Consider the following 144,179-nt stretch of genomic DNA (forward strand, 5'->3'; position numbering starts at 1 on the left):
TGGTGAGAGAGGGCATCCCTGTCTTGTGCCAGTTTTCAAAGGGAATGCTTCCAGTTTTTACCCATTCAGTATGATATTGGCTGTGTGTTTGTCATAAATAACTCTTATTATTTTGAGATACGGCCCATCAATACCTAGTTTATTGAGAGTTTTTAGAATGAAGCACTGTTGAATTTTGTCAAAGGCCTTTTCTGCATCTATTGAGATAATCATGTGGTTTTTGTTCTGTTTATGTGATGGATTATGTTTATTGATTTGCATATGTTGAACCAGCCTTGCATCCCAGGATGAAGCCCACTTGATCATGGTGGATAAGCTTTTTGATGTGCTGCTGGATTTGGTTTGCCAGTATTTTACTGAGGATTTTTGCATCGATGTTCATCAGGGATATTGGTCTAATTCTCTTTTTTTGTTGTGTCTCTGCCAGGCTTTGGTATCAGGATGATGCTGGCCTCATAAAATGAGTTAGGGAGGATTCCCTCTTTTTCTATTGATTGGAATAGTTTCAGAAGGAATAGTACCAGCTCCCCTTTGTACCTCTGGAAGAATTTGGCTGTGAATTGTCTGGTCCTGGACTTTTTTTGGTTGGTAGGCTATTAATTATTGCCTCAATTTCTGAGCCTGTTATTGGTCTATTCATGGATTCAACTTCTTCCTGGTTTAGTCTTGGGAGGGTGTATGTGTCCAGGAATTTATCCATTTCTTCTAGATTTTCTAGTTTATTTGCATGGAGGTGTTTATGGTATTCTCTGATGGTAGTTTGTATTTCTGTGGGATTGTTGGAGATATCTCCTTTATCATTTTTTATTGTGTCTATTTGATTCTTCTCTCTTTTCTTCTTTATTAGTCTTGCTAGCAGTCTATCTATTTTGTTGATCTTTTCAAAAAACCTGCTCCTGGATTCATTGATTTTTTGAAGGGTTTTTCGTGTCACTATCTCCTTCAGTTCTGCTCTAATCTTAGTTATTTCTTGCCTTCTGCTAGCTTTTGAATTTGTTTGATCTTGCTTCTTTAGTTCTTTTAATTATGATGTTAGGGTGTCAATTTTAGATCTTTCCTGCTTTCTCTTGTGGGCATTTAGTGCTATAAATTTCCCTCTACACAATGCTTTAAATGTGTCGCAGAGATTCTTGTATGTTGTGTCTTTGTTCTCATTGGTTTCAAAGAACATCTTTATTTCTGCCTTCATTTTGTTGTTTACCCAGTAGTGATTCAGGAGCAGGTTGTTCAGTTTCCATATAGTTGTGTGGTTTTGAGTGAGTTTCTTAATCCTGAGTTCTAATTTTATTGCACTGTGGTCTGAGAGACAGTTTGTTGTGATTTCTGTTCTTTTACATTTGCTGAGGAGTGCTTTACTTCCAACTATGTGGTCAATTTTGGAATAAGTGTGATGTGGTGCTGAGAAGAATGTATATTCTGTTGATTTGGGGTGGAGAGTTCTGTAGATGTCTATTAGGTCTGCTTGGTGCAGAGCTGAGTTTAAGTCCTGGATATTCTTGTTAACATTCTGTCGTTGATCTGTCTAATATTGACAGTGGGGTGTTAAAGTCTCCCATTATTATTGTGTGGGAGTCTAAGTCTCTTTGTAGGTCTCTAAGGATTTGCTTTACGAATCTGGGTGTTCCTGTTTTGGGTGCCTGTGTATTTAGGATAGTTAGCTCTTCTTGTTGCATTGATCCCTTTACCATTATGTAATTTCCTTCTTCGTCTTTTTTGATCTTTGTTGGTTTAAAGTCTGTTTTATCAGAGACTAGGATTGCAATCCCTGCTTTTTTTTGTTTCCCATTTGCTTGGTAGATCTTCCTCCATCCCTTTATTTTGAGTCTATGTGTGTCTCTGCACGTGAGATGGGTCTCCTGAATACAGCACACTGATGGGTCTTAACTGTTTATCCAATTTGCCAGTCTGTGTCTTTTAATTGGGGCATTTAGCCCATTTACATTTAAGGTTAATATTGTTATGAGTGAATTTGACCTTTTTTTTTTTTTGAGGTGGATTCTCACTCTGTTGCCAGGCTGGAGTGCAGTGGCACAATCTCGGCTCACTGCAACCTCCGCCTCCCAGGTTCAAGCAATTCTCCTGCCTCAGCCTCCAGAGTAGCTGGGACTACAGGCACATGACACCATGCCCAGCTAATTTTTGTATTTTTTAGTAGGGATGGGGTTTCACCATGTTGGCCAGGATGGTCTTGATCTCTTGACTTTGTGATTCACCCTCCTTGGCCTCCCAAAGTGCTGGGATTACAGGCGTGAGCCACCATGCCTGGTAGAATTTGATCTTGTCATTATGATGTTAGCTGGTTATAAATTGACTGAGACCTGGCCGGGAGTGGTGGCTCACACCTGTAATCCTAGCACGGAAATAAAAAATTGTGTACCCCAAATATCTGAAACAGGTCTCAGTCAATTTATTTATTTATTTATTTATTTTTGAGATGGAGTCTCGCTCTGTAGTGCAGGCTGGAGTGCAATGGTGTGATCTCGGCTCATTGCAACATCTGCCTCCTGAGTTCAAGTGATTCTACTACCTCAGCTTCTCGAGTAGCTGGGATTAAAGGCATGCACAACCATGCCTGGCTAATTTTTGTATTTTTAATAGAGACACGGTTTCACCATGTTGGCCAGGCTGGTCTTGAACTCCTGACCTCAAGGGATCCACCTGCCTCGGCCTCCCAAAGTGCTAGGATTACAGGTGTGAGTCACTGCGCCCAGCCAGGTCTCAGTCAATTTATAAAGTGTATTTTGCCAAGGTTAAAGACTTGCCCGTGACCCAGTCTCAGAAGGTCCTAACGACATGTGCCCAAGGTGGTGGGGGCACTGCTTGGTTTTAAACATTTTAGGGAGACATATCAATCAATATATGTAAGATGTACATTGTTTCAGTCTGGAAAGGTGGGGCAGGGGAGAGGGCTTCCAGGTCATAGGTGGATAAGAGGCAAACAGTTGCATTGTTTTTTGTTTGTTTGTTTTTTGTTTGCTTTTTTGTTTTGAGATGTAGTCTTGCTCTGTTGCCTAGGCTGGAGTGCAGTGGCGTGATTTCAGCTCACTGCAACCTCTGCCTCCTGGGCTCAAGTGATTCTCCTGCCTCAGCTTCCCGAGCAGCTGGGACTACAGGCGCGTGCCACCACGCCTGGCTAATTTTTTGTATTTTTAGTAGAGATGGGGTTCCACCGTGTTGGTCAGGATGGTCTCGATCTCCTGACCTCGTGATCCACCTGCCTTGGCCTCCCAAAGTGCTGGGATTACAGGCGTGAGCCACCACTCCTGGCCTAATTTTTGTATTTTTAGTAGAGATGGGGTTTCACCATATTGGTCAGGCTGGTCTGGAACTCCTGACCTCAGGGGATCCACCCACCTTGGCCTCCCAAAGTGCTGGGATTACAGGTCTGAGCCACCGCGCCTGGCCTAACAGTTACATTATTTTGAGTTTTTGATTAGCCTTTCACTGAATGCATGATTTATAGGAATAGTCACTAATGCCTTAGTCTGGCTTAGTGAAATAAGGCAAAGGAAGCAATCAGATATGCATTTGTCTCACAGGAGCAGAGGGATGACTTCGAATTCAGCCTGTCCTTTGTCCACAGTGAATTTCCTTGTGGGCAAATCATGAGGGAGGTATGTAGCTTTTAAAGATCTTTGTGGCTAACTTATTTAGGAATAGAACGGGATGCAGGTTTGCCCCAGGCAGTTCCCAGCTTGACTTTTCCCTTTGGCTTAGTGATTTGGAGGAGATTTATTTTCCTTTCGCAAAATCATTACTCAGGTACAATTAGAATGGAGCGTGAAAAAAGGCAAAGATGAGTGGTTTAGAAATGTAGTAGTGGTGGTGAAAGGCGGGCCAAGTAGAGGAAAACTGTTATAGATTTCTCTTTTTTTCTCTAACATCCCCATGGACACCAGGGAAGGAATAGATTTCTTTTAATGCAAATGTTCTGTGGCCTGCAGAAGAATTTTTCATCCTTGTGAGTTCTCTATTGCTAGCCCCCTCCCAATGCCTGTGACACCTTCTATCTACCAACAAGAAGCCCTCTGTGCTCCCTGATCTCAGTCCTGACACAGCTATCTGCTGTTCTGCACACTCAGATCCTCTGCCCTGAACTTACCCACTTCTTAAAATCGGACAATTTTAAGACGATTAAGACACACAGCCAGGCAACATGGCTCACTCCTGTAATCCTAGCACTTTGGGAGGCCAAGGCGGGAGGATCACTTGAGCTCAGGAGTTCAAGACCAGCCTGGGCAACATGGCAAAACCCTGTCTCTACCAAAAATACAAAAATTAGCTGGGCGTGGTGGCGCATGCCTGTAATCCCAGGTACTCAGGAGGGTGAAGCAGGAGAATTACTTGACGGGAGGTTGCAGTGAGCTGAGATCGTGCCATTGCACTCTAGCCTGGGTGACAAGAGCAAGACTCTGTCTCAAAGCAAAACAAAACAAAACAAAGAATTGAGCTCTTGTTGGTCACTTGGTTTATAATTGGCCACGGTGTCTCATCAATACAAGCTGAGGATCCCTTATCTGAAATGCTTGGGACCAGGAGTATTTTGGATTTTAGATTTTTTTAAAATTTGGAATGTTTGCATATAGATAATGAGATCATCTTGGGGGTGGGACCCAGGTCTACATACAAAATTAATTTATGTTTCATATACACCTTATATAGATAGCCTGAAGATAATTTTATAAAATATTTAAAGAATTTTGTGCATGAAACAAAGTTTGTGTTAAGCACTTATATGCGGAATTTTCCACTTGTGACACCATGTTGCTCAAAAAGTTTTGGAGGGAGCATTGTGGATTTTGGATTAGGGATGCTCTCAACCTTTATCACATAGTCTCTGGAATTCCTTTGAATTGAGAAAAGTTAAATCTACAAATTGTTTTCTAAATTAATGGCATTATTGTGACTGTGACCAGGAATACTGTTGGTGTATGTTATTCTATATAGCCATGTAATTTAAAATTTTCCTTTTACAGTTTTCATATTTTAGAGCCAATGTATATATTTTTTACAACTCTCAATTTTTTTGGGGGCCCCTAAAAATTCATAAGTCTTCATGTGTAAAAATGATTAGTTCATAATTTTACAACACTGTTGGGGCTCAGAAAATGATACCTCAAAGTCTGGGGCCTTGGCATGCTGAGTATTTTTTTTTTTTTTTTTAGACAGAGTCTCACTCTGTTGCCCAGGCTGGTATGGAGAAGCGTGTTCTTGGCTCACTGCAGCCTCTGCCTCCTGGGTTCAAATGAAAAATATCATTTACTCAGGGAAACCTTCCCTGACTTTGAGTATAGTAGGTTCTTCTATATGTGCACCTGGCAAAATTTGCTTCCCTATACGAGTATTTCCATCAATGACATATGACATAATTATTTGTATAATCATTCACTTACTATTTTTCTCCTCTGGTAGCCTATTGATTCCATAAGGGCAAGACTGTTTCTGGCAGAGCATCTGACTGAGAGCCAATAAACATTTGTTACATAAGTGAATGGATGAGAAAGTAAACCTGAATCCTATCACAGGGATTCTATTTCAGGATGAGGCCTTTATTCAGACCCTGAACACTGAAAACTAAAAAGCATTCTTTTTTTTTTTTTCCTCACTCTGTTGCCCAGGCTGGAGTGCAGTGGTGTAATCTTGGCTCACTGCACCCACCACCTTCTGGACTCAAGCTATTCTCCTGCATCAGCCTTCCGGAGTAGCTGGGATTACAGCTGCCTGCCATTACGTCCAGCTAATTTTTGTATTTTCAGTAGAGACGGGGTTTCACCATGTTGGCCAGGCTTGTCTCAAACTCCTGACCTCAAGTGATCTGCCCACCTCAGCCTCCCAAAGTGCTGGGATTACAGGCGTGAGCCACCACATCCGGCCAAAAGCATTCTTAAGATATCTCTTCCTCCTCTGTCTTTTATTGAAGACATGTGCTGTTTGTGGCATTTGTGCCTGTAGTGATAGCAGCATGGTCTTCTGCAGATACTTTCCCAGCACGGTTTGTTCTTGGCTGCTTAGCATCCAGTCTTGGCCCTTTGGAGACCCTGTGAACTACCTAATATACCTGGCAAAGTAGCGATGAGTCTTTTCACTAACCACATGGAAATAAATGTCTGTGGATATTATATTCTAATTTTAAAGATGTCTTGTATTTATTCTATTGTTTCCCCAAACATAATCTTGTTCTCTCTATGAAAAAGAACTTCTTTGCAAACTTAAAACCAGACCTTAAAAAAAAATAGTTTCAATTCATTGAGCCCCTAACCAGATGTCAGGAACTGTGTTAAACACATTCCCACATTATGTCATTTTATCCCCAAACAGTAACATTTGTTATCATCCCCAATTCATATACAAGTAAGTCAAGCTTCCAAGTAGCTGTGCAGTGTCCATAGGATTAAGTAGCAGGGTCAGGATGAGAACTGAGTCCTGGCTCCAAAGCTCAGCTTCCTCTTTCTGCTATGCTGCCTCTTACGGTCCTGAGCACTGCTGCTACCCATCTTTGGAAACCTCCCTTCTTTTTAATTTTATTTATTTATTTATTTATTTATTTATTTATTTATTTATTTTTAAGAGATGAGGGTCTTACTGTGTTGCCCTGTTGCTACCCATCTCTGGAAACCTCCCTTCTTTTTAATATTTATTTATAAATAATATTTATAAATTTATAAATAATATTATTTATTTATTTATTTTTAAGAGATAAGGGTCTTACTATGCTGCCCAGGTTGGCCTTGAACTCCTGGGCTTAAGCAATCCTTCTGCCTCTGCCTCAGCCTCTTGAGTAGCTAGGACTACAGGCATGTGCCACCACACCCAGTTAATTTTTAAAAATTGTTTTGTAGAGGTGGAGTCTCACTAGGTTGCCCAAGCTGGACTCGAACTCCTGGCCCCGAGTGATCCTTCTGCCTTGGCCTCCCGAAGTGTTGGGATTACCCCACTGTTGCTAATAGGATCTTTTGCTGCAGAGAAGTTTTAAATGTTTTTGTAGTCTTAGTATTTACACAGTCTTTTCCTTTATGGCTTCTGGGTTTTGAATTATGCTCTAAATATTTACTCATATATTATTTCGGTTTAAAATCTTTTTATTTTTATTTATTTATTTATTTAGAGATGGAGTCTCGCTCTGTCACCCAGGCTGGAGTACAGTGGCTCAATCACGGCTCACTGCAACCTCCGACTCCCTTGTTCAAGCGATTCTCCTGCCTCAGCCTCCTGACTAGCTGGGATTACAGGCATGTGCCACCATGCCCACCTAATTTTTGTAATTTTAGTAGAGACGGGGTTTCACCATGTTGGCCAGGATGGTCTTGATCTCCTGACCTCGTGATTCGCCCTCCTCAGCCTCCCAAAGTGCTGGGATTACAGGCATAAGCCACTGCGCCCGGCTCAGTTTAAAAAAAAATTTTTTTTTTGAGACAGAGTCTTGCTCTGTTGCCCTTTTTTTTTTTTTTTTTTTTAAAAAAAAAAAAACCTTTTCTATTGCTGCTGCACAAATTAAAAACATTCTTTTTAATTTAAAAATTTTTTTAGAGTTGGTGTCTCACCCTGTTGCCCAGGCTGGAGTGCAGTGATGTGATCACAGCTCACTGAAGCCTTGAACTCTTGGGCTCAAGCGATCCTTCCACCTAAGCCTCTCAAGTAGCTGAGACTCTCAAGTAGCTGAGCAGCTACATGCCACCATACATGGCTAAATTTTTTTTTTTTGAGACGGAGTTTTGCTCTTGTCACCCAGTCTGGAATGTAATGGAGTGATCTCGGCTCCCTGCAACCTCTGCCTCCTGGGTTCAGGCGATTCTCCTGTCTCAGCCTCCTGAGTAGCTGAGGCACGCGCCACCATGCCTGGCTAAGTTTTGTATTTTTAGTAGAGACGGGGTTTCACCATGTTGGCCAGGCTGGTCTCGATTTCCTGACCTCAGGTGATCTGCCTGCCTTGGCCTCCTAAAGTGCTGGGATTACAGGCGTGAGCCACTGTGCCTGGGCTTTATACTGGGCTAATTTTTAAATTTTTTGTAGAGACTGGGTCTTGCCATATTGCCTAGACTGGTCTCGAACGCCTGACCTCAAGTGATACCCCTGTCTCGGCCTCCTGAGTTGCTTGGATTACAGGTGTGAACCGTCATGTCCAGCTATTTCGTATTTTTATAGCTTTTTTTTTTCACTTAAATATTTAATTCATTTGGAGGATATTTTGGAACAAGGAGTGACCCTCATTCATTTTAACTTGGGTTCATGGAAGTAGCTCTTCACGTGAAGACGTGACGAGAAAGAGGGAAACATACATAAGAGTGTCAGGCTGCAGCTCTATGGTAAAGCTGGAAATTTTGAAAAATGGAATCCTAACTAATTAGGATTTAAAGGGCCTTAAAAAAGGAAGAAAAATCTTGAGACATATGGTTTCCTAGAAGAACAAATTCAAAAGGATGGCATGTGGTTAAGGAACTAATGGTTACAGAAAAAATATGAAATGTTAAAACCCACTTTTTGTATGTGTGGATGAAATTACAGTTCTGACCTGGGAAAGAAACAGGAAATGTAAATAAAAAGCCCAGATCTGGTGTGTTTCAATTTTATGTTAATTACTGAAATTAAAAAACATACTCTGCTTTGAGACATAAAAATCATTTTACCATATCTCTTACAATGATGTGAGTGGTTCTCTTTTTGAAACTTTAACATGTTGAAAATAACTTTTCCTGTGGATTTAGTATGTCTGTTAAGGCATAAAGAAAATTATAAGTCTGGTGTTTTGTAGGTTTTTGCATATCCAACAAAATAAATTCTTCCATTAGAAAGCCAGGAGGCCAGGCGCAGTGGCTCACGCCTGTAATCCTAACAATTTAGGAGCCCAAGGCGGAAGGATTGCTTGAGCCCAGGAGCTGGAGACCAACCTGGGCAACATAGCAGGACCCCATCTCTACAAAAAATAAGAAAATTGGCCAAGCACTGTGGCGTGCACCTGTGGTCCCAGGTACTTGGGAGGCTGATGTGGGAGGATCACTTGAATCCAGGGTGTTAAGGCTGCAGTGAACCATGACTGTGCAATTGCACTCCAACTTGGGTGCTGGGTGACAGAGGAAGACCTTGTCTAAAAAAAAAAATAGCAAGCCAGGACCCGACCCAGATGCCCATTTAGGTGGTTCTTGGCCAGCCCAAGCCAGGGACCAGGCCTCCTCATGACTCACGGACAACAATTATTAGAGGGAGGACATGACGAACCCTTGACTGAAACTTGTATAATTGATTGAAACTTTCTTCCATGCAGGCAAGTCTTCTTATTCCCCTAGCTGTTTTATTTAGTGATTCCATTTTTGATGAGAAAATAAGAATAACTCGATTTCCATTTTGTATTGGTTTTTTTCATTGATATTTTTTGCCTTAGTGCACCCTTTGGAACTTCTTTTGCAGCAATTGAGATAATGTTTTGCAGGGAAATGACTCAATAGGTAAAAGAAGTGTCAACCTAAAAATAATCAGAAGGGTCAGAAGCTAGTTGAAAGAGAGTTTATGCAAGTGCAAAGTTTGAGGATGGCTGCCCAGGAAGCACAGATTCCAAAGAATGGAAGTCAGTGTTCCGAAGTGTAGAAGTTTGGGATTGTTTATACAGGCAAAGTTTCGGGAAGCTTAACAGAATTTCAGCATCTTTTTATATAAGGCTTGATGCATAGTTACAAGTTACAATGATCTGATTAGTTGAGGTAGTCTTTTTCTTTCAGGAGACACTGAGGATGTAATATTCACACTGAAGCTGTAAAAGTCACAGGGTCTTTTGTGCATTCTGGTCTGAGATAGATACAGGACAATGTAGGAGGCAGTTAATGTATAACAAATATCAGTGATTGGAAGCGAAGGATGTCTGGTCCCTGCTCTCTCTTAGTCACTCACTTAATAGAACAAGAACTATTTAAGAGAGTAAATCTACAATCTAAGCAGCAGAAGTTGCAAACATGCTATGTGACTCAGTCTCCAAGGCTTACTTTCCCCTTGGCATAATAAATTTAGGGGTCTTGAAAATTTATTTTTTTTTTCAGAAGTGAAAAAAAAAGCATTCTTGACCTTGCATGGTGGCTCATACCTGCAATCTCAGTACTTTGGGACGCGAGATGGGTGGATCACTTGAGCCCAGGAGTTTGAGGCCAGCCTTGGCAACATGGTGAAACCCTGTCTCTACTAAAAATACAAAAATTAGCCGGGCGCGGTGGCACATGCCTGTAGTCCCATAGTCCCAGCTACTTGAGGGGCTGAGGTGGGAGGATCACTTCAGGCTGGGAGGTCGAGGCTGTGAGCCATGTTCACACCACTGCGCTCTGGCCTTTAAAAAAAAAAGGCATTCTTATATTACTAGAACTGATTTTCCTTTGAAGTGGCTGTCTAGATATAGCAACAATAACAACTAAAGTGACAGATGCTGCATTTGTGCAATTATGAAATAGATACGCGACCATCCCTATTTTACAGATAAAGTAAATCTCAAAGAAAGAGGTTAAGCAACTTGTCCAAGATCTCACATCAAAGACAAGGACAGCTGGTCTACCATCACCTCGGAAGGATGTTCTTAGATGATGATCTCCTTTTTCATTTGTTCCTATGTCTCTTTTTCCTATTTCCCAAATGTGAGCTTTCCTTCACTCTTTTTCTTTTACTGTTACAGAATGACCAATCACATTATCCTTGAATTTCTCCCTAATCAATCAACCGTATTGGCAGTCTCACTCTGTGGCCTGATGATTTGTGAGGGAACTGGAAGTAGACATGAAAAGGGTGTTGATATATAGACAGTTTTAGCATTGATATATAGAGTTTGGTAGCAGTCAGGTAGCTTAATCAGTACTTTGCATTATCTATTGGATTCTCTCTCTAGCTTGAATGATTCCTAATTAAATGCTTGGAACAGAGAAGAACAAAGGAGAGATACTCTGTTGAGTTGGAGCATCTAAGTACTTCTCAATAATCAGGGGACTTGGAATCAAGCCACATTCTGAGTTCTAGTTTCCCCACTTCAAATCTATGCATCATTAGTGATGTAGTTAAACTTTCTGGGTCTGTTTCCTCATCTGTGAACTGGGATAAAGTCAACCTTAGCTGACTGTTTCGAGGATGTAACAGCATGTGCAAAAGCTCATGACCTCGTGTCTGGTAAATAGTAGACACTCAATAGTTTGTCTCCTTCCTTTCTTTAGGACTTGACTTTTTTTTTTTTGAGGTGGAGTCTTGCTCTGTTGCCAGGCTGGAGTGCAGTGGCATGATCTTGGCTCACTGCAACCTCCGCCTCCTGGGTTCAAACGATTCTCCTGCCTCAGCCTCCTGACTAGCTGGGACTACAGGCGTGTGCCACCACGTCCAGCTAATTTTTGTATTTTTAGTAGAGATGGGGTTTCACCATGTTGGCCAGGATGGTCTTGATTTCTTGACCTCATGATCTGCCTGCCTCGTCCTCCCAAAGTGCTGGGATTACAGGCGTGAGCCACTGCGCTGGGCCTTGACATCTTTTTATTCTGCAAATTTTACAGGATTTAGTACAAATATTTTATAACATATTTATTTATTTATTATTTTTTTGAGATGGAGTCTCTCTCTGTGGCCCAGGCTGGAGTGCAGTGGTGTGATCTCGGCTCACTGCAACCTCCACCTCCCAGTTTCAAGCGATTCCCCTGCCTCAGCCTCCTGAGTAGCTAGGACTACAGGCGCATGCCACCACACCCGGCTAATTTTTTGTATTTTTAGTAGAGACGGAGTTTCACCTTGCTAGCCAGGATGGTCTCGATCTCTTGATTTCGTGATCCTCCCACCTCGGCCTCCCAAAGTGCTGGGATTATAGGCATGAGCCACCACACCTGGCCTATTTATTTTTTATTTTACTTTACGTTACATGTGCAGAACGTGCAGGTTTGTTACATAGGCATACATGTGCCATGGTGGGTTTGCTGCACTTATCAATCAACCCATCATCTAGGTTTTAAGTCCCACATGTATTAGGTATTTGTCCTAATGCTTTCCCTCCTCCTGCCCCCACCCCCTGACAGGATCTAGTGTGTGATGTTCCCCTCCCTGTGTCCATGTGTTCTCATTGTTCAACTCCCACTTATGAGTGAGAATATGGCGGTGTTTGGTTTTCTGTTCCTGTGTTAGTTTGTTGAGGATGATGATTTCCAGCTTCATCCTTTTTCCTGCAAAGGACATGAACTCATTCTTTTTTTATGGCTGCAAGCATTTTTAACATCCTTAACGGTCCTTCTAACATGGTGTAATAAACAGCATCCTTAACCAAATTGGTGAAGATAAGCCTTATCTAGCTATGATACCATGTGTCTGTCCCTAAATGAGACCCAGGACCAAGACCTTCTAGGTCATGAGTTTGCTTTTTCTTGAAAACAAATCTGATTGAAGGTCATTATTTGTAGTAAATATGTTGATATGGTTTGCATCTGTGTCTCTGCCCAAATCTCATGTTGAATTGTAATTCCCAATGTTGGAGGTGGGGCCGGGTGGGAGGTAATTGATCACGGGGGAGGTTTCTAACGGTTTGGCATCATCCCTTGGTGCTGTTTTCATGACAGTGAGTGAGTGAATTAGCATGAGATGTGGTTGGTTTTTTTTTTTTTTTTTTGAAACAGAGTCTCACTCTGTCGCCTGGGCTGGAATGCAGTGGTGCGATCTTGGCTCACTGCAACCTCCGGCTCCTGGGTTCAAGCGATTCTCCTGCCTCAGCCTTCCGAGTAGCTGGGACTACAGGCGCCCACCATGCCTAGCTAATTTTTGTATTTTTAGTAGGGATAGGGTTTCACCATATTGGCCAGGCTGGTCTCGAACTCCTGACCTTGTGATCCGCCTGCCTCAGCCTCCCAAAGTGTTGGGATTACAGGTGTGAGCCAGCGCACCTGGCCGAGGTGTGGTTGTTTTGAAAGTGTGTAGCACCACCCCACCTGCTCCTGCTCCAGCCATGTAAGAGGTGCCTACTTCCCCTTTGCCATCTGCCGTAATTGAAAGTTTCCTGACACTTCTCCAGAAGCTAAGCAGATGCCAGCCCATACTTCTTGTATAGCCTGCAGAACCATGAGCTAATTAAGCCCCCTTTCTTTATGAATTACCTAGTCTCAGGTATTTCTTTATACCAATGCAAAAACAGACGAATACACATGTGTCACGTTTTCTGGCTGACTGGTGACTTTTAAATATGTGTGCCATGTTTGGGGAATCTTGAGCCTGATGAGTTCTGCTTACCCAGAACTCAAAATACTCATTCTGCATATTCTGCATTCTGCAGGACGAGAATACTCCCAAGCTAGAGCTCGGGCTCCCTCATGCAATACTCAGGTCCACAAGTGAGGCATGAGAGGAAGAAAGCTGCACGAAAGACAGCCATTTTGCTGGCCAGGATGGCAGCAGAAACATTTGAGTTTTGAGTGTTGGGAGTGTGTGGTCCTGCAAAGGAGCTGCAGTTTTAGACTGAACAGCTGGATTCCTGGTAGCTGTGCTTGGTGCAACCAACAAGCTTGTTCTCTTGCGTAGGTGTGCACATTGTTCCTGGAAGCTTAGCACTGAGCTTGGTTATCTAGCTCTTCCAACAATTCTGTGAATTCCTCAATAAATATTTTTTAAATTAAGGTATAATTTACGTAGAGCAAAATATACCTATCTTAAGTGTACAGAGTTCAATGAGTTTTGGCAATTGTATATACCAGTGTTCACTTTCAACCAAATAGATAGGACATTTCTATCACCCCAGAAAGTTCCCCTGAGTGCCTTTGCAGTCAACCAGCTCCCACCCCCAACCCCCACACCCACAAGCAGTCACTATTCTGATTTCCATCACTATTGTTTTACTTTCCCAAATCTGTAAATTTATGTCCCTTATCAAATTTGGGAAGTTTTTAGCCATTAGTTCTTCAAGTGCTTTCTCCAGTCCTTCCACCATAACTCTGACGGTATGAATATTAGATCTTCTTTTGTTAACTTCTAATAGTGCAAGGTCCTGAGGGTCTGTTGGGTTTTATTTATTTATTTATTTATTTATTTATTTATTTATTTATTTATTTATTTTTTGAGACGGAGTTTTGCTCTTGTTGCCCAGGCTGGAGTGCAGTGGCACAATCTTGGCTAACTGCAACGTCCGCCTCCTGGGTTCAAGCGATTCTCCTGCCTCAGCCTCCCAAGTAGCTGGGATTACAGGCATGCGCCACTACGCCTGGCTAATTTTGTATTTTTAGTAGAGAAGGGGTTTCTCCATGTTGGTCAGGCTGGTCTCAAACTCCTGACCTCAGGTGATCCGCCCACCTTGACCTCCCAAAGTGCCGGGATAACAAGCATGAGCCACCACGCCTGGCCCAATTGGTTGGTTTTTTTGGAAGCAGCCTATTTGTTCTTTGTTGTACAGATTGGGTGATTTCTATATTGTTCTATCTTCTAGTTCATAGATTTCTTTTGTCCCCTCCATTCTGCTGTTGAACTCATCCACTGAGATTTTTATTTTGGTTATTGTATTTTTCAGTTCTAAAATTTCCACTTGGTTCTTCTATTTATCTGCTGAGGTTTTCTATCTTTTAATTTGTTTCATAATTATTTATTGAAGCATTTTTATCATAGGTGCTTTAAAATTTTTTAAAGATAATTCTAACATCTCTGCCATCTCAGTCGGTGTTGGCATCTCTTTATTGTCTTTATTCATTTAGTTTGGCATCTTCCTGGTTCTTGGCATGAGTAATTTTCTATTGAAACCTGGGCATTTGCATATTACTTATGAGACTCTGGGTCTTATTTATGCCTTCTGTGTTACTTGGCTTTTTCTGACTCCACTACAGCAGGGGAATGGGGCCTACTGCCTAGTTACTACCAAGTGGGGGTGGAAGACCCATCTTCTCACTCAACGTCTGCTGACAGTCTTCCCACTCAACATCTCCCTTAGGGAAAAGGAGGAAGATTCCTCCCTACTATAGGCAGAAGTGGGCATGCTAGCTCTCTATCATCTCCATTGACACCTCAGTGGTAGTGGCAATAGTGAAAGTCCTGACTCTCCATTAAGCCTCCTTTGACATCACCCCTGTGGAGAGAAGAGGGGTACTTCATTACTCGGGTGGGGGTGAAAGTTCAACCTCCCTGCATGATCTCCACTGACACTGTGGCATGAGGGTTAGGGGCTTGCTACTGTCTAGCAAGAATGAAAGTCCCAGCTCCTTACTCATCCCTCTCTGTTACCATCTTGGTGGGGTGTTAGGGCCCCTTGTTATAGTCTCCTGAGGGTGGAACACTAGGCTCCCCACTTGGCTTTTGCTGGTATAGGTGGGGATCGGCCACAGGTTCTTCTGTGGTATTTGGCTGGAGTAGAGTGTTTATTGTCTAAATATTTGCTCTTACTAGGCTTTTGCTGGAGATTTTTGGTCTGGAACATTGGTATTTCCAAGTTGCTGGCTTCTTCATCTCCAAGTCTGAGATAAATGAGGCAAAAATAACACCAAGGAACTGACCACTGGTCTTCTTATGTTTATTTTACATACAATGTTCAGGGTTTTTAGTTATAGATCACGGGAGGAATCTATTCCATCTTTCTAGAAGCAGAGGTCTGTATATTTTCTTATGTGAAGTGTCTATTTAAGCCTTTTGCCAATTTATAATTAGGCGCCATGTCTTTTTATGATTTTATAGGAGTCGTTTCTATATTTGTGATATGAATCCTCTGTCATATATGCTTTGCAAATATAGTCTCCCAGTCTGTGGCCTGCTGTTTCTTAAATTAGGAGTGTTGATTAACAGAAATTTAATTTTTTTTTTTTTGAGACAGAGTCTCACTCTGTCGCCCAGGCTGGAGTGCAGTGGGGGCAATCTCAGCTCACTGCAACCTCTGTCTCCCGGATTCAAGCAATTCTCTCACCTCAGCCTCCTGAGTAGCTGAGACTACAGGCTCATGCCACCATGTCCGGCTAATTTTTGCATTTTTAATAGAGATGGGGCTGGGCGCAGTGGCTCACGCCTGTAATCCCAGCATTTTGGGAGGCCGAGGCGGGCGGATCATGAAGTCAGGAGATTGAGAACATCCTGGCTGACATGGTGAAACCCCGTCTCTACCGAAAATACAAAAAAAATTAGCCAGGCGTGGTGGCGCATGCCTGTAGTCTCAGCTACTTGGGAGGCTGAGGCAGGAGAATGGCCTGAACCCGGGAGGCAGAGGTTGCAGTGAGCCGAGATTGCACCACTGCACTCCAGCCTGGGAGACAGAGTGCAACTCCATCTCAAAAAAAAAAAAAAAAAAAAAAAAATGCAGATGGGGTTTTGCAATATTGGCCACTGGTCTCGAACTCCTGGCCTCAAGTGATCCACCCGCCTTGGCCTCCCAAAGTGCTGGGATTACAGGCATGAGCCACTGTGCCTGGCCAGAAATTTAAAATTTTGATGAAGTCCAGTTCCGGATATTTTTTTGGAGGTGGGTGTGTGGTAGGACAGGGTCTCACTGTGTTGCCCAGGCTGGAGTGCAGTGGTGCAGTCTTGGCTCCCTGCAACTTCCACCTCCTGGGCTCAAGTGATTCTCCCACCTCAGCCTCCTGAGTAGCTGGGATCATAGGCACCAGCCACCATGCCCAGCTAATTTTTGTATTCTTTGTAGAACAAAAGTCTGGAACTCCTGGCCTCAAGTGATCCGTCCTCCTCAGCCTTCCTTCAGCTGAGATTACAGGTGTGAGTGACTGTGCCTGGCCTCCAGATATCTTTTGAAATAAACTCCTTTATTGGGCTGGGTTCCGTGGTTCATGCCTGTAATCCCAGCACTTTGGGAGGCCAAGGCGGGAGGGAATGCTTGAGCCCAGGAGTTCAAGACCAGCCTGGGCAACATGGTGAAACCCTGTCTCTATAAAAAACGCAAAAATTACCCGGGTGTGGTGGCACCTGTAGTCCCAGCTACTTGGGAGGCTGAGGTAGGAGGACTGCTTGAGCTCAGGATGATTGAGGCTGCAATGAGCTATGATAACACCACTGCACTCCAACCTGGATGACAGAGTGAGACTGTTTCAAAAAAACAAAAAATAACAAAAACCAAAAACCCACAAAAAACCAAAACAACAAAAAACTCCTTTATTGCTAAATAAGCCAAGTTAAGTTCTGTTGCTTACAGGTAACAATGTGGCTTACATAAGCCTTCAAAAACTCACCTTGGCTGGGCGTGGTGGCCCACGCTTGTAATCCCAGCACTTTGGGAGGTCGAGGTGGGTGGATCACTTGAGGCCAGGAGTTCAAGACCAGCCTGGCCAACATGGTGAAACCTTACTTGACTAAAAATAGAAAAATTAGCTGGGTGTGGTGGTGTGCACCTGTAGTCCCAGCTACTCGGGAGGCTGAGGTGGGAGAATTTCGCTTGAACCCAGGAGGCAGAGGCTGCAGTGAGCCGAGATCACGCCACTGCACTCCAGCCTGGGCAACAGAGTGTGACTCTGTCTCAAACAAACAAACAAAAACAAACAAACAAAAAACTCACCTTGATACTTATACATTTATCTTACACATAAATGTTCCATTTATTCCCTCTATTGATTTAATTACTTGGTACTTTTACATACAATAATTTGAACGCTCAAAACATGTTTAGAACCCATTTCTTTTGCAGTCGTCTTCACCAAAACTTTATGAACCTCACCAAAACTGAGGCTCATCATTTTACAGTTTTGCCTAATTTTCTGCCTCGAACACCATCTCAGAACTTAAACATCTGACAGACCTGGTTCTGCAAACTTTGCACTATTGCACAAATAAAATTCATTCTCAAGGGATGATAGATTACCAGCAAATGTTATTTAAATTGATGTGTTACAAGTTCTGATGAGTAACATTTAGCTAGTTTTTCTATGTATCCACTAGTACATTTTTATATAATGTGTGCTTAGTTATATACTATCCCCACTGTTGGCAATTTCCCTTCATTTGATTCTCTATCTGAATTTACACTTTCCATACAGTACTACTCTGGGGCTCTGAAGAGTTAAGAGAAAGAAATCCTCTTTAGCCATATGGGGACGGAAAGGGCCACAGTCCTTCCGGCAAAGAAGGAATGGTGGTGAGGAATCAATAACAGGCAAGGGTGGGAAAACGGGCCAGCTCCTCCCGCACTCCAGAATGAAAGAAATGAAAATGCATCTGTTACATTTATATTCAAATATATAAACACCTGCACCTGATAACACCAATGATTTGGAGATAGTTGTGATTTGAATAGACTGTAGCTCTGTCTCCTGCTTCTTCTCATCCTAAAAGCCCTAGAATCTCTCAAAGAGGGTGACCTTTCCTTTTCTCTTTTACTGAAATGAATTGTAGTGACACTGATAGAGCTGATTTCCCTGGTGATTAGGTAGGTGTTAAATGTGTCCATGAAAGATAACAAGGTGATATACAATCCAAAGGGGATGGAATTAACACTTGGTTATTGAAAACAAAGATGAAAATGCCATAGATACTACACCAAGGGGAATGGCAGATCTTCACCCGACATCTGGGATCTTGATACCTTTCATTATAACTTACAGGTTTTAAAAATTCACATGCCAGAGCCCCTAAGGAAATCTGTAGTGTTATAAAAAGAACTGAATATACAACTGGCAGATAATAAAATTAGACATATTTAACTCCTTAGGCATAGAGAGCTCAGGTTTTGTTCCTTTTTTTAAAAAGAATAGGCTCAGAGCTATTTACACATATTTAAAATGCTCTAGAACAACTTGGCCATAAATTATTCACTATCATACAAATTCATCACATAACTTAAGGGTAATTGTTGGAGCAAATGCTTCTAAAACAAGTTTTGAGGATATGACAGACTAGTAAGTTTATTTTAATAAAAGTTATTTTAATAAGAAGAAATAACTCAGATTAAAAATAAAGTGAGAGGGGAGGGGAAAAAAATAAACTGAGAAAGTATGCTTACACAAATTTTTTAAAAAAGCAATTGCTTGGCTGGGTACAGTGGCTCACACCTGTAATCCCAGCACATTGGAAGGCCAAGCTGGGTAGATTGCTTGAGGCCAGGAGTTCGAGACCAGCCTGGCCAACACGGTGAAACCCCATCTCTACTAAAATTACAAAAATTAGCCAGGCATGGTGGTGCAGGCCTGTAATCCCTGCTACTCAGGAGGCTGAGGCAGGAGAGTCACTTGAACCTGGGAGGCGGAGGTTGCAGTGAGCTGAGATTGCAGCCTGGGCAATAGAGTGAGACTCTGTCTCAAAAAAAAAAAAAAGTTATTGCTATATTTCTGAGCTTTTTCTTAGTCAAATATAAATTTCTATTTCTGTTTTTAATTTACTACTTCCAATCCCCTATATATATGGACTGAATGATAAAGAAGTCTCTACCTCTTGTAGACCCTGGCATTGGGAAAAATGGATCTTTCTGATTTGTTCTTTGTGCTTCCTAACTTCATTACATTTTGTGGACTCCGGAAGGAGTGATTGTTTCTACCAAAAATCCACTAACTCTTGATTATGGAACTCAAGTCCAACTAAAAGTCAAAACAAAAACCATTTCTGCAAATATTGTTGACAGCTATTGCTATAGAATAAGACTGAGCAGAACATTCTTAAATTCCTTTATACTGTACTTCTGGATAATAAAAGTGGAATAATTCCTGTTAATTTTATCAGCAATTAATGGAGATTGACTTAGTTTAGATACACTATATAACTGATAACATGTAATACATACCTATTATATGTATAAAACACACTATATGAGGGCCAGGCATGGTGGCTCACGCCTGTAATCCCAGCACTTTGGGAGGACGAGGCAGGCAGATCACGAGGTCAAGAGATTCAGACCATCCTGGCCAACGTGGTGAAACCCCATCTCTACTAAAAATACAAAAATTAGCTGGGCGTGGTGGCTTACACTGCCTGTAGTTCCAGCTAATCTGGAGGCTGAGGCAGGAGAATCACTTGAACCCAGGAGGTGGAGGTTGCAGTGAGCTGAGACTGTGTCACTGCATTCCAGCCTGGGTGACAGAGTGAGACTCCATCTCAAAAAAAGCCACAAAAAACCCCAAAACCAAACATATTATATGAATATTTGTGTTCAATAAAATAATAACCCAATAAAAATGATATTTTATTATTAAAATGATCTTACAATGTCAACATCAATGTTAATAAAAATATATAATAGGCTGAATTCATCAATGATAGAGTAAGTTGTAATTCACTTGAAGGTTCCATCTTTCAAAGTAAGCCTTTCATAGATAAACGAAAATCCTCTATTTTGTAGAATTTTAAAGATTGTTAAAGACTGGGTCAAGGCAAAGCCACCTCTATTAGAAGGGGAAAGAAAAGCAAGATGAAACAAAATAGGTTATCATACATATCGCGTGTGCTATGAGCATCTTTCTACTCCTGCTGGATTGAAAATTCTAGATTTCAACACTCTTCAGGATTTAACAAGTCAAAATAAAAGCAGAATTCAAATCTAGACAGATGTAAAAGACTTCAGTTTCAACTTGAAGTTGATGTTTTTCCTCTTCATAGTATTTGGACTTTAAAATAAAAAAAATTAAATCTTACTCTCTACTAAGGTATTTATGTATTGAGATTATGGGTTCTTTTCATATTGAATTTTAAGAGATGCTGCTTTGCTGTCTGCATTTTTAGGCTTTTAGGAGCAACAACATATATGGGCAATTAATCAGTACAGGGTTGGTGACATGACCCTTTAAAGCAAAGACATATAAAAAAGATTTTTTCAAAAAATATTTTAACACATAGAGGCTTGCTTTGTATATACATGCTATAGTTAAAGACAAAATGTGGATTAATTGTTATATTTGGGAAATAGATATTTATTTTCACTAATTAGCTGTGTGTGTGTATGAGAGAGAGAGAAAAAAAAGAAAGAGAAAGAGAGGTTATTTTTCAGCTTAAATAAGACCGTAACTTCCTGAGAACTCTCTCTAATTAGGTAAAATACTGATTGAGATATTCAGTCTCCTTACCAGGAATTGTAAGAAAGTCTACTTTGTACATTCATGAGAAGCTGAAATAGATTATTGTGTAATAACCGAATGGAACATCTGTTTAACCAGATGTTTTAGTTGAGAGAAGTGTAAACATGATTCTAAATGTATAAATATGTTGGTTATTCTTCCTTGTCTGGGAGGTTGTGCCAAAGTTTACATAGATTAGAGGAAAGGCTGAGTCTGGAAAAATTCAAAAATATTACATAAATGCAGCGAAAGTAATACAATAAAGTCAGTTGGCAATGATTTTAACAATTATTTACAGGGCCTTCCTTTGCTTCACCTCATGGCTCACATACAAGTGACCTGAGTCACGCCATCTTCCTGATCAAACTGTCCGTCGTCTAATTCCCGGAGGACGCTGTCACTGCTGCTGAACCCAGAGAAGCTGTTGTGCTGTGCCAGCCTTCCCTCTTTTGTCCAGCATTCCCGGGAGGGAGAAAGGCGGCACTCCTCAGGCGGGTGTCTGCTCTCTGCAGGTTGTGGCGTGGTTGTGTCTAATCCGATGCTCCTACTAGTGGCTTTGTTCTTGTCTTCACCTTTTATGCGGCGGCTGGCTTTCTTCTGAAACACAAGACATTGGCGACCAGGAGAGTTAAAAAGATGGGTGTTTCCTGTCCCTCTGGTCTAGCACATGCTGCCTTTCTGCCTCCAGGAATGTCTTTTTCCCCAGCTCTTCAAAATCCTGCTCATCTTCAACCACCAGCTCAGAGCCACCTCCACATTCCCCTCTCCACCCAAATACAAATGAACTCCCTTCTCCCTGTTTTGTAACTTTTTGTAGGTTCCTGGCAACATCATTCTTATTGGTGGGTATGTTATGTACACATCTCGGCGCTCAATGACATCTCTAAGGAAGGAAATTTGTTGAAATCATACTTTGGGAGAACAAAGCAAGGTATAAATACTAATATATTTTTCTTCTTAGTGTTAGTTGGGATCTATAGAGCAGAAAAGGTGCTTTGATGGCCACCTTACACCCATGTCATGTAGGCACAGGCTGCACAGAAGAGTCACAGTGATATGGTTTGGCTGTGTCCCCACCTAAATCTCATCTTGAATTGTAACTCCCATATTTCCCATGTGTTGTGGGAGGGGCCCGGTGGGAGGTAGTCAAATCATGGGGGTGGGTCTTATCCTATGAATAAGTATCATGAGATCTGATGGTTTTATAAAGGGGAGTTCCCTTGCACATGGTCTCTCTTGCCTGCCAGCATGTGAGACATGACTTTGCTCCTCATTTGCCTTCTGCCATGATTGTGAGGCCTCTTCACGTGGAACTGTGAGTCAATTAAACCTCTTTCCTTTGTAAACTACACAGTCTTGGGTATGTCTTTATTAGCAGGATGAGAACAGACTAATACAGTAAATTGGTACTAGTAGAGTGGCGGGGGGTGCTATAAAAATACCCAAAAATGTAGAAGCGACTTTGTAACTGGGTAACATGCAGAGGTTGGAACAGTTTGAAGCACTCAGAAGAGGACAGGAAAATGTGGGAAAGTTTGGGACTTCCTAGAGACTTGTTGAATGGCTTTGACCAAAATGCTTATAGTGATATGGACAATGAAGTCCAGGTTGAGATGATTTCAGATGGAGATGAGGAAATTGTTGGGAACTGGAGCAAAGGTGTCTCTTGCTATGTTTTAGCAAAGAGACTGGTGGCATTTTGCCCTTGCCCTCAAGATTTGTGGAACTTTGAACTTGAGAGAGATGATTTAGGGCACCTGGCAGAAAACATTTCTAAGCAGCAAAGCATTAAATAGGTGATTTGCGTACTGTTAAAAACATTCAGTTTTATGTATTCACAAAGATATGGTTCGGAATTGGAACTTATGTTTAAATTTGCAGACTGATGATACCATAGAAAAGAAAAACCAATTTTCTGAGAAGAAATTTAAGCTGGCTGCAGAAATTTGCATAAATAACAAGGAGCCAAAAGTTAATTGCCAAGACAATGGAGAAAATGTCTCCAGGGCATTTCACGGCAGCCCCTCCCATCACAAGCCTGGAGGCGTAGGAGGAAAAAGTGTTTTTGTGGGCCAGACCTAGGGCCTTGCTGCTTTGTGCAATCTCGGGACTTGGTGCCCTGCGTCCCAGCCATGGCTATATGGGGCCAATGTAGAGCTCAGGCTGTTTATTCAGAGGGTGCAAGCCCCAAGCCTTGGTGGCTCACATGTTATTTTGGGCCTGTGGGTACACAGATGTCAGGAAATGGGGTTTGGGAACCTCTGCTTAGATTTCAGAGGATGTATGGAAACACCTGGATGTCCAGGTAGAGGTGTGCTGCAGGGATGGAGCCCTAATGGAGAACCTTGCTAGGGCAGTGTGGAAGGGAATTGTGGGGTGGAAACTCCCACATGGAGTCCCTACTGGGACACTGCCTAGAGGAGCTGTGAGAAGAGGGCCACCGTCTTCCAGACCCCAGAATGGTAGATCCACTGACAGCTTGCACTGTGCACCTGGAAAAGCTGCAGACACTCAATGCCAGCCTATGAAAGCAGCCAGGAGGGGGGCTGTACCCTGCAAAGCCACAGAGGCAGAGCTACCCAAGGCCATGGGAACCCATCTCTTGCATCAGTGTGACCTGGATGTTAGACAGGGAGTCAAAGGAGATAATTTTAGAGCTTTAAGATTTGATTGCCCCGCTTGATTTTGGACTTGCATGGGGCAAGTCCAAAACCCATCATTTTGGCCAATTTCTCCCATTTGGAATGGATGTATTTACCCAATGCCTGTACCCCCATTGTATCTAGGAAGTAACTAACCTGCTTTTGATTTTACAGGGTCATAGGCAGAAGGGTCTTGCCTTGTCTCAGATGAGATGTTGGACTGTGGACTTTTGAATTAATGCTGAAATTAGTTAAGACTTTTGGCCAGGTGCAGTGGGTTACACCTGTAATCCCAGCACTTTGGGAGGCTGAGATGGGAGGAACACTTGAGGTCAGGAGTTTGAGACCAGCCTGACCAACATGGTGAAACCTCATCTCTACTAAAAATATGAAAATTAGCTGAGTGTGGTGGCACACGCCTGTAATCCCAGCTACTTGGGAGGCTGAAGCAGGAGAATCACTTGAATCTGGGAGGTGGAGGTTGAAGTGAGCCAGGATCACACCATTGTACTCTAGCCTGGGCAACAAGAGAAAGACTCCATCTCAAAAACAAACAAGCAAACAAACAAACAAAAAACAACTTTGGGGAACTGTTGGGTAAGCATGATTGGTTTTGAAATGAGAGGACATGAGATTTGGGAGGAGCTGGGGCGGAATGATATGGTTTGGCTGTGTCCTCACCCAAATCTCATCTTGAATTGTAGCTCCCATAATTCCCAAGTGTTGTTGGAGGGACTCAGTGGGAGGTAATTGAATCATGGGGGTGGGTCTTTCCCATGCTGTTCTTGTAATAGTGAATAAGTCTTATTAGATCTGATGGTTTTATAAAGGGGTGTTCCCCTGCACATGCTGTCTTGCCTGCTGCCATGTAAAACGTGACTTTACTCCTCATTCACCTTCCACCATGGTTATGAGGCCTCCCTAACCATGTGGAACTGTGAGTCAATTAAACATCTTTCCTTTAAAAATTACCCAGTCTTGGGTATCTCTTTATTAGCAGTGTGAGAACAGACTAATATACACGGATAATTCAGACTGAGTTTATTTTGAGCAAGTGTCTAGAATGTCTTCAAGGGTGAAGTGGACCCTTTCCTTGTCCTGCTGCAAACTGCTTCTGCCTGACACAGTATAAATGCTCAACAATTCAATCCAGCTCATTCAGACTCTCCAATCAACTGTGGATGTTTTTGCTAATGAATATTTACTGAGGGCAGAGAATATTCTTGGTTCAGTCCAGAATAAAGGGGACGTGGTCTCTGCCCAGGCAACTTAAGTCAAAATAAGGTATCTAGCTGGGCAAAGTGGCATGAGCCTGTAGTCCCAGCTACTCAGGAGGCTGAAATGGGAGGATTACTTGGGCCTGGGAGTTCGAGGCCAGCTTAGGCAACATGGCGAGACCTCAGGTCATATATATACATATATTTTTTATATATATATGTATACACACATATATTTTTATATATATACACACATATATGTATACACATATATTTTATATAAACGCATATATTATATATATGCATATATTATATATACATATATTATATATATTTTATATATACACATATATTTTATATATACATATATTTACATATACATATATTTTATATATACATATATTTTATAAATATATTTTATATATAATATAAAAAATAAGATAGCTAAGTCAAAAAAGGGAAAACACAACAAGGAGAATTAGCTGCTTAACTTGTGATGTTCAGACTCCTGATGAGATTTCATTATAAGAGCCTTTTGTTGTTGTTGTTGAGACAGAGTCTTGCTCTGTTGCCCAGGCTGGAGTGCAGTGGTGCAATCTCAGCACACTGTAGCTTCTGCCTCCTGGGTTCCAGCAATTCTCCCACCTCAGCCTCCTGAGTAGCTGGGACTCCAGGCATGCGCCACCTTGCCAGCTAATTTTGTATTATTAGGAGAGATGGGGTTTCAACATGTTGGCCAGGCTGGTCTTGAACTCATGACCTCAGCATTTTGCCCACCTCTGCCTCCCAAAGTGCTGGGATTACTGGTGTGAGCCACTGTGTCTGGACCTTAGGAGCTTATTTAATACTGATAACATGGCAGATATTAGAGAATATGATCATATCCTCCTAGGCACATAAAACTGAATATAGATTTAAAGATACATTTAAAAATCACAGTAATTTCCCAGTTTACAAAGAGCTCATTTACTGAAAATTCACTTATATGTTATTTGGGAACTAGGGTTGCATTTTTCCTAAATGTAAGAGGTAAAATTATAAAATTCTTAGAAAAACTGTAGAAATCAGATACCCAGGCTGATCTTACAGAAGTTTGTTAATGATTCATCTGTTGAAATGCAGTGCATAAAATACCCAGGTATTTTCTACTGGTTTTTACAGCAAATATACAAAGCAAACAAACAGCTTTATTAAAGGGGATTTTGTGAGCTACTCTGGAATGTAATACCGTTTAGGACACTGTTTGTACAGGAAGATACAGCCCCAGTGGGTTGCATAGAAAGGAGTTTATTGGCAGCTCAGAGGCAGCTCTTCTTTTTCTTGGCCAAGTTACCGGAGTTGGGGAAGTTTAAGGGAAAAAGTTGTGAAAGGAAAATAACCCCTGGGGCCCCAAAATCACCAAGCTAAAAGCAAAAGTCATGCTGAGAATGGCTTCGGGCAAACCTGCCTTCCATTCTATTCAAATTCACCCCTCTGCTCACTGAGATAAATGGATATCTGATTGCCTCTTTTGGAGAAGCTAATGGAAACTCAAAATAATGCAGCCACTTTTCTCTTATCTACCCCTCCCCGTTTGGAGTTTCCCGCCTTTCTGGATGGAACCAAAGTTCATCTTACATATGTTGATTGATGTCTCATGTCTCCCTAAAATGTATAAAACCAAACTGTGCTCTGACAACCTTGGGCACATGTCATCAGGACCTCCTGAGGCTGTGTCATGGGAGTGTGTCCTTAACATTGGCAAAATAAACTTTCTAAATTAACTGAGACCTATCTCATATATTCGGGGTTCACAAAGTCTACAGTAGGTCCTTCCTCAACAAAGGCCCACCTTCGTGGCCCCAAGTTAGACACAGATTGGTGGTTGTCACATTTTCCACTGGCACCCTTGCATTCATCAAATGCAAATATCAGCTCTTCAGTTCTTTTCCTGTTTATTCCTATTCACCAAATTTATTGAAATTAATATATGAGGTGGAACCTGACAGATTTACTCTCAGAAAAGGTACAAAATTTGAGAACGGCACCTTCTTCCCTGCACTGGGGCATTGGTCAGCAAGGATACAGTCTTTTGGCTTCAGATACGGCTGCTGAACACTGCCAGACTGCGCTCCTTTCTCAAGCCTGGCCAGTGGCTCTCTTTCCCACATGCATAACGAATGCATTCACTCTTTTTTTTGAGACAGAGTTTCTCTCTGTCACCCAGGCTGGAGTGCAGTAGCACAATCTCCACTCACTGCACTGACCACCTCTCGACTTTTCAGAGTCATTACTATTTACAATTGCTTGACTACCACCTGAGCTCAAGCAATTCTCCTGCCTCAGCCTCCAGAGTAGCTGGGATTACAAGCGTGCACCACCACGCCTGGGTAATTTTTCTATTTTTTATAGAGATGGGATTTTGCCATGTTGGCCAGGCTGGTGTTGAACTCCTGGACTTAAGTGATCTGCCTGCCTCAGCCTCCCAAAGTGCTGGGGTTACAGGCGTGAGCCACCGTGCCCAGCCGGAATGCATTCACTCTTGAATGATGCTCTCAATGCTCTCAACACTGACAGAATCAAAATGGGAAGGTGGGGGTCCCTGGGGGCTTCCTGGGTCTTGCCTTCCTCACCAGCGCTAGAGCCAAAGGTAAATTTGGCAATAAATTCCTCATTATATATCAGCTAATAGAGGCCAATTCTCACATACTTAACAAGAAATTTCTTAATAAAAATGGGATGCTATTCAGAATAATAAGATATTCATAGTAATTCACTTTAAAATAAGCATTAATAGGTAAACAGCCACGAAATGTAAATTTCAAATGTTAAAAGATGGCAAAATACTTAGCACTGCACCTCTAAAAAGACTTCTGTACCAACACACACTTTTTTTCTTTTTTTTACCACATGACTGTTATGTCAGGTCTCTGAGCCCAAGCCAGCACGTATACATCCAGATGGCCTGAAGTAACTGAAGAATCACAAAAGAAGTGAAAATGGCCATTTCCTGCCTTAACTGATGACATTACCTTGTGAAACTCCTTCTGCTGGCTCAGAAATTCCCCTACCTTGTGACCCCCACTCCTGCCCGCCAGAGAACTACCCCCTTTGACTGTAATTTTCCACTACCTACCCAAATCCTATAAAACAGCCCCACCCATATCTCCCTTCGCTGACTCTCTTTTCGGACTCAGCCCGCCTGCACCCAGGTGATTAAAAAGCTTTATTGCTCACACAAAGCCTGTTTGGTGGTCTCTTCACATGGATGCGCATGACATTTGGTGCCGTGACTCGGATTGGGGGACCTCCCTTGGCAGATCAATCCCCTGTCCTCCTGCTCTTTGCTCCGTGAGAAAGATCCACCTACAACCTTGGGTCCTCAGACCAACCAGCCCAAGGAACATCTCACCAGTTTTAAATCAGGTAAGCTGCCTCTTTTACTCTCTTCTCCAACCTCTCTCACTATCCCTCAACCTCTTTCTCCTTTCAATCTTGGTGCCACCCTTCAATCTCTCCCTTCTCTTAATGTCAGTCCCTTTCCTTTTCTGGTAGAGATAGAGGAGACACATTTTATGCGTGAACCCAAAACTCTGGCGCCATCACAGACTCGGGAAGACACGCTTCCCTTGGTGTTTAATCACTGCAGGGACGCCTGTCTGATTATTCACCCATGTTTCAGAGGTGTCTGATCACTGCAGGGATGCCTGCCTTGATCCTTCACCTTAGTGGCAAGTACCAATTTCCCTGGGTGGTAAGCACCACCTTGCCTGGGGGGCAATTGCCCCCCACCCCTTCTCTCCATGTCTCTACCCTTTCTTTTCTCTGGGCTTGCCTCCTTCACTATGGGCAACCTTCCATCCTCCATTCCTCTTTCTTCTCCCTTAGCCTGTGTTCTCAAGAACTTAAAACCTCTTCAACTCACACCTGACCTAAAACCTAAATGCGTTATTTTCTTCTCCAATGCCACTTGACCGCAATGCAAACTCGACAATTGTTCCAAATAGCCAGAAAATGGCACTTTCAATTTTTCCATCCTACAAGATCTAGATAATTCTTGTCGTGAAATAGGCAAACGGTCTGAGGTGCCTGACGTCCAGGCATTCTTTTACACATCGGTCCCTCCCTAGCCTCTGTTCCCAATGTGACTTGTCCCAAATCCTCCTTCTTTCCCTCCTACCTGTCCCCTCAGTCCCAACCCCAAGCATCACTGAGTCTTTTCAATCTTCCTCTTCTAGCGACCCATCTGACCTCTCCCCTCCTCCCCAGACTGCTCCTCCTCAGGTTGCTCCCTGCCAGGCTGAATCAGGCTCCAATTCTTCCTCAGCCTCCACTCCCCAACCCTATAATCCTTCTATCACTGCCCCTCCTCACACCTGGTCTGGCTTACAGTTTTGTTCCACGACTAGCCCTCCCCCACCTGCCCAACAATTTCCTCTTAAAGAGGTGGCTGGAGCTAAAGGCATAGTCAAGGTTAATGCTCCTTTTTCTTTATCCAACCTCTCCCAAATCAGTTAGCATTTAGGCTCTCTTTCATCAAATATAAAAAACCCAGCCCAGTTCATGGCCCATTTGGAAGCAGCCCTTAGCTGATTTACTGCCCTAGGCACAGAGGGGGCAAAAAGCCATATTATTCTCAATATGCATTTTATTACCCAATCTGCTCCCGACATTTAAAAAAAGCCCCCAAAATAAAATTCTAGTCCTCAAACCCCACAACAGGACTTAATTAACCTCGCCTTCAAGGTGCACAATAATAGAGAAGAGTTGCAATTACTTGCCTCTGCTGTGAGAGAAACCCCAGCCACATCTCCAGCACATAAGAACCTCCAAATGCCTAAGCCACAGTGGTCAGGCATTCCTTCAAGACCTCTTCCCCCAGGATCTTGCTTCAAGTGCCGGCTAATCTGGCCACTGGGCCAAGGAATGCCTGCAACCTGGGATTCCTCCTAAGCCATGTCCCATCTGTGTAGGACCCCACTGGAAATCGGACTGTCCAATTCACCCGGCAGCCACTCCAAGAGCCCCTGGAACTCTGGCCCAAGGCTCTCTGACTGACTCCTCTCCAGATCTTCTCAGCTTAAAGGCTGAAGACTGATGCTGCCCGATCACCTCAGAAGCCTCCTGGACCATCACAGATGCTTTGGGTAACAGATGCTTTCCCAGGACTGGAAAATTGACTTTACTCACATGCCCTGAGTCAGGAAACTAAAATACCTCTTGGTCTGGGTAGACACTTGAACTGGATGGATAGAGGCCTTTCCCACAGGGTCTGAGAAGGCCACTGCAGTCATTTCTTCCCTTCTGTCAGACGTAATTCCTCAGTTTGGCCTTTCCACCTTTATACATTCCGATAATGGACTGGCCTTTACTAGTCAAATCACCCCAGCAGTTTCTCAGGCTCTTGGTATTCAGTGGAACCTTCATACCCTTTACCATCCTCAGTCTTCAGGAAAGGTAGAATGGACTAAAGACCTCACCAAGCTCAGCCTCCAACTGAAAAAGGACTGGACAGTACTTCTTCTTCTTTTTTTTTTAAATTATACTTTAAGTTCTAGGGTACATGTGCACAATGTGCAGGTTTGTTACATATGTATACATGTGCCATGTTAGTGTGCTGTACCTGTTAACTCATCATTTACATTAGGTATATCTCCTAATGCTATCCCTCCCCACTCCCCCCACCCCACGACAGGCCCCGGTGTGTGATGTTCCCCTTCCTGTGTCCAAGTGTTCTCATTGTTCAATTCCCACCTATGAGTGAGAACATGCGCTGTTTGGTTTTCTGTCCTTGCAATAGTTTACTGAGAATGATGGTTTCCAGCTTCATCCATGTCCCTACAAAGGACATGAAATCATCCTTTTTTATGGCTGCATAGTATTCCATGGTGTATATGTGCCACATTTTCTTAATCCAGTCTATCATAGTTGGACATTTGGGTTGGTTCCAAGTCTTTGCTATTGTGAATAGTGCCTCAATAAACATACGTCTGCATGTGTCTTTATGGCAGCATGATTTATAATCCTTTGGGTATATACCCAGTAATGGGATGGCTGGGTCAAATGGTATTTCTAGTTCTAGATCACCACACTGTCTTCCACAATGGTTGAACCAGTTTACAGTCCCACCAACAGTGTAAAAGTGTTCCTATTTCTCCACATCCTCTCCAGCACCTGTTGTTTCCTGACTTTTTAATGATTGCCATTCTAACTGGTGTGAGATGGTATCTCATTGTGGTTTTGATTTGCATTTCTCTGATGGCCAGTGATAATGAGCATTTTTTCATGTGTTTTTTGGCTGCATAAATGTCTTCTTTTGAGAAGTGTCTGTTCATATCCTTTGCCCACTTTTTGATGGTGTTGTTTGTTTTTTCTTGTAAATTTGTTTGAGTTCTTTGTAGATTCTGGATATTAGCCCTTTGTCAGATGAGTAGATTGCAAAAATTTTCTCTCATTCTGTAGGTTGCCTGTTCACTCTGATGGTAGTTTCTTTTGCTGTGCAGAAGCTCTTTAGTTTAATTAGATCCCATTTGTCAATTTTGGCTTTTGTTGCCATTGCTTTTTGTGTTTTAGACATGAGGACTGGACAGTACTTCCACCTCTTGCCCTTCTCAGGATTAGAACCTGTCCTCGAGATGCTACAGGGTACAGCCCATTGAACTTTTACATGGACGCACTTTCTTGCTTGGCCCCAACCTCATCCCAGACACCAGCCCTCTAGGTGGATATCTTCCAGTCCTCTAGCAGGCTAGATAGGAAATTCACCAGGCTGCTTATCTTCTCTTGCCTACTCCAGATTACAAGCCATATGAAGACACCCTAGCTGGACGATCAGTTCTTGTTAAGAATCTGACCCCCCTACAACCTTGATGGACTGGACCCTACTTAGTCACCTATAGTAACCCAACTGCCGTCCACGTGCAGGATCCTCCCCACTGGGTTCACCATTCCAGAATAAAGCTGTGTCCATTGGACAGCCAGCCTAATCCCTCCTCTTCCTCCTGGAAGTCGCAAGTACTCTCTCCTACTTCGCTTAAACTCACTCACATTTCTGAAGAACAGTAATAACCCTCATGAGCCTAATACATCCCTTCATTCTATTAAGTCTATTCATCCTTACCCTACTTTTTGCAACAGGGCTTTACGCAGTCACCCTCACTACTTGGACTGTGCCCCAAAAACTTGTCATCCCTACTATCTTCTGTCTAGTCATACTCCTATTCACCATTCTCAACTACTTGTAAATGCCCTGCCCTTGTTTACACTGCTGGTTTACAGTTTTCCTTCAAATCATCATGACTGATATCTCCTGGTTTTACCTCAAACTGCCACTTATAAGTCTCTCTTAAAGTGAATAGATGATCTTTGCTGACAGGGCACACTCCAATACTTTCACCCTGATGAAGTTCTATTCTTTACTTTTATACTCACTCTTATTCTCATTCCCATTCTTATGCCACCTCTACCTCTCCCCAGCTATCTCCACCACACTATCAATCTCACTCACTCTCTCCTAGCCATTTCTAATCCCTCCTTAGCGAACAATTGCTGGCTTTGCATTTCCCTTTCTTCCTGTGCCTACACAGCTGTCCCCGCCTTACATACAGACTGGGCAACATCTTCTGTCTCCCTACACCTCCGAACTTCCTTTAACAACCCTCACCTTTACCCGCCTGAAGAACTTCTTTACTTTCTAGACAGGTCCAGCAAGACCTCCCCAGACATTTGACATTAGCAAGCTGCCGCCCTCCTCCGCACTTACTTAAAAAAACCTTTCTCCTTATATCAACTCTACTCCCCACATATTCGGACCCCTCACAACACAAACTACTATTCCTGTGGCTGCTTCTTTTTGTATCTCTTGGCAAAGACTCACTGGAATTCCCCTGGGTAACCTTTCACCTTCCTGATGTTCCTTCACTCTTCATCTCCAAAGCCCAACTACACACACCACTGAAACAATTAGAGCCTCCCAGCTCCGTATTACAGATAAGCCCTCTATCAATACTGGCAAACTTAAAAACATTAGCAGTAATTATTGCTTAAGAAGGCACTCACCCTGTATTTCACTCCATCCTTGGCTACCTTCCCCTTGCTCGTCAGACTCTCCTCCCAGGCCCTCTTCTTGTTTACTTATACCCAGCCCCGTAAATAACAGTGAAAAGTTGCTCGTAGATACTCAACATTTTCTCACACACCATGAAAATCGAACCTCCCCCTCTACGCAGTTACCCCATCAGTCCCCATTACAAGCTCTGACAGCTGCCGCCCTAGCTGGATCCCTAGGAGTCTGGGTACAAGACACTTCTTTTAGTATTCCTTCTCATCTTTTTACTTTGCATTTCTAGTTTTGCTTTGCACAAGGTCTCTTCTTCCTCTGTGGATCCTCTACCTACATGTGTCTACCTGCTAATTGGACAGGCACATGCACATTAGTTTTCCTTACTCCCAAAATTCAATTTGCAAATGGCACCAAAGGGCTTCCTGTTCCCCCCATGACACAGACATGACAAAAAAGAGTTATTCCACTAATTCCCTTGGTTGTCAGTTTAGGACTTTCTGCCTCCACTAATGCTCTCGGTACTGGAATAGCAGGCATTTCAACCTCTGTCATGACCTTTCGTAGCCTCTCTAATGACTTCTCTGCTAGCATCACAGACGTATCACAAACTTTATCAGTCCTTCAGGCCCAAGTTGACTCTCTAGCTGCAGTTGTCCTCCAAAACTGCCGAGGCCTTGACTTACTCACTGCTGAAAAATGAGGACTCTGTATATTTTTAAATGAAGAGTGTTGTTTTTACCTAAATCAATCTGGCCTGGTGTATGACAACATAAAAAAACTCAAGGATAGAGCACCAAAACTCTCCATCCAAGCAAGTAATTATGCTGAACTCCCTTGGGCACTCTCTAATTGGATGTCCTGAGTCCTCCCAATTCTTAGTTCTTTAATACCTGTTTTTCTCCTCTTATTCGGACCTTGTGTCTTCCGTTTAGTTTCTCAATTCATACAAAACTGCATCCAGGCCATCACCAATCATTCTATATGACAAATACTCCTTCTAACAACCCCACAATATCACCCCTTACCACAAAATCCTACTTCAACTTGATCTCTCCCACTCTAGGTTCCCACCCCACCCCTAATCCTGCTTGAAGCAGCCCTGAGAAATATCGCCCATTCTCTCTCCATACCACCCCCAAAAATTTTCGCCACCCCAACACTTTACCACTATTTCATTTTATTTTTCTTATTAATATAAGAAGACAGGAATGTCAGGCCTCTGAGCCCAAGCCTGCACGTATACATCCAGATGGCCTGAAGTAACTCAAGAATCACAAAAGAAGTGAAAATGGCCGGTTCCTGCCTTAACTGATGACATTACCTTGTGAAATTCCTTCTCCTGGCTCAGAAGTTCCCCCACTGAGCACCTTGTGACCCCCCACCCCTGCCCGCCACAGAACTACCCCCTTTGACTGTAATTTTCCACTACCTACCCCAATCCTATAGAACCGCCCTACCCCTGTCTCCCTTCACTGACTCTCTTTTCGGACTCAGCCCACCTGCACCCGGGTGATTAAAAAGCTTTATTGCTCACACAAAGCCTGTTTCGTGGTCTCTTCATACAGACACGCGTGACATGTTAAGTTTCATAAATACATCTTCAGCAATCGTATCACCTCTCCTACCCCCCCCATTTCACATTAAATAATAACATTTCCAACAAACCAAACTGTGATGTTCTCATAACTTAGACTGTAGACGTCTGAAGCCCAACTAGTTCTTGGAAATTATCTGCTTCAGTCCCCTTATTCTACAGAGGTGGGACCCAGACCCAGAGAGAAAACAGGATTTGTCCAAGGTCATGGAATAGCTGGCCCAGAACTGTAGCCCGAGTCTCTTACTTTATTCTTTTCACACTGTCTTACCCACATGTGCAAAAATATGAGTAGATTTGCTGTAAAAGATTTGTGTGTTTCTTAAATAAAAATTTCCTTCAATCATAAAAATAACACACATTTAATATAGAAAACGTGACAAAAACAAAGAAAAAAACAAAACCCACCTATAATTCCATCTCCTAGAAATACAACTGTTAAAACCTCAGCATATTTTCCTATTTTTTCTCTAAATATATATATATGTTTGCATGCACACAAACGATGTATAGAAACAGTACATAAAACGTTTTTTTTGAGATGCAGTTTCACTCTGTCACCCAGGCTGGAGTGCACCGGCACGATCTCGGCTCACTGCAACCTCCGCCTCCTGGGTTCAAGCGATTCTCCTGCCTCAGCCTCCCGAGTAGCTGGGACTACAGGCACTTGCCACCAAGACCGGCTAATTTTGCATTTTTAGTAGAGACGGGGTTTCATCATATTGGCCAGGCTGGTCTTGAACTCCTGACCTTGTGATCTGCCTGCCTTGGCCTCCCAAAGTACTGGGATTATAGGCGTGAGCCATCGCGCCCAGCTGTTCTTTTTTTTTTTTAAATGTTGTGAGCTATGCCAGTATAGCCTTCCCACCTAGAAACCAATAAATTCCCTTATATACATAGGCTAGTCTGAACTGAGTTTATGTCCCTTACAACCCAAAGAACACCAATAAGGAATATAGAAACAAGCTTGGGTGGCCAGAAGAGTGCTGCTCTCCCACCCTAAATCTGCCCTTATGGCAGCAGGGATCACTCTTCCTACTCAGCATAGCTATCATTTCCTCGAATCCATTTAGAGGCCTCTCCCCAAAATAAAGAAAAATAAAAATAGATAAAAGGAACAGCAAGATAAAAAGACCCTGGCCTTTTGGCATCACACAGAGAAAAGAGAAGTTAGCAACTTCACTAAGCTTCATAAACATTCCATGACCCAAGGACAGTCTTTACTGAAGGACAAAGGCATAGAAAATGTAGTCTATGTAATTTGTAGAGCAAATGATCTTTGACATTTTATTTTTTAAATGAACATACAGTAAAAGTGACTTTGGGGTGTACAATTCTATGAATTTTAATACGTGTATAGATTTAACCACATCTGGGACACAAAACAGTTCCACCACCCTAAAACACTCCTCTATATATCCCTCTATCACACCCTTCCACCACCCCAATCCTTGGAAACCACTGATCTGTTCTCCACACTATAGTTTTGTCTTTTTGAGAATGTCATTTAAATAGAATTACACAGTCTGTAATCTTTTGAGGCTGGCTCTTTTATTCATTAAAATGCCTTTGAGATTAATCCAAGTTATGTGTATCAGTAAGTTCTTTCCTATTTATTTTTATTTTTTATTTGTAGAGACAGAATTTATCTTATTTTACTTTTTTATGAGATGGGGTCCCAGGTTGCCCCAGTTGGTCTCAAACTCCTGGCCTCAAGGCCAGCCACCTGCCTTGGCCTCCCAGAGTGCTGGGATTACAGATGTGAGCCACCATGCCCAGACCTTTTTATTTCTGAGTATTTAATTGTATGGATGCACCACTGTTGTTTATTCATTCAATTGTTGAAGACATTTGGGTTATTTCCAGTTTGAGGTGATTACGAATAGAGCTGCTACAAATATTTGTGTGTAGGTTTCTGTGTGAACATAAGTTTTTATTTCTCTAGGTTAAACACCCAAGACAGGGACTGCTGGGTCATATGGTAAATGTCTGTTTAACTTCCTAAGAAGCTGCGAAACTGTTTTCCAGGGTGGATGATATGGTTTGGTTCTGTGTCCTCAACCAAATGTTATCTTGTAGCTCCCATAACTTCCATGTGTTGTGGGAGGGACCTGATGGGAGGTAATTGAATCACAGAGATGGGTCTCTTCCATGCTGTTCTCATCATAGTGAATAAATCTCATGAGATCTGATGGTTTTAAAAATGGGGCCAGGCACAGTGGCTCACGCCTGTAATCCCAGCATTTTGGGAGGCCAAGGCAGGCGGATCACGAGGTCAGGAGTTCGAACCAGCCTGGCCAACATAGTGAAACCCCATCTCTACTAAAAATACAAAAATTAGCCAGGTGTGGTGCTACGCGCTTGTAATCCCAGCTACTCAGGAGGCTGAGGCAGGCAGAAGAATTGCTTGAACCAGAGAGGCGGTGGTTGCAGTGAGCTGAGACCATGCTATTGCACCCCAGCCTGGGTGACACAGTGAGACTCTGTCTCAAAAAAAAAAAAAAAAAAAAAAAGGAGTTCCCCTGCACAAGCCCTTTCTTTGCCTGCTGCCATCCACCATCCACGTAAGATGTGACTTGCTCTTCCTTGCCTTCTGCCATGATTGTGAGGCCTCCTCAGCCACGAGCAACTGTGAGTCCAGTTAAATCTCTATCTTTGGTAAATTACCCAGTCTCAGGTACGTCTTTATCAGCTGCGTGAAAACGGACTAATACAGTGGATATACCTCTTCGCATCCCCAGCAGCTGTGTATGAGGGTTCTGATTGCTCCTCATTCTCCCCAGTTCTTGGTATCGTCAGTATTTTTTATTTTAACAGGTGTATGATACCTCATTATGAGTTTTCATTTGCACTTCCCTAATGGCTAGTGATTTAAGCATCTTTTCATGTATTTACTTCTCATTTACATATCCTCATTGGTGAGGTGTTCCAGTCTTTTAACTATTTTTTAACTGGGTTCTTTTCTTACTCTTGAATTGTGAGAGTCCTTGATACCCTTTGGGTAAAATCGTTTGTCATGTATATGATTTCTGAGTTTTTCTCTCCCAGTTTGTGGCTTATCTTTTCCTTCTGTTAACAGTATCATTCACAAAAGTTTTACATTTTGATGAAGTATATTTTTTCAATTTTTAAATAGATTGTGCTTTTGGTCTTATGTCTAAAAACTCTTTTTTTTTTTTTGAGACAAGGTCTCACTATGTTGCTCAGGCTGGAGTACAGTGGCGGCCCAGGTTCCAGCGATCCCCTCTCCTCACTCCCTGAAGTAGCTGGGATTACCCGTGTGCACCACCATGCCCAGCTGATTTTTGTATTTTTTGTAGACAGGGTTTTGCTGTGCTGACCAGCTGGTCTCAAACTCCTGGACTCAAGTGATCCTCCTGCCTCAGGCTCCCAGAATGCTGAAATTACAGGTGTGAGCCACCGCACCTGGCCCCTAAAAACTCTTTGCCTAACTCCACTTTATGAAGATTTTCTCCTATGCTTTTTCCTAATAGTTTTCTAGTTTCACTAAAATGAATTATCTTTTAATAGCTTAGAGAAAACTGAGGCAGTAAATGAGAGTTCTAAATATTTTGAAATGACATTTTTCATGTTTAAAAACAGTCACAAGTATCTAGAATATTGCAGAAGATGTATCTGTGAAATATAAAACAAATTCCAAAAGTAAAGGTCTCCATAACTTCTGAAGAAAAAAATCCAATGATATGCTGTCTTCATTGTGCAATCCTCAATTTCCTCCCCCACAACAGGGGCATGAAATGGATTTGTTGAACATAATGTGTCTAGAATTGGTGGATTCTTGATCTCACTGACTTCCAGAATGAAGCCACAGACCCTTGCGGTGAGTGTTACAGTTCTTCAAAGCGGTGTGTCCGGAGTTTGTTCCTTCTGATGTTGGGATGTGTTCGGAGTTTCTTCCTTCTGGTGGGTTCGTGGTCTGGCTGGCTCAGGAGTGAAGCTGCAGACCTTCGCGGTGAGTGTTACAGCTCTTAACGTGGCGTGTCTGGAGTTGTTCGTTCCTCCTGGTGGGTTTGTGGTCTCATTGGCTTCAGGAGTGAAGCTGCGGAACTTTGCCATAAGTGTTACAGCTCATAAAGGCAGTGTGGACCCAAAGAGTGAGCAGCAGCAAAAGTTACTGCAAAGAGTGAAAGAACAAAGCTTCCATAGTGTGGAAGAGGACCCCAGCAGGTTGCCACACTGGCTAGGCAGCCTGCTTTTATTCCCTTATCTGGCCCCACCCACATCCTGCTGATTGGTCCATTTTATGGAGAGCCAGTTGGTCTGTTTTACAGAGAGCTGATTGGTCCGTTTTGACAGGGTGCTGACTGGTGAGTTTACAATCCCTGACCTAGACACAAAAGTTCTCCACCTTCCCCACTACATTAGCTAGATACAGAGTGCTGATTGGTGCATTTACAAACCCTGAGCTAGACACAGAGTGCTGATTGGTGCATTTACACACCTTGAGTTAGACACAGAGTGCTGATTGGTGTATTCACAATCCCTTAGCTAGACATAAAGATTCTCCAAGTCTCCACCAGATTAGCTAGATACAGAGTGCCCATTGGTGCATCCACAAACCCTGAGCTAGACACAGGGTGCTGATTGGTGTGTTTACAAACCTTGAGCTAGATACAGAGTGCTGATAGGTGTATTTACAACCCCTTAGCCAGACATAAAGGTTCTCCAAGTCCCCACTACACTCAGGAACCCAGCTGGCTTCACCCAGTGGATGGATCCCAGGCCAGGCCACAGGTGGAGCTGCCTGCCAGTCCTGCGCAGTGCACCCACACTCCTCAGCCCTTGGGTGGTTGATGGGACTGGGCACCGTGGAGCAGGGGGCGGCGCTTGTCAGGGAGGCTGGGGCTGCACAGGAGCCCAGGGAGGTGGAGGAGGGGAGGCTCAGGCATGGCGGGCTGCAGGTCTGGAGCCCTGCTCCATGGGGAGGCAGCTAAGGCCCAGTGAGAAATTGAGTGCAGTGCCGGAGGGCTGGCACCTCTGGGGGACCTGGTGCACCCTCCGCAGCTGCTGGCCCGGGGACTAAGCCCCTCAATACCTGGGGCCGGCTGGCCACTCCGAGTGTGGGGCCCTCCGAGCCCACGCCCACTCGGAACTCGCGCTGGCTCGCAAGCGCTGCACGCAGCCCGGGTTCCTGCCTGTGTCTCTCCCTCCACACCTCCCCACAAGCCCAGGGAGCCGGCTCTGGCCTCGGCCAGCCCAGAGAAGGGTTCCCACGGTGCAGCGGCGGGCTGAAGGGCTCCTCAAGTGTGGCCAGAGTGGGCGCCGAGGCCGAGGAGGCGCGGAGAATGAGTGAGGGCTGCGAGGGCTGCCAGCACTCTGTCACCTCTCGGTAACAGTACTGTTCTGTGCTCAGTGAAATTGGATAGGAAAAGTCTTGACATTAGTCTTAGTAAAACAAACAAGAAATTTTTTTTTTTTTGAGATGGCGTTTCGCTCTTGTTGTGCAGGCTGGAGTGCAATGGCACGATCTCAGCTGAGCGCAACCTCTGCTTCCTGGGTTCAAGTAAATCTCCTGCCTCACCCTCCCGAGTAGCTGGGCTTACAGGCATGTGCCACCACGCCCAGCTAATTTTGTATTTTTAGTAGAGAAGGGGTTTTTCCATGTTGGTCAGGCCGGTCTTGAACTCCCGACCTCAGATGATCGCCCGCCTCGGCCTTCCAAAGTGCTGGGATTATAGGCGTGAGCCACTGCGCCCGGCTGAGAAATTTTTTTCAAAGGTCAGACTCTAGGTTAATTTTTATCAGCCCATGAAATTTATTGTCTAATGAAAACGCATTGACAATCCTAGGACAACATTTGTAATATCTGAAATATCTACCAACTGTTTTTAAAACTAAACATCTTTGAAAAAATTCTTTGAAAGACTTTATAAACAAAGCAATCTCCCCATCAACCCCTTCCAAACAATAACTGATTTCATGGTATTAACAAAGAATAGTGCTATTATGGATCTGTGACTGCATAAATTTTTTCAAGGCATATTGTAAATACAGCTTTCACAAAATATATATGAGATAGCTAAATTAACATTTTGGTAATAAATTAACTCTATATTGATATTAATAGTTTACTTTCCCGAAAGTATTACTACCATTTTGAGATAAAGTAAGAAATTGTTTCCTTAAGTAAAAACTGAAAGAATTTGCAAATCAGCTTTCGGTTATAGCTGTTAGACACTTTGACTCCTACCTACAAGTTCTGCCCTGAAATAATCTCAAGATCCTGCGGTTTCTTGCTAGAAAAATTAAACATTTGGCAAATGAAGAAATGGTAAATCCGTTTAGAAGAATTGTAAGTTATAAAATATATTATTATTAGATTTGTCATTGATACAAGCCAACTATATATACTTCCCATTATATAAATGAACCAGTAATTTTACATTACAGTGAAATATAAAGATTACCCAAAGAAAAGCTATGACTAGAGACTACTGGATAGTATCTAAAGCTAAACAAAAAAGGGCTGGGTACAGTGGTGAGCACCTGTAACCCTAACTACTTCGGAGGCTAAGGTGGGAGGATTGTTTGAATTCAGGAGTTTGAGACTAGACTGGGCAACACAGGGAGATCCTGTCTCATAAAAAAGTAAAACATGATAAACAAAAAGGGCCTAAATATTTTCAGGGAATTAAAAACCTTATATATAATATTAAGTAAAAGAGACTCTGAGGTAGCTGGATTTGGGTCTTACATCTTCACAAACACAACTTCATGGCCCTCAGTAAATCAAAACCCCATGAGGCTGCGAATTCTGATGATTTTTTCCTAAAAATAATGGGCATTTGTAGAATGTTAAAAAGAAAGAAAGAGGCCGGGTGTGGTGGCTGACACCTGCAATCCCAGCACTGTGGGAGGCTGAAGTGGGTGGATCTCGAGGTCAGGAGATCAAGACCATCCTGGCCAACAAGGTGAAACACCGTCTCTACCAAAAATACAATTAGCTGGGCATGGTGGCGTGTGCCTGTAGTCCCAGCTACTCGGGAGGCTGAGGCAGGAGAATCACTTAACCAGGGAGTAGGAGGCTGCAGTGAGCCAAGATGGCGCCACTGCACTCCAGCCTGGCGACAGAGTGAGACTCCATCTCAAAAAAAAAAAAAGAATAAGAAGGTTGTGACAGGATGAGAAGTTTGCTTTGGGGGAAGAAGAAAGGACAACTTTTTCTGGCCATTCTCTACATATACTTACCTTTGCTTCTTTTAGGCAGAATATTTCTTTCTTTTTTTTTTTTTTTGAGACAGAGTCTCACCCTGTCGCCAGGCTGCAGTGCAGTGGTGTGATCTCAGCTCACTGCAACCTCCACCTCCTGGGTTCAAGCGATTCTCCTGCCTCAGGCTCCCAAGTAGCTGGTACGACAGGCACATGCCATCACGCCTGGCTAATTTTTGTACTTTTAGTAGAGACAGGGATTCACCATGTTGGCCAGGATGGTCTTGATCTCTTGACCTCATGATCCACCCACCTCCGCCTCCCAAAGTGCTAGGATTACAGGCCTGAGCCACCACGCCAGGCCAGAATATTTCTTTTATTTAATTAATTTTTTTTGAGACAGGGTCTCACTCTGTCACCCAGGCTGGAATACAGTGACATGATCACAGCTCACTGCAGCATTGAACTCCTGGGCTCAAGTGATCCTCCCACTTCAACATCCCAAGTAGCTGGGACAACAGGCATGTGCCACCATGCCTGCCTAATTTATTTTTTAATTTTTTGTAGAGACAAGGTCTGTCAATGTTTCCCAGGCTGGTCTCAAACTCCTGGGTTCAAGCAGTTCTCGCACTTCAGCCTCCCAAAGTGTTGGGATTACAGGTATGAGCCCCTGTGCATGGCCTAGACAGAATATTTTTTAATAAACTCATGAACTTGAGTCATCCTCATTGTTGTGGAGGGTTGCAGTGCTCACTTGTGGGCTTTAATGTGGTTTCTAATTCTGTGTACTTGGTCGTTCTATTCTCCTGCCTCTCGGTCTTCCCAACAACCTCTCTAACTCTCTACCGATTTACCTACTGACCCAGCCAGCCTCTTTCCAAAATTAATGTGAGACGATTTAGCATGGCTGTATTATACACACAGTCGATCTAGCTCTTTGGTAGTTCAGATAACTTTAAAATTTACTAAACAATGTTTTCTTTTTTCAAATCTCTGCAGCTTTGCCCGAAAACATAAAACAATGTTTTCTTGATTTAGATACAGAAAAAGAATCACTTTAAATAGCTTTCTGGTCCATTTTCAAATTTCTTGTTTTGCAAGTTATGCTTTATTAATGCACAGATTGCCTCATTCAATCATTGTATTCTAGCTGTGCATCCAGTAAGATCAAGGTGACTTGAGGCTCAGAATAGCCCTTCAGCAAAGTGCTGAAAAAATATAAACCTGAGTAGATAATATAAAAGAAAAGTGTTGCCAAAGGTCAACATAGCCAAGGTTGCATGGATGCGTTGCAAGATCAGGCACACTCATTCACAAGATTTAGAACTGTAAGGGCAGAAAAAACTGTTCCTCTATCCTTTTAGGTTCAGTAACTGAGAACTACAAGTTAAACTGACAAAAGACAGATTAATAGGAGAAAAGGTTTATTTTCAATGCACACAGTCTCTTCAGAGAAAAGTAGCAAAAACCCAAAGAGGCAGTTTGGTGTAGAAGACCTGGGAGTTTATATACCATTTTAACAAAGGGTGATAAGTTGTGGACAGGTGACTAGATGACGGAAAAGGAGTTTGGGCGTCTGGGGAAGTAAATTGTGAGAAGGCAAATACATGGGGTAAACGAATGGAAGATCAAGCTTATTTTAGTAAGGTTTGTTTTTGCAGACTCTTTAGTGTGAATTGTCTCTGGTGATTAGACACCTTTACAAATGGAAATTTATGTCACCTTTATAAAGTGAAATGTATGCCCCTGTTTTTCAGCAGAAAGGTGGAGGACAGAGAGTTCTTCCTGTGTCTGGTGTTTTTTAATTGCTTTCAGCTCAAAGTAATCCTCATGCCAAAGTGGCATATTTTGTGATGGCATATTATAATCCCCTTTGGAACTATTTCATGTTGCCTGATTCCTAGCACATTTCCCTCATAGGTTGGTTCAGAGGACTGTTTCCATACCATGTCCATGCTTTCTTATTTAGAATTACAATGAGAGTTTAAGGATTAAATGCTTCAATATAACATTCAGTTAATAAAGCATCAGTTTTACTCACATCTGGTGTTTGAGCAGCTGAATTCCACATAACTGGCCTCTGAAGGAATATGATCTGCTTTGTAGCCAAATTCCCTTCACTGCAAATTAAAACAATAGTATTAGTATTTGTGAATTAGTAATTCTCTATATTTCATAATTGGCTAGAACATTCCATATGTAGTTTTTTAAAATAATCTTCTGACCAAAAATAATGATAAAACATATATCTTTTTTTTCTTCCAGTGATGGAAAAAATGTAAAATATAATTCTATAAAAACCACATCTGGAAAAACAAGAAAAACCCCTAAAAACTGAATATGGTCACTATAAAAGGAAATAATTTTAATGTTTAAAGACACTTGTAATCTCACCAAGCTAACATCAATATTTTCATTTCTTTGTTTCCCCCTTAGTCTTTATTAGCTTGTGTAATTTGCATGTCTGTGATCACTGCACATTTATATTTTGTTTCTGTGCCCTTCACTGAACGCTCTTTTCCTTGTTTGTACACTGTAATCATATTTTTAATGGTTGCATAATAACTCAAAGAATTAAGATACCAAAATGTACTAAGCCTTTCTTTTATTATTGGAAAATAAGGTTGCTTCCAGTTTCTTGCCAGTTATACATAAATGATGCTATTATAAAAAATATGTATCGTATTCCTCTTATGAATTATTTTCTTGAAATGAATACTTAGGAGTGGGATTATTAGGTCAAACCTTATGATTTAAGCTTCTTGGTATGCATTGTCAAACTTGCCTTATAAACAGAAGAGACCAATTTAGGCTGCCACATGTGAGAAAATTTACATCCATTTTCAATTGAGGGACCTCAACTATAGCTAGATTTATTTTCAGATGCTTCTTTGTAGTCAGCTACTCAGTATTCTCCTTATTTAACTATCATCATGGCAAATTACCCCTTGCCAAAGACTACTTGGGGTTTGTATTCCTCTGAAATGCTTTTCACAGAGTCTCCATGGATTTATGGGGAGGAGTGTCTGTAGCTAATGTTGCTCAGTTACGACTTTTATCATGCAAAAAACCCCAACAAAACCTTACTATTAGCTGCATTTTATGCTGAGCCCTTTTTCTGGAAAATGAATGCAACACTGAAACTCTGGCTTTAGAGTTATATGTCAACTGCATACCATTTGAAAATCCCAGCCTTACTGATACCACTGAATTTTGAGAAATATCAAATCTTCCTCAAAGTGATAACAGGAGACTGCTTCTTTTTTATTTTTGAAAGGCTCTTTCTAGTCTAATCTCATTCCATTTTGACCTTATCTTTGATTGGAACAAAAAACTTTTATAAAATATGTAGTAACTTTGGGAACAAATCATCATGAGGCTTTGGTACACGGGCGGGATTAGCATGTGTACAGAAAAGGCTGGTCACATGTTTTGGGAGCGTGAAATATACTGGAAAAAGCCATGGCTTTGGAACCAGACAGTTCCTGGATTCAAATCCAAACTCTGTCATAGTACCTAATAGCTGACCCTTGTAATCATTTAATCTGTAAATTCTCTGTTTTCTTTTCTTTTTTTTTTTTTTTGAGATGGAGTTTTGCTTTTGTTGCCCAGTCTGGAGTGCAATGGCATGATCTCGGCTCACCGCAACATCACCTCCCGGGTTCAAGTGATTCTCCTGCCTCAGCCTCCCGAGTAGCTGGGATCACAGGCATGTGCCACCACACTTGTCTAATTTTGTATTTTTAGTAAAGATGGGGTTTCTCCATGTTGGTCAGGCTGGTCTCGAACTCCCGACCTCAGGTGATCCGCCTGCCTTGGCCTCCCAAAATGCTGGGATGACAGGTGTGAGCCACTGCGCCCAGCCTCTCTGATTTTTTTCTATCAGGGACCTCAATAAATGATAAGTGAAGAATCAGCGTGCATGAAGAGGCTCCCATTGTGCTTGCCACGAGAAGGAGCACAACTGTGATTTCCTTCCACTTTTCCATTCATGTAGTGAAATATAGGGTGCAGTTAAGGGAAGGGGAGAAAAGTTTCGGAATCAAGAATATCTTCCAGAGAGCAAATTCAAGGGACAGCAGGACATGGTGGTTCATGCCTGTAATCCTAGCACTTTGTGAAGCTGATGGAGGAGGAACCCTTGAGCCCAGGAGTTTGAGACTAGTCTGGGAAACATACTGAGACTCTTGTATCTACAAAATCATTAAAAAAAGATTATCCAAGTGTGGTGGCACATGCCTGTGGTCCCAGCTACTTGGGAGGCTGAGGTAGGAGGATCACTTGAGCCTGGAGGTTGAGGGTGCAGTGAACTATTGATCACGCCGCTGAACTCTAGCATGGGTGAGAGAAAGAGAACCTATCTTAAAAGAAAGAAAAGTAAAGAAAAAAGAAAAACAAATTCAAGGGACAAGGTATGTGAGAATGCAGAAGAGACCTTCTGGGTAACGTTCCAGGTGTGTGATCCAGGTGGAGAATGACGTGAAAGAACGAGGTCTGGAACGATCCAAAGATGGGAAGCAAAGATCAGGCTAGAATTCTTCTTCTTGAAGAGAAAGCAGGAACGCATCGGGGTAGGGATTGTTGGAGACCTTATAGGGAGTTTTTTCACACTAACTGTGGATGGGGCAATTCTGAACGCACTAGGATCTAATGTTTGGCCTAAGGCAGGCTTTACAAACTTTACCGTGCCTTCCAAACATTGAGGTGCCTGTTGATTCCAGGGTCCACTCCAGTCTTTTGGAATCTCCATTTCACCAGGCTGCCCAGATGGCCCTGATGCACAGTAAATTTGGGAACCATCACCAGAAGAGACAGACTTGGAAGTGTGGATTTCTCAGGCCCTGGGGATTACTTGGTGATACTTGCTACTATCAAAGGCATTCACTGTTTTCCTTGAATAATAAAACCCACCAACAGTTCCTCTTGGTATGGAGTGTGGAAACAAAAAGGGCTTATTTTCTGGAAGCATCCTTGATGTCTATTTTACCATATTCTTCTTCTTTTTTTTTTTTTTTGACGGAGTCTTGCTGTGTCGCCCAGGCTGGAGTGCAGTGGCCTGACCTCGGCTCACTGCAAGCTCCGCCTCCTGGGTTCACGCCATTTTCCTGCCTCTGCCTCCCGAGTAGCTGGGACTACAGGCGCCCGCCACCACACCCGGCTAATTTTTTGTATTTTTAGTAGAGACAGGGTTTCACCGTGGACTCGATCTCCTGACCTTGTGATCCGCTCGCCTCAGCCTCCCAAAGTGCTGGGATTACAAGTGTGAGCCACCGCGCCCGGCCTTACCATATTCTTCTAATGTGACTTGTGTCCTTAAATGTTTTGGACAATTTTAGCCGGATAGGCTGTCTAGAGCCATGCTGAGGACACATATTTTTCACCATCTTTAGTTTACCAATTTATTCCTGACCTGACTTGTCTAAAATATAAACGAATTTGGAATGTGGGTGAGGAGTTACTCCCTCTGCAGTCTGACACAATTTCTGGCAGCAACCCCAAATTATGAAAGAGTATCTCTACCAGCGGATCCCGAGGCAGTGTGAGAAGGAGAAAGAGGAAGGAGGTGGCTTATCAAAGGCTCGGTGGGTTGGAGGTGGAGGTAGGTGGGTTAGGGGTGTATGTCAAGGGAAAAAGTCCTCAGATGGTGTGAAGTACACTGCTCGATCCTGGGTTGAGAATCATTGCCTGTATGTTTGAAATAGGATTCTCTCTGCCAGCGTTCTGCTTGATATTTAACACAGTATGCAGAGAGGTGAGACACGTGGCACAGGGTAGGGCTAACCCTCCACAGCTACTTCAGTGAGGCAAGAGCACTGTCAAACCTATCCCTCCTGTGGTGTGAAGGGGAATTGCCTCTGAAAGGGCGAAGCTTTTTAAGCACGAGCTTTATTTTATTTTATATTTTATTTTTTTTGAGGCGGAGTCTCCACTCTATTGCCTAGGCTGGAGTGCAGTGGTATGATCTGGGCTCACTGCAACCTCTGCCTTTCGGGTTCAAGGGATTCTCCTGCCTCAGCGTCCCAAGTAGCTGGGATTACAAGCACACACCACCACATCTGGCTAATTTTTTGTATTTTTAGTAGAGACGGGGTTTCATCGTGTTGGCCAGGCTGGTCTTGAACTCCTGACGTCAGGTGATCCACCCGCCTCGGCCTCCCAAAGTGCCAGGATTACAGGCGTGAGCCACCTCGCCTGGCCTAAGCACGAGCTTTAAAACTGTTCGGTTGAAACTGACGAGTAATGCCTTCCAGTGGCCCTATAAGGAGTGCTGTTTGGGGAGTCTAATGAGATAAAACAGCAAACATGGAGATGGTTTGTCAAAGGCTGACAACTTTAGACAGCATCCGAATGCTCAAATAAGACTTTGGAAGGTCAGCATCTGCCTACCTCTTGGGGACGTCCTCATAGTCAGATCCTTAATTTGAGATATGTCGGAAACTTCTATGTCCCTGGTTTTCTGAGGGCCATTTTGATTTAAAAGAGGTCCTGCTGTTTTCAGACCAGCTGTGAGACCATGTGGAACTTGTTTTGGTTTTGAGACTCTAATCACGGTAGACCTAAGGGAAAGAGGTCTGAAGCCTTATAGAGAGACACCTATTTGGTGAAGCAAGTAAGTCCCTTATGGTTCTCAGTGGTTCCTGAGATAATTCTATTTACAGAGTTGGGATAGAATATTTTTCCCTTAGCAAACTGGTGGTCATTATGGGACCTGAGAGGATGTTTCAAATGCCCTGGATGGTTTCAGAGGACAGAGCCCACATCTCTTATTCCCTACAAAAATGTTCATCTAAAAGGTGCTGTTAGTTAACTGAGTGACTTAGTATCTTCCTGAGAGGGATTTAAGAATCTTCTGGTTCTGTTTTAGACTTTAATGGACAGTCATGCTTTGATGTATTAGAAAACAAAGACAACTTTGGAAAATATGCTTGATTTAGAGATAGTAATTTAAATTCTGAAAAAGTTCTAGTACAAACTGTTTTGGTGACAAGTATAGAGAACAGTCTACAGGGAAGTGATGAGAACATTGACTAGTCCCTTCATCTCTGAGGGCAGCAGATGATCCCTGGTGCTGTGGTCAGCACGAGGGCACAGGCTGCATGAAGGACAGGTCAGCCAGGGCAGGCTGAGTTCTCTGCAGGCAGAGGTGGTTGAACATTGTCAATGAGATAGTGGATGTAAAGTTCCTATACCCTGGATATGGACCCTGGAGCATAGGAGATGCTCAGAAATGTTTCCTTTTCTCTTCCCTGCCTTCTTCTATGCATTTCATGAGAAAGCACAAAGAAGATTCTATGTGAATGTCATTTGAGGGAGAGGGATTTGCTGTGACAACAGCATGACTATCAAGAAGACTGGGTCTTCCCACTAACAGAAGATCTCTTGGACTAAACTAATAAAAACAACTTTGACTCCTGTAGTGCTCTCTGCGTTCCAAGTCCTTTCTGTGTACATTAACATGCTTGTTTCTTATGATAATCCTTTAAGGTGTGCAGAGCAGACATTTTCTCTATTTTATGGATAGGGAAATTGAGACTCAGCTTTTAAGATCTTTGTCTTGGGTCTCCTCTAGTTCCCACTCTTTCTACAACACTGCATTAGCTCTATAAGCAAATGTAGAGTGACTACACTTGCTTGTAGAGCTCACTGAAGCCCTGACTACAGGAAGATGTGGCTTAGTTTAATTCTATTCTGACTAGAAAACTTTATAATTAGTGGATAAGTCTAAGGTTATTTTGCCAAATTCCAGATTTTTATTTAGCATCCTAAATTAAGTATTCCAGCTTATAATGTTCAGAAGTTATAGTGGAGAATAATGAAGAAAATAAACACAAATGTTCATTTTTCTTGGGCCAATTAGACTACTTAAGCAAACCACACAGGTCCTGATGTTAGTGTGGCAAATGGAAGAAGAGACAGGAGCAAGTTCATGATCCGTGGTATTAAAGTGTGACATAAAAGATTAATCATTGAAAGCTTTGCCTTAAAATTCCCCCAGATGAATTCAGTTTTGTGCAACAGTGACTAGTACTAGTTGTAAAAACAAACAAGCAACAAAAATGAAACTAAAAAAAAGTTCTATTTATAGTTTGGCACTATCTTTTTTTTATTATTATTATTTTTTTGAGACAGAGTCTTGCTCTGTCGCCCAGGCTGGAGTGCAGTGGCATGATCTTGGCTCACTGCAACCTTCACCTTGTGGGTTCACGTGATTCTCCTGCCTCAGCCTCCTGAGTAGCTGGGACTACAGGTGTGCGCCATTATGCCTGGCTAATTTTTTTTTTTTTCTTTTTTGTGTATTTTTAGTAGAGACGGGGTTTCACCGTGTTGGCCAGGCTGGTCTTAAACTCCTTACCTCAGGTGATCTGTCTGCCTTGGCCTCCCAAAGTGCTGGGATTACTGGTGTGAGCCACTGCCCCGCCAATAATTAAATTAAAACATTTTTTTTGTGGGAAGTTACAAGGACAACTTGAACTTCTTCTTGGTTCAATATGTGCCCATAATTTCAAGCATCTTTGAGAGCTATAGTACTTAGAATTTATGGATGGGTGGGAGAAAGTTGTTCTACATTCTTTAAGATATAAAAGCCAAGATTTTTTTTTTTTTTTTTTTGAAATGGAGTCTTGCTCTGTTGCCAGGCTAGAGTGCAGTGACGCGATCTTGGCTCACTGCAACCTCCGTCTCCCAGGTTCAAGTGATCCTCCTGCCTTAGCCTCCTGAGTAGCTGGGACTACAGGTGCATGCCACCACCATTTGACCCAGCCATCCTATTACTGGTTATATATCCAAAGGATTATAAATCATGGTGCTATAAAGACACATGCACATGTATGTTTATCATGGCACTATTCACAATAGCAAAGACTTGGAACCAACCCAAATGTCCAACAATGATAGACTGGATTAAGAAAATGTGGCACATATACACCATGGAATACTATGCAGCCATAAAAAAGGATGATTTCATGTCCTTTGTAGGGACATGGATGAAGCTGGAAACTGTCATTCTGAGCAAACTATCACAAGGACAAAAAACCAAACACCGCATGTTCTCACTCATAGGTGGGAACTGAACAACAAGAACACATGGACATAGGAAGGGGAACATCACACAGTGGGGACTGTTGTGGGGTGGGGGGAAGGGGGAGGGATAGTATTAGGAGATATACCTAATGCTAAATGATGAGTTAGTGGGTGCAGCACACCAACATGGCACATGTATACATGCACGTTGTGCACATGTACCCTAAAACTTAAAGTATAATAATAAAAAAAGTCTCATATTTTAAAATAATTCACTCTTTCCTTTCTACACTAACTTCAATGAAGGGAGAGATTTCTTAAACAATATACTAAAAAGGGTAAAGATTGTACATTTGTTGATTTTAAAATTAAAACCTTTTGTTAATTAAAGACATCATAGAGTGAAAAGACAAGCCACAGTATTAGTGAAGATAATTGCAGCATGCATAATAAATAAAGGACTCTTTATCTGTTATATTTAAGTGAGTTATAGGTAGAGATTTTTTAAATTTAAATTTAAATTTTTTATAGAGATGGGGGTCTCGCTATGTTGCCCAGGCTGGTCTTGAATTCCTGGGCCCAAGCTATTCTCCCAGCTTAGTCTCCCAAAGGGCTGAGATTACAGGTGTGAGCCACTGTGCCTGGCCTTATGAATAGAACTTTAGGCCGGGCGTGGTGGCTCATGCCTGTAATCCCAGCACTTTGGGAGGTGAGGCAGGCGGATCTCCTGAGGTCAGGAGTTCGAGACCAGCCTGGCTAACATGGTGAAACTCCATCTCTACTAAAAAAACTACGGAGAAAAACAAAATTAGCCAGGCATGGTGGTGGGTGCCTGTAATCCCAGCTACTTGGGAGACTGAGGCAGAAGAATCGCTTGAACCCGGGAGGTAGAGGTTGCAGTGAGCCAAGATCACGCCCCTGCACTCCAGTCTGGGCTACAGAGTGAGACTCTGTCTCGAAAAAGCAAAAACAAAAAACAAAAAAACATAGAATTTTAAATGTGGGCAAAAATACTTAAACAGGTACTTTATGAAAGAAAAATCCAAGTGGCCAATAAACATATGTAAATGTGCTCAATCTCAGCAAGTAATTAGGAAACTACAAATGAAAGTCATACTGAGATCACACTATATACTCTCGATCAAAATGGCGAAATTTAAAAGTATGATAATATTTTGTGTTGAGACAATGGTGACTCTGACACTCTGCTAGTAGGAGTGTACGTGGAAACAATCTATTTGAAAAGAATCTGGTATTTATCTAACAAAGCTAAAGACGTGCCCTATGACCCAGCAATTCTGCTTCTAGAAACTCACACATGTGTGCACCAAGATCTCTGCTCATACTCAGAACAGCATTGTTTGTCATAGCCAACAACTGGAGACAGCAAACCACCCGCAGCTGAATGGACACATACATGGTAGAATGAATAAATAAACTGCTACACACGACATGGGTAAAACTTACAATGTTAAGTGAGAGCAGCAACACATAAAAGAATATATATGATATGATTCCATTCATATAAAGTTAAAAAACAGGCAAAACTAAACTGTATTGTTTAGGGATTCATACATAAGTGGTAAAACTATTAGGCAAAGCAAGGATATGACCATCCTAAAAGGGGGGATAATGTTATCTCTGTGTGGAGGAAGTGAATGTGATGGGGAGACACATGCGGTGCTTCTAGGGTGTGGGTGATATTCTATTCTTTTGGCCAGCTGTGATGACACAGGTCTTTGTGCATAATTATGCACATTTGTGTTTTATGCACGTTCTATTTATTTATTTATTTATTTATTTGTTTATTTATTTGTTTTGAGACAGAGCCTCACTCTGTTGCCCAGGCTGGAGTGCAGTGGTGCAATCCTGGCTTACTGCAACCTCTGCCTCCTGGGCTCAAGCGATTCTCATGCCTCAGCCTCCCAAGTAGGTGTGACCACAGGCATGTGACACCATGCCCGGCTAATTTTTGTATTTTTAGTACAGACAGGGTTTCGCCATGTTGGCCAGGCTGGTCTTGAACTCCTGACCTCAGGTGATTCACCCACCTGGGCCTCCCAAACTGCTGGGATTATAGATGTGAGCCACCACACCCAGCGTGTGTTTTATGCACTTTCTATATGAGTGTTTTATATCACAAAACTTGTTTTAAAATAGTATATTTAAGGGTGAAATGTAGAAGAATAGTTGTAGATTTATACATGATAAAAAGCTCCCTCCCCTTTGCATTTATTCTTTTGGAAACGTCAGTCTTGAATTTGTTGGGTTTTTTTTTTTTTTTTGAGATGGAGTCTGGCTCTTTCGCCCAGGCTAGAGTGCACGCAATCTCGGCTCATTGCCAGCTCCGCCTCCCGGATTCACGCCATTCTCTTGCCTCAGCTTCCCAAGTAGCTGGGACTACAGGCACCTGCCACCACGCCCGGCTAATTTTTTGTATTTTTAGTAGAAACGGGGTTTCACCGTGTTAGCCAGGATGATCTCGATCTCCTGACCTCGTGATCCACCCGCCTTGGCCTCCCAAAGTGCTGGGATTACAGGCGTGAGCCACCGCGCCCGGCCGAATTTGTTGGGTTTTAAATGAGAAGTTTTTAGGAATTCATTCACCCAAATTCACTCTTCTTTAAATATATCCTGCACTTTTCTGACATTGCTTTGCTTAAGGTTGCCAGAGAAAGCAAATAATCTGTGGTATTCATACTGCAACATCCGCTCCCATGCACATAGTAGACATCACTAATTGAATGCCACATTCTTTTTTGCTGAGCTGGTTCTAGTCTCAGAATCCTTATTGCAGCGTTCCAGGCAGCCACTACCAACAGATTAGTGCTGGTATGTTAGAGGAAAACCATTTACTATTCCAAGTTAGCCCTATCTGCCACAAGGAATACTTTTCCTCTCTAAAACTGCTTTTGGAAGCAGTATTTTTTCATCACGGTGCCCCCTCAGACATCATGAGCTTCACAGACCTGCCCTCCTTCTTTATCGATTCCTCTACCATATTCACCTGCCTTATAGTCAACTCTTTTTTCATTATTGCTTCCCTGAGGAGCAATATTCAGATATTTTCCGCCAATATCTCCCCATTAAATTTTAATACCAAAGATATGCTGTGTATCTGTGTATGTACTGTGTGGCCTTTTGGAGGTTCACAAACCATTGTAATAGCTGAGATTTTTTTCACCCCCTCGCACTCTCAATAACCAATTTTCATCATCTTGGGGACATATCACTCCCGTTGAGAATACATGCTCTAGACCTTCATGGCAGGACCTGTCATGAACTGGGTTGTTTCTCAAAGCAGAGTATGAGTTTCTGTATATCTGCCCCTAGAGTGGGTAAAATATTGTCTTGCACATATTAGGCACTCAAGAAATATTTGAGTTGAACAGAAAGAACATTCTTATTAAAATAAATGCATGAATCTGTATCAGTTTCAATACAACTAAGCCAGTTTCAAAAGAGTGGGTTTATCCGTAACTGCTCAGTCACTTGTGAAATATACTCTTATAAAAAGCTTTCATTTATAGTTCCAAAATTCACTGGACTAGAAGAAATAGAACTGTTAATTTGTATTTTATGTTAACTTTTGCTTCGTCTTACACATTAATTAATTGTCGTGGCTTAACATTTGCAACTCAAAAGTAAATGAGTTAATTCTTGCTTTTGAAAACTGAAATAAAATTTTGCTTTTTAAAAGGAAAATTATAAAATTAAATTTTGGCTTCCAACTTTGCAGCTATGTGCTTAGTCACAAAGTTCCTTTTCCTAGGATCCTAAATTTGTTTCTCAGGTATCAGTATGTGTTAAAAACAAATAAAAGGGCACTGCTACAGTTTAGTTGTCCCAACTCCTCCCCACCCCACAAAATGTTTAACATTTATGTTCAGATGAGAAAGAGTGATGGTAACTGGAAGTATATATAATAGACAAAATTGATTATTTTAAGAATGTGGCCTTATCAAAATGCTGCTCACAGCAAGATTACTATGAGTTTAACTCATGATGGAATTACAATGACACTGTTTCTGCAGAATTTAAATTAGTAAGAGCAGAGAACTGCATTAGAATGGACCAAATCCTAACCTCTCCCTCAACTGCATGTATATAAATGTGCAACATCTGCTTTGGCTGCCACATGAAGACTGAGATTGAGATTGGGACTCCACAGACTTCCAGTGCTTCTGAGCTGTGATGCCCACGAGGCTGTTGGGCCTGTTCTACAGGGGCTGCAGAAAATGGAAGAGGGGAGCAGAGCTCAGCATCACAGTGAGACCAATTTGTCTTGTTATTCACATCTTGTCGTTAGGGACCAGACTTTTTTTTTTTTTTGAGACAGAGTCTCACTCTGTTATCCAGGCTGGTGTGCAGTGGCATGATGTTGGCTCACTGCAACCCCTGCCTCCCTGGTTCAAGTGATTCTCGTGCCTCAGCCTCCTGGGTAGCTGGAACTACAGGTGCACACCACCACGCCCAGATGATTTTTTTTGTATTTTTAGTAGAGGCGGGGTTTCACCATGTTGGCTAGGCTGGTCTCAAACTCTTGACCTCAAGTGATCTGCCTTCTTTGGCCTCCCAAAGTGATGGGATTACAGGCATGAGCCACTGTGCCTGACCGGGACCAGACTTTTTTTTTTTTTTTTTTTTTTTTATACTTTAAGTTCTGGGGTACATGTGCACAACGTGCAGGTTTGTTACATAGGTATATGTGTGCCATGTTGGTTTGCTGCACCCATCAAATCATCATTTACATTAGGCATTTCTCCTAATGCTATCCCTCCCCCAGCTCCCCACCCCACAACAGACCCCAGTGTGTGATGTTCCCCTCCCTGTGTCCATGTGTTCTCATTGTTCAACTCCCACTTATGAGTGAGAACATGCGGTGTTTGGTTTTCTCTTCTTGTGTTACTTTACTGAGAATGATGGTTTCCAGTTTCATCCATGTCCCTGCAAAGGACATGAACTCATCCTTTTTTTAATGGCTGCATAGCATTCCATGGTGTTTATGTGTCACATCTTCTTTATCCAGTCTATCATTGATGGGCATTTGGGTTGGTACCAAGACTTTGCTATTGTGAACAGTGCTGCAATAAACATATGTGTGCATGTGTCTTTATGGTAGTATGATTTAGAATCCTTTGGGTATATACCCAGTAACGGGATCACTGGGTCAAATGGTATTTCTAATTCTAGATCCCTGAGGAATCGCCACACTGTCTTCCACATAATTGAACTAATTTACACTCCCACCAACAGTGTAAAAGCGTCCCTATTTCTCCACATCTTCTCCAGCATCTGTTGTTTCCTGACTTTTTAATGATCGCCATTCTAACTGGCATGAGATGGTATCTCATTGTGCTTTTGATTTGCATTTCTATAATGACCAGTGACGATGAGCATTTTTTCCTAAGTTTGTTGGCTGCGTAAATGTCTTCTTTTGAGAAGTGTCTGTTCATATCCTTCACCCATTTTTTGATGGGGTTGTTTGTTTTTTCCTTGTAAATTTGTTTAAGTTCTTTGTAGATTCTGGATATTAGCCCTTTGTCAGATGGATAGATTGCAAAAATTTTCTCCTAATCTGTAGGTTGCCTGTTCGCTCTGCTGATAGTTTCTTTTGCTGTGCAGAAGCTCTTTAGTTTAATTAGATCCTATTTGTCTATTTTGGCTTTTGGTGTTTTAGTCATGAAGTCTTTGCCCATGCCTATGTCCTGAATGGTATTGCCTAGGTTTTCTTCTAGGGTTTTTATGGTTTTAGGTCTTACATTTAAGTGTTTAATCCATCTTGAGTTAATTTTTGTATAAGATGTAGGGAAGGGATCCAGTTTCAGCTTTCTGCATATGGCTAGCCAGTTTTCCCAGCATCATTTATTAAATAGGGAATCCTTTCCCCATTGCTTGTTTTTGTCAGGTTTGTCAAATATCAGATGGTTGTAGATGTGTGGTGTTATTTCTAAGGCCTCTGTTCTGTTCCATTGGTCTATATATCTGTTTTGGTACCAGTACCATGCTGTTTTGGTTACTGTAGCCTTGTAGTATAGTTTGAAGTCAGGTAGCGTGATGCCTCAGCTTTGTTCTTTTGGCTTAGGATTGTCTTGGCAATGCGGGCTCTTTTTTGGTTCCATGTGAACTTTAAAGTAGTTTTTTCCAATTCTGTGAAGAAAGTCATTGGTAGCTTGATGGGGATGGCATTGAATCTATAAATTACTTGGGCAGTATGGCCGTTTTCACGATATTGATTCTTCCTATCCATGAGCATGGAATGTTCTTCCATTTGTTTGTGTCCTCTTTTATTTCCTTGAGCAGTGATTTGTAGATCTCCTTGAAGAGGTCCTTCACATCCCTTGCAAGTTGGATTCCTAGGTATTTGATTCTCTTTGTAGCAATTGTGAATGGGAGTTCACTCACGATTTGGCTCTCTGTCTGTTATTGGTGTATAGGAATGCTTGTGATTTTTGCACATTGATTTTTTATCCTGAGACTTTGCTGAAGTTGCTTATCAGCTTAAGGAGATTTTGGGCTGAGACGATGGGGTTTTCTAAAAATGCAATCATGTCTTCTGCAAACAGAGACAATTTGACCTCCTCATTTCCTAACTGAATACCCTTTATTTCTTTCTCTTGCCTGATTGCCCTGGCCAGAACTTCCAATACTATGTTGAATAGGAGTGGTGAGAGAGGGCATCCTTGTCTTGTGCTAGTTTTCAAAGGGAATGCTTCCAGTTTTTGCCCATTCAGTGTGATATTGGCTGTGGGTTTGTCACAAATAGCTCTTATTATTTTGAGATATGTTCCATCAATACCTAGTTTATTGAGAGGTTTTAGCATGAAGGGCTGTTGAATGTTGTCAAAGGCCTTTTCTACATCTATTGAGATAATCATGTGGTTTTTGTCATTGGTTCTGTTTATGTGATGGATTATATTTATTGATTTGTGTATGTTGAACCAGACTTGCATCCCAGGGATGAAGCTGACTTGATTGTGGTGGATAAGCTTTTTGATGTGCTGCTGGATTCGGTTTGCCACTATTTTATTGATGATCTTCATTGTTCATCAGGGATATTGGCCTAAAATATTCTTTTTTTGTTGTGTCTCTGCCAGGTTTTGGTATCAGGATGATGCTGGCCTCAAAAATGAGTTATGGGGGAATCCCTCTTTTTCTATTGATTGAGATAATTTCAGAAGGAATTGTACCAGCTCTTCTTTGTACCTCTGGTAGAATTTGGCTGTGAATCCGTCTGGTCCTGGACTTTTTTTGGTTGGTACGCTAGTAATTATTGCCTCAATTTCAGAACCTGTTATTGGTCTATTCAGAGATTCAACTTCTTCCTGGTTTAGTCTTGGGAGGGTATATGTGTTGAGGAATTTATCCATTTCTTCTAGATTTTCTAGTTTATTTGCATAGAGGCGTTTATAGTATTCTCTGATGGTAGTTTGTATTTCTGTGGGATCGGTAGTGATATCCCCTTTATCATTTTTATTGAGTCTATTTGATTCTTCTCTCTTTTCTTCTTTATTAGTCTGGCTAGCAGTCTATGTATTTTGTCAGTCTTTTCAAAAAACCAGCTTCTGGATTCATTGATTTTTTGAAGGGTTTTTTGTGTCTCTATCTCCTTCATTTCTGCTCTGATCTTAGTTATTTCCTGTCTTCTGCTAGCTTTTGAGAATGTGTTTGCTCTTGCTTCTTTATAGTTCTTTTAATTGTGATGTTAGAGTGCCGATTTTAGATCATTCCTGCTTTCTCTTGTGGGCATTTAGTGCTATAAATTTCCCTCTACACATTGCTTTAAATGTGTCCCATATATTCTGGTATGTTGTGTCTTTGTTCTCATTGGTTTCAAAGAACATCTTTATTTCTGCCTTCATTTTGTTATTTACCCAACAGTCAATAAGGAGCAGGGTGTTCAGTTTCCATGCAGTTGTGTGGTTTTGAGTGAGTTTCTTAATCTTGAGTTCTAATTTGATTGCACTGTGGTCTGAGAGACAGTTTGTTGTGATTTCTGTTCTTTTACATTTGCTGAGAAGTGTTTTACTTCCAATTATGTGGTCAATTTTAGAATAAGTGTGATGTGGTGCTGAGAAGAATATATATTCTGTAGATTTGGGGTGGAGAGTTCTGTAGATGTCTATTAGGTTCACTTGAGGATCAGGTTTTTTAATGTTGTTGGTATAGTACAACTTGATTCAGCTGGACCAAAAGTCCCCTGCCTTTAAATTCTGCCTTCTAGATATAAATGAGTGCATGTCTTTCTTCTATCCTGTGTTCTAAAGTTCTCTCTCTCTCTCTTGCCCCCTCCCTTATCCTTCTCGCTTTCTCTCTCTCAATGTAAGGTTAGAATTCAGTGTTTCTGAAAGTGCATAAAAATTGCTTTGAGATTCCTGTAGAATGCACATTCCTGCCCACACTCGAGAATTGGAGAGGGAAGCCATGCTGCTGTTTTGAGGTAGCCAAACAGAGGGAATTTTGGCTCCTACTTCTCCTTTATTTTGGTTGTTTAACAATATTAACTGCTAGCTCAGCTAGTTTGGTCCTCCACCAAATTTGCTCTGAAGAGTTTAATGTCAACTTTCACCTTGAACTCTTGAAAGAAAAAGGATTGAGCCCATTGGTATTATTAATAGTGATAACAATTAAGAAGGGATTCTGGCATGTTTTCAGGACCAACAACAATAACTCTGGAATAATGTGGTGATATAAGATTACAGCATCATGACGTTTCCGTAGTAATGCAGCTTTAAACCCTAGTGATGTGATATTGCCTAGGGTAATTGAAGCAACAACTTTAACCTAGGGACATACTGTATCTATGTAATCCAATAATAGGATATATTTGAGTGAGGGAAAAACAGCTTATATATAGACCATTCAAGTATGGCTTAGGTGATAGAAGAGTAGGGAAAATGTTGAAATTACTTAAGACTCTGTTATTGCATATAAGACAAACACATGTAAGGAAGAATGTTTTCACTGACAGTAGTTTTAAGTTATGTTTTCGACATGTGGGCCGCAAAAAGAAGATGATGATAGGCATTTGTTTTTCTGGGTGTGAGAATATGTGTAAGCAGATATCTTAATAATGTCATTATGTATTTCTGTTGCTTTTATTATCTTGTCATCTTCAGTGCTGATTTTGTATATAGTGAACTACAGTATTTACATTTTCTGAAACATCCTGATTCAGGACAGGCCAAGCTATCATCCCTGAACATTGGTTTCAGCTTGTCAGAAATTTTGGCTCTGCTAAGGATTAAGTCCCAAAACATTAGCCCTAATTCATTACCTTAATATGCCCAGGCCCTGTACAGGTACTTTGCATGTATTATCTTAGTCATAGTGATAATCCACTAAAGTTGATATTATTGTCCCATTTTTCAGATAAGGAAATTTATCTTAAAAAGTTTAGATGACTTGCCCAAATCATACAGCTAAACAATGATGAAGCTATAATTAAAACAAGATCTGCTTAGCTCCAAAGCCTGGGCGGCTCGTAACCATTCCTCTAGTTTCAGAGACTAAAAACTTCGGGCTCTATCCTCTACTTTGACCAAGGTCAACTGTATATAACACTTTTCTTTATTTGTAAAGATGACATCATTGACCATGATTACTATCATTGTGTGTACTGAAGCAGCTAAGAACAGCACGTGACTTGTCACAGGGACAGTATATTTGCATAAGAATAAAAAGGCAGAGGATAAACAAGTTTTACCAACAATCCTTGTTACCAAATGACCTTCATCCTATGTTTCATGTGTTGCAGGCACTTGGCAGGACTCAGATTACAAAATGGAAAGGAACAAAATAAACACCAATATTGCACAATGCTCTTTGGCATACAAAAGAAGAGTAGACATTGTGTTTTGTAGTGAGCCTTGTTGCATAATGGCAATTACTGTTAAAATTATGTTTTTCTGCTATCTTCTATACAGAGTTAGTAGCATCTTCCTAAATGGAAATCTGCTAAACAGTGATGATGCTGCCCTCTAATCTCTTTAGTATTTGATGATCCCATCCAACTTTGACAGTTTAAAATGTCTCTTCTTTTTAATATTCCTATGAACCTATAGACTAAGACACCTCATCTAGCCCTTGATTAGTTACTGTATTATATTACACAATACATAAGCTTGATCTGCCCTGACCAGAATCCCTTGTTTTGTATGTATGAAACGTAAGCTTAACCAGCTCACAAGATCCTTCAGGGCCAGAAACCATGTACAGCTTCCACATATTTTTATTTTCCACATATTTATTGATTGATTGACTTTTCGCCTTTTAAATTTGATTTTTCAAATTTAAAATTCAGAATGGTTTGGCAAAGATAAGAGAAGAAGCATCTGAATGCTGAGAAGAGTTTGGCTGGAGATGGTTGGAGAGGAGATCGGCTGCTGGACGGTCAAACTCTGGAAGATGATCATCTTCCCACTGCATCCCACCTCCACCCTCAATAAAACCTGCACAATCACCATCCTCAATTCCCTGTGCAACTTGGTTCTTCCTGGACGCTGGACAAGGACCTAGGTACTGAGAGGACACTGAGCTGGTTAACACTTAAGCCGTCTGCAGATGGCAAAACTAAAAGAGCACTGTAACACATGCCTACTTGGGCTTTGGGAGTCGCAGGCACCCACCCCTAGACGCTACCATGGGGCCGGAGCCCCAGAGCACTCACCCCAGCTCCTGCACCTGCCCATCTGTTTGCTTCCCCTCCTGTAAGTGGTTTGAGCATGCACAGGGTGAACAGACAAGCCACACCACTGTCACACGTCCTGCAAGGTTGAGGGCGGGGGTGTCATGGTATTCTCCCGTTTCATGAAGACTGAATCTTGAGAATTACTACTGTTCTGCTATTTGACAGGTATGTCACAGAGTACAAAAGGCTGGGAAATCATGCTTCAAGGAGTCATCACTCAATTTGAGAACAGTTACTACAGAGCTCTGGGAAGAAAAGTAGATTAATTGCTTTGCTTACTTCAAACATTCCTTTTTTGTTCTTTAAACTTGAGTATGTTTACTTTATATCCACCTTAATTCCTTTCCCTACCTGAAGAAGGTGTGGCTTTTCAGATAAAGCCATGCCAATCAAAAGTTTTTAAATGTTGTGGGATACTGGGATACTGGACAGGGCTAAGTTGCTAAACCGGGAAGGCCAGAAAAGGTGAGTGAAGGGGGTTAGACTAAGGAAGGGGAAGTTGCCTTCCTTAGTCACACCTGCCAATCACTCAGAATGTTGAACCGTAATTGACTCTGCTGAAAGGGAAGGCCTAGTTGGTATTGTGCTGTCCTCTGCAGGTAGTCACCTGCCCAGGCAGGACAGCCTTGGCAGTCAGTCATTTCCTGGATGCCAAAGCGGGCAGAGGACACATCTCTGGGTCCAAGGAATAGCAAAGCATTTTACGTAATGACTTACTTGGTCTCTGTTTCCCTCTCTCAAAAAGTAAGATTCAATTTTTCCTTTCCAAGAACGTTAGTAAAAGGAGAAAAGGAAAAGGAAAGTTAGTACTTACAAAATATTGGCATTTGGTTCTAATGTAGGTATTTATTTTAATGGAAACAGCTACCAAGTCCATGTGCCAAGGGGAACTAACTCACCACACTGGAGGGAAGGTGGCAGAAGCGCTCCTCCATCCTGCTCACTCCGGAACCCTACTGTGTCCTGAACCTGGCTGTGGGCTGGGGTGAGAACAGTTTTCGATATGTGCTGCAGAGCCTAACAGCTTATACATCTGTAATGCCAAGGACTAGATTTACTAAACTCTAAGTTCCATAAAATCAAATTAGAAGCTCAGTGTAATGTTTTTTGTAGGCATTAAACAAATATTTGTTGAACTGAACTATCTAACAAATGAAGTTATATATTAGAATTAAATGATAGTATGTAAGGATGCTTTGCCTTACCTGTCATGTCTTAATACAGGTGTGGGCAACACGCTTGTCAGAAGCCATCCGAATTCAGCCAGAGTGTGCAGCAGAGGGCCATAATCTGTTTTGATTTCACATCCCTGCATGAATAAGTATAAGAGCTCATAGTCTAATGGCAAAGACAACCAACTACACATTTACAACAAAGGGTGATGCATGTTAGGATGAGGGGAGTTCACTTTCATCCGCTGCAGCCTTCCTGAGCTTCATGTTCTGCTCTGCTTCCTTCTGAGAATTGAACCAAGTTAGAAACATTGGTAATGGAGAGAGGTTTCCACCCCGTTGTCCGAAGTTTGGGCCTTCCTTTGGTCTTGTTAGGGCAGTGGTTCTCGAAATTTAATATATGGGGTTGGGGAGCTGGGAATCTGCATTTTATTTCATTTTATTTTAAGAGAGGGTCTCATTCCTACATCCAGGCTAGGGTGCAGTGGCACAATCATAACTCACTTTAGCCTCAATCTCCTGGGCTCAAACTATCCTCCTGCCTCTGCCGCCTGAGTAACTGGGACTACAGGTGCATGACACTATGCCTGGTTAATTTTAAAATTTTTTGTAGAGATGGGGTCTCACTACGTTGCCCAGGCTGGTCTTAAACTCCCGGGCTCAAGTTATCCTCCCATTTCACCTTCCTAAAGTGCTGGGGTTACAGACGTGAGCCACTGTGCCAGGCAGAGTCTGCATTTTAACACGAGTTCCTTAGCGGATTTGGATCCAAGAAGTTTCTAGAACACATTTTCAGAAACACTGGTCTAGGGACCAGGAAGTGAGGACAAGAGTGGAGAGTGAAGATAGTGGTATTGAAGATGAGAGGCGCTTGGGTGTGGGGAGTCTTTTCATTGCTTTTTTCTTAATTTGGAATTGAGTTTTGCTAGGAGCTTTACCTCTTCCCCCAAATCCTTTTTCCCCACTCAATGGGTTTTCTAGTTTCTTTGAAAATGGGCTATGTCTCTTTAACGTGTGTAAGGTCAGAAAGGTAAAAGTATCCCTGAAACAGCCTGTCAGGGAGGGCCTCATACACAAAACAGAATATACCTGAATTCAGTGTGTACACCTCAAAGACAGTCCATTCAGTGACATCTGAATTCAGGGTGCACAACATCAGCAGCAATGCCATCTCTGTTTGTGAAGGACAATGCTGTGTGTGCATATTTGGCCTGGCGAGAGAAGAACATCTTTTGGATATTTTTGCCTTTAAAAGTCATTCATAAGGTTAAAAAAACCTCAGTCACATTGGTTGACTGGAGATAAAACACTAGTTGAGTGACCGAATTTTTTTCTTTCAATCGATTGTCACAGAATGCTGTAAAGAGAAGCTCAGTGCCAGGAGATGTTTTTTTGGCTTAAAATTTTTGGGAACTTACGGCTACTTATGCATAGTTAATTATTTCTCTATCTTGCAAAAACATTTAACATTGGATAAAGCAGATTACCTTTTCACAAATCTGAGAGAAGTTTGTTCATGCATTTGTGATGAGATTCTAAATGCTAAACAAATATGTGTTTAAGGATACTGCATGTGCCAGGCACTGAAGATTTTTAACATGTAAAATAAAATATATATAGCCTGGGCAACATGGCAAGACCCTGTCTCTACAAAAAATACAAAAAAATTAGCTGAGTATGGTGGTGCATGCCTGTAGTCCCAGCTACCTGGGAGGCTGAGGTTGGAGAATCACCTGAGCCAGGGGAAGTCAAGGCTGCAGTGAGCTGTGATGGTGCCACTGCACTCCAGCCTGGGTAAGAGAGTAAGGCCCTGACTCAAAAAAAAAAAAAAAAAAAACCCAAATCAAATATATTATATATATTATATTTATATATGTAAAGCTAAATTGTCAGAAAACTGCAGCTCACCTCAATAACAGTCCATTGTTCTACTACGATGGCATCATTTCCTTTCCTACTAGAACCTGGAACTCCAGAACCTTCTTCTTCATAGATAAAAAATCCTTCCAAAGATTTAGGCAAATGTTCCCCTGTGAGGAAGAGGATACAATTAAGAAGGGTTGTAAATACTAAGTAGCTTGTAAAACCATCTAAATCCTTAAATAACTCATATAGGAAACTGAAGGAAAAACATTTCAATTAAAAAACATTTGTTTTGGCTGAATCAATAATATCCTCCTCCTCTTGGAAAGTTTTTCTTTCTCCGCAAAGATTAACACTTTTTTTTTTTTTTTTTTTTTTACTTCACTGAATTAAAATCCAACTATACACATAAAAACTACAATAGCAAAAACAAGATAAAATAGTGTGGCATAGTGAGAAGTGAGTGGAAAATCAATTTAAAAGGCATCTGGATGTGATCTTCATTTTGAAATCAAAATTTGGTTTTGGATGTATACGTTGTATGCATGTTAATTATAACCATTAAGAGAAATAGCATAAAAATGTTAATATTTGAAATTAAAGGCATAATATCAAAATTAATGCTAGGTAAGATTACTTCAAAAGAGCTAAACACAGAACAATTCTTTACCTCAATGATGGGTTAAAAAAAAAAAAAGAAAAACAGGGACAGGAAGACCCTAAACAGAAATCATTGTGAAAAGAATTCCTGCTGGGAAGGAAGTTTTAAGGGAGGGCCTCTCTGACTTTTTCTTGAATAGTTGACAATAACCAGCTGGCCTACACAAACTGATTTTATGGAAGTTCTTTTGTCTCCTATTTTGCTATAGGAGACATTTTTCCCATGGTCATGAGCTGGTTAAACATTTCGGTTTTTGTGCAGCACAATGTCACATTAAAGTTTCCGTGGTTGACAGCTCTCTAAATTCTAAAGGCCTGCAAAATTTTCAAAGGATCTTTTAAGCTTAACGATAAAAAAGACAAAAGTAATTTTAATGTAATTTTCTGTTTTAATTTTCATTATCAGGCTATAAATTTTAAGAGATAAATCATTATTATTTTTTTTTTGACATCATTTGTGGTTAGGGCAGAACACCATGAAGAATTTGCATTGTTCAGAGTGGTTCCCAAGAACCCAGTAGGCTGGGCACAGTGGCTCACGCCTGTAATCCCAACACTTTGGGAGGCCGAGGCAGGCAGATCACCTGAGGTCGGGAGTTCGAGACCAGCCTGACCAACATGGAAAAAACCCATATGTACTAAAAATACAAAATTAGCTGGGCATGGTGGTGCATGCCTGTAATCCTGGCTACTCGGGAGGCAGAGCCAGGAGAATCGCTTGAACCCGGGAGGGGGAGATTGCGGTGAGCTGAGATCATGCCATTGCACTTCAGCCTGGGTGACAGAGCAAGACTCCATCTCAAAAGCAAAACAAAACAAAACCAAACAGAAAAATGAAAAACAAACAAAAACCCAGTAAAGTTTAGTTTCCTAGTTCAAATTGGTTTTCTAATTACAGTATCTATTTCATTTCCTTTAAATGTACTTATTTACTGTCACATCGAAGTGACCAGTGGAATCAAATTTGTTTCTGATTGAAAGTTTAGGGCATCACTAGATCATTTTTACAATTGTACGTGCCCCAATTTCCCTTTCAGAGGTATGTGTTTTAAAATTAGTTGTATCCTGTGATAATTACATAGTTAATTATAATCTCCTTCTTTCTTACTTTGGAATTATATAATGTGAAAACTCCGGGCTTTGTGGCTCCAGGTGTGTTTTCTTGCTCTCAATATTGGGAGGCGCTAGCACAGTCCCATCTTGCTTTATTGTGCTTTGCTTTACTGTGTTTTGCAGATACCGCTTTTTTTTTTTTTTTTTTTTCCAAATTGAAGGTTTGTGGCAATCCTGCATTGAGCAAGTCTATTAGTACCATTTTTCCAAAGGTGTGTACTCACTTCATGTGTTGGTGTCACATTTTAGTAATTGTTGCAATATTTCAACCTTTTTCATTATTATTCTATCTGTTATTGTGGTCTGTGATCAATGATCTTTGATGTTACTATTGTAATTGTTTTGGGCCACCGGGAACCATGCCCATATAAAATGGTGAATTTAACTGATAAACGTTGTGGGGGTTCTGACTGCTCCACTGACTGGCCCTTCCCTCATCTCTCTCCTTCTCCTCGAGCCCCCCATTCCCTGAAATTAGGCCAATTAATAACCCTGAAATAGCCTCTAAGTGTTCAAGTGAAAAGAAGAGTCACAATTTTCTCATTTTAAATTGAAAGCTGGGAATGATTATTAAGCTTAGTGAGGAAGACATGTCAAAGCTGAGACAGGCGGTAAACTAGGCCTCTTGTGTCAGTTAGCCAAGTTGTGAATGTAAGGGAAAAGTTCTTGAAGGAAAATAAAAGTGAATGAATGATAAGAAAGCAAAACAGACTTCTTGATGATGGAGACAGTTTTAGCGGTCTGGATAGAAGAACAAACCAGCCACAAGCAGTCCCTTAAGCCGAAGCCTAATCCAGAGCAAGATCCTAACTCTCTTCCATTCTATGAAGGCTGAGAGAGGTGAGGAAGTTGTGGAAGAAAAGTTGGAAGCCAACAGAGGTTGGTTCATGAAGTTTAAGGAAAGAAGCTGTCTCTATAACATAAAATTGCAAGGTGAAGGAGCAAGTGCTGATGTAGAAGCTGCAGCAAGTTATCTAGAAGATCCAGCTAAGAGAATAGATAAAGGTGGCTACACAAAAGTACAGATTTTTATTTATTATTTATTTATTTATTTTGAGACAGGGTCTCACTCTTTCACTCAGGCTGGGGTGTGGTGGCGTGATCTCGGCTAACTGCAACCTCTACCTCCCCAGGCTCAAGCAATTCTCCTGCCTCCGCCTTCCAAGTAGCTGAGATTACAGGCACACACCACCACACCCAGCTAATTTTTGTATTTTTAGTGGAGATGGGGTTTCACCATGTTAGCCAGGCTGGTCTCAAACTCCTGACCTCAAATGATCCACCCGCCTTAGCCTCCCAAAGTGTTGGGATTACAGGCATGATCCACCGCGCCTGGCCTAAAACTACAGATTTTCAATGTCAGTAAAACAACCTTATAGTGGAAGATGTCATCCAGGACTTTCATTGCTAGAGAGGGGAAGTCAATGCCTGGCTTCAAAGCTTCATAGGACAGGCTGACTCTCTTATTAGGGACTAATGCAGCTGGTGACTTTAAGTTGAAGCCAATGCTCATTTACTATTCTAAAAATCCTAGGACCCTTAAGAATTATGCTAAATCTACTCTGCCTGTGATCTAGACATGGAAAACAAAGGCTGGATGACAGCACATCTGTTTATAGCATGGTTTACTGAATATTTTAAGCCCACTATTCAGACCTACTGCTCAGAAAAAAAGATGCCTTTCAAAATATTATGCTTATTGACAATGTACTTGGTCACCTAAGAGCTCTGATGAAGATATACGAGAAGATTAATGTTTTCATGCCTGCTAATACAACATCCATTCTGTAGCCCATGGATCAAGGAGCCATTTTGACTTTCAAGTCATATATTTAAGAAATACATTTTGTAAGGCTATAGCTGCCATAGATAGTGATTCCTCTGATGGATCTGGGCAAAATAAATTAAAACCTTCTGGAAAGGATTCACTATTCTAGATGCCATTAAGAACATTTATGATTCATGGGAGGAGACCAAAATATCAACATGAACAGGAGTTTGAAAGAGGTTGACTCCAATTTTCATGGATGACTTTGAGGGACTCAAGACTCCAGTGGAGAAAGTAATGGCAGATGTGGTGAAAATAGTGAGAGAGCCAGAATTAGAAATGGAGCCTAAAGATGAGACTAAATTGCTGCAATCTCGTAGTAAAACCTGAATGGATGAGTTGCTTCTTATGGATGAGCAAAGAAAGTGGTTTCTTTCTTTTTTTGTTGTTGTTTTTTTGAGATGGAGTCTCACTCTGTTTCCCAGGCTGGAGTGCAGTGGCAGGATCTCAGCTCACTGCAACCTCCACTTCCCAGGTTCAAGTGATTCTTTTGCTTCAGCCTCTTGAGTAGCTGAGACCGCAGGCATGCACCACCATGCCAGGCTAATTTTTGCATTTTTATTTATTATTTATTTATTTATTTTTGAGACAGAGTTTTGCTTTTGTTGCTCAGGCTGGAATGCAATGGCATGATCTTGGCTCACTGCAACCTCTGCCTCCCGGGTTCAAGCAATTCTCCTGCCTCAGCCTCCTGAGTAGCTGAAATTACAGGCGTGTCACTACGTCTGGCTAATTTTGTATTTTTAGTAGAGACATGGTTTCACCATGTTGGTCAGGCTGGTCTCGAACTACTGACCTCAAGTGATCCACCTCCCTTGGTCTCCCAAAGTGCTGGGATTACAGGTCTGAGCCACCATGGCTGGCAAATTTTTGTGTTTTTAGTAGAGATAGGGTTTCACCATGTTGGCCAGGGTGGTCTCGAACTCCTGACCTCAAGTGATCCTCCTGCCTCAGCCTCCCAAAGTGCTGGGATTACAGGTGTGAGCTACAGTGCCCAGTCTAGAAAGTAGTTTCTTAAAATGGAATCTACTCCTGGTGAAGATGCTGTGAACATTGTTGAAATGACAATGAAGGATTTAGAATATTACATAAACTTAGGTGATAAAGCAGTTGGAGGGTTTGAGAGGATTGACTCCCATTTTGAAAGAAGTTCTACTGTGGTTAAAATGCCGTCAAACAGCATCATATGCTAGAGAGAAATCTTTCGTGAAAGAAAGAGCTGGCCGGGCACGGTGACTCACGCCTGTAATCCCAGCACTTTGGGAGGCCGAGGTGGGCAGATCACAAGGTCAGGAGATCGAGACTATCCTGGCTAACACGGTGAAACCCGTCTCTACTAAAAATACAAAAAATTAGCCGGACGTGGTGGTGTGCGCCTGTAGTCCCAGCTACTCGGGAGACTGAGGCAGGAGAATGGCGTGAACCCGGGAGGTGGAGCTTGCAATGAGCCAAGATCTCGCCACCATACTCCAGCCTGGGCGACAGAGCGAGACTCTGTCTCAAAAAAAAAAAAAAAAGAAAAAAAGAAAAAAAAGAAAGAGCCAATTGATGCAGCAAATTTCATTGTATTATTTTAAGAAATTGCCACAGCTGGCCAGGCGCAGTAGCTCATGCTGTAATCCCAGCACTTTGGGAGGCTGAGGCAGGTGGATCACTTGAGCTCAGGAGTTCAAGACCAGCCTGGGCAACATAATGAGACCCTGTCTCTAAAAAAATAGCCAGTGTGGTGGTGCACACCTTGGTCCCAGCTACCCAAGAGGCCAAGATGGGAAGATTGCTTGAACTTGGGAGGCGGAGGTTGCAGTGAGCTGAGATCACATCACTGTTCTCCAGCCTGGGCGACAGGGCAAGACTCTATCCCCAAAGAGAAAAAAATTAAATTAGAAATTGCTACAGCCACCCCCCAACCTTCAGCAACCACCACCCTGATCAGTCAGCCGCCATCAACACAGAGGCAAGACCCTCTACCATCAGGCTGGTCTCAAACTCCAGGCCCCCAGGGATTCTCCCACCTTGGCCTCCCAAAGTACTGGGACTACAGGCATGAGCCACTGTGCTGGCCCATTCTTTTCAAATATATTCATCTTACGTAAAAGCTACTCAATCTTAAAGTAATATTGACACTCCAGGAAGAGTTATATTCTGCACACTTGTGAACTTGTGTACTCCTTGGCACAAGGCTGCATATCCTGAGGGTACTCGAACCCTGGTTTGAAAAGCACACTTTTGAAGGGCTCCCAGGGAATGGTTTACTTTTCTGGACATGTCTTGTCTTTTAGCTGGATACGATATTGACATTCCTGTAAAGGTGCAGAGAGGTAATACTCCATTTTAGTATTTTTGGTTCCCCTGTCATTTTTGGTATTCAACTGCCCAGAGGTGGGCCCAGGAGCATCTTTGAAGTAGAGGGAAGGCACATATGGTAACTCTAAAAAGAATCTTAGCCTATCCACTTCTTTCCATCTCCACCATCATCTCTCTAGGGACCACTGCAACAGCCTCTTAACAGCCTCCCCACCACACTTCCACTCTTGCCCTCTGTGATCCATTTCTCATAATGAGGGCAAAAAAATTCCTCTCCTCTCCTTTCCTCTCCTCTCCTCTCCTCCCCTCCCCTCCCCTCTCCTCCCCTCCCCTCCCCTACTCTCCCCTCCCTTCTCTTTTCTCTCCTCTCTTTTCCTTTCCTTTCTTCTTTTTTTGAGATGGAGTCTCACTCTATTGCCCAGGCTGGAGTGCAGTGCAGTGGTGTGATCTCGGCTCACTGCAACCTCCACCTCCCAAGTTCAAGAGATTCTCCTGCCTCAGCTTCCTGAGTAGCTGGAACTACAGGCGCCCACCATGCCTGGCTAATTTTTGCATTTCTAATAGAGACAGCATTTTGCCATGTTGGCCAGGCTGGTCTTGAACTCCTGACCTCAAGTGATCCACCTGCCTTGGCCTCCCAAAATGCTGGGATTACAAGCGTGAGCCACCGCACCTGGCTAGAAATTCTTTAAAAATTGCAAATGAGATCATGACTCCCTCTTTAAATCTAATGAATGAATTGGAATAAATATCTTGGTAAAAGCACACACTCCGTCTAGGTGGCTCCACCACTTCCTAGTTGTGTGAATACAGGCACTTTATGTAAAATCTCTGTGCTTCAGTTCCTTCATATGTAAAAGGAGAAGAAGCATGGCCTGGCACGATGGCTCACGCCTGGAATCCCAGCACTTTGGGAGGCCAAAGCTGGAGGATCACTTGAAGCCAGGAGTTTGAGACCAACCTGGGCAGCAAAGTCAGACCATCTCTACAAAAAATTTAAAAAATTAGCTGGGTGTGGTGGCGTGCATAGAGTCCTGGTTACTCGGGAGGCTGAGGTGGGAGGATTGCCTCGGCCCAGGAATTCAAGGCTACAGTGAACTATGATTGTGCCCTTGCACTCCAGCCTGGGTGACAGTGAGACCCCATCTACAAATAAATAAATAAATAAATAAATAACGTAAAAAAAAAAAAAAGGGAATAATCTTTTTTTTTTTTTTTTTTTTGAGACGGAGTCTTGCACTGTCGCCTGGGCTGGAGTGCAGTGGTGTGATCTTGGCTCACTGCAACCTCTGCCTCCTGGTTCAAGTGATTCTCTTGCCTCAGCCTCCTGAGTAGCTGGGACTATAGGCGCCCGCCACCACATCCAGCAAATTTTTTGTATTTTTAGTAGAGACGGGGTTTCACTACGTTGGCCAGGCTGGTCTCAAACTCCTGACCTCATGATCTGCCCACCCCAGCCTCCCAAAGTGCTGGGATTACAGGCGTGAGCCACCATGCCCAGCCATAATCATCTTTACCTCACAGGTTGCTGTGGGGACTAAATGAGTTAATGAATGCAAAATGCTTAGCACAACGCTGGTGTATAGCAAGTACAAAATAGATGTTAGCTGCTGTCGTTGCATTCTTCCTGTTTAGGACCCTGTAGGGACTGGCTGCTGCCTACCTCTTCCACTGTGTCCAGAGCCATACTGTTGCTTGCCTTGCTCCGGAAACACAGACCTTTTCCCAGTTCCTCTTTCCTGCCCTAAGGTCTTTGTACCTTTAGATGTGTTTCTCCAGCCTAGAATGGCCTACCTCTGGTTCTCACAGGTCTGCTCCTCTCTAGCTGCCCAGTCTCAGTGTGATTGCTGCCTTCTCAGAGGGGACCTCCCGACCACCTCTTTAAGCGGGTTCTTCCCTGGTGCTCTCACCATAATATACTCTATGGTCATGTCACACAATTTTCTTAGTTTTGAAATTAGATATATATGCTTTGACACTTTCACTGCCTGACTGCCTGATGCCACACGGCTAGCGCCTTGTGAGTAGGGAAAAATATTATAAACCCAGTGCTTGGCATGGGTCCTGGCATATATGAAATGAGTTTCAATGTTATAACTCCATCCTAACTCTTCACTGTGCTACCTCTCCTCCACTAGTGCCACACAAACATTTTTATAGGAGTGGAAAGATTGAAATGAATAACAAGTGAAATCTGAAAAGAATTCTTAAAAAATCAAAATGTAACCTTAAGATGTGGTATCCTAAGGTGGGGAAAGACTATGCTCTGGCGGTGGTGGGGCATTTGGAGGCTGGTGAAGTATAGGAACCTCGAGGGTAATTGTGTGTGTGTGTGTCCCAGGGTGTGTTTCACAGCAGAAAAGGCTGTTAGAGTGAGCATGGAGGGACACTGAGAAGGAATTTCACAGATCTTACAACTTTTACACTCTGACTGCTGAAGTAGAAAACTTTTTAAACATCTGTCCCCCGTCCCCGCCGTGTTTCTGGAGGGAGGTATTTTATTCAATGTGATTTGTGGGGTAATATATTTAAATTTCTGAGCGCTGTCTGGTTTTGTTCTTCCATTCCTCATGGTGGGCTAACTTCTGACAATATTTTGGAAGAGGATAGAAGCAAGACCAAACAAAATATGCATTGTCTGCCCCCACCACCCTCCCCATGTGCTTTAGATGTCAGGCATCAAACATACCAAAACAAAGCGACCAATTCAGCCCTGCTTCCTCTGATTGCTTCTCACAGTGACACAGATATTGGTCACAATTTCCCCTTGGCAACTTCCCTGTGTACTCCCAGGAAAGTCCCAAATGACATGCTCAGTTGCCAGACCCCACAGACCGACGTGGCTCATGAGGGGCTTGCCATAGCCTGCAATGTCAAATGTCTAATGAGACATTCCAGAGCTGCTGAGAGGGGAAGATTCTGCACCCCCCTCTCCGTGACCCCCTCCACCCCATGAGCTGCTGAGAGAGGGAGTCTCCCTGGGGCTCTGTAAATAGCTTCTGAAGCTTTAAGAACAAAAGCCACACAGAGCCTGGCTGGCAACTGCTGTGGCTAATTTTATTTTCATCAGGCAAGACCCAAGGCAGGGATGCCTGAGAGAGATTGCGAAAAGCATATGTTTTGTTTTTCTGTTCAGCAGTTAGTCACACACCAAAATTTGAAATGGCTTCAACTAAACTTTTTGGAGAGAAGAGAAACACGAGAGAAAGAGAAACAGAGAGAGAGAGAGAGAGAGAGAGAGAGAGAGAGAGACATTATGAAGCATAAACCAACCTCTAAATAGATGTTCCACACTAAAAGTACTGTAATTGCACATAACAAGTGGCAGGAAAGAAAACTAACACCAGAAAATGAACTCTGACTATAAGCTAGGCATTCTGGGAGTCACTTTACATTTATTATATCTTGTTACAGCGTCACAACAATAAAAAGTAGGAGTATTTCTATTCCTCTTTAAGAAACTGAGACTCACTGAGCTCAACTAACTTCCCAAGATGACACAGCTAATAAGTAGAAGACATAAGATTTAAACCTTGGTCTGTCTGATTCTAAAGCCCATGTTCTTTCTATGAAACTTTGCTATTGCTATAAAAGACCAAGTGGATGGGACTGTAAACTAGTTCAACCATTGTGGAAGACAGTGTGGCAATTCCTCGAGAATCTAGAACTAGAAATACCATTTGACCCAGCCATCCCATCACTGGGTATATACCCAAAGGATTATAAATCATGCTGCTATAAAGACACATGCATACGTATGTTTATTGTGGCACTATTCATAATAGCAAAGACTTGGAACCAACCCAAATGTCCATCAATGATAGACTGGATTAAGAAAATGTGGCACATATACACCATGGAATATTATGCAGCCATGAAAAAGGATGAGTTCATGTCCTTTGAAGGGACATGGATGAAGCTGGAAACCATCATTCTGAGCAAACTATCTCAAGGACAGAAAACTAAACACCACATGTTCTCACTCATAGGTGGGAATTGAACAATGAGAACACTTGGACACAGGGTGGGAAACATCACACACTGGGGCCTGTCGTGGGGCGGGGGGAGGGGGGAGGGATAGCATTAGGAGAAATACCTAATGTAAATGATGATTTGATGGGTGCAGCACACCAGCATGGCACATGCATACATATATAACAAACCTGCACGTTGTGCACATGTACCCTAGAACTTACAGTATAATAATAAAAAAATAAATAAAAGACCAAGTGGAAGAGGCTTCCAATAACCAAAAAACATGAAGAAATATTTTTAATTTATATATATACACACACACACACACTCACACATATATATTTTTATTTTATTTTTTTGAGACAGGGTCTTACTCTGTCACCCAGGCTAGAATGTTGTGGTGCAATCATGGCTCACTGCAGCCTTGACCTCCCTGGGCTCAGGTGATCCTCCCACATCAGCCTCCTGGGTAGCTGGGAATACAGGTGGCTGCCACCATGCCTGACTAACTTTTTGCATTTTTTGTAGAGATGAGGTTTCGCCATATTGCCCAGGCTAGTCTCGAACTCCTGGACTCAAGTGATCTGCCTGCCTTGGCCTCCCAAAGTGCTGGGATTACAGGTATGAGCCACAGTGCCTGGCCTACTGAAAAATACTAAGAAATGTTTATTAAGCACCTGCTATGTGCCAAGCACTACGCAAGGTTTTGTATTTCTGGGTGCTCCAATGATTGGGTCCTTAATACTGCTAGTTAAAAGGGCCTATTGGAACATGACTCCTGATAATTTAAAATATCATCCAAAGTCTTTAGTTGGATCAGTTAAGGTAATACTAGGCTGATTTAACAATAGTAAAGTACAGGGAGATCTTATTTGCTTTTCATTCTTTTCTCTAACCTCATAGAGTTAAGAGTTCCTAATTATCCTGGATTTTATAAACTTCACCTTTCCTAATGCATTTTTCTAGTCTCATTACTACCTTTTCTTTTTCTTTTTTTAACACTCATCTCTTAAAAAAATTCCTAGAATGTAATTTTTGATAATATTTTATAGTTTGTCTTTATTTTCGTGATAGACACAAATAATTACATACTCCATTGTAACTAAATGAGGAAGGCTAGAGAGGGATGAAAGACAAGGTGAAGACAAAAGTAAGAACAGAGCCAACGTCACTTTCTAAACCAAAGATGACTTTTCTATACAAATTATAGAAAGAATCAGGTATAGACTGACTATATACATGGTAGATAGTGTTCAAAATTGGGATAATGTAATAAATATGAATAGTAATCATGAAATGCCATCATAAACCTCCCGTTTGGACTATTATAGTATCTCTTATTTGGAAAATTCTCCTAGTCAATCACGCAGTGGTTTCCCAGTTACAACCCAACAGTGAACATTTTAGGTTATAATTCTGCCCACACTCCTTAAGTGTCCATTGCGCTGAATGAGCTTTAAGATTTTAAATTAAAGCTATGTATCTGTGTAACAGCTGGAATTTATTTCCTTAGGAATGGTTTCTGTACCTTCAGCCATGGAATGTGAGAGGTAAAAACATTTTCACAGATTTTGATACAAGTTCAAATTCTTCAGATATAAAATATCATTAACATAAAACTTACCTTTAGATGTTTCCCAGAATACAAAAGAATCAATTAAAGACAAGCCTTGTTTATAATAAAAGGTAGTTAACTCCAGCCAATCAGCATCAAGTGTACTAATGACTGATCCTTTTCTTGTTACTTTCATTGACAGGATGCCTTCCTGATAGGTCCAGGAGGTTGAATCATCATCAAAAGCATTGAAGACTGTATACAATTTGTTGTCTGAGGCTAGGCATTCAGAAGGAGAAAAAAGGGGAAAATTATAATTTTGTTAATCAAAGATTCTTAATTTTTTCACTAATCATGAGATATTCTAAGCATACAAACAAGCACTCAGCTTAATCAAATGTCAATAATATGCTATATTTGTTTCAGACTATTGTTTCAAAGAAATGAGAAATGGATACAGTTGAGGCTGCTATGTGGTATCCTCTAATTCTATTCTCCAGAAATAAGTACTAAAATGAAGCTGGTGTTTATCATTCTCATGCAAGCTTTTAATCTTTTAATACATACTTATATAACCATAAATGATATGTAACATTTTACAGTTTGAAAAATTTTTAAAAAATGGTATCCTACTGTAGATATGAATTGACTTTTTGTTCAACATGTCTTTAAAATGTAAATAGCCACATAGATCTTATTCATTTATTTTAACTGCTACATAGTATGCCAATGTTCTAGTCTCCTTTTGGTGGACATATGCAATATTTCCAATTTTTCTGTTATTACAAACTTTGTATCTCCTTGGACACGTGTGAGAGTGACCCTAGAACAGACATGGAAATGCTGGATAATATCTTCTGCTTTGCTAGGAATTGGCAAATTCTTAATGTGGGGTCTGTGGATCCACACCTATGTTTGTGTTTTAGGAAGTTTAACATCACCTGTGTGACAGACAAAAGTATCTGGATTCCATGGATTTCACCAGATACTCAAAGAGGTCTTTTGTGAATTCTTGCTACCCCCATTCTCCCTCTTCTAATTAAAAACCACTGCTACAGAAAAGTTATTGAGAAGTATATACTTTAAAAATACTGAGAGAGAGGAATCTAAAGATTGACATTACATTAAGTACTATATTGGATATAGAACTTAAAGGAATAGAAATAGACATCTGTCTATTTCTCAAAGTAAGGGTGGGAACTCACATGGAGTTTAAAGGCAGGAATGGGTGGAAGATAGTGAATAGCTCTCTGACCATAATTCCGATACCTCTTGTTCGCTTTTACATTCTGATATGGTTTGGCTGTGTCCCCCCCCAAATCTCATCTTGAACTGTAGTTCCCATAATCCCCACATGTTGTGGGAGGGATCAGATATTGATAGTTGAATCATGGGAGTGGTTTCCCCCATCCTGTTCTAATAACAGTGAGTTAGTTCTCACGGGATCTGATGGTTTTATAAGGGGCCTCTTCCTTTGCTGGGCTTTCATTCTTCTCTCTCTGCCACCACGTGAAGAAGGACATGTTTGCTTTCCCTTCTGCCGTGACTGTCAGTTTCCCAAGGCCTCTCCAGCCATGCTGGACTGTGAGTCAATTAAACCTCTTTCCTTTATAAATTACCCAGTCTCAGGTATTTCTTTATTTGCAGCATGAGAACAGACTAATACACATTCCTATAATTTTTACATTTGCAGAAAAATCAGGGACATTGTTAGCTAGGGAACGGGTGAGAAAAGAGGAGGGTGGTGGTGACGGTGGAGATGGGTGCGATCTAAGTTGGTAAATGCTCCCAGTTATTTCTTCAGGAGGTGGAGCTTATGTGGCTAAATGAATCTATGCCATGTATAGGATGCTGAGCACATCAAAACATAACCCAGAAAGCCTGACACCAAGGTGTGCTCCTCCAGTGCCAACACTGATGGAAGGATCAGTTAATAACAGTTAACATAGAGTTTATTCTGTACCAGTCAGTGGGTCAAACACTTTGTAGACATTTCTTATTTACTTCCCACAACAACCCAATGAGAGAGTTCTTACTATTACCCCTTTTTATAAAGAAATTGAGGTATCTGATTCCAGAGCCCATGTTGTTAATGCTAAGGTATACGTAGCCTTTGCTTTTCTCTGGTAGTGCTTTTTTAAAGCATGCCCACAAAGGTATCAGAAAACTTTGAATGGTCCCAAATGCATGAATAAAATACTCTCAGTTTCTTGGGAAGACTTGCTAGCTGGCACAGAAGAATACAACTGTTGTTCAAAGTTATTTTAGGATGCAGGGACTATTGTTATATTAATTGTTTCATCATGATGTGCCAGTTTCACATTCTAGTTGATGATCAAAGAAAGCCAATTAATTTCAAAGGTGAAAACCATCCATGAAATGGGAAAGGCCAAAACAAAAATTCTCACATGCTGTTTATTAGTACAAGCATAAATCAGAACAGCTTTTTAGACTTAATAGACTCACTTATTTGGTACACATGTACAGCCTCCAATTTACGAGGGAGTTTTGGATGACTAAATAGAAACCAATCTTCAACACAAAGTTTCATTATGTGGATGGCATTGTATGTCCTGGCAGAGACAACTGTCTAAAAAACTGCCCTGCCTTATTGCTAGCTGTAACAACTTTTAAAAATCATGACAAGTTTGTATTAATTCATTTAGTCATTATAATCTTTAGCAATTTACTTTGCCTCATATTTCTAAAAAAAAAACCTCAAAAACTTATTTTGCTTAATCTAAGCTGTAGTATATTCTCTTTCTACTAATCTTGTCTATTACCTTCTCCCTTTCTTGATTTAGAGGAACTAGGGCTGCCATTTTGTTCCATTGGATACTGTCCACTTTCATGATGAAGTTCTTCCTCAATTCCACTTTCAGATGATTGCCCACTTAATGTCCCTTCATTCCAACTTCTACAGTTTTCATCTGAACTGTGTCTCACATGTAGCATCGATTCTATATCTCCATCATGGTTGGTTCCATTGCAGAATTTATATGGAGAATAAGGCTGTGATATGAATCCAACAAATTTCATTCCTCTTTTAGCAGCGAAATTAATCTGATATTTAAAAAGAAATGGCAGAACAAAATGTAAGCTCGATTTTCATTGATTACTTTATCAATTAACCTTTAGGTTTATTGAGGAAATCCACTAGAAGAGGGAGTAACGTGACCAGTAACAAAAGACTCATTCATAAACTAATGAATCACCTGTAAAATAGCACTGCCCCCAAGACCATGCCACACGATCATCATGACCTTCAAACAGAACCAAATATACTTTAGAAGTTATGAAAACAGGAATTATTTTTTCCTGAAGGGCCACTGTTTGGGAAGAACTAATAATTCTGTAGCATGATTTTTGCAGACCATTTAACAATGGTGTCCCCAGTTGGAGCAAAATTAAAACCTATTCCAAGAAATTCCTAAAAATAACATTACCAAATACATCTTCATTAATAAAGAAGAGCTTTATTAAATTAAAAGCAAAATAAATATAGTTTTGCTTGTTTGATGGTATCAAAGAAAAATGTTAAAAGACTGATTCTTGACAAATGTGTAGGTATAAAGCACAGCCCAATTCATACCACTACTCTTACAAAGCTTTCTGATCGGCTTATGTCTTTATGCTATTGTCTCCTATGTGGGCCAAATACATAGGATTAGATTCAATCCTATCAATTAGAGAATAGGATTCTGAAGCATATGATATAATATCAGTGAAATAATTTTTGAGAACTTAAGAATGCTTGTTTTTAAACTCAGCACTTTTCCCATTGACATATAGGTAAGATTTAGCTTTTGTTTAAATGTAACAGCCAAAAACCTAAGGCCTGTTCCTTTCTGTTTTTACTTCGTTTCTTTGTTCTATTTTCCTCATGTGTTCAACTGGCCGCTCCTTTGAAGGCTGACATAGGGGACTATGTCTTATCCTTCTTTGTATTGCAGTGTTTTGTACTCATAGGTGCTCTATAAGTACTTGTTAAATTAGTTAAACGAAGAAATAGCAATGTCTTTTATATGGCTACTGTTTTAAACATTTAAATTAAATGTTGTAAATGTTACTTGGGAGGAGGAGAAAGAAAAAGAATTATGATGGAGGTTGCAAATGCAAACATTTAGAGTCAGAATGAAATGGAATGAGAAAAGCCAGGAAGAACTGGGGCAGAACAGAGAGCAATGCCCAGTCAACGGGGGCAACTTAATTCACTCAGCTCCAGCTTGTAAGGCAGGAGAATTCTGAGAGCAGGGAGAGAGTGTGGGTGTGTGGAGCTAGGACAAAGGACTAGAGCTGGTGAAATAGTGTTTGTTCCTATGAATTAACATATTGATATTGTAACCATTTAAAACAACCACAAATTTTCCTTTATATCAGTTGTCCTGGGAGAGAAGAAGACGGCAGGATAGAGATATGGCATTCTGCAGGTAGAAATGGGTGAATTTATCGTCAGTGCTTGTTAGTTGATTTGAGTGAAAAGAAGCAGAAAATCTTTTTTCTATTACTAGGAAATTTTATCTGGAAAGGACTGGTAACAAATATAGTATTAATTTTTTTCCATTTTCAAGTTGGAGGATTGATATTTTTAAAATGTTATTTTTAGTTTAAAATTCTGAGAAAAATACTTATAAACCGAATTTTAAAATTAGAGTGAACACTGATATAATGTTAGAACTTGACTTAAAAGTTAGCTGTTCAACAACCAACTCTTTACACAAGGCAGCTGCTCAAAAATAATATTTGGCAATTCATCTATGGCTCTTGTTCATACCCGGAGCAATGCTCAAATATTTCATGTGCTATGTTTCCTGAAGCTTTTCTCTTAATGAAATAACCCCATTACTCTAATTGCTGAAATAACAGTACTTTCCTGTTTAAATAGATCTTTAACTGTGTCTAGGAAGTCAAATGCAAAACAAGGGCTCTGATGGTGATCTGTTAAGACTAAATTAGTAGCTACATTTTTGTTTTCAAAAGAAATTGGCTGGAGTGGATTTATTACCAGAAAAAAAATTTCCCAGAATAGTACTAATAAACAGTATGCATAGTTTGTTTATAAAATTTAGTCTCAAAGACTAAAAACCCTTATTGAATAGTGACTTTGTACCTAAATGGGAAATAATCATTAGCAACTATAACTGGCTATCCCCAAACCACAGGTAATCTTACAAACATGGTATTTAACGCTTGGAAACAACTAGAAAAACAAGCGAACACATTTCAGTTTCTTACCTGAAAGGAAATGCCTTAGATTTTAGCTGTATGTATTTAAATAAAAAGTAAAACCTTATAAATATGTCAATGCAATGGAAAAGAAACACCTTTCACCATAAAATCCCATCAATTTAGAATATTTATGAATGTACAAGTTTTTTGTTTCAATCAATATACATATAGCATTTAACTTTTCATTTAAGTTTCAATTAAGTTATATTGTATAGACTTTTCTCTCTTGACAGTCAATATAGTTGTCATGTTTAATGCCTATAAAATGTTCTATTATATTAATCCATCATTGTCTCTTTCAAAGTCTTCCAGTTATTGAGAATTTGGACCCTTATTCACTGTTGGTTAAATATCTTTGTATAAAAATGATTTTTTCCCCTTTTCAATTATTTTCATAAAATCAGTTCCTAAGGAGGAGATTAAAAAATAAAATGGGATTTATGGCCAGGCATGTTGGCTCACACCTGTAATCCCAGCACTTTGGGAGGCCACGGCAGTAGAATCGATTGAGCCCAGGAGTTTAAGACTAGCCTGGGCAATACAGACTCCTGTCTTTACAAAATAAAAAAATTGGCTGGGCGTGATGTCACATGCCTACAATCCCAGCTACCAGGGTGGCTAAGGCAGGAGAATTGCTTGAGTTCAAGAGTTCAAGACTGCAGTGAGCTATGATTGTGCCACTATACTCCAGCCTATTTTCTTTAACAACAACAACAAAAAAAGACAAAACGGGATTTATGATTCTTCTTACTAAGTAGATATTCAGGAATACTGCATTAATTTGTTACAATGCCAGTTCTATTATGAATGTTAGCTTTTCTTTGTTATTATTATTATTATTATTATTATTACTATTAGAGATAGAGTCTTGCTCTGTCACCCAGGCTGGAGTGTAGTGGCTTGATCACCGCTCACTGCAGGCTCACTTCTGGGATCAGGTGATCCTCCTGTCTTACCCTCCTGAGTACCTGGCACTACAGGCATGTGCCACCATGTCCAGCTGATTTTTCTTTTTCTTTCAGTTTTTGTAGTGTTGGGGGTCTTGCTATGTTGCCTAGGCTGGTCTTGGAACTCCTGGCCTCAAGTGATCCTCCTGCCTTGGCCTCCCAAAATGTTGGGATTACAGGTGTGAGCCACCACACCTGGCCTTAACTTGTCTTAAAGCTTTGCTAATACCGGATTTTAATTAGATTTCCCGGTTTAATACTGGTGAGGTATTAGTTCTCAGTTTTTATTTACATTAAACATTATTAGGTTGAACCTGTTACCAACTGTCTCCTAATTATTGACGTTTCTTTCTTTTATATTTTCTGTCCATAGTCTCTGTCTGTCCACGTAAGACTGCATATTACTTTCATGGATTTGTATTCCTTTCCTGTAATGTATATTTTGAAAATGAAGCTCCCATAGGACATATCTGTTGCAGATTTCTCTTTGATTCTTCTTTTTTAAGATTAGTTTTCCTAGTACAGTTGTTATATTTATATACTCAAACTCCTTAATCTATTCATTGACTATATTTACTCTTCCATTTTCTTTTGTTTTTTTATATTAAAAAATTACCTCTTTATCTCATCTGAAATGTGGAATTTATTCTCTGCAGAACAATTGCCTACTTTCCCAATAGCATTCATTAAATAATGGTTGTTCCTCCATTTTATTTCATCAGGTTTGTCATTAAACTTCTTATATTTGTTTAAATTTAGTTCTGGTTGTCCATTTTGTTTCACCTGGCCTGTATTTCTGTTTTAAACTCTTTACAATTTGGCACAAGTACTTCGATATGTTCTAAATTCTGGTAGAAAAGTTACCTGTCATTTCCTTATTCTTTTGGGGGTAAAAAAGGAAATTGATGAAGATGAAATACCAAATGTTTCTCAATATCCCATGAAAAAGTGCATAAATTTAGTACCTTTTCTATCAGTTCTTTTGCTGCGTCATTTGTTTGTGCCTCAGAAGTTAGGGGACATTCCTCAATCACAAGCCTTGGGCGTCTTTGTCCACTGGGTGCTGCCGAATTCTTTGGGCTGTAATAGAGGGAATATATATGTTTATGATTGGAGGCCAATTGCCGCTTTTCAGCTAATATACTCATGTGAAAATGAGTGAGAGACTCACAAACAGGGTCAAGGTAATCATTTTTTATTATTTCAAGCTTGATGGCTATCTTCTTATATAAAAATACCAGAAAAGCACAATAACTTCTATTAACTCAAATTTCCTTAATTTAAACTGCTATTAATTTAACTTGTAATTTAGAAAGAAAGAAAAGCTTCATGTCTGTAGTTTTAATAAAGTTATAAGAAATAATTTTAGATTGTTGTTATACCTTATCAAACAAAAGCAGAAGTAAAAATTCCATTTAAATGCAAGTAAATATTGCCCTTTTCCCTTTTTCTTCTTTTCTGATCTTTTTTCTTTGCTTATTCTTAGCCTTGCAAGGGTACTGCTAAGCCTGTCTGAAGTAATCCTAAAAGCAGAAAAGATAAGTCACACATGGTTGATAACATTTGTAATTAGGACATAAGCATTACTACTGTGCAAAAATGTCATGTTTGCTTAGTAATGCTTGAACTAGTAAATATCTGATGAGGCTTCATATTCTAGTGAAAGCTGAAGCCTGTACACACCCTGCCAGACATGTTAAAGTAGGCAATTACTCCATGGGAGACAGTGATCCTTAAAATCACACCTGGAATTTTTTAAGGCCCTTTCTTGTGTTTTGAAATTTTCCTATTTTCTTAGTTTTCCTCTGCTTTCATTTTTCCTTCTCTGCTTAGCCCTCTCATAAAGTGATTGTTGTTGATCCATCACCGTAAAGAGAAAATGTAGTTTTTTCCCTGGTTTTTAGGATGGTTTTGATATACGGTCATGCACTGCATAATGTTTCTGTCAACAATGGACTGCATATACAGCGGTGGTCCCACAAGATTATAGAGTAACATATTTTTACTGTACCTTTTCCATCTTTAGGTATGTTTAGCCACACAAATACTTATTATTGTGTTACCATTGCCTACAGTATTCAGTCAGTAACAGACTGTACAGGTTTGGAGTCTCAGAGCAATAAGCTATACCATATAACCTAGGTGCATAGTAGGCTATACCATCTAGGTTTGTGTAAGTACACTCTATGATGTTCACACAATGATGAAACAGCCTAAGGACACACTTCTTAGAATGCATCCCTGTCATTAAGTAACATATTAGGTAAAGTGTTGTGTAAGTGTTGATTTAAGATATTTGTCTGGTTATTTTTATTCTTCATTGGAAAGAACAACAGTATTATTTTACCATGAAAACTATCAAATTTACACTCTAGGCTGGCAAAAATGGTTGCAGTATTGTTTGGAAAAGTAGCTATTAAAATAAAAAACACTACAATGGTTAGCTTTTAAATTAGATTTTGGAAAAAGGTTAACAAGAGGTCTATCTAATTTTGAGAACTTGTCATAGTAGGTCTTTCTGTTGTTAAAAGTTTTAGAATGGACCGGGCGCAGTGGCTCATGCCTGTAATCCCAGTACTTTGGGAGGCTGAGGTGGGTGGATCACCTGAGGTCAGGAGTTCGAGACCAGCCTGGCCAACATGGTGAAACCTCCATCTCTACTAAAAATACAAAAAATTAGCTGGTTGTGGTGGCAGGAGCCTGTAATCCCAGCTACTTGGGAGGCTGAGGCAGGAGAATTGCTTGAACCCGGGAGGCAGAGGTTACAGTGAGCTGAGATGGTGCCATTGCATTCCAGCTTGGGCAACAAGAGCAAAACTCTGTCTTGAAAAAAAAAAAGTTTTGGAATGTAGAGATAGTTTCTGTTGCCACTATTAATAAAACAATGTAGGACAGTCAGAAAGCTTAGTGAAAGTGGACCTGGTAGGTCTGGTCAGCTCTTTAGCCTAGTGATAGTATCTGTAGCTCACTGCTTCTCCTGCATCTGCTGAAGTGGCTACAGGAGCTTCCAGGTGCCTCTGGAATCTATTTTGCTTCCCCTTTGTTCACTGACATCCTCACTTAGGACACATTTGTCTGCAAGAAGCAAAAATCAATCAGGAGTTTTAAGGAAGGAGGTGTAACATTTCCTTGCTTCAATCCAGGTTCCACTGCTGGAAAATGTGCTTTAAACTAAAACCCTTATGTGTCCTTTATTCTCTGTCACTTGATTCAAATTTTTTTTTTCTTTTAGACAAAGAGAACTGTCACCCTCACCTGCCTCTTTCTTGAACAGCATGCTTACCTTAATTTCAAGCGTGATAGCACCACTCTGTATAGGCAACTTGCAGGTAGGTGTTTTCGCTGCCCCACAGGTTGTATAACAGGATGAATAGCCCCGACAATATATCCTTTAAGATAATAGTCTTCCACTTTTGTTACTATATCCAGAATTGAATTTATCTTGATGACTTCTGGGTTTGATGAAGCTGAAATATCAAAAGCAAATAGAAATTTGCGTATTCTTAAGATTGAATTATACATTATTTCTACCTATGTGTGATAATACTAATGAATAGGAAAAGATCTTGGCCAGGTGCAGAGGCACATGCCTGTAATCCCAGCACTTTGGAAGGCTGAGGCAGGAGGACTGTTTGAGCCCAGGAGTTTGAGACCAGCCTGGGCAACATAACAGGAACATAGTAGGACATTGTCTCTACAAAAAAACAAAACAAAACAAATAAAAAAAAACTCCAATGGCTTAATCTCAGATAAAGTTACATTAACATGTATTTATACATTTTTAAAGTCATTTCAGAAAAAAGGAAAAGTGTGACCTTACAAATTAGTAGATACCTAATATCACCAATATGTCTAAAGCAGAAATACAATGTCTTATGAATTTTTTCAATTGTCAGTTTCACTTTTTAAGATTTCATTTGAGTGACTATATTTCCATTAATAGATATTGAAGACATACATAGGAGATACAATAATTTGAAGAGCCAGTCATTTTTATGACTGAAGAAGATGAGATGCATAATTTCTTTTCTTTTCTTTTTTTCTTTTTTGAGAGAGGGTCTCACTCTGTCCCCCAGGCTGGAGTGTAGTGGCACAATCATGGCTCACCGTAGCCTCCACCTCCTGGGCTCGCACAATCCTTCCACGTAGCTGGGACTATAGGTGCATGCCACCACCCCCGGCTAAGTTTTGTATTTTTTGTAGAGGCGAGGTTTTGCCGTGTTGCCCAGGCTGATCTCAAACTCCTGAGCTCAAGCAAGCCTCCTGCCTTGCCTTCCCAAAGTGTTGGGATTATAGGTGTGAGCCACCGCTCCCAGCCGGGATGCATAATTTCCTAAAAATAAAATTCATACCAATCTAATAATTAAAAATGGGAGAAATGGCATTTATTAGGCAGCACTTGTCAAGTGCTTTCTTATTTCTAATTACTCTTTCAAAGCACTGTGTTTTAAGTTTATCTGGGAAGCTAAACGTATAATTTCTCATGGCGCTTATGTAAATGCTTGAGTAAAGGTGAATGAAAAAGTACAGATATCCAGTAGTCTCTTTAATAAATAAAAATTCTAAACATAGTGGAAATTTAAATGCAAAATTGATTTGCAATTAAACCATTCCTTGAAGGATAGCAAATCTGTAGAAACTATAGAATAGCACTATCTGTACAGACCTTAGAATAGTAAAAGGAAAAGAGTGTGTTATTTGAGAAAATGTTCTTAATGATCCAGCAATATTAATTTAAATAACAACTTTATTTGCTACAACAATATTTCTCATGGTATGAAAAACAATCAAGAATACCTAGAAATAGACCTGCATTTTGACTATCTCTTAAGTAACAAGACATATGAAATTAATTCCAGATATGAGCCTAGTTGGCTGTTGACCTCTGTCAGTGTGGTGAGTGGTGTCTGGCAAAGAACTGCTGCTGATTGCCTGAGCACAGGAAGGAGGTTAAGAAGCAGATGAGGAGGAAGGGCCAGAGGAAATCCCCTCCTACCCTTACATTAGTATCCACATGATGAAACAAATCCACCATCAGTGGGTATTCATGCCAACTTCAAAAACTAAAATAAGCGCTCAACAGAAAAGTTATATAAACCAGGAAGTGTTCACTTCCTCCAATTTTCACCCTCTTTTGGATTTAAATTAATAGTTTACTTACAATATATTTTCTTCATCATTATGAATAGGAATGAAAACAAAGAGAATGATCTTGGACTTTGAAGAAACAGCTGGGCTTCCTTGTAAACAGCCCAGCTCTGCTTGTTGGTGTGGCAATTCTGTGATTCATTTGGTTTTGCTCTTTAGTATTTTGACTACCAACTCTGATTTCTAAACAAAGGAACTGAAAAACTATAACAAAATGGAAGCAACTCTTAACACTAAGGAATGAAACATAACCTAAACTTATTTTTAGAACTATATACTAATTCTAAAAAAATTTAAAGAAAATCGTTTACTGCAGGAAGTGGAAATGTCTTAGTGTAATCCAAAAGAATCTTCATAGTCTGGCCTCTGCCTCTTGATTCAGCCTCCATGCGTGTTAGTCTTTCTCTTACGTGTCTTGCTTTGGGATGCTGGAAGGACTTGGTGTTTCTGAACCTGCCACTCTGTTTCATGCCACCAGGACTTCATTTCCTTCCCTGTTCTCCCAGCCTGAGTTAATTATTCCTTCCTCTGGGCTGCATGTCCTTCTACTAGTGCGCTTATCAGATTGTATCGTAGTTATTTGTTTATATGTCTTGGCTGTTAGACTGAGAATTCCTTAAGGGAAAGGAACCTACTGTATTCATGTCTTTCTATGTCTAGCATGTTCCTTAGGTCACTATGTTAAATTGGAAATACTGCTCATAAGGGGAATTAAGAAATGAAGTTATTGCATAAAAAAGGCAAGCAATCAAGATTAGCTAGTGGAAATAAAAAAAGTTAGGTTAGCAATGTCAGGAACAATTGTTCACATTATCTAGGCCTTGGAAAAGAGAGACAAAACAGAGAAAAACAGGCAGTGACATGGAATTTGTAAAAATTCTTTTGATCATGGAAGTGGGGATGGTTAAGAACATACCGAGAATCCAAATAAATAGAGTTAAAGGTCATATTCACTTCAGGAGTCTCTAGCATAAGGCTCCACCACATGTTCCTCATTTTAATGATATTACAATGAGAAAAAGCCATGTTGCAAATGAAGAAAAAATACTGAGAGGTGGAGCTAATGGGATTTAATTAGCTCCATCTTTGAATGAAATCCAGAAAGAAATTTGGGAGAAGATTGTACCACAAATAATGATTTAATGAAGGGGAAGAATGTGGCTTTTATTCAGAAAAGTTCACATGAGCTTGTGGGCTTGAGAGAACTTCTGGATACTGCTGGCCTTGCTGCTCTTGCTGACTTGGTTGGAGTCACTGTCAGGGCATATGTTGCCTCATGTTGCCTACCTCGTCTACTTTAGCATCACTGATTGGAAGGAAACCCCAGAAATCAAGAACTCAGGGTTGGGAGAAGTACAGCCTCCCAGAGCTTTGGGTTAGACTTCAGGGAAATTTAGGCAGCTCAACACTCTGTTCTTTGCAATCTTGCCATCATCCCAGATAGTGAAGAACTGCAGAAGCCCACACAAAAAAGGCACTTACGAAGTTCAAAGAGGCACTTAAGTTGCTACTACATATAGATTATTTGAAAGTATTTCAATGGTTCTGTATTTTTACCAGATACTCAGCAGTTAGTAATTAATTTTATTTCATTATTTTAGTTCCATAATACCCCCTTCACCACCCAATTAAATGTCATTTGGAGTCAGATTGTAGTAATGGCTGCACAACAATATGAATGTACTTAATGTAACTGAACTGTACACTTACTGATAGTTAAAATGGTAAATTTCATGTCATGTATGTTTTACTACAATAAAAAGATATATAATATATATTAAAATGTATAAAAATTGTAGTAAAAACAAAAATTTGCCATTTTAACCATTTTTTAGTGTACAGTTCAGTAGTGTTAAGCCTACACACATTATTGTGAAACAAATCTCCAGAACTTTTTCAGCTTGAAAAAATTAAACATTTATACTCATTAAACAACTCCCCATTACTTCCTGTCCTCAGACCCTGGTAACCATCATTACACTTTCTTTGGCTATGAATTTGACTACATTAGATACCTCATATAAGAGGAATCATATTGACACAAAATCATATGGACACAAAGTCCATAGATTGTGGTTGATAACTTTAAAAATATGAGTAGAGGTGAGCACTTCATTTTTGTGAAAGTGTGTCTTCGTAAATTGTAAAATTCAATCTAAGAATAAGGGATGTGCCTTGGCTTGGGAATCCTCCTCGTATCTTTACAACACTGTAGGCCTTTTTGTGATTGGCTTATTTCACTTAGTGTAATGTCCTCAAGGTTCATCCACGCACGCTGTAGCATGTTAAAAGATTTCCTTCCTTTTTAAGATTGAATAATATTCCATTGAATATATATACCACATTTTGTTTACCCATCTGTCTACGAACATGTGGGTTGTTTCCACCTCTTGACTATTGTGAATAATGTTGCTATTAATATGGGTGTGTAAATATATCTTTGAGATCCTGCTTTTGATTATTTTAAATATATGCCCAGAAGTGGGATTGCTGGATCATATGGTAATTCTATTTATAAGTTTTTGAGGAAACTCCATATTGTTTTCTATGATGGCTGAACTATTTTACATTCCCACCAACAGTGCACAAGGGTTCTAATTGTCCGCATCCTCACTAACAGTTGTTTTTTTGATAGTAGCTATTCTAACAGGTATAAAGTGATAACTTATTGCGGTTTTGATTTGTATTCCCCTAATTATTAGTGATATTGAGAATCTTTTCACATCTTATTGGCCATTTGGAGAATCGTCTGTTCAAACCCTTTGCTCATTTAAAAATTGGGTTATTTCTTTGTTGTTGAGTTGTAGGAGTTATTTTTATATTCTGGATATTAACCCTTTATCAGATATATGATTTGAAATTATTTTCTCCCATTCCACATATTGACTTTTCACTCTGTTGACTGTGTCCTTTGATGCACCGAAGCTTTTAAGTTTGATATAGTCCCATTTATCTATTTTTACTTTTGTTGCCTGTGCTTTGGTGTCATATCCAAGAAATCATTGTCAGGCCAGGTGCAGTGGCTCACGCCTGTAATCCCAGCACTTTCAATGGCCGAAGCGGGTGGATCACCTGAGGTCAGGAGTTTGAGACCAGCCTGGCCAACATGGTGAAACTCTTTCTCTACTAAAAACACAAAAATTAGCCAGGCATGGTGGCAGATGCCTGTAGTCCCAGCTACTTGGGAGGCTGAGGCAGGAAAATCACTTGAACCCGGGAGGCGGAGGTTGAAGTGAGCTATCGTGTCACTGCATTCCAGCCTGGGTGATAAGAGTGAAACTCCATCTCAAAAAAACAAAAACAAAAACAAAAACAAAACAAAAAAAAAAGAAAGAAATCATTGCCAAGTACGGTGTTATGAAGCTTTTCTTCTGTTTTCTTCTAGGAGTTTTTGTAGGTTTATTTCTTATGTTTAAGTCAACAATTTTTAAAAAGTACAATGGCATCTATTTTATTGGTTAAAAAGGCATATGCTTTCTTCCTCAAAAATGATGCAAGAAAAATAAAGAACTTTGATACTTTCCCGGCAGTTTTACTTGATTATCCAGCAACGTAGGTTGCAAAATGAAAACCTAAAAATTAATGATGGTGTAAGGAATTTTAAGGCTTATTTAAAAAATAATATTTACATGACTAAAGTGAAACACAAAAGTCCATAGATTGTGGTTGATTACAAATATGAGTAGAGGTGAGCATTTCATTTTTGTGAAGGTGTGTCTTTATAAATTATAAAATTGAACACAATAATAGGTCTTGGAAATCCTCCTGGTATCTTTCAATACTGTAGGCCAGATGGTAATTATGATGTGCTTATCATTACCTGTGTGAAGTTGATTGTTTTTCTATGTGGCATGGCTGGACAACCCAGAGTGCTTGAGGTTTCAGTCAACAAACTGTTCAAGGATCACTTAAGAAAAGAATATGAGTCCTGGTGGCCGCTTGAAAACTCTCCATTGGTAACCTCTGGCAATATGAGGAAAGCCCCAGTCTCAAACTTAGCAGAATGGGTGTCAGCTACTTAAGCAACCCTAGCACTTGCTTAAGAAATGCAGCATTGGGGGGGAGGAGCCAAGATGGCCGAATAGGAACAGCTCCGGTCTACAGCTCCCAGCGCGAGCGACGCAGAAGACGGGTGATTTCTGCATTTCCATCTGAGGTACCGTGTTCATCTCACTAGGGAGTGCCAGACAGTGGGCGCAGGTCAGTGGGTGAGCACACCGTGCGCCAGCCGAAGCAGGGGCGAGGCATTGCCTCACTCGGGAAGCGCAAGGGGTCAGGGAGTTCCCCTTCCAGGGGTGACAGACGGCACCTGGAAAATCGGGCCACTCCCACCCGAATACTGTGCTTTTCCGACGGGCTTAGGAAACGGTGCCCCAGGAGAGTATAGCCCGCACCTGGCTCAGAGGGTCCTACGCCCACGGAGTCTCGCTGATTGCTAGCACAGCAGTCTGAGATCAAACAGCAAGGCGGCAGCGAGGCTGGGGGAGGGGCGCCCGCCATTGCCCAGGCTCGCTTAGGTAAACAAAGCAGCCTGGAAGCTTGAACTGGGTGGAGCCCACCACAGCTCAAGGAGGCCTGCCTGCCTCTGTAGGCTCCACCTCTGGGGGCAGGACACAGACAAACAAAAAGACAGCAGTAACCTCTGCAGACTTAAATGTCCCTGTCTGACAGCTGTGAGGAGAGCAGTGGTTCTCCCAGCACGCAGCTGGAGATCTGAGAACGGGCTGACTGCCTCCTCAAGTGGGTCCCTGACCCCTGACCCCCGAGCAGCCTAACTGGGAGGCACCCCCCAGCAGGGGCAGACTGACACCTCACACGGCCGGCCAGGTACTCCAACAGACCTGCAGCTGAGGGTTCTGTCTGTTAGAAGGAAAACTAACAGAAAGGACATCCACACCAAAAACCCATCTGTGCATCTCCATCATCAAAGACCAAAAGTAGATAAAACCACAAAGATGGGGAAAAAACAGAGCAGAAAAACTGGAAACCCTAAAAACCAGAGTACCTCTCCTCCTCCAAAGGAACGCATTTCCTCACCAGCAACGGAACAAAGCTGGACGGAGAATGACTTTGACGAGCTGAGAGAAGAAGGCTTCAGACGATCAAATTACTCCGAGCTACGGGAGGATATTCAAACCAAAGGCAAAGAAGTTGAAAACTTTGAAAAAAATTTAGAAGAATGTATAACTAGAATAACCAATACAGAGAAGTGCTTAAAGGAGCTGATGGAGCTGAAAACCAAGGCTCGAGAACTACGTGAAGAATGCAGAAGCCTCAGGAGCCGATGCGATCAAATGGAAGAAAGGGTATCAGCCCTGGAAGATGAAATGAATGAAATGAAGCGAGAAGGGAAGTTTAGAGAAAAAAGAATAAAAAGAAACGAGCAAAGCCTCCAAGAAATGTGGGACTATGTGAAAAGACCAAATCTACGTCTGATTGGTGTACCTGAAAGTGACGGGGAGAATGGAAACAAGTTGGAAAACACTCTGCAGGATATTATCCAGGAGAACTTCCCCAATCTAGCAAGGCAGGCCAACATTCAGATTCAGGAAATACAGAGAACGCCACAAAGATACTCCTCGAGAAGAGCAACTCCAAGACACATAATTGTCAGATTCACCAAAGTTGAAATGAAGGAAAAAATGTTAAGGGCAGCCAGAGAGAAAGGTCGGGTTACCATCAAAGGGAAGCCCATCAGACTAACAGCGGATCTCTCGGCAGAAACCCTACAAGCCAGAAGAGAGTGGGGGCCAATATTCAACATTCTTAAAGAAAAGAATTTTCAACCCAGAATTTCATATCCTGCCAAACTAAGCTTCATAAGTGAAGGAGAAATAAAATACTTTACAGACAAGCAAATGCTGAGAGATTTTTTCACCACCAGGCCTGCCCTAAAAGAGCTCCTGAAGGAAGCGCTAAACATGGAAAGGCACAACCGGTACCAGCCACTGCAAAATCATACCGAAATGTAAAGAACATCGAGACTAGGAAGAGACTGCATCAACTAACGAGCAAAATATCCAGCTAACATCATAATGACAGGATCAAATTCACACATAACAATATTAACTTTAAATGTAAATGGACTAAATGCTCCAATTAAAAGACACAGACTGGCAAACTGGATAAAGACTCAAGACCCATCAGTGTGCTGTATTCAGGAAACCCATCTCACGTGCAGAGACACACATAGGCTCAAAATAAAAGGATGGAGGAAGATCTACCAAGCAAATGGAAAACAAAAAAAGGCAGGGGTTGCAATCCTAGTCTCTGATAAAACAGACTTTAAACCAACAAAGATCAAAAGAGACAAAGAAGGCCATTACATAATGGTAAAGGGATTAATTCAACAAGAAGAGCTAACTATCCTAAATATATATGCACCCAATACAGGAGCACCCAGATTCATAAAGCAAGTCCTGAGTGACCTACAAAGAGACTTAGACTCCCACACATTAATAATGGGAGACTTTAACACCCCACTATCAACATTAGACAGATCAACGAGACAGAAAGTCAACAAGGATACCCAGGAATTGAACTCAGCTCTGCACCAAGCGGACCTAATAGACATCTACAGAACTCTCCACCCCAAATCAACAGAATATACATTTTTTTCAGCACCACACCACACCTATTCCAAAATTGACCATATCCTTGGAAGTAAAGCTCTCCTCAATAAATGTAAAAGAACAGAAATTGTAACAAACTGTCTCTCAGATCACAGTGCAATCAAGCTAGAACTCAGGATTAAGAATCTCACTCAAAACCGCTCAACTACGTGGAAACTGAACAACCTGCTCCTGAATGACTACTGGGTACATAACGAAATGAAGGCAGAAATAAAGATGTTCTTTGAAACCAACGAGAACCAAGACACAACATACCAGAATCTCTGGGATGCATTCAAAGCAGTGTGTAGAGGGAAATTTATAGCACTAAATGCCCACAAGAGAAAGCAGGAAAGATCCAAAATTGACACCCTAACATCACAATTAAAAGAACTAGAAAAGCAAGAGCAAACACATTCAAAAGCTAGCAGAAGGCAAGAAATAACTAAAATCAGAGCAGAACTGAAGGAAATAGAGACACAAAAAACCCTTCAAAAAATAAATGAATCCAGGAGCTGGTTTTTTGAAAGGATCAACAAAATTGATAGACCGCTAACAAGATTAATAAAGAAAAAAAGAGAGAAGAATCAAATAGATGCAATAAAAAATGATAAAGGGGATATCACCACCGATCCCACAGAAATACAAACTACCATCAGAGAATATTACAAACACCTCTATGCAAATAAACTAGAAAATCTAGAAGAAATGGATAAATTCCTCGACACATACACCCTCCCAAGACTAAACCAGGAAGAAGTTGAATCTCTGAATAGACCAATAACAGGAGCTGAAATTGTGGCAATAATCAATAGCTTACCAACCAAAAAAAGTCCAGGTCCAGATGGATTCACAGCCGAATTCTACCAGAGGTACAAGGAGGAACTGGTACCATTCCTTCTGAAACTATTCCAATCAATAGAAAAAGAGGGAATCCTCCCTAACTCATTTTATGAGGCCAGCATCATCCTGATACCAAAGCCTGGCAGAGACACAACAAAAAAAGAGAATTTTAGACCAATATCCTTGATGAACATTGATGCAAAAATCCTCAATAAAATACTGGCAAACAGAATCCAGCAGCACATCAAAAAGCTTATCCACCATGATCAAGTGGGCTTCATCCCTGGGATGCAAGGCTGGTTCAATATACGCAAATCAATAAATGTAATCCAGCATATAAACAGAACCAAAGACAAAAACCACATGATTATCTCAATAGATGCAGAAAAGGCCTTTGACAAAATTCAACAACCCTTCATGCTAAAAACTCTCAATAAATTAGGAATTGATGGGACATATCTCAAAATAATAAGAGCTATTTATGACAAACCCACAGCCAATATCATACTGAATGGGCAAAAACTGGAAGCATTCCCTTTGAAAACTGGCACAAGACAGGGATGCCCTCTCTCACCACTTCTATTCAACATAGTGTTGGAAGTTCTGGCCAGGGCAATTAGGCAGGAGAAGGAAATCAAGGGTATTCAATTAGGAAAAGAGGAAGTCAAATTGTCCCTGTTTGCAGATGACATGATAGTATATCTAGAAAACCCCATTGTCTCAGCCCAAAATCTCCTTAAGCTGATAAGCAACTTCAGCAAAGTCTCAGGATACAAAATCAATGTAGAAAAATCACAAGCATTCTTATACATCAATAACAGACAAACAGAGAGCCAAATCATGAGTGAACTCCCATTCACAATTGCTTCAAAGAGAATAAAATACCTAGGAATCCAACTTACAAGGGATGTGAAAGACCTCTTCAAGGAGAACTACAAACCACTGCTCAAGGAAATAAAAGAGGATACAAACAAATGGAAGAACATTCCATGCTCATGGGTAGGAAGAATCAATATCATGAAAATGGCCATCCTTCCCAAGGTAATTTACAGATTCAATGCCATCCCCATCAAGCTACCAATGACTTTCTTCACAGAATTGGAAAAAACTACTTTAAAGTTCATATGGAACCAAAAAAGAGCCCGCATCGCCAAGTCAATCCTAAGCCAAAAGAACAAAGCTGGAGGCATCACACTACCTGACTTCAAACTATACTACAAGGCTACAGTAACCAAAACAGCATGGTACTGGTACCAAAACAGAGATATAGATCAATGGAACAGAACAGAGCCGTCAGAAATAATACCACATATCTACAAGTATCTGATCTTTGACAAACCTGACAAAAACAAGAAATGGGGAAAGGATTCCCTATTTAATAAATGGTGCTGGGAAAACTGGCTAGCCATATGTAGAAAGCTGAAACTGGATCCCTTCCTTACACCTTATACAAAAATCAATTCAAGATGGATTAAAGACTTAAATGTTAGACCTAAAACCATAGAAACCCTAGAAGAAAACCTAGGCATTACCATTCAGGACATAGGCATGGGCAAGGACTTCATGTCTAAAACACCAAAAGCAATGGCAACAAAAGCCAAAATTGACAAATGGGATCTAATTAAACTCAAGAGCTTCTGCACAGCAAAAGAAACTACCATCAGAGTGAACAGGCAACCTACAAAATGGGAGAAAATTTTCGCAACCTACTCATCTGACAAAGGGCTAATATCCAGGATCTACAATGAACTCCAACAAATTTACAAGAAAAAAACAAACAACCCCATCAAAAAGTGGGCGAAGGACATGAACAGACACTTCTCAAAAGAAGACATTTATGCAGCCAAAAAACACATGAAAAAATGCTCACCGTCACTGGCCATCAGAGAAATGCAAATCAAAACCACAATGAGATACCATCTCACACCAGTTAGAATGGCAATCATTAAAAAGTCAGGAAACAACAGGTGCTGGAGAGGATGTGGAGAAATAGGAACACTTTTACACTGTTGGTGGGACTGTAAACTAGTTCAACCCTTGTGGAAGTCAGTGTGGCGATTCCTCAGGGATCTAGAACTAGAAATTCCATTCGACCCAGCCATCCCATTACTGGGTATATACCCAAAGGACTATAAATCATGCTGCTATAAAGACACATGCACACGTATGTTTATTGCAGCATTATTCACAGTAGCAAAGACTTGGAACCAACCCAAATGTCCAACAATGATAGACTGGATTAAGAAAATGTGGCACATATACACCATGGAATACTATGCAGCCATAAAAAATGATGAGTTCACGTCCTTTGTAGGGACATGGATGAAATTGGAAATCATCATTCTCAGTAAACTATCGCAAGAACAAAAAACCAAACACCGCATATTCTCACTCATAGGTGGGAATTGAACAATGAGAACACATGGACACAGGAAGGGGAACATCACACTCTGGGGACTGTTGTGGGGTGGGGGGAGGGGGAGGGATAGCATTGGGAGATATACCTAATGCTAGATGACGAGTTGGTGGGTGCAGCGCACCAGCATGGCACATGTATACATATGTAACTTACCTGCACATTGCGCACATGTACCATAAAACCTAAAGTATAATAATAATAATAATAATAATAAAAGAAAAAAAATAAAAATAAAAAAAATAAAAAAAATAAACAAAAAGACAAGAAAAAAAAAAAAAAAAAAAAAAAAAAAAAAAAGAAAAAGAAAGAAATGCAGCATTACCAATACCCTTGGCCGCTCATAGGAAGATTATGTGGAAAAATGGGGAAATGAGGGCTCTAAGTTTTAAAAGTGATTCAGAAGAGTCAGGTCTTAAGTGTGAGGAACTTTTAGAAATATCTTCATTTCACTTAATTTCCTTTTCTTACGTATGTAAGAGAGATATATAATGAAATACTTATGTTTAAAATGTCTAAAAGCTTTTGCCATGGGTAAAAACTAAAATTACTGATAAGAAAATAGTTATAGTTTAATTGGTGCATTTTTCTTTCTTAATGGTACATAAAATAATGGTGTGTTATAAAAGCAATGGTGTCTTAGAGTTAATTATATAGCAAAGAAGTGATGGCGTATATATTAGCTAAGAGAATGAAGATTTGAAGGGCTCTTGGTTTGGTGGTACAAAGCTCCCCCAAGCAAAAAAATCTAACAGGGATAAAGTCTAAGTTCAAAACACAGAGTGACAAAATTCTGATTTAATATATTTTCACTGAAGGGGGAAGGGGAAATCCTGTGGTCTGTAGCTGACTGCAAACTAATTATAAGCCGAGTTAATCTAATGTGATCTTTGGCTATCTGGAAAAAAACTACCTCCAAAGGCAGGAGGCTCACTAAATTCTTTATTGAGCAGATCATCTCATTAGTATATTCCTTGCTTTAGCATTAGTAACTATCCAAATAATAATAACCAGAATATACTATTTACCTAATTATATTATTAATATCTGCCTCCCCCACAAGGGCAGGATGAAAGCTCTGTGAGGGCAGGGATATTCATGCTTTGTTCAATGCCATATCTCTATACTTAGAGTATTGCCTAGCAGACAGATGTTCAATTAATATCTGTTGAATGGATAAGTAAACTGTTTTCAATTTAGGGGTGAAATTAGAGACATTCAGTAACAAGCTGCAGTACATTCAAAAGAAAGTGCTCAGGATAATGAGGGGTCTGGAGACCCTGACGGGTGTCTTTCAACTCTGTGCAAAATAATATGTGAGGAACAGGGCACCATCTGGATATATCTGAAGGGCTGTCACACAGAAGAGGCTGGTAGGTAGAACACTAAGCAATGGAAGACTCAGTTACACATGGGAATACTCCCCCAAACTGCATGTGGCAGGGCAGAGTGAGACTCTGACATGCTCATTAAAAAATATCCATCTGGTTAGTAAAAAAAAAAAAGGCTAAAACAATAGAGGTGAAAGAGATTTTTGTCCAGCTTTACTAGAAAGCAGACTGCCAACAACTTCAAAAATCTATTAGGTTGGTGCAAAAATAATTATTGTGTTTGCCATTGCTTTCAATGGCAAAGCAATAACTTTTGCAATAACAGAACAGTAGAAATAACCTCAATTTACCAAAAAAAGTTCTCAAAAAGTCCACCCACTTTTTCCATAAGAAAGGCATGTTGCCGCCTTCCCTTAACAACTCTCTCAACCAACTGCTCATTGAACTGGGATGGTGTTTGCCAAACTTTAGTTGTCTGAGTACACTTTCACAATTTTGGTCATATCCTTAAAATTTTCTTCTAATTTTAATTTTTAAGCAAAATAAATTTATTTCAAAAAGAATTTATATCACTCATATAACCATAAAACCAGAATCATTTATCTTAAGTAGAAAGCTGTCATACAAATAAATACAATGAAAAGAAAACTTATTACATTCTAGCTAGATAATGTTATTTGCCAAAGACTGAGCCACAGGCCTGGCCAAGGAAAATTAGGCTGGGCATGGTGGCTCATGTCTGCAATTCCATCACTTTGGGAGGCTGAGGTGGGCGGATCACTTGAGGCCAGGAGTTTGAGACAAACCTGGGCTATAATGAGACTCTGTCTCTATAGAAAATTTAAAAATTAGCTGAGCGTGGTGGCATGTGCCTGTGAGTCCCAGCTACTTGGGGGCTGAGGTGGGAGGATCGCTTAAGCTCAGGAGTTTGAGGCTGCAACTTCTTGAGTAAGCCATGATCACACCACTGCACTCCAGCCTGGGCAATAAAGTGAGCCTCTGTCTTAAAACAAACACAAAAACAAAATCAAAAAAGGAGAAAAATTAGCCATTAGAGGGGTGTTAAAGACGTATTAACTCCAAACTGATGGGAAGGCTTAAATGAGATGGAAAAGGGCACGCTTTTCTGTTTAAGTGATCCAGTGTTTAATTCTGTGTCTGTGTATACAGCCTAAGAGTATCTCATGTCCAGTGCCGAGTCTTTTGGTGGAGGCTTGGAGACCCACTGGGTTAGAAGTAGCAAGGACACAATGATAATAGCAAAAGAGACAGATGACACCAGGGGGAATAAAATGAATTACAAAACTGGATAAAATAACTATACAAATATAGGCTGGGCATGGTGGCTCACGCCTGTAATCCCAGCACTTTGGGAGGCCGTGGTGGGAGGATCACTTGAGGTCAGGAGTTCGAGACCAGCCTGGCCAGCACGGCGAAACACCATCTATACTAAAAATATAAAATTAGCCTGGAGTGGTGGTGCATGCCTGCAATCCCACTTACTCTGGAGGCTGAGAAATGAGAATTGCTTGAACTCAGGAGACGGAGGTTGCAGTGAGCCAAGATGGGGCAACTGCACTCCAGCCTGGCCCACAGAGCAAGACTCTGTCTCAAAAAAAAAAACAAAAAACGAAAAACAAAAAGCTATACAAACATTAGTCTGGGGCCACTTAAAGGGCTTTACATACGTCATTAGTTTAAACCAATAACAATAATGAAGTCATCCCCCTTTCATTCTGTTGTTTCAGAACACAGTTTTTAAAAGCAGAATTATGTAACATGTTAAAATAATCACCAAGAAGATAGCTATAATAGAATAAAATTAATGCTTGAAGAGGTTCCTCTTTAGGTTCAGAATGTGTCCCCAAGAAATACCTCATCTCTGGTGATGTCAGAAAAATTTTGCATCATTGGAATAAGTTCTGCTTTTCTGGTCTAATCCACATCTTCTTGCACTCTCAATGAAGTAAGGATATTGTCTTGAGTCTCACCATAGTAGAAATGTTAATGCAAGAAACACACACACACACACACATAAACGTTTCAGGAGGAATTACAAACTGAGAAATCCAGAAAAGTTAGAAAGGGAGAACAAATATTGTACATCAGTGCTAATAAACATCTTTGAACATAAGCTTATGTAAAGATCATGGGGCCGGGCTCAGTGGCTCACGCCTGTAATCTCAGCACTTTGGGAGGCCGAGGTAGGCAGATCATGAGGTCAAGAGATCGAGACCATCCTGGCCAACATGGTGAAACCCCATCTCTACTAAAAATACGAAAATTAGCCAGGCATGGTGGTGTGTGCCTGTGGTCCCGGCTACTGGGAAGGCTGAGGCAGGAGAATCGCTTGAACCTAGGAGGTGGAGGTTGAAGTGAGCCGATACCACACCACTGCCCTCCAGCCTGGCAACAGAGTGAGACTCGGTCTCAAACAAACAAAAAAAATCATATTTGTTTTGGGCCCACTGCTTTACATTAATATTCAACTGTTTAAAGTGTGCATGTTCTCCTCTCTGGAGGTCAATGTCTTTTGATAAAACTGTAGCACCCAGCACAGAGATGACTTTACGGTGAGTACCTAAAAATACTTATTAAAAGATGCACTGAATGAAAACTTGGGCGTACTATTAATATATTTCACAAACAGAGCTCCAGGGTACTCATGGAGCAGTGGTTTAGGCCATAGACTCTAGCACCAGACTTCCGGGATCCAAATCCTAGCTCTGCCACACCTAGTAAGGTATTTCCCTTCCTTGTGCCTTAGTTTCCTCATCTGCAAAATGAGAATAATCAGAATCTTCCTTATATGGTTGTTAGGAGGACTAATAAATTAATCTTTGTTCCTAGAGAGTGTCTGGCACATAGTAAGTGCTCTACAACCATTGGTTGCTTTGTAATGAGGTCCTCTTCTGTAGAAAGAGAGGCAGTACACTATTCTCTTTAAGAGCATTAGGTTCTGGAAGCAATTCACCTGGGTTCGAATCCTGATTATGCCATTTACTAAGCATGTGATCTAGAACAAGTTACCTTTCCTTTCTGGAACAAGAATAATGAATAGTATTAACTTCATAGAGTTATTGTGAAAATAACTGTAAAACATGAGCCAGGGCCTGGTGCAAAGTAAACACTCAAATAGACATCGGTGATTTGCCCATTTGTTGATGGTCCAGCTCTGAGAAAATAGTTTCAAATGGAGTTGCCCTTAGAGATAAGTCATTGTTGGTAAAAAATCTCCGGGAACGTCATGGTAGGGATTTGAATATATTCCAAAAATATGGCCTGGTTCCCAAACTACAGAACTCTGGATTAGAGGTCTCTAACTCACTCTCTAGAGCAGAAATCTTGAACTCATGCTCTAGATCTTGGGTCTCTAACTGAGACTTAGATCAGGAGTCCCTAGGTCTAAGATCAGTGGTCTCTAGCTCAAACTGATCTACTACATAGAGTCCTTGACTCAAATGCCTCACAGGTACTAGGCTAATAAAACAAAGAAAGGAGCTACACAGGAGGAGGCTGCAGGACCTGGAGAACACTCAAAGCCTCATCCAAAGAGTGCACCATCCCTGGGCCCAGTGCTGCCATGTGGAATTATGGGCCCAGGTCACTGGATCTTCTCAGTTAAAAAAATAAAAAATATACATATTTTTTGGTAGAGACGGGGTCTTGCTATTTGGCCAGGCTGGTACTGAACTCCTGGCCTAAAGTGATCTTCCTGCCTCGGCCTCCCAAAGGGCTGGGGTTACAGGCATGAGCTACTATTCCTGGCCAAGGATCTTCTAATTTTTAAGAAAACCCCTAAATCCAATTCTTATATAATATTTCCCAGTTTAAAAAAAGTGACAATTAATTAAAATATTTAATACTGTCCACCCCAAAGGAGACCTGTCTGAAGGCTAAATACAGCCTGAGTCTCATTAGTTTGTAACTTCTGCCCTGGGTTACCCCAGGGATTCTGTAGACCAGAGCTTGCCCAGATCCAGGTCAGGCCACCTAGACCATTTGAGAGAGTGTTCAGCCTTCTAGGATACAGAAAAAGTCATCTAGTTTTCCTAGACTTGGCCTCAAACACTGAACCTGTCATGGAAACATAATTATTCACTCTGGTGAGTGCTGATGAAAATTCCTCACGCTACAGGCACAGCTCTCCCCTTCTTCACATCTCTAAACTGAAGCAGGTTTGAATACCTAGCAAGTTCCTAACAGCCCTCCAATCTCATTTACGCATGGTTTTAAACATTATGTTATTTAAACATTTTTCTAATTTTCCTCATTTGTAGGGATGGGAGAGTGATGGTAATTGGGGACTGAGGTTCACTCTATAAGAAAGTTGTCCTCATTATTGGGACCTGATGTAAACAAAAGGAGTGTAAACATTGGGAGTTCTAATGTAAACACTGGGAGTTGCTGTAAACATGCCATCATCATTCAAGGAAGGTAAACCCAGGAGCAAGAAGAGGAGCAATAAATGTGGGAATTTTGATGAGAACTTTCTTTCATGTAATTCCTCTGGTTCTTTAATGTTTAAAACCGTGCAGAAATGAGATCGGAGGGCTGTTAGGAACTTGCTAGGTATTCAAACCTGCTTCAGTTTAGAGATGTGAAGAAGGTGAGAGCTGTGCCTATAGAGTGAGGAATTTTCATCAGTGCTCACCAGAGTGAATAATTATGTTTCCACGATAGGCTCAGTGTTTGAGGCCAAGTCTTTGATTTGATGTCCTCATGCAGGGGCAGTAATATCAGAGCCTCTATTATGTTTTTTTTCCCCTCATGCTACCTTGTCTAAGGCTATTTTTTAAAAATATCTGTTTTTTAGAAAAAAAATGAGTATCCCTTAAGGACTTGGATTTGACTTCCTTCCAATGCCTGGTCTTCATAAACCTTACTTATGAGGGATGTGTGCCCCCTAAGCATGCACATAGTAGGTTTTTTTTTTTTTTCGAGACAGTGTCTCTCTCTGCTGCCCAGGCTGGACTGCAATGGCGCCATCTCGACTCACTGCAGTCTCGACCTCCTGGGCTCAGGTGATTCTCCCACCTCAGCCTCCTGAGTAGCTGGGACCGCAGGTGCATGCCATGACACCATGCTAATATTTTGTATTATTATTATTATTTTTGGCAGAGGTGGGGTTCCTCCATGTTGCCCAGGCTGGTCTTGAACTCCTGGACTCAGGCTATCCTCCTTCCTAGACTTTCCAAAATTCTGGGATTACAGGCATGAACCACTGTGCCTGGCCCCTATTGCTTTTTAAACAGAGGAAATTAAGGGAGAGGTAATGGTAGTTTGGCTAGAATTTGAACAGCACAGGTGGTTAGCAGTAGCTGCAAGCCTTCTTCTCTTCTTAGCTCCCCAACCACCAGCAGTTCTTTCTCAGTTCCTTGGGGGGAAGAAACAAATGGGGTTGTTTACAGCTTTAATGAGTGTGGTTGGTTACTGTTAAATTGATGTTACATTATTTGTAAGAGCTTTATGTATCTTGCAAGGCTATCATGAGGGACTCATGAAAGAAAGCATTTTGCAATTACTTTGAAAACTGTGCAAAGTGAATGTTATTATTAAAATTAAAACATGCTGAAGGTTAAGTAACATTTTTCATTTATTCTTATAGTTTCTAAAATAAAACATCAAAGACTTTTTATGCTCTTTTGCTTAAAAGCTTCACAAAGATCAAATTTTAAAAATAGAAAAAGTCATATACTATGACTTTAATGTAAAGTCATATATTAAAGCTAAGACTTTGTTCAATGCTAAAAGTTTTGCTCTGATGATGTAACTCTATGAAAATAGTCCAAGACATACATATGTTCTTTCCACCAATTTACCTCTGATGATGGGTGTGTATTTTTGAAATACTTATGAAATATTAGGGCCGGGCATGATGGCTCACACCTGTAATCCCAGCACTTTGGGAGGCTGAGGCAGGTGGATCAGGTGGTCAGGAGATTGAGACCATCCTGGCCAACATGGTGAAACCCCGTCTATACTAAAAATACAAAAATTAGCCCGGCATGGTGGTGCACTCCTGTAGGCCCAGCTACTTGGGAGGCACCAGGAGGCAAAGGTTGCAGTGAGCCGAGACCATGCTGCTGCACTCCAGCCTGGCAACAGAGCAAAACTCCATCTCATAAAAAAAAAAAAAGAAATATTATTTCCTCAGATAAAAATACAATGTACAGGCTGGGTGTGGTGGCTCATGCCTGTAATCCCAGCACTTTGAGAGGCTGAGGCAGGTGGATTACTGCAGGTCAGGAGATCAAGACTATCCTGGCCAACATGGTAAAACCCTGTCTCTGCTAAAAATACAAAATAAACCTGGCGTGGTGGCGTGTGCCTGTAATCCCAGCTACTTTGGAGGCGGAGGCAGGAGAATTGCTTGAACCAGGGAGGTGGAGGCTGCAGTGAGCTGAGATCACGCCATTGCACTCCAGCCTGGGCAAAAAGAGCAGAACTCTGTCTCAAAAAAAAAAAAAAAAAAAATGCTATGTATAAACACTGGCAAGTCCACATTTTCAAAAGGGAATAGACTGTCAATCTCCATATTTTATCTAGCAATTATGGTAAAAAATAATAAGTAACATAACAAGTGCATATTTTGTGCCAGCCAATATGTGAAGTGTTTCATGTGCCGATTCTTAATCAATCTTTACAAAAATCCTATAAGGTAAGTATTATCATTATTTTCAGATGAGGAAACTCAGGAAGAAAGAAAGAGACTAGGTAACTGGCCCAAACTGTTAGTAAGTGGTGAGGCTGTGATTGAACCCAGACAGAGTGAGTCCAGAGCCAGTGTGCTCTAGTGCCTACAGAGAAGCAAAACTTCATTGATCTGGATCATATTAATTCAGAATTTGTGAAAATAAAATTCAGACATGAGCTGGGTTAAAGCTTTTAAACCACAATAAATTGTTAAGCAATTTAATGTATGGATATTAGAAGGAGTATCTAATTTATGTTACTTATCAAAATGTTTTCAATAACTTAGAAATATAAGCTACTATATAAATAACATCTGATTTATTATTGTTTATGTTTTCCATGAAAGCTTCCATCCTTGTAGTCACTCATTTATGTATTAATTGAAGTGATATAACTGCAGTTTTAAAAATTGATTCATAGTATTTTACATATTTATGAAGTACATGTGATATTTTGTTACAATCATAGAATGTGTAATAATGAAGTCAGGGTATTTGAGGTGTTCATTACTTGGAGTATTTATCATTTCTTTTTTCTTTTTTTTTTTTTTTGAGGCAGTCTTACTGTGTCGCCCAGGCAACAAGATGCAGTGGTGCCTCCAAGGTTCAAGTGATTCTCGTGTCTCAGCCACCCAAGTAGCTGGGATTACAGGTGTGAGCCACCACCATGCCTGGCTAATTTTTGTATTTTTAGTAGAGACGGGGTTTCCCCATGTTGACCAGGCTGGTCTCGAACTCCTGGCCTGAAGTGATCTGCCTGCCTTGGCCTCCCAAAATGCTGGGATTACAGGTGTGAGCCACTGCGCCTGGCCAAGTATTTATTATTTCTATGTGTTAGGAACAATTTCAAGTCCTCTCTTATTGCTATTTTAAAATATACAATATATTGTTGTTAATTAGAGTCACTTTACTCCACTGTTGAACAATGTAACTTATATTTGTTATCTAACTGTATGTTTGTACCTGATAATCTACATTTCTTTATCCCCTGCTCACACCCACTCATCCTTCCCAGCCTTTGGTTACCATCATTTAACTCTCTACCTGTATGAGATCAACTTTTTAAGCTCGCATATATGAGTGAGAACATGCCATATTTGTATTTCTGTGCCTGGATTATTTCACTTAACATAATGTCCTCCAGCTCCATCCATGTTGCTGCAAATGATGTGATTTCATTTCATTTCATTTTTTTTTTTTTTTTTGAGACAAGACTCTGGCTCTGTGGCCCAGGCTGGAGTGCAGTGGCACAATCAAGTCTCACAGCAACCTCCACCTTCTAGGCTCAAGTGATCCTTCCACCTCAGCTTCCAGAGTAGTCGGAACTACAGGTGCATGCTACCATGTTTTGGTAGTTTTTAAATATATATATGTGTATATATATATTTGTAGAGATGAAGTCTCACAATGGTGCCCAGGCTGGGATTTCATTCTTTTTTATGGCTGAATAGTATTCCACCATGTACATATGTATCATCTTCTTTATCCATTCTTCTGTTGGTGTACACTTAGGTTGACTCTATACCTTTGCTTTTGTGAATAGTGCTATGATAAACAGGTGAGTGCAAGTATCCCTTTGATATACTCATTTCTTTTCCTTTGGATAGATACCTAGTAGTGGAATTGCTGGATCATATAGTAGTTCTATTTTTAGTTTTTTGAGAAATCTCTACACTGTTTTCCATAGTGGTTGTACTAATTTACATTCCCACTAGTGGTGTATAAGAGTTCCCTTTTCTCTACATCCTCATCTCCACAGGATCTCTTTTTGTCTTTGTAGTAACAGCCATTCTAACTGGGGTAAGATAACATCTCATTGTGGTTTTTCATTTGCATTTCCCTGGTGATTAGTGATATTCAGCATTCTTTCATATACCTGTGGGCCATTTGTATGTCTTTTCTTGAGAATTGTCTATTCATGTCATTTGCCCACTTTTTAATGTAATTTTTAAAAATTGTTGACATGTTTGAGTTCCTTGTGTATATTCTGGATATTAGTCCCTTGTTGGATGAATAATTTGCAAATATTTTCTCTTATTCTGTTAGTTTTCTCTTCATTCTGTTGATTGCTTCCTTTGCTGTGAAGCTTTTCAGTTTAGTATAATCCTATTTGTCTATTTTTATTTTAGGTGCCTGTGCTTTTGAGGTCTTAGCCATAAAATCTTTCCTAGGCCAATGTCCTGAAGTGTTTTTCCTACGTTTTTATCTAGTAGTTTTATAGTTTTGGGTCTTATGTTTACATCTTTAGTCCATTTTGAGTTGATTCTTGTAATGGTGACAGATAGATAGTGGTCTGGTTTCATTCTTCTGCATATGGATATCCATTTATTGAAGATGGTGTCCTTTCCCCAGTGTATGCTCTTGACGCTTTTGTTGAAAATCAGTTGGCAGTAAATATGCAAATTTGTTTCTGGGATCTGTATTCTGTTCCATTGGTCTATACCAATACCATGCTGTTTGGCTACTATAGCCTTATAATATATTTTAAAGTCAGGTAGTGTGATGCTTCCAGCTTTGTTCTTTTTTTCCTAAATTTTTTGTGGCTATTCTGACTCTTTTGTGGTTCCATAAAAATTTTGGTATTTTTTTTTCTACTTCTGTGAAAATGACATTGGTATTTTGATAGGGATTGAATTGAATCTGTAGATTGCCTTGGGCAGTATTTTAACAGTATTAATTCTTCCAATCCATGAGCATGAGATGTCTTTTCATTTGTTTGGTGTCCTCTTCCATTTCTTTCTTTAAAATTTTTTTATAAAAATTTAAAATTTTTCTAGAGATGGGTTCTCACTATGTTGCCCAGGCTGGTCTCAAACTCCTTGAGTCAAGCGATCCTCCCATGGCCTCCCAAACTGCTGGGATTACAGACATCAGCCACTGCACTTGGCCCCCTTCAATTTATTTCCTCAGTGTTTTGTAGTTTTCTTGTAGTTGTGGGTTTGTCATATATGGCCTTGATTATTTTGTAGTATGTTCCTTCCATGCCTAGTTTGTTGAGAGTTTTTGTCAAGAAGGGATGTTGAATTTTATTAAATGTTTTTTCTGCATCTATTGAGATAATCATATGTTTTTTGTCCTTCATTCTGTTGATGTGATGTGTCATGTTTATTGATTTGCATAAATTAAACCATGTTTGCATCACTGGTATAAATTCCATTTGATCATGGCGTATTATCTTTTTGATGTGCTATTGAGTTTGGTTTGCTAGTATTTTGTTGAGCATTTTTGCATCTATATTCATCAGGGATATTTGCGTGTAGTTTTTTTGTTGTGTTGGCCTTACAGAATGAATTAGGGAGAATTCTCTCCTCTTCAATTTTTTGAAATGGCTTGAGGAGGATTGGTATTAGGTCATCTTTGTATGTTTGGTAGAATGTGGTGGTGAATCTGTCCAGTTCTGTGGTAGTGAATCTGTCCAGTTTCTTTGTTGGGAGACTTTTCATTACTTATTTAATCTTGCTATTCATTACTGATCTGTTAAGATTTTCTGGTTCTTCCTGATGCAACTTTGGTAGGTTGTATGTGTGCAGGAATTTATCTATTTCCTCTAGGTTTTACAGTTTGTTAGTGTATAGTTGTTCGTAATAGTCTGTAATGATCTTTTGTATTTCTGTGGTATCAGTTGTAATGTCTCCTTTTTAATTTCTGATTTGGGTCTTTTCTTGGTTAGTCTAGCTAGCAGTTTATTAATTTTGTTTATCTTTTTGAAGAAGCTGCTTTTTGTTTTATTGATCCTTTGTATTGTTTTTGTCTGTATTTTGTTTAGTTCTACTCTTTATTACTTTTTTCCTTTTACTAATTTTGGGTTTGGTTTGTTCTGCTTTTCCAGTTCTTTCAGGTACATTATTAGACTGTTTATTTGAAATCTTTCTACTTTTTGATGTAGGCATTTATTGCTATATACTACTCTCTTAGTATCACTTTTGTTGTATCCCACAGTTTTTGATATGTTATATTTTCATCTTCATTAATATCAAGACATTCTTAAATTTCCTTCTTAATTTCTTCATTAGCCCAATAGTCATTCAGGAGTATGCTGTTTAATTTTTATTTATTTGTATAGCTTACAAAGTTCTTCTTGGTATTGATTTCTAGTTTTATTCCATTGTGGTCTGAGAAGATATTTGATATGATTCCATTTTTTAAAAAAATTGTGGCTGGGTATGGTGGCTCATGACTGTAATACCACCACTTTGGGAGGCTGAGGTGGGCAGATTGCTTGAGGTCAGGAGTTCAAGACCAGCCTGGGCAACATGGCAAAACCCAGTCTCTACAAAAAATACAAAAATCAGCCAGATATGGTGGTGTGTGCCTGTAGTCCCAGTTACTCAGGAGGCTCAGGTGGGAGGATTGTTTGAGCCCAGGAAGTTGATGCTGCAGTGATTCATGATTGTGCTACTGTACTCCAGCCTGGAAGACAAAGGGAGACCCCATCTCAAAAAAAAAAAAAAAAAAAAGTTGGCTAGGTGCAGTGGCTTATGCCTGTACTCTCAGCAATTTAGAGGCTGAGGCAGGAGGATTGCTTGTCCCAGGAGTTTGAGACCAGCCTGGGCAACAGAGTGAGACCCCTAGCTCTACAAAAGTTACAAAAATTACAAAAAAAAAAAAAATTAGCTGGGTGCGGTGGTACATGGTTGTGGTCCCGGCTACTTGGGAGGCTGAGGTGGGAGCCTGGGAGGTCAAGGTTGCAGTGATCCATGATTGTGCCACTGCACTCCAGCCTGGGCAACAGAGTGAGAACTTATCTCAAAAAAAAATTTTGTTGAGACTCATTTTCTGGCCTACTATATGATTTATTCTAGAGAATGTTCCATGTGCTAATAAGAATGTGTAATCTGAAGTTGTTGGATAAATGTTCTGTAAATGTCTGTTAGGTCCATGTGGTCTAACGTCCAGTTTAAATCCAGTGTTTCATTGGGTACTCATGGACAAAAAGATGGCAACAATAGACACTGGGACTACTAGAGAGAGGGAGTGGGGCAAAGATTGAAAAATTAACTATTGGGCACTATGCTCCCTACTTGGGTGACAGGATCAGTTGAACTCCAAACCTCAGCATCATGCAATATCCCGTGTAACAAACCTGCACATGTACCTCCTGAATCTATAATAAAAATTGACATTATTTTAAAAAGTTACTAATCAGGGAAATGGTGGTGGGGGGAGCAGTGAAGAGGTATGAGGAAAACTTCTATACTTTCTGTTCAATTTTTATGTAAAACTAAAACTGCTCAAAATTAAAATCTATTGGTTTATAATAAATAAATCCAATGTTTCTTTGTTATTTACTGTCTGGATGATCTGTCTAATGCTGAAAGTGGGTTGAAGTATTCTACTAATCTCACATTGAAGTCTATCTCTCTCTTTAGATCTAGCAATATTTGCTTTATGAATCTTGGTGCTCCAGTGTTGGGCGCATATATGTTTAGAATTGTTATATCCTCTTGCTGGATTGATTCCTTTATCATTATATACCTTGTCTTTTTTTTTTTTTTTACTGTTTTTGACTTACTGTTTTGACTGTTTTAGCTGATATAGGTATAGCTATACCTGTTTACTTCTGGTTTCCATTTACATGGAATATCATTTTCTATCCCTTTACTTTCAGTCTGTATGTGTCTGTATAGGTAAAGTGCATTTCTTATAGGCAGCATGTAATTGGATCATATTTTTAAGTCCATTCAGCCAGTATATGTTTTAAGTGGATAATTTAATCTACTTACATTCAAGGTTATTATTGATATGTGAGTTTTTGTTCCTATCATATTGTTAATTGTCTTCTGTATGTTCTTTGTTCCTTTGTTTTGCTCTTCCTGTTTATCATTGTAGCTTGGTGGTTTCCTGTAGTGGTGCCATTTGAGTCCTTTCTCTTCCTCATTTATGTGTTTACTTTACCAATGTGTTTTATACTTTTGTGTATTTTCATGATGGTAAATGTTGTGCTTTCATTTTCCAGGTTTAGAACTCCCTTGAACATTTCTTGTAGGGCTGGACTAGTGGTTGTGAATTCCCTCAGCTGTTGCTTGTCTGGGAAAGACTTTGTTTCTTCTTCTTCTTTTTTTTTGAGATGGAGTCTCACTTTGTCACCCAAGCTGGAGTGCAGTGGTGTGATCTCGTCTCACTGCAACCTCTGCCTCCCAGCTTCAAGCGTTTCTCTTGCCTCAGCCTCCTGAGTAGTGGGGACTACAGGTGTTTGCCACCATGCCCAGCTAATTTTTGTATTTTTAGTAGAAACAGGGCTTCACCATTTTGGCCAGGCTGGTCTTGAACTCCTGACCTTAAGTGCCTCGGCCTCCCAAAGTGTTGGGATTACAGGCATGAGCCACTGCGCCCAGCCCTATTTCTCCATTTATGAGGCTAATTTTGCTGGATGTAGTATCCTTGGCTGGCAGTATTTTTCTTTGAGCACTTTGAACATGTCATTCCATTCTCTCCTGGCCTGTAAAGTTTCTGCTGAGAAATCTGCTGTTAGTCTGATGGGGGTTCTTTTATAGGTGACTAGATACTTTTCTCTTGCTGTTTTTAGAATTTTCTCTTTGTCTTTAACATTAGACAGTTTGAGTATAATGTGCTGTGGAGAAGATCTTTTTGCATTGTATGGGTTTGGGGATCTCAGCGTCTCCTGTACCTGAATGTCTAAATCTTGGGAAGTTTTCACCTATTATTTCATTAAATAGGTCTTCTAACCCTTTCATTCTTTTTTTGCCTTCTGGGATTCCAATAATTTGAGTATTTGGTAACTTCATGGGGTTCCATATGTCATGAAGACTTTGTTCATCCTTTTAAATTCTTTTTTTTCTTTACTTTTGTCTGACTGGGTTATTTCAGAAGACTTGTCTTCAAGTTCTAAGATTCTTTCTACTGCTTGATCTAGTCTATTGTTGAAGCTCTTGAATGTATTTTGTATTTAATTCAATGAATTCTTCAGTTCCAAAATTTCTGTTTGGTTAATTTTAATTTTTATTTTTTGAGACAAGGTCTCACTTGTCCAGGCTACCAGGCTGGAGTGCAGTGGCACTCGGCTCACTGCTTCCTGGGTTCAAGTGACTCTCCTTTCTCAGCCTCCTGAGTAGCTGGGATTACAGGCATGTGCCACCATGTCCAGCTAATTTTATTTTATTTTTTCCAGTAGAGACGAGGTTTCACCATGTTGGCCAGGCTGGTCTCAAACTCCTGACCTCAAGTGATCTGCCTGCCTCACCCTCTCAAAGTGTTGGGATTACAGACATGAGCCACGGCACCTGGCTGAGTTTATTTTCATATCTATCTCTCTGGTAAATTTGTCATTCATATCCTGAATTGTTTTTCTGATTTATTTGTATTATTTTTCAGAATTCTCTTGCATTTCACTGAGCTTCTTTAGAGTTAATAATTTGAATTCTCTTTCTGGAATTTCATGAATTTCTTTTTGTTTGTGATCTGTTGCCTGAGGATTATTGCAGTTGGAGGTGTCACATTTCCTTGTACTTTCATGTGTCCTGCATTCATATGTTGATATCTATGCATCTGGTGTAACAGCCACTTCTTCCAATTTTTTGAATCTGCTTTTGTGGAAAAGGTTTTTCCTGAGGATGTATCTATGGTGTCGGTTGGGTAGGATGCTTTGGCTTTGATTCTGGGTGCATGGAGTAGTGTAGTCTCTGTATGACTTATTTGGCTGTAAACAACATCAGTTGTAGCTGTGATTTCCATGGAGGCTTAGGGTGTGGTTATTAGTGGATGCTGTGGTGAGGTTTTCTTGGGAACTGGGATGCCAGGTAGGCCAGTCTTTGGGCCCCAGTGGTGGCAGCAGTGGGTTGAGCATGCCTGTCTTTGGGACCCAGTGAGGCATATGTTGGCACTGGTGTTAGCAGGTCCAGGTGGGCCAATTCTTGGACTTCTAGGTAACTTAGTTTTGCCAGTAGTGGTGGCAGTGGGCTGGGTGGGTAGGAGGGTCCTTGGCTGCCTGGAGAGCCAGTGTGGCATGGGTGATTGCAGTGACAGTGATGGGACAACCTTGGGGTTGCAAGCAGTGCACCCTGGTGTTGGCAGTGTCTGTGGTGGGCTGAGTAGGCCAGTCTCTAGGCCTGCAGGTGGGTGCATGCAGATAGGTGCCAGCTATGGTGGTAGCAGCCAGGTGGGTAGGTCTCTGGAAGGAGTGTTCAGGTAGCAATGGTGGTGAACTTAGCTGAACAATCCCTTGACCTCTGGGCTGTGTGCTCTGGCATGTTGAGGGGAGTAAAGCTAGGCTAGAGGGGCTGTCCTCAGTCCTCTGATAGCATGTGCAGGCACCAGTCATGGTAGGCAGGAGTGGGATGTTCCCCAGGCCACCAGTGGAATGCTCAGGTTGGGGGCAGCAGTGGCCATGCTGCTGCCCTGCCACTGGGGAGGGAGGTGCTGCCTTCAGTGGTGGCAGCCTAGACAGGTGGGGAACATATGTGATGCTTGTGCCTCGGCCTCTGCTGTGATAGCCTATGCCTTGGTAGCACTTCAGCCCTGGGCGTGGTAGCCTGTGGTCACTGATGCCTCAGCCCAGAGGCATGTACCTGCACCTGGCAGTAGCCTGCACCTGGGTTGTACCTCAGGCCTGGCTGCAGTAGCCTGCATGCAGTCGCTTGTGCCTCAGTCATAGGGCAACAGTCCGCATTTCTCTTGTGGCTCAGCCCTAGCAACACTAGATCTAGGACAGTATTCAGTCTATTAGGGATGGGGCTCTAAAATGGTGCCTTGCTGTAGCTGCCTAAGTCTTGGGGAGTGTTTGGGACCCAGTATGCCCTTCCTCCCTGGGACAGTCCTGTGGCACAATCTTTTGGCAGCTCCCTATGTTAGTTTCAGGGCCCTCAAGGATTGAGGAACTGTCCCATGGTTAGAATTGCAGGGGTCCACAGCGGGAAGGTGAAGTACTGAGGGTCTCTCACTTAACCTTTCCCCATACTGGGGAGTCTCTTTCAGGCCTCAGCTGATCCCAACCGAACAGGCTGCCTCACTTCCTTCTCCTTCCTTGTTTTAGGTATTTCTTGTCACTTTTCTGTGGAATTCCAGTGTTCTCTCTTGGATGATCTACTCAATGTGTGATTATCTACTCACTGTTTTGGTTCTTCCTAACTGCAGTTTTAAAATACAATAAAACTCTATTGAACTATGTATTTCATGATTATAGGCAGATATATGAAGGACCAAATTATGACCAAACTCCTGAAGTCTTATGTTTCACTGCTATCTCCTTAATATGCTACATTCCTACCATTCTGTTTTATTTTCAGTTTCCAGGCAGACCACAGAGTTTTCTCTCCCTTCTGAGTGTTTGTATATCTTGTCTTTCAGCCATGTTTGCCTTATCCCTACTCACTTCCTATTCAGCCTTTTTTTTTTCAACTTTTTTTGGAGTTGGGGTGAGTGGAAATGTAACATACAAAAGAAAAAGACACAAAACATGCTTAAAACTACCAACACTAGGGCAGCGGTCCCCAAACTTTTTGGCACCAGGGACTGGTTTCATTGAAGGCAGGTTTTCTACAGATGTGGTTGGGGAGTGGATGGTTTCAGATGAAACTGTTCCACTTCAGATCATCAGGCATTAGTTAGATACCCATAAGAAGTTTGCAACCTAGATCCCTTGCACGCGCAGTTCACAATATATGCTCCTATGAGAACCTATGAGAATCTAATGCCGTTGCTAATTAGGCTGTAATGCTCACTGGCATGCTGCTCACCGGCCTGCTGCTCACCTCTGGCTGTGTGGCCCTGTTCGTGACAGGCCACAGACCAGTACCAGTCTGCAGCCTGGGGGTTGGGGACCCCTGCACTAGGGTAACCACTATCCATTCAAAAATTAGAAAACAGCCAGCACTTCAGAAGCCGTTACCCTTTCCAATCACAATGCTCCTGTCCCCTCTGTAATATCTTGATTTTTATGATAATGACTTTTTTTGCCTTCCATCTTAGTTTACTTCCCAGAATGCAGCCCTAAACACTATACTTCCATTTGAGCATATAAAGGGAAGCATATAGCATGGACTTGTGTGTCTGTCTTCACTCAATATTATGCTTGTGAAACTCATCTTGTGTAATTGTAGTTCTTCTGTTTCCACTGCAGTGTGGTAAGAGTTGGCGAACTGTGGCCTGTGGTCTGTTTTGTTATATATTGTCTATGGCTGCTTTAGCGCTACAACAGGAGAGTTGAATAGTTGTGACAGAGACCTCATATTTACCATCCAACCCTTTAAGGGTATTTGCTGATTTCTGCAGTATTGTTCACAATTTATTTTTCCATTCTTTTGTTTTTTGGAGTTCTGGGTTGTCTACACCTTTGGGCTATTACAAACAACACTTCTACGAACATTCTTGTAGTGCCTCATGGTGCACATGTACACTCATTTCTGTTGGGTATATATTTAGCTAAGTAGACAATGCCAAACAATTTTTTTCCTCAATGATTCTAACAATTTACCCACACTGGTGTTTGAGACCAGTCTGGGCAACATAGCAAGACCTCCATCTCTACAAAAAATTAAAAAATAAGCCAGGCATCATGGCACATGTGTAGTCCCAGCTACTCCAGCAGCTGAGGCAGGAGGATTGCTTGAGCTTGGGAAGTCATGTCTACAGTGAGCTGTGACTGAGTCACTGCACTTCAGCCTGGGTGACAGAGTGAGACCCTGTCTCAAAAAAAACATTTCAATTCCTTCTTGAAATTTTCACAGTCAGCTGTGCATCTATAACTGCCTCTACTAAGATCTTCCACTGCCACCTCAAATGCAACATGACTGCGATGAAATTGCTCTTTGACCACAGACAGACTCCCTTTGGGGTGCCCCTCCTTCTATAAGAGGACTTATTATTTCCATAGCCACTCAGGCTCAAAACTGGGAAGTCATCCTGGATTCCTCATTCTTTCTGTCCCTTCAAATCCAGCCAGTCACAGGCGAAGTTCCTCCTTCATAACATCTGTCATATCTACCCCTTGTAACCTATCCCTGTTACTGCCCTTCACCCACAGGTCCTCATCATCATTAGCCTTGACTTCTTGCCTCCATCCCTTCTCACTGCAATTCCACATGAATCTTCTCAAAACACTCTTCTGCACCTATCAACTACTTGTTCAAAAAGCCTTTACTGCCATTTATCTTCCATAGAATTAGGTCTTAACCCCCTAGCTAAGCCAGAACCTTCCCATATCCCATCAGTTTAGAATCTTACTTTCTGCTTCCTCCCTAGAAAACTTCCTTTAGCTCACTGCTCTGTTCACTAGCCCTTGAACTTACTCCAATCTCTTAATCTTTTTCTGTTTAAGCCACTTTCTTCAAGGGTCAGTTAAAGTCCTAACTCTAGTTCCAACTGATCCTACTCAAAATTGATTTCTCCTTTTTCTGATACTTGTTGTAGCACACTATTTCCTCCACATGTACCTTGTATTGTAATTTTTCGTTCATTCACTCATTCAACAAAGAATATTGACCATCACTCATATTCCAAACATCATGCTGGACACAGGGTGTACAAAGATGGAAATGATATAATTCCTAACCTTGATGAGTTCATGACCTTGTCCAGTTTGACCAAGTTGAATACAAAATATCTGAGGGCAGAAACTGTCTTATTCTTTTTTATATTTCCAATGCTAATCAGCATTTTTTACAGAGTACATATATAATATATATCTATTCCTGTTAATGGTGATGATGAAAGACAAATAGAATTTCTTGTTCTAATAATAATGAAGCAAGCTAGAGGCTAGCAAAATTTCACTCATATTTTATGTAATTCTACCAGAAATTCAGATAAGGAAGCTACCATCCAGTTTTCTGTTGGGTTTTAGTATTGTAGAACCTCTTTTTACTCATAAAGCTATAAATGCTGTAAAAATTCTTAAGGCTACTATTATTCAGATTGTTTCCTGGAATTATACAAGGAGGTAAATTAATCCTTTTGGATCACTTGTAGAGTTATTTTAACTTTTTGTTAAGAAACCCTATAACATACTCACATACATACATCATATGCTCTCATAAACACATATAAATGGATATACTATAAGAAATCTCTAGACTATTTTGAATTTTCACTAATAAGCAGGAATAATGAATTGTTACTTTATCATAATACAGTGAAAGAAATCATTAATATACAATAATCCAGAAAAATATCATAAACATTTTACTGAAACCTCATTAGTGCAGTTGGTAGACTTGGCATAAAGTTCCAGAAAAATTCGGCCTACCTAGATGAAACTTTAAATTTCTTAAAAGAAGGGGCTATGTGTTTTATTTCTTTTATAGTACCTAAGACACCCAGGATAGCAGAGCAATCAGGAACTACTCCAAACAGATTTGTCGAGTTGTAGTTGCACAAACTAATAATTTTATGGTCAGAATAAGAAAAATGTGTATGAACCTTTGAAGAGAACATATAAGTAACCAATACTTGATGATTATGTATCAGAGGGGAAATGCAGGAATTATTTTAATGACCTCAATAGGTTGGTCAAAAAGCATCCTGCAGGAACTGGGTTTAAAGGAGGAATGTGGAGACAGAGGGTATTCTCAGAGGAAGGATCATAACAGTTAACTTTTATCAAGTGCTTACCAACTGCCAGATACCTTTCCAAGCAGATCATCTTATATTAGCTCCTTTGATCCTTAAAACAACTTTGTGATGTCTGCACCATGAGAATACCCATTTTATAGATGAGGAAACTGAGATAGAACAACATTTACAAATTTGCCACAGTTTTCAGCCTAGATTCAGGACCCCAAAACTATGACTCCAGAGTTTTGTATGCTTCAAGTCTATGCTATGATTTTTTCTATAGAGATGTAAATAATGATTCAAAGGCCAAAAAGAAAAAGAAAAGTGTGGGGAAGGGAGAGGGAGTGAGACAGAGACAGAGCGATAAGGAGAGAATGGGAGGTGTAAGTTGTTTTGTTTTCTGGGTGGAGCTTTGAAAGTGATATATAATTGAATGGAAAATAAATAAGTTGTTCAAGAAAGTTATAACCACCATAATGCAGGACAGGGCACTGTGGATTTTCAGAGGGTTTCCTCCTCCTGTCCCCATTGGATCTACTTTCTGTGCCATGGCCTCTATTTGGAAAAAACAGAAGAAAATAATGTAAGAGAGCAGGCTCATCATGAGCACACACAGCTGTCACCAGGCCATTTTATTTCCTGAGATGTTGCTCATTCCATGGTGGCCTCTGACAGGCAGGAGGTGCCACTATTCAAGACTCCCCCCAGCAACCCAGGACAGAATTACCAGTGCCAAACAGAAGGCTGGCATGTTTTAACCCACCCATGACCCACTCCTATATACACTGGAGTGGCAGCCGGAGGTCAGAGACAACAGAAGAGCAGCAGGGAAACTATGACCTGGAAGGTAATTTGTGGAGCTGGGCTGATGCTGAGTCCTGGCTTCTGAAGCAAAGGCAATGGGGAAGACAGAAACAAAGAAAAAACTAAAACAAAAACATGTGGAAAAATTGGAGAGCAACGGGGCACCAGGATACTAGGCGCCTGTACCAAATAGGATCCAGGTGCAGCTTTAAAGTATGTGCCTGCTTTATGTGTTAACATTTGCACACTCTGCCCATACTTAAACTTTTACAGTGTAATACACTGTTATCTCTTCTAAGCACCTAGAGTGGAAGGTAGAAATTATACTCCTTTCACAGAGAGAAGGGCTTCTGAGAATAACAAAACCCGAATGACTTTTGAATAAAGCTGCAGATCTTTCTGATTCAAGGATGACTGCATTTATACAAATTTGTTTGAGATGTTAACATTGTTGGAAGGAAATGAATCAGAAAAACTTTTCAAGTTACTTTAAACCCTATGATCCTACGATGGATTGTGCAGAGAATCCTAAAGTACAGATCAAAATAGTTCTGATCTAAATTCATGAATAGACAGTGTTTCAAGGTTAAGGAGAGTATGTGTCTGTCTCCTATGGATTTACAGAAACGAGTCTTAAAGAAAATTGACAAGGAAAATCAGTGGTGTGAACATAGCACCGCATTACAAATATTTTCTCAAATGAAGGTTTTTGAAAAAGTATAGAAAAAATTCAAACGGTTGTTTGGTTACTTCTCTGATAATCGCCATTATCTTAATCCATTTTTAACATTCATAATTTAAAAGAAAATTAAGAAATTAAGAATATTAATTTTTTCTTTTGGTAGCCTTAGCTTTAAACAAAAATAGGATATGAACATGTTAAAAGTCTATGTACAGATTTTGTGTATGTCCCTGGAAGGGAGTTTGTTTGCTGGCCAGCTTAATTTTTGACAAAGAAAAATGGGCTGCTCTTGCTTCTTGCACAAAGATGCACTGTTTCTAGAGCAAAGCAAAAAAAAAAAAAAAAAAAAAAAAAGAAAAGAAAAAATGTGTGTAAACAAAAAATTTGGAAAAAAATTAATATTCAACATGATAATTTAGTATAAACTTTTTGTGAATTGATAAAATGTGTGGCTCATTAGAATTAAAAATATAACTATAATAAGAACTTTACTAATATCTGATAACGTTAACAGCAAGTAAAGCACTCTAAATTTCATTTTTAGTACCTCATAAATAAGATATAGCTTTTTTTAAAAGCTGCTTTGTCTATGCAGTTGTACAGTACTCTAAAGTTTCCAAAAGAAATGAGACAAAGTATTTGTGAAATCGAGCCACCTCAATTCCTTCCACAGAGCTGCCATCTGGGCTTGTTTATTTGTGTTTCCAACTTTCTGGAACAGAGAGTTTCTCTGTTAGGGACAGGGCACTGAGCAAAGGAAGTGTCTTACAGAAGGCTATCTTTTTTTTTTTTAACTACATTTTCAAAACTTATAGTTTAGTTTGGTCAAAAATATCAAATGACTACCATAATCACAGAGTCTAACACAATTGGAAGCCTCAGAATTGTCTTAGCAAACACTCTTCCACAATATGATGCAAGTAATATTTCGTACATAATACCTTCTTGTGATTTTCAAATCTTTTTCAAAATACAAACTGTCACTAAGGCTATATAGCTATTTTTCCTGGAAATCAAGCATTTTTCATAAATCTTTCTATAAGTATTTGATTTAAAAATGAAAGAAGTATTTCTAAGCAATTTCCCTAATTTTAGAAGGTACATACGAGCCATGTTACCAAAACACGAAGCAATCAACAAAACAAAAATCTTACAAAGTATAGTTAAGAAGTGAAGCATTATTGTTTGAATATGCAATCTCATTATGAAGAACAGTTTAAAAATTTATAAGTCAACAATTAAAAATGACTAGTAGTCTCATCTCTGAAACATTTAACAAACAAAATAGAAGCAAAAAGTACCTTGTAGAGTAAAATCCAGCAATACATATTCGTAAGCAAATTCTGTCTTTGTTTCCACTTGCGGTCTCTTCAGGGTAGAAAATATTTTTCCAGGGCTGCTATCATCAGGGTCTTCTAGCTTTCTAAGTCCACACCCCATGGCAAAATCTGTAAGGAATTAAATTGCAGGAAAGGGGAGGGAGAGCAGCAAATTCTGTTGTTTAAGCTGCAAAAAGAAAGTTACAGACTTAACTGCTTTGATTTTGTTTTCAGCTAAACCATAGATAACCAAAAAAAAAAAAAAAAAAAAAAAACCATCCGGATCCAAAGAAAGGAGTTGAAGAATTTTTCTATCCATTTTTCTGTAAAGTCATTGAACCCATGATTAAGCTACAGCTCCAGGAGGCTGGGCTTGATCTTAGAGAAACATGCAAGCTGCTACAACTTAGCGGAGAATTTCCATGCCACGTCAATTTACAGCCAGCCCCCTACCAGAGTTCTGTCGCTCAGGGCACCAGCGGTGCTTTGTCTATCCCAGTTGGCTGGATGATAAAAAGAGGTGTCCAAAAACGGAAATAAAAAGGCAAAAAGGCAACTTGGATGTAATTATCTACAAGTAGAAGATATATTCAGACATAGTGGCACACAATTCTTTTTCTGTTTTCCCTCTTCTCTCTGTCCTGCGACGACCCTCCTTCCTCTCAACTACTACCAAGAAAGCAAAAGGAGAGAGAGAGAGAGAGAGAGAGAGAGAGGCAGTAGGGGGGTGGAGAGAGAGAGGGAGGGAAAAAGAGAGAGAGAAAGAGAGAGAGAGAAAGAAAGAGAAAATGAAAAGAATGGATTCTCAACATATTTAGAAACAAAAATCATTTCCAGAAAGGAAGTCAGCTTTATAAGGAAACTATTTCTGGAGTCTAAAAGGAGGAAAGTAAAGTTTTAAAAAACAGCCCTTTAGTAAGTTAATACTTTTGAGGATTTCTTTCCACATGAAGTTTCTTTCTGTTGGAAAAAATCATATGCTAATTAAAACAGCAAAGTATAAAAAATTTATATTAAAATATTTTCATAAAAAAGACTTTACTTAATTGCAAAGGAGAGACAGTTACGTGTGTAATTAGTTTCCCCAACATCCTTAAATAGTTTAAAACACTCTACTATTAGAAGGCTTATGATAGGAACTAATACTTCTATAGGTCTCAAAGTATCCTTAATTAAAAAATAAAACAAAACTGACAACTTGATTCATTTAATTTTTTTTTTTTTTTTGAGATGTGGTCTTGCCTGTCACCTAGGCTGGTGTGCAGTGGCACAATCATGGTTCACTTCAGCCTCGACCTCCCGGGCTCAAGCCATCTTCCCACCTCAGCTTCCCAAGTAGCTGAGACCACAGGCTTCAATGTGATTGAAAAAATTTTTCAGGCTTGTATTCTCTAGAATCTCAACTGTGTTAAGGGTTTATTTTGTAAATAATGGAAGCAGTGGCAGAATTACACGCCACCACATCTGGCTCATTTTTGTATTTTTTTGTGGAGATAGGGTCTCACTATGTCACCCAGGCTGGTTTTGAAATCCTCAGCTAAAGTAATCCTTCTGGATCGGCTTCCCAAAGTGCTGGGATTACAGGTGTGAGCCACTGCAACAGGCCCATTCAGTCTTATAAACTGCCATTTACCGGAGGTCAAGAATAATTTATAATGGACCAATTGTAATGAATGTTTATTGTATTTTACCCTTTATAGGTCAGGAGGTATGGTGTGCTCATCAAAACTGTGAGCCCTGGAATCAGGCTGCCTGGGTTCAAATCCTGCTTCTTAGGCCTACTAGAGATGTAATCTTGGGCAAGTTACTTGACCTCTTCAAGTTTCAATTTCCTCCCCTGTAAATGGTACTTACTTCATAGGCTTGTTATGAAGGCTGAATGAGATAATCCTATCTCATATCTTAACACTAGGCCTGGCTAATAGCACAAAATACATTTGTTGATGTGTGTACATTATAAAACAGGTTGGGAGTAGGAATAGGAAGGAAGTGATTCTGCCACTGCTTCCATTATTTACAAAATAAACCCTTATCACAGTTGAGATTCTAGAGAATACAAGCCTGAAAAATTTTTTCAATCATGAAAACTCTCAAAAGGGGGATGGATTCTTTATTTTATAGATCACTATTACCTTTTTTCTTTTCCTACTGCCTACTTGCCTTTAAATGTTTTATTTCTCAGAAAAGTCTTAGAGAAAAATTCCACAGTCTTTCATGCTCCAGGATGAGCACTGTCGGTGGTAAGCAATTTCTGGATGAATTCGACTAAAAAGACAGCCAACTCTGACCCAGTGTGACTCATTTGACTGTTCACAGTACTTTCATGCCTGTCATTTTCCATAACCTTTTTGGTATGGTGGACTGTGTGGTCTTGTATGGCAGAAATGGAATCTTTGAAGATCACTAGCATCTACTGAAGTGCCTGGAAGATTATTTAAGTACCCATTATATTTATTAAATGCATACTATATTCCAGCCACTGAACTAGGTGCTGGTACACAAGATAATTAAACATGCCCTCTGCCCTAAATAAACTTATAGTGTAATGGGGAAAACAAACTTATATGCAGATACTTTCAATGTAATTTGGTAGATGCTGAAATGAAAGTATGCAAAACATGCTATAGAAACTCAAGATGGGGCCTCTAACTCAGCCTGGAGGACGATGTCTGAGTTGTCCTCAAGGATAAATATTTTTAAGATGATAAAGAAAGGTGGGTAGCATGTGCTGGGAGAGGAGAAAAGCATGAGCAAAATCATGGAATCATGAAAGAGTATGGCATGTCGAAGGAACACGAAACAGTTGACAATTACTAGAACATAAGAAGTGAGAAAAGACTAAGCTGTAAGGGAGGCAAGGGGTAAGCTGTAATGAACTTTGTCTACCATACAAAGGGAATTTGGACTTTATTTTGTAGGCAACAAAGGTGAGTCAAATAATCAAATGGAATAATCAAGTGAGGAGTCTGAAGCAGGCAAGTGATATCAGTTTGCCTGTTAGATTGGTTACTGTGGCTGATTTCAGGAAGATGGTTTTACTTAGAGCAAGAATGGAGACCAGTCAAGAGGGTAAATGCAATAGTCCAGTAGAGAGCTGATGACTGAACAAATGTGGTACATCAGTAGGTCCTTAAGGAATTATTTTTACCTTTAGTAAAAGGAACTATAGTTCCTTAAGTTCATAATTGAATACTTAAGTAATTTTCTCCTCCAAATTCTAACAAAATAAAATTTAATTAGACTCTTACGATATTTTAAAAACATTTTCATTTATCAATATGGCACACATTCCTGCTATTTTAACAATTACATGGGATTTCACTGCATTAATACAATGCTTACCAAGTAACATTTTGGTCATTTTCAAACTTTTACTGTGAAGATTTTTGTAAGGGTTACTTTTTTCTTCACTTTGGATTATTTCCTAAATACTTAGATTCTAGTTCATAAATGGTCAAGTAGTTTACATACAAGAAACCAGTTAGAGGATGGACACAGTGGTTCATGCCTGTAATCCCAGCACTTTGGGAGGCCAAGGCAGGAGGATCACTTGAGGCCAGGAGTTCAAGACAAAGAAATCAGTTAGGAAGCAATAAGCAGAGAAAATGCATTCTAATGACTAAATAACTCACGTGTATTACTTATCTAAATATGTGGTTGGCGATAAAACTGTTTAAGTTATCAATCTTATATATTTTAAGTTTTATCAGTTGTTACCACATATTTTGCCTGTATCTTTTATGCCTATATATTTATATAAAAACACTTGCATGCAAAAATTTTTCTCTGATGGGTGCAGTGACTCATGCCTGTAATCCCAGCACTTTGGGAGGCCGAGGTGGGCAGATCACTTGAGGTCAGGAGTTCCAGACCATCCTGGCCAACATGATGAAACCTCATCTCTGCTAAAAAAAATACAAAAATTAGTCAGGTGTGGTGGTGCATGTTTATAGTCCCAGCTACTCGGGAGGTTGAGGCATGAGAATTGCTTGAACCTGCGAGGTGGAGGTTGCAGTGAGCCGAGATGGGGCCACTGCACTCCAGACTGGGCAACAGAGTGAGGCTCTGTTTAAAAAAAAAAAAATTTTTTTTCTGCCTCTCCTTTATGTCCTGAAGAATAATCTGCATCTCTTCAGTAGTATATTTCTCTTTTTGGAACAAATATTGTTTTCTGTTAGTTTTTAAAAAATTAATAAACTTTTTTTTTTAGAGCAGTTTTAGGTTCACAGCAAAACTGAACAGAAAGCAGAGAATTCCCATATGCGCCATTTTCATACATGCACAGCTTCCCCTACTATCACCATCCCACCAGAGGGGCATATTTGTTACAATCGATGAACTTACATCGGCACATCATTATCTCCCAAAGTCCGTAGCTGACATTAGGGTTCACTTCAGATGTACATTCTATGAGTTTTGACAAATGTATAATGACATGTATTCATCATTGTAGTGCTACACAGAGTAGTTTCACTGCTCTAAAAATTCTATGGTCCACTTATTCATTCCTCCTTATTGCTTTCACTCTGATTCACCTGGCAATGGTAATATATAGGGTAAGCTATAGATCCAAGTCATTTCTCTTCCAGCCTGATATCCAACTGTCACTACCACATTTGTTTCCATAATCTTTTATCAATGATGTTTCCTCAGGCTTATCATATATTAAATACTAACAGTAATTAGGATAAAATTTTGGAATAAATGTCTTCTAATTCTGGTCACTTTTTCTGTAATGAATTATATTTGTTTGCTGCCAATGGCAGATTTCAGGGACAGCTTTCGGTTCTGTATTGTAAATAGGATTTCCCCAAGTGCAGGTTTGTATGTGGCTAGGTATGATGGAGATGTATTATCAATTCTTGCCTGTGCTCTAGTATGGGCTCCCTTAGTCCTTGAATGAATGAAGGAAACTTATGAAAATATAGCATAGGCCGGGCGCGGTGGCTCACACCTGTAACCCCAGCACTTTGGGAGGCCAAGGCGGGCGGATCATCTGAGGTCAGGAGTTTGAGACCAGCCTGACCAACATGGAGAAATCCTGTCTCTACTAAAACTACAAAATTAGACGGGCATGGTGGCACATGCCTGTAATCCCAGCTACTCAGGAGGCCGAGGCAGGAAAATCACTTGAACCTGGGAGGCGGAGGTTGTGGTGAGCCAAGAGCGCACTATTGCACTCCAGCCTGGGCAAAAAGACTGAAACACCATTTCAAAAAAAAAAAAAAAAAAAAAAGAGAAAAGAAAATGTAGCATAATATTCTGATAGCTACTAGGCAACTTTGGATCACCTGAGTTTACCAAAGACACAAAGCTTCTAAGAGTTAATTATGTATCATCCAATCCATTCTCTACAGAGAAAACTTTTGCATAATAGCAACTTTTAAATCTAGTCTATCTTGGTAAATAGATAGTCTATCTATTACCATTCTCAAAGAAGTAAATTCAACAACTCAATTATTTATGGAGTGTCTACTGTATATGTAAGGCACTACCTGGACACAAAGATGAAAAAGCCACATGTTATGCTCTGCAGAATTCACAAGCTAGCAGACTAATGCTGAGTTTTAACTACCTACTGTACCATTGGTTTCGTTACGTAGTCAAGTTTCCCAAGATGTTAATGACTTATTGAAAAAACATCACTTATTGAAAAAGCCATTCTTTGTTTAATATTTAGAAATGCTACATTTATCACATTATGGTTTAGATAAACTATAGTTTAGATACTTTATCTAAACCACTTTATGGTTTAGATAAACTATGATTTGTATTTTGACTTTTAATTTTGTTCTATAGTCTGGTTTCTCAGCATTACCCACTTCGAAATTTTTATGGGTTTATAATTTTTCAATGTCCAGAAATTACAAAAATATATTTCTTTTTTTAAAAAAGTTACTGACTATTCTTAACTATTTAGTCTTCTGGAGCAGTGTTTTCAAACTGTACGGCAGAACTCTTTTGTTCCAAAGAGGTGCCAGCTTTGGTGAAGAAAGAGGGTTTGATCATGAGGGGAGGCCAAGCAGGCAGCCTCTTGGTTTCCCTCCATCCTTTCTTCAAACAGAACAGCCTAGCTTTGATCAATGTCATGCACCAGTAACAAACAATTTAAAAGCCCTAACTATCAGACCATGACACCATTTACATTAGAAATAAACTAGGAATAAATCCATCAAAATATTAAGCCACACTTATATGTAGAAAATCATAAAACTTTACTGAACAGCATTAAAGGAGATTTAAGTAAATGGGTATATATTCATAGTCATTTTTAGGAACCCTTAATATAGTAAATATGTCAACTTCCCCCAGCCCTTGACACCTATCATTGAGCTATAGATTTAATGCAATGGTGACCTAAACCCAACAGGTCTTTGGCAGGGAACTCGTCAAGTTGATTTTAATAGTTATGTGGAAGATAAAAGGGCAAAAAATGGCTAAGATTCTTCTGAAGAAGAATATGGAGGACAGGTAAATTCTTCATATATTAAAATTTAGTATAAAGCTACAGTAATTAAAATAGTGTTTTTAGCAAGGCATAGATAAATTAGCCAATACAACAGCTAAAGAGCCTAGAAACAGACCTGGCACATGAAAATGTAATATATGATGAAGATGGCATGGTAGGTCAGTGGAGAAATGGAACTGAGAAAACTGGTTATCCATATGGGGAAAAATTGGATCCCTACCTCCTGCTATACACAAAATTTCAGTTCTATATAAAGAACTTAAACATTGAAAGCAATTTTTTAAAAATTTCTTTTTCTTTTTTTCTTTAGTTTTTAAAATTTTACTTTAAGTTCTGGGATGCATGTGGAGAATGTGCAGGTTTGTTACACAGGTATACATGTGCCATGGTGGTTTGCTGCACCTACCAACCTGTCTTCTAGGTTTTAAGCTCCACATGCCTTAGGTATTTCTCCTAATGCTTTCCCTCTTCTTGCCCCCCACCCCCCGACAGGCCCTGGTGTGTGATGTTCCCCTGCTTGTGTCCATGTGTTCTTATTGTTCAACTCACACTTATGAGTGAGAAAATGCAGTACTTGGTTTTCTGTTCCCGTGTTAGTTTGCTGAGAATGATGGTTTCCAGCTGCATCCATGTTCCTGCAAAGGACATGAACTCATTCTTTTTTATGGCTGCATAATAATCCATGGTGTATATGTGCCACATTTTCTTTATCCAGTCTATCATTGATGGGCTTTTGGGTTGGTTTCAAGTCTTTGCTATTGTGAGCAGTACTGCAATAAACATACATGTGCATGTGTCTTTATAGTAGAATGATTTATTATCCTTTGGGTATATACCCAGTAATGGGATTGCTGAGTCAAATGGTATTTCTGGTTCTAGATCCTGCAGGAATCACCACACTTGTCTTCCACAATGCTTGAACTAATTTACACTTCTACCAACAATGTAAAAGCATTCCTATTTCTCCATATCCTCTCCAGCATCTGTTGTTTCCTGACTTTTTAATAATTGCCATTCTAACCGGTGTGAGATAGTATCTCATTGTGGTTTTGACTTGCATTTCTCTAATGAGCAGTGATAATGAGCTTTTCTTCATATGTTTGTTGGCTGCATAAATGTCTTCTTTTGAGAAGTGTCTGTTCATATCCTTCACCCACTTCTTGATGGGGATGTTTGTTTTTTCTTATAAATTTGTTAAATTCCCTGTAGATTTTGGATATTAGACCTTTGCCAGATGGATAGATTGCAAAAATTTTCTCCCATTCTGTAGGTTGCCTGTTCACACTGATGATAGTTTCTTTTGCTGTGCAGAAGCTCTCTAGTTTAATTAGTCCCCATTTGTCAATTTTGGCTTTTGTTGCAATTGCTTTTGGTGTTTTAGTTATGAAGTCTTTGCCCATGCCTATGTTCTGAATGGTATTGCCTAGGTTTTCTGCTAGGGTTTTTATGGTTTTGAGTTTTACATTTAAGTCTTTAATCCATCTTGAGTTAATTTTTGTGTAAGGTGTAAGGAAGGGGTCCAGTTTCTGTTTTCTGCATAAGGCTAGCCGGTTTTCCCAGCACAATTTATTAAACAGGGAGTGCTTTCCCCATTGCTTGTTTTTGTCAGGTTTGTTGAAGATCAGATGGTTGTAGATGTGTGGTGTTATTTCTGAGGTCTCTGTTCTGTTCCATTGGTCTATATATCTGTTTTGGTACCAGTACCATGCTGTGTTTGTTACTGTAGCCTTGTAGTATAGTTTGAAGTCAGGTAGCGTGATGCCTCCAGCTTTGTTCTTTTTGCTTAGGATAAAAAGCAAAAATTTTACACTTTTATGTGAAAATATGGATATTTATTCTGACTTAGAGTACAAGAGTGTTTTTAAGGTAAAAACGATAATCATAAAATAAAATTTAATAAATATAATTAAGGCTTCTATTCATGAAGACTCCTTAATGTGAAAAGGCAAGATACAAATTGGTGGGTGATACTTGCAAATTATCATCTAATAAAGGAATAGTATCCAGCAATCCCATTACTAGGTATTTATCCAGAGGAAAGGATGTCAGTGTGTCAAAGAAATATTGGCACCTCCATGTTTATTGTAGCAGTAATCACAATAGCCAAGACATGGAAGCAACCTAAGTGTCTTTCAACGGATGAATGGATAAAGAAAATGTGTGTGCTTGCACACACACACACACACACACACATGCGAATACTATTCAGTCATAAAAAAGAAAGAAATCCTGTTATTTGTGGCAATACAGAAGAACCTGGAGGACATTATGTTAATAAGCCAGACACAGAAAGACAAATACTCTATGAGCTCGCTCATATGTGGAATCCAGCATAGTTGATCTTATAGAAGAGTGGAACAGAGGTTACTAGAGGCTGAGAAGGGTAGAGGGAAGTGGGCTTGATAAGGAGAGATTTGTTAAAAGATACAAAATTTCAGCTAGATAGGGGGAATAAGTTCTAGTATTCTATAGCATTGTAGTGTTACTTTAGTTAACAATGACATATTATATATATTTTCCAAGTAACTAGAAGACACGATACTGAATGTTCCCAACACAAATAAATGATAAATGTTTGGGATGATGTATGCTAAATACTCTGATCTGATCACTATACATTATATGTATTGAAACATGACTATGTACTTCATAATTATGTACAGTTGTGCCAATTTAAAAAATAAATCTAAAAAATGCATAGAGAAAAAGTATATAAAGAACTCCTGCAAATAAGTAAAGAAAAAGACAAGCCAATAGAAAAACAGGCACAAAATATAAATACGCATGTCACAGGCAAAGTAACACATATGGTTCAAGTATATATGAGGAGATGCTCAACTTCAATTGTATTTGGATAAATGTAAATCCAAACCACAGCAAGGTAACATTTAAAAAAGTTGTGGCAAAGTATAAATAATACTGTATAAAACTTACCACCTTGTGCATTTTAAAGTGTACAATTCAATGGCATTAAGTACATTCATAGTGTTGTACAATGAACACCACTATCTAGCTCCAGAACTTTTCATCATCCCAAGAGGAAACCCCATTACCAATTAAGCATTCACTCTCCATTCCAATTTTCCCCCAGCCCCTGGTAACCACTTACCTACTTCCTGTCTCTATACATTTGCCTGTTCTGGATATTTCATATAATGGAATCATACAGCATGTGGCCTTTTGTGTCTGGGTTCTTTTTTATTTTATTTTATTTTATTTTGGCTGAGTCTCACTCTGTGGCCCAGGTTGGAGTGCAGTGGTATGATCTCAACACGCTGAACCTCTGCCTCCCAGGTTCAAGCAATTCTTGTGCCTCTGCCTCCTGAGTAGCTGGGACTACAGGCAGGGGCCACCATGCCCAAATAATTTTTTTGTATTTTTAGTAGAGATGGGGTTTCACTATGTTGGCCAGGCTGGTCTTGAACTCCTGGCCTCAAGTGTTCTACCTGCCTTGGCCTCCCAAGGTGCTGGGATTACAGGCGTGAGTCACCGTGCCCAGCCATTTTTTTTCTAACAAGAGAAAAGCACACAAATTTATTTAATATAAATTTTAGATTACACAGGAACCTGCAGAAATAAAGACTTAAAGAAATAGGGAAAGTTGTGTATTTTTCAGGACAGTTTGGCTGCAGAAGTATGATTGGATGACGGATGGCTGTCATCTAATGGTAGTAAACTGGGGGAACTCAGCAAAACCTATTGAGATTCTTCTTGGTGCCTCTGTGTCTTGAGAACATTTCTTTCCTTTGGGTATAAGGAGAAGCCCTTTATCTGGAATGAGGATCTCGTGACCTACTTTCAGGGGAAGGTCAGCTAGGTTTTGAAAGAAAGAGAGAGAGAAAGAGAGAGAAAGGGGTATCATCACTCTCTCACTCTTTTTTTTCTTTTAAAAATTTTTTTTAAAAATTTTATTTCAATACTTTTAGGGTCAGGCAGTGTTTGGTTACATGAAAAACTTATTTAGTGGTGATTTCTGAGATTTTGGTGCACCCATCACTGAGCTGTACCCAGTATGTAGTATTTTTTTTTTTCATGGAGTCTTGCCCTGGTGCCCAGGCTTGAGGGCAGTGGCGTGATCTCGGCTCACTGCAACCTCTGCCCTCTCCCCGGGTTCAAGTGATTCTTGCTCCTCAGCCTCCCGAGTAGCTGGGATTACAGCCACGCACCACCACGCCTGGGTAATTTTTGTATTTTTAGTAGAGACGGGGTTTCACCATGTTGGCCAGGCTGGTCTCTAACTCCTGGCCTCAAGTGATCCACCTGCCTTGGCCACCCAAAGTGTTAAGATTACAGGCGTGAGCCGCTGCATCCAGTGTCAATGTGTAGTCTTTCATCCCTCACCCACCTCCCACATTTCCCCCACAGTCCCTAAAGTCCATTATATCATTCTTATGCCTTTGCGACCTCATGGCTTAGCTCCCGCTTGTGAGAATATATGATACATGGTTTTCCATTCCCGAGTTACTTCACTTAGAATAATGGTCTCCAGCTCCATCCAGGTTGCTGTGAATGCCATTATTTCATTTGTATGAAATAATGAGTAGTATTCCATGGTGTACATATACCCCATTTTCTGGTATACAACCAACCCACTTGTTGGCTGATGGGCATTTAGGCTGGTTCTATATTTTTTAGGCTGGTTATATTTTTTCAATTGTGAATTGTGTTGCTATAAACAAGTTTGTGCAAGTGTCTTTTTCATACAATGACTTATTTTCCTCTTGGTAGACACCGACTAGAGGGATTGTTGGATCAAATGGTAGCTCTACTTTTAGTTCTTTAAGGAATCTCCGTACTGTTTTCCATAGTGGTTGTACTAGTTTATGTTCCCACCAGCAGTGTAAAGATGTTCCCTTTTCACCACACCCATGCCAGCATCTGTTATTTTTTGAGTTTTTAATTATGGCCATTCTTGCAGGAGTAAAGTGGTATCTCATCCCAGTTTTAATTTGCATTTTCCTGATAATTAGTGATGTTGAACATTTTTTCATATGTTTGTTGGTCATTTGTATGTCTTCCTTTGAGAACTGTGTATTTGTGTCCTTTGCCCACATTTTAATGGGATTATTTGTTTCCTTTCTTGCTGATTTGAGTTTCTTGTAGATTCTGGATATTAGTCCTTTGTCGGATGCACAGTTTGTGAATATTTTCTCCCACTCTGTGGGGTGTCTGTTTACTCTGCTGATTACTTCTTTTGCTGTGCAGAAGCTTTTTAGTTGACTTAGGTCCCATCTATTTCTCTTTATGTTGCATTTGCTTTTCGGTTCTTGGTCATGACCTTTTTGCCTAAGCCAATGTCTAGAAGAGTTTTTCCGAAGTTATCTTCTAGAATTTTTATGGTTGCAGGTCTTAGGTTTGTCTTTGTTCCACCTTGAGTTGATTTTTGTATAAGGTGAGAAATGAGGATCCAGCTTCATTCTTCTACATGTGGCTTGCCAGTTATCCCAGCACCATTTGTTGAATAGGATGAACTTTCCCCACTTTATATTTTTGTTGGCTTTGTCAAAGATCAGTTGCCTGTAAATATCTGGCTTTATTTCTGGGTTCTCTATTTTATTCCATTGGTCTACGTGCCTATTTATTTTTTTTTTTTTTTTTGAGATAGGGTTTCACTCTTGTTGCCCAGGCTAGAGTGCAATGGTGCGATCTCGGCTCACCACAATCTCTGCCTCCCAGGTTCAAGCAATTCTCCTGCCTCAGCCTCCCGAGTAGCTGTGATTACAGGCATGCACCACCATGCCCGGCTAATTTTGTGTTTTTAGTAGAGATGGGGTTTCACCACGTTGGTCAGGCTGGTCTCGAACTCCCTATCTGAGGTAGGTGATCTGCCTGCCTCAGCCTCCCAAAGTGCTGGGATTACAGATGTGAGCCACTGTGCCCAGCCAACGTGCTTATTTTTAATACTAGTACCATGCTGTTTTGGTAACTATAAACTTGTAGCATAGTTTGATGTGGGGGTAATGTGATACCACTAGATTTGTTATTTTTGCTTAGTCTTTCTTTAGTTATGTGGGCTCCTTTTTGGTTCCATATGAATTTTAGGATTGTTCTTTCTAGTTCTGTGAAGAATGATGATGCTATTTTGATGGGAACTGCACTGAATTTGTAGATTGCTTTTGGCAGTATATTTATTTTTATAATATTGATTCTAGTCATCTATAAGCATGGGACATGTTTCCATTTGTTTGTGTCATCTATGATTTCTTTTAGCAGTGTTTCTTTTTTTATCTCAATATAATACAAACATTTTATTCAAAAGAGAACATCAAATTTTACCTTTGTATGGTGTATATATATATATATATATATATTTTTTTTTTTAAAGTATTTATTGATCATTCTTGGGTGTTTCTCGGAGAGGGGGATGTGGCAGGGTCATAGGATAATAGTGGAGAGAAGGTCAGGAGATAAACACATGAACAAAGGTCTCTGGTTTTCCTAGGCAGAGGTCCCTGCGGCCTTCTGCAGTGTTTGTGCCCCTTGGTACTTGAGATTAGGGAGTGGTGATGACTCTTAAAGAGCATGCTGCCTTCAAGCATCTGTTTAACAAAGCACAACTTGCACCGCCCTTAATCCATTTAACCCTGAGTTGACACAGCACATGTTTCAGAGAGCACGGGGCTGGGGGAAAGGCCACAGATCAACAGCATCCCAAGGCAGAAGAATTTCTCCTAGTCAGAACAAAATGGAGTCTCCTATGCCCACCTCTTTCTACACAGACACAGCAACAATCTGATCTCTCCTTCCTTTCCCCACACTTCCCCCCCTTCTTTTCAACAAAACCGCCATCTTCCTCATGGCCCGCTCCCTCTTCGATGGTCGCTGTCTCTTCGGAGCTGTTGGGTACACCTCCCATATAGGGCTGCCGGGCAGAGGCGCTCCTCACCTCCCAGACAGGGTGGCCGGGCAGAGGCGCTCCTCACCTCCCAGACCGGGCGGCCTGGTAGAGGCACTCCTCACTTCCCAGATGGGGCGGCTAGGCAGAGGTGCTCCTCACCTCCCAGACGGGGAGGCCGGGCAGAGGCGCTCCTCACTTCCCAGATGGGGAAGCCGGGCAGAGACGCTCCTCACCTCCCAGACGATGGGCGGCCGGGCAGAGGCGCTCCTCACCTCCCAGACGGGGTGGCAGCCAGGCAGAGGTGCTCCTCACCTCCCAGACGGGGCGGCCGGGCAGAGGCGCTCCTCACTTCCCAGACGATGGGCGGCTGGGCAGAGGTGCTCCTCACTTCCCAGACGGGGAGGCCGGGCAGAGACGCTCCTCACCTCCCAGACGGGGCGGCCTGGCAGAGGCGCTCCTCACTTCCTCCCAGATGGGGTGGCAGCCAGGCAGAGGCGCTCCTCACCTCCCAGACCGGGCGGCCTGGTAGAGGCACTCCTCACTTCCCAGATGGGGCGGCTAGGCAGAGGTGCTCCTCACCTCCCAGACGGGGAGGCCGGGCAGAGGCGCTCCTCACTTCCCAGATGGGGAAGCCGGGCAGAGACGCTCCTCACCTCCCAGACGATGGGCGGCCGGGCAGAGGCGCTCCTCACTTCCTCCCAGACGGGGTGGCAGCCAGGCAGAGGTGCTCCTCACCTCCCAGACGGGGCGGCCGGGCAGAGGCGCTCCTCACTTCCCAGACGATGGGCGGCTGGGCAGAGGTGCTCCTCACTTCCCAGACGGGGAGGCCGGGCAGAGACGCTCCTCACCTCCCAGACGGGGCGGCCTGGCAGAGGCGCTCCTCACTTCCTCCCAGATGGGGTGGCAGCCAGGCAGAGGCGCTCCTCACCTCCCAGACGGGGCGGCCGGGCAGAGACGCTCCTCACCTCCCAGACGGGGCGGCCTGGCAGAGGTGCTCCTCACTTCCTCCCAGACGGGGTGGCAGCCAGGGAGAGGTGCTCCTCACTTCCCAGACGGAGCGGCCGGGCAGAGGCGCTCCTCACTTACCAGACTATGGGCGGCTGGGCAGAGGCGCTCCTCACTTCCCAGACGGGGCGGCCAGGCAGAGGCGCTCCTCACTTCCCAGACGGGGCGGCCGGGCAGAGGCGCTCCTCACCTCCCAGACAGGGCGGCCTGGCAGAGGCACTGCTCACTTCCCAGATGGGGCGGCTGGGCAGAGGTGCTCCTCACCTCCCAGACGGGGAGGCCGGGCAGAGGCGCTCCTCACTTCCCAGATGGGGAAGCCGGGCAGAGACGCTCCTCACCTCCCAGACGATGGGCGGCCGGGCAGAGGCGCTCCTCACTTCCTCCCAGACGGGGTGGCAGCCAGGCAGAGGTGCTCCTCACCTCCCAGACGGGGCGGCCGGGCAGAGGCGCTCCTCACTTCCCAGACGATGGGCGGCCGGGCAGAGGTGCTCCTCACTTCCCAGACTGGGAGGCCGGGCAGAGACGCTCCTCACCTCCCAGACGGGGCGGCCTGGCAGAGGCGCTCCTCACTTCCTCCCAGATGGGGTGGCAGCCAGGCAGAGGCACTCCTCACCTCCCAGACGGGGCGGCCGGGCAGAGACGCTCCTCACCTCCCAGACGGGGCGGCCTGGCAGAGGTGCTCCTCACTTCCTCCCAGACGGGGTGGCAGCCAGGGAGAGGTGCTCCTCACTTCCCAGACGGAGTGGCCGGGCAGAGGCGCTCCTCACTTACCAGACCGGGAGGCTGGGCAGAGGCGCTCCTCACATCCCAGACGATGGGCGGCCGGGCAGAGGCGCTCCTCACATCCCAGACTATGGGCGGCTGGGCAGAGGCGCTCCTCACTCCCCAGACGGGGCGGCCAGGCAGAGGCGCTCCTCACTTCCCAGACGGGGCGGCCGGGCAGAGGCGCTCCTCACCTCCCAGACGGGGCGGCCGGGCAGAGGCGCTCCTCACTTCCCAGATGATGGGCAGCCAGGCAGAGATGCTCCTCACCTCCCAGACGGGGTGGCCAGGCAGAGGCGCTCCTCACTTCCCAGATGGGGTGGCGGCCAGGCAGAGGCGCTCCTCACCTCCCAGACGGGGTGGCCAGGCAGAGGCGCTCCTCACTTCCCAGATGGTGTGGCGGCCGGGCAAAGGCGCTCCTCTCCTCCCAGACGGGGTGGCCAGGCAAAGGTGCTCCTCACTTCCCAGATGGGGTGGCCGGGCAGCGGCGCTCCTCATTTCCTCCCAGACGGGGTGGCGGCCAGGCAGAGGCGCTCCTCACTTCCCAGATGGGGCGGCCGGGCAGAGGCGCTCCTCATCTCCCAGATGGGGCGGCCGGGCAGAGGCGCTCCTCACTTCCCAGACGGGGCGGCCGGGCAGAGGCGCTCCTCACATCCCAGAGGATGGGCGGCTGGGCAGAGATGCTCCTCACTTCCTATACGGGATGGCGGCCGGGCAGAGGGGCTCCTCACATCCCAGACGATGGGCAGCCAGGCAGAGACGCTCCTCACTTCCTAGACGGGGTGGCGGCGGGGCAGAGGCTGTAATCTTAGCACTTTAGGAGGCCAAGGCAGGCGGCTGGGAGGTGGAGGTTGTAGTGAGCCGAGATCACGCCACTGCACTCCAGCCTGAGCAACATTGAGCATTGAGTGAGCAAGACTCCATCCGCAATCCCAGCACCTCGGGAGGCCGAGGCGGGCAGATCACTCGAGGCCAGGAGCTGGAGACCAGCCCGGTCAACACAGCGAGACCCCGTCTCCACCAAAAATACAAAAACCATTGAGGCGTGGCGGCGCGCGCCTGCAATCCCAGGCACTCGGCTTAGGCAAGCCGAGGCAGGAGAATCACAGGAGCCCGAGGCAGGGAGGTTGCAGCGAGCCGAGATCACGGCAGTACAGTCCAGCTTCCACAACAGAGGGAGATTGAAAAAAGAAGGAGAAGGAGACGGAAGAAAGGGGAGAGGGGGAGGAGGAGGGGGAGGAGGAGGGGGAGGGAGAGGGGCAGTGTTTCATAGTCTTTCTTTCACCTCCTTGGTTAGGTATATTCCTAAGTATTTTATTTTATTTTTTTGCAACTGTTGTAAAATGGGTTGAGTTCTTGATTTCTCAGCTTGGTCACTGTTGGTGTACAGCAGTGCTACTGATTTGCATACATTAATTTTGTATCCGGAATCTTTACTGAATTCATTTATCAGATTTAGGAGCTTTTTGGATGAGCCTTTAGGGTTTTCTAGGTATATGATCATTTTTATTTTTACTTTATTTTTATTTTTTGAGGTGGAGTCTCACTCTATCACCTAGCCTGGGGTGCAGTGGCGCAATCTCGGCTCACTGCAATCTCCGCCTCTTGAATTCAAGCAGATTCTTCTGCTTCAGCCTCCCAAGTAGCTGGGATTACAGGTGCCCACCATCATGCCTGGGTAATTTTTGTACTTTTAGTAGAGATGGGGTTTCACCATGTTGGCCAGGCTGGTCTCAAACCCCTGACCTCAAGTGATTCACGTGCCTCGACCTCCCAAGGTGTTAGGATTACAGACATGAGCCACTGTTCTCAGTCAGGTATATGATCATATCATTAGCAAACAGTGACAGTTTGGCTTTCACTACCGATTTGGATGCCTTTATTTCTTTCCTTTGTCTAATTGCTCTGTCTAAGACTTCCAGTACTATGTTGAATAGAAGTGGTGCAAGTGGATATCCTTGCCTTGTTCCAGTTCTCAGGGGGAATGCTTTCAACGTTTCTCCATTCAGTATAATGTTGGCTGTGGGTTTGTCATAGATGGCTTTTATTACCTTGCAGTATGCTGATTTTGCTGAGTGTTTTAATCATAAAGCAATGCTGGATTTTGTCAAATGCTTTTCATGTATCTATTGAGATGATCATATGATGTTTGTTTTTAATTCTGTTTATGTGATGTATCACATTTATTGACTTGCATATGTTAAACCATTCCTGCATCCCTGGTATGAAATCCACTTGATTATGGTGGATTATCATTTTGGTATTCGGCTAGCTAATATTGGATTTGGTTAGTTAGTATTTGTTGGATTCGGTTAGCTCGTATTTTGTTAAGGATTTTTGCGTCTATGTCCTTCAAGGATATTGGTCTGTAATGTTCTATTTTTTTGTTGTGTCTTTTCCTGGTTTTGGTGTTCGGGTGATACTGGCTTCACAGAAAGATTTAGGGAGGATTCCCTCTTTATCTTTTGGATCAGTTTAAGTAAGATTGGTATATTCTTTTTGAATGCCTGAGAGAATTCAGCTGTGAATCCATCTGCTCTTGGACATTTTTTTTGTTGGCAATTTAAAAAATTACTATTTCAATCTTGCTGCTTGTTATTGGTCTGTTCAGTTTCTATTTCTTCCTAGTTTAATCGAGGAGGGTTGTATATTTCCAGGAGATTATCTGTCTCCTCTAGATTTTCTAGTGTGTGTGTGTGTAACGGTGTTCATAGTAGCCTTGAATGATCTTTTGTATTTCTGTGGTATCAGTTGTAATATCTCCTGTTTCATTTCTAATTGAGCTTATTTGGATCTTTCTTTTCTTGGTTAACTTTGCTAATGGTCTATTAATTTTGTTTATCTTTTCAAAGAACCAGATTTTTGTTTCATTTATCTTTTGTATTGTTTTTTGGTTTCAATTTCATTTAGTTCTGCTCTGATCTTTGTTATTTATTTTCTTCTGCTTGGTTTGGGTTTGGTTTGTTCTTGTTTTTCTAGTTTCTTGAAGTGTGACCTTAGATGATTTGTGCTCTTCAGTTTTTTTGATGTAGGCATTTAATGCTGTGAACTTTCCTCCTACTACCACTTTTACTGTATCCCAGAGGCTTTGGTAAGTTGTGTCCCTATTACCATTCAGTGAATTTCCAGTTTTATTCCACTGTGGTCTGAGAGGGTACTTGATATAATTTCAATTTTAAAAAATTTATTGATATTTGTTTTGTGGCCTATCATATGGTCTATCTTGGAGAATGTTCTACGTGCTGATGAAAAGAGTGTATATTCTGCAGTTTTTGGGTAGAATGTTCTATAAATATCTGATAAGTCCATTTCTTCTAGGGTATAGCTTAAGTCCATTGTTTCTTTGTTGATTTTCTGTCTTGATGACCTGTCTAGTGCTGTTAGTGGAGTAATGAAGTCCCCACTATTATTGTGTTGCCATCTATCTCATTTCTTATGTCTAGTAATAATTGTTTCATAAATTTGGGACCTCCCATGTTAGGTGCATATATATTTAGGATTGTGATATTGTCCTGTTGGACTGATTTTTTAAATCATTATATGATGTCCCTCTTTATCTTTTTAAACTGTTGTTGCTTTAAAATTTGTTTTGTCTGATACAAGAATAACTACTCCTGCTTACTTTTGGTTTCCATTTGCATGGAATATCTTTTTCCACCACTTTCTCTTAGATTTATGTGAGTCCTCATGTATTAGGTGACTATCTTGAAGACAGCAGATAATTGTTTGGTGGATTTTTATCCATTCTGCCATTCTGTAAAAATTTTTTTAACTTGAAATGTTATTATTTATGTATTGGCATATAATAGACTATTTAAAGCTGTTAAAATTATTTAAAATAGTTTTTAAAATTATTATAATTTAAGTTCTAGGGTACATGTGCACAATGTGCAGGTTTGTTACATAGGTATACATGTACCATGTTGGTGTGCTGCACCCATTAACTCGTCATTTACATCAGGTATATCTCCTAATGCTATCCCTCCCCCCTCCGCCTACCCCACTACAGGCCCCGGTGTGTGATGTTCCCCACCCCGTGTCCAATTTCCTTGTTCAATTTCCACCTATGAGTGAGACCATGCGGTGTTTGGTTTTCTGTCCTTGCGATAGTTTGCTCAGAATGATGGTTTCCAGCTTCATCCATGTCCCTACAAAGGACATGAAATCATCCTTTTTTACGGCTGCATAGTATTCCATGGTGTATATGTACCACATTTTCTTAATCCAGTCTATCATTGATGGGCATTTGGGTTGGTTCCAAGTCTTTGCTATTGTGAATAGTGCCGCAATAAACATACGTGTGCACGTGTCTTTATAGCAGCATGATTTATAATCCTATGGGTATATACCCAGTAATGGGATGGCTGGGTCAAATGGTATTTCTAGTTCTAGATCCTTGAGCCATTCTGTAAATTTTAAGTGGAGCATTTAGGCCATTTACATTCAACATTAGTACTGAGATGTGAGGTGCTGTTTTATTCATAGTGCTAGTTGTTGACTAAATACCTTGTTTTTTTTTTCCATTGTGTTATTGGTTTATAGGCCCTGTGAGATTTATGCTTAAGGAGTTTCTATTTTGGTGTATTTCAAGGTTTTGTTTCAAGATTTAGAACTCCTTTTAGCAATTCTTGTAGTGCTGGCTTGGTAGTGGTGAATTCTCTCAGCATTTTTTTTGTCTAAAAAATACTTTATTTTTCCTTCATTTATGAAGCTTTGTTTTGCTAGATACAAAATGCTTGGCTGGCAATTATTTTATTTGAGGAGGCTAAAGATAAACCCAGTCCCTTCTGGCTTGTAAGGTTTCTGCTGAAAAATCTGTTGTTAACCTGATAGGTTTTCCTTTATAGGTTACCTGATGCTTTTGCCTCACAGTTCTTAAGATTCTTTCCTTTGTCTTGACTTTAGATAACCTGATGACTATGTGCCTGGGTGATGATCTTTTTGTGATGAATTTCCCAGATGTTCTTAGAGTTTCTTGTATTTGGATGTCTAGATCTCTAGTGATGCCAGGGAAGTTTTCCTTGATTATTCCCTCAAACATGTTTTCCAAACTCTTAGATTTCTCTTCTTCCTCAGGAACACCAATTATTCTTAGGTTTGGCTGTTTAACACAGTCCCAACTTTCTTGGAGGTCTTGTTCTTTTTTTTTTTTTTTTCTTAAGACGGAGTCTCTCTCTCTCTTGCCCAGGCTGGAGTGCAGTGGCCCGATCTCGGCTAACCGCAACCTCCACCTCCCTGGTTCAAGCAATTCCCCTGCCTCACCTTCCCGAGTAGCTGGGATTACAGGCGCATACCACCACACCCGGCTAATTTTTTTGTGTTTTTCGTAGAGACGGGGTTTCACCATGTTGGCCAGACTGGCCTCGAACTCCTGACCTCAGGCAATCTGCCTGCCTCGGCCTCCCAAAGTGCTGGGTAATCCCAGCCGTGCCCGGCCTGTTTATTTTTTAAAATATTCTTTTTTCTTTGTCCTTGTCTGATTGGGTTAATTTAAAAGAGTTGTCTTTGAGCTCTGAAGTTCTTCTACTTGTTTGATTCTGCTGTTGAAACTTTTAAGTGCATTTTGTATTTCTCTAAATGTGTCTTTCATTTTCAGACGTTGTGATAGTTTTTTCTTTATGATATCTATTTCTCTGGAGCATTTTTCATCCATACTCTGTATTGTTTTTTAAAATTTCTTTCTCTGGTATCTTTTCGAGAAGCTGAATAATCACCCTTCTGAATTTTTAATCTGGCAATTCAGAGATTTCTTCTTGGTTTGGATCCATTGCTGGGAGCTAGTGTGGTCTTTTGGGGGTGTTATAGAAACTTGTTTTGTCACAATACCAGAATTACTTTTCTGATTCTTGCTCATTTGGGTAGACTATTTCAGTGGAACAATCTGAAACTCAAGGGCTGCTGCTCAGAATCTTTTGTCTCATGGGGTGATCCCTTGATGTGGTGCACTCCTCCTTTCCCTAAAGATGGGGCTCTGGCAAGCCAGACTGCAGACTGATTGTTATTGCTCTTCTGGGTCTAGCCACCCAGCAGTGCTACCAGACTCTAGGCTGGTGCTGGAGAATGTCTGTGAAGAGTCCTGTGATGCAATTTGTCTTTAGGTCTCCCAGTTGTGGATACCAGCACCTGTTCTGGTAGAGATGGTAGGGGAGTGACGTAGACTCTGTGAGAGTCCTTGGTTGTAGATATGTTTAGAGTGCCTGCTTTCTCAAATGCCGGTTATGCCAGCAGTGAAGCTGTCATGTGGACAGATTCAGAACCACTGGTTAGCCAGGATGTTGCAGGCAGTGGAATTAGCTGTTATTTTCTCCTTCCTTGGAAAAGGGTTGTTCTGTCATGAGTTGCTGTAATGTCCTGAGTTGGTTGGCCTCTAGCTGGGAGGTGGTGTTTTTGAGATAGCACCAGAGTTTTTCACCTGTCTTGTGGAATTTGCAGGGGCCTGTCACTTATTTTAAAGGATCTGTGATTTGTTTTGGTTTTCCTGATATGCTCCTGCAGTGGTTGCTGGAGCAAAAGTTCATGGTGTGAATCTCCCCACACTGTTCTCTCCATCCAAGTGGGAGCTGCACATCAGCCCTATCTCCTAACCACCATCTTCCCTCTCTCACTTTTTTCTTTTTTATTGCTGAGTAATAGTCCATTATATAGATATATCACATTTGTTTATCCATTCATCAGATGATGGACATTTGGGCTGTTTCCACCTTTTGTCTATTGTGAATACTGCTGTTATAAATAAACACTAGTGAGATAATACTTTACATCTATTTGACTGACAAAAATTAAGACAGACAATACCAAGTACTGGAGAGATCTATTCAAGGGTATATTGCTGAGTAGAGTGTAAATTTGTTTAGCCATTGGAAAATAACTTGGTATTGTTTTGAAAAATGGAAAACTCATACTCTCTATGATCCAGCAATTTCATTCCCATGTATATATCCAAGAGAAACTTTAGCATATAGGCACCAGAAGACATATACAACAGTGTTAATAGTAGTATTGTTTCTAAGAGTGAAAACTTGAATCACTGAAGTGTGTATCAACGGCCATTTCTTTAAGGAGTTCTGCTCTAAAGGGAAGGAAAGAAATGGTGCAGTAATGGAGGTTGAGAATTTTTTTTTTAAATGGGAGAAAAAATAGCACACTTGTATGCTGAGGCAGTACTTCAATGGAAAAGGAAAAAAAATAGTAAGAATTTCTGGATACCCTGGTTTCTCAGACACTTAGCTTCAATTTATCTGCCAGTTCTGGAGGGTGCTGTATATACCTTCCAGTTTTAAGTTTTACCTATGCTCACTTGCCATTTTAAAAAAAACTTGTATTAGGTTCAGGGTACATGTGCCTGTTTGTTATACAGGTAAATTGTGTGTCACTGCAGTTTGGTGTACAGATTATTTCTCCACCTAGGTAAAAAGCATAGTATCCGATAGGTGGTTTTTCAGTCCTCACTCTCCTCCCTTCCTCCACCCTCAAGTAGGCCCCAGAGTCTGCTGTTTCCTTTTTTGTGTCCATATGTACTCAATGTTTTGCTCCCACTTGTGAGAACATATGATAGTTGGCTTTCTGTTCCTGTGTTGGTTAACTTAGGATAATGGCATCCACCTCCACCCATGTTGCTGTAAAGAACATGATCTTGTTCTTTTTTATGGTTGCATAGTATTCCATGGTGTATATGTACCACATTTTCTTTATTCAGTCTACTGTTGATGGGCATTTAGGGAAGATTCCATGTCTTTGCTATTGTGAACAGTGCTGCAATAAACATGGGAGTGCGTTTTTTTTACAGTAGAATGATTTATATTCCTTTGGATATATACTCAATAATGAGATTGCTGAGTCAAATCATAATTATGCTTTGTGTTCTTTGAGAAATCACCAAACTGCTTTCTATAATGACTGAAGTAATTTACATTCCCACCAGCAGTGTATGTGTTCCTTTTCTCTGCAACCTTGCCAGCATCTGTTGTTTTTTGACTTTTTAATAATATTCATTCTGACTGGTGTGAGATGGTATCTAAATGTGGTTTTGATTTGCATTTCTGTAATGATGAGTGATGTTAAGCATTTTTTATATGCTTGTTGCATGTCTGTCTTCTTTTGAGAAGTGTCTGTTTATGTCCTTTGCCTTTTTAATGAGGTTTTTTGCTCATTGATTTGTTTAAATTCCTTATAGATTCTGGATATTAGACCTTTCTTGGATTCATAATTTGAAAATATTTTCTCCCATTCTGTAGATTGTCTGCTTACTCTGTTGATAGTTTATTCTGCAGTGCAGAAACTCTTTAGTTTAATTAGGTCCCATTTGTCAATTTTTGTTTTTGTTGCAATTGCTTTTGGCATCCTCATGATGAAATCTTTGTTAGGTCCTATGTCCAGAATGGTATTTCCTAGGTTACCGTCTAAGGTTTTTAGTTTTAGGTTTTACATTTAAGTCTTTAATCCATTTCGAGTTGATTTTTGTATATGGTATAGGAAGGGGGTCCTGTTTCATCTGTATATGGCTAGCTAGTTATCCAAGCACCATTTATTGAATGGGGAGTCTTTTGCCCATTGCTTGTTTTTATCAACTTTGTTGAAGACCAGATGGTTGTAGGTCATTCTTAAACTGCTGGATTAAATAAGAGCACATTAACTGAGTATCCAAAGTTATTTTTTATATCTCTTATACAGAATTCGATTGGTCCATCCATCATATCACTATAGAAATCAGATCCAAGTTACCATATGTGTTCAGTCACAGGTTATTATACAGCAGTCAAAATGAATGAATTACATGCAACATGTATTAAGAACAT

The 144,179-nt window shown here is 40.9% G+C and overlaps 2 protein-coding genes across 6 annotated transcripts in view; one reads left to right on the forward strand and one right to left on the reverse strand.

Moving 5' to 3' along the window:
* Positions 1 to 17,467: 17,467 nt before the first annotated feature.
* Positions 17,468 to 120,997, reverse strand: RFTN2 (raftlin family member 2). 5 transcript variants are annotated; one of them, XR_008522599.2, is made up of 11 exons: positions 120,293 to 120,997; positions 85,238 to 85,421; positions 83,337 to 83,477; positions 82,920 to 83,034; positions 78,562 to 78,841; positions 75,848 to 76,057; positions 64,389 to 64,510; positions 62,514 to 62,617; positions 43,639 to 43,717; positions 23,732 to 24,092; positions 21,397 to 21,530 (listed from the first exon to the last, which is right to left on the reverse strand). XR_008522599.2 is itself a non-coding variant. In XM_054548772.2 (10 exons), the coding sequence occupies exons 1-10, from the start codon at positions 120,429 to 120,431 to the stop codon at positions 21,258 to 21,260; spliced, it is 1,647 nt and encodes a 548-aa protein (XP_054404747.1). In that variant the 5' UTR covers positions 120,432 to 120,996; the 3' UTR covers positions 17,468 to 21,257.
* Positions 120,998 to 144,022: 23,025 nt separating this feature from the next.
* MARS2 (methionyl-tRNA synthetase 2, mitochondrial) overlaps positions 144,023 to 144,179 on the forward strand; it is a 4,591-nt gene continuing 4,434 nt past the window's right edge. Inside the window, exon 1 of the mRNA XM_054549630.2 lies at positions 144,023 to 144,179. This exon is cut by the window's right edge and continues 4,434 nt beyond it. The gene's annotated coding sequence lies outside the window, so the exon portion shown is untranslated.

This window comes from Pongo abelii, chromosome 11, assembly GCF_028885655.2.
Source record: "Pongo abelii isolate AG06213 chromosome 11, NHGRI_mPonAbe1-v2.0_pri, whole genome shotgun sequence".
NCBI classification, from domain to species: domain Eukaryota; kingdom Metazoa; phylum Chordata; class Mammalia; order Primates; family Hominidae; genus Pongo; species Pongo abelii.

Bases quoted from the DNA above. Each gene is read 5' to 3' on its own strand.
- RFTN2 (XM_054548772.2), bottom strand. From the start codon at position 120,431: ATGGGGTGTGGACTTAGAAAGCTAGAAGACCCTGATGATAGCAGCCCT. The intron at 85,422-120,292 runs GTACTTTTTGCT...TTGATATTTCAG, and splicing joins GCTGGATTTTACTCTACAAG to CTTCATCAAACCCAGAAGTC. The intron at 64,511-75,847 runs GTAAGTTTTATG...TCTTCCTCACAG, and splicing joins ATTCTGGGAAACATCTAAAG to GGGAACATTTGCCTAAATCT.